The sequence below is a fragment of the Aspergillus saccharolyticus genome (assembly GCF_003184585.1).
Source record: "Aspergillus saccharolyticus JOP 1030-1 unplaced genomic scaffold BP01scaffold_25, whole genome shotgun sequence".
In the NCBI taxonomy this organism is placed as follows: Eukaryota; Fungi; Ascomycota; class Eurotiomycetes; order Eurotiales; family Aspergillaceae; genus Aspergillus; species Aspergillus saccharolyticus.
This window is the reverse complement of record NW_020290635.1, coordinates 1-126,665: the sequence shown is the minus strand read 5'-3', so window position 1 is coordinate 126,665 and position 126,665 is coordinate 1. Positions and strand designations below refer to the sequence as shown.

The window sequence follows — 126,665 nt, the reverse complement described above, 5'->3', positions numbered from 1 at the left end:
CTCCCCAAGATAACGAGGCGCATCGGGCGTCAGGTCGATGCTGAACACCCGCACAATGATCTGCAGCCCATGGGCCCGGAACTGCTTCTCGAGCGACACCTGGTAGTAATCGTGATCGCGCGGCGGTTTGAACAACTGGTCTTCGAGGTTCCACGGACCGAGGATCGGATTTGCGGTCTTGCCCAGCTTCCAGTCCTCGTACGTGAAGGAGATTCCCGGTTCGGGATAGTGGAACCAATTGAGACGCCTCCATTTGGCCATGATTATCCGCTCTACGCTGGCAGGAGAGGCCCACATTTCCGGGGTAATCAAGTCGAGAAGGTTTTAGGTCTGGGGGGGATCATCGGGCTCCGGTTCGAAAACTCGATACTTCGGATTCTCGTCTGGATGTTGCAGAAACTCCATCAACCGGAGACAATATTCCTCCCATTCCTCCGGTGTCCAGGAGCGCCGGGTGATGTTTTCTTTCCATCCTGCGGGAGCAGCTCCTCCGGGGGGGACTTCACCCATTGGGGACAGTTCTCGGTTCGTGACCATATAGGTGTGGATACGTCGTGGCATGCGACCGCGAACGCCCTTCACCAGGATGTCATTCCAAGGCCGGATAGCTAGGGAAATCAGTTTCTCGATCGCCGAATACGCCTGGGCATTGGCTGGGTGAAGGTTATTGATATATGAGGTGATCCGGACTGCCGTCCAGAGGCATCAGCAAATTCCACTTCGCACGGTAGCCACTGAAAAGAAAACGAGGATTGTTGACGCTTAGAGTGCCCGAGGCAACATTCTGGCAATCTGAGTGCCGAAACACTCTCGCCCGGGGGATGGTGCTGCACAGAATCCGTCTGCCCCAGCCCGGTGGCAGGGAAGGAATCCCAGATCAAGCCGTCTGCTGCCAGAGGAACTCGACCCCCACGACTGAGAACCTTCGTCTGACCGTAGATCAGCATGTAGAGTGACGGGTCCGCGTTGAAGACCACCACATGGCCGGTCTCACGCAGCGATCTGGCCTTGTCTTGTAGCTCCGCTACGCACCAGAGCCAGGATCGGGTTGTGACGAGGTCCATGTCTACATCCTGATCGGTTTGCGGATCAAGATGCACATACTCGGATGCCTGGGCGCGCCATTCGGCGAGCGTCGCGGGATTGAAGACTTCCTGCTCCCAGTTCTTGAGATCCGTAATGCGCTCCATCAGCCGCAACATCTGGACTTCTGGGGCAGTGAGCTTGACGGGCCGCCTGCTGAAATGCTCTTGGGTCGCGTGCGCAAAGCGTTCGTCGATGTCGAGCTCATTCTCTAGGAAGAGGCCATGCAAGCCCGGAACTTGCAGGGGTCTTGAGCCACTATTGTCGAAGGTGTGTGGCTTTAAGTGGAAAATTCATGCCAGCGCTGGATTCATCACCTGATGTTGACGCGGAGCAGGCGTACAATGGCTATGAGATCTACTACGACCTGACCAACGCCACCGTCTTCTGGGCCAAACCTGACGGCCACCACGGGGGGATCCAGGAGAGCTGGGTGGCCGACAAGGCATCGGCGGGCTATGATCAAGGAGATCATCTTTGGTGTCCTGATGGTGGTCCCCTTCCTCGCGGAGATCCGGCTCATCTCCGACGGGCTGGAGCAGCTGGCCGATATGATGTCGCTGGTCGGCGACGCCAGCGCGCTGGGCAGCACCATCTACGGCGTCGTCACCGACCTGGACTCGGCCAATCTGGAGATGTGATTGAGATCGCCCTGATGGGGGGGTGGCGCACGTCCGAGGAGTTGGAAGAGGCGGCTAATGCCCGCCGTGCGTCGACGGAGGATGAGATCCGTAGTCTGGGAGCGGATTGGAAGTCGTGGGATGATGATCTCGCCGAGATAAGGTCGGTGTGCTATTGAGAACCGTCTCCTCCCCTGTGTTGTGACAATGTTGGAGGTGACTGGTGGACTGACCATGCGAATAATGAATCAAAAGTGGCGGCACCTCAATCGGGTAAGCAAACAGGATCTACAGGCGAAGCTTCCAGCCACAACACCTGCTGAGCCACAGCTAGATCGTCACTCGCCTCTGCAAACATTGGGCCACTGAGCAGTGAGTGCAATGGGGGCAGTGCCCCTCCACAGTCCACCACACGCAGCAACCTCGTTCTCCATTCTATAGCATTGGCTGCACGTTCATTGGGACTTGTTGCTAAATTTAGTCTACCGCTCGATCGTGGGCGGACGAAGCAGGCTACAGGGTCTCTGGGGGGGAATGGTGGAGCTGGCTGCCACTTCCGAACAGGCAGACTCGATGGAGAAGATACTAACTAGTTAGTGGCAATGGCAAGATAGAGCGGAAATCAGGCTGCAAAGTACTTGTCTTGTACGGAGTAGATAGGGACCTCCGTACTTTGGTACTAGGCATGCAGAAAACGGATGGGAAATTGACGGCAGGGTTCGGTAGAATCTCGAAACACCTGGCAGTCAGTCAGTCATTGTGGGGAAATCTCTTGCTGAACGGGAGAAGCGGTCTGCGAGAGATGATACTACCATTCTTCTTAACGGTTCCGGCTAGCCAAGAGTGGGGAGAACCGTTGAAGCTCCTCTGGCATGTCGACTTGGGGTCATGTCGATGACGTGCAGGATTGCTGTATGACGGAGAAATCACGGAGCATAATCTACGCATAGATTCTATGAGAGGCTCACTACTCAATTTGATCTCATAGATCAACGGGCGGGTGGATCTGGAGCAGAACACCATGACACTATCGACCGCTGGGGGCTGCACGAGTATACGTATACGAGTACGATAACCACTGTACATACATCTGCAGAGAGATGCGCACAGTGATCTATTGCCGATAGTAGTCCATAGATCCGATCATCTCCTCCTCCTCCTCCTCCTCCTCCTCCTCCTCCTCACCGTTAGAAACCCACCATCTTCAACAACCTGGGTTGGCTTGTTTCACCAAGCCCCAACTTAAATTATTGGTTTGATTGCCCTATTGCTTCAAAGGGGAGGGAAAAGGGGACTTGAGGATCATCCACTGGTCTGTGCAGGAGCTTGGAAGCCCCCCTACTAATTATACCCGGGCTGAAAAATTGCTGGCGGCACATAATTTCCCCCTGACTTAGTGCCCTCCGTGCTAAAAGAAAAAGAGAACGAACCTGCTGTCTTGGACGAGATCTCTGCTCGATCAACCTAACTCTTCAGTCACTCCTTAAGCTGTTCTTTTCTGTTTTTTTCTTCTGTGTATTGTTGTTGTGGTAGTGTCGTCCAACAAGAGAGTAAAATTGCCGCCTGCGGGCCAGAGCCATCGATCCAACCATCCATCAGTACACATTCATCTCAGTCACTCATTCCTTCAACCGCCTCTGCGCCCGTGGCTCAGCCGCCGCCGCTGTGTGTCTTACCCGTCACTCTTTCGTTTTTGCCGGCTCACCTCACCTCAACCCAAAACCTACTGCCTATTAATCTTTTCATCCCAAAACCTCCATCCTCAGTCTCTTTTCCCTCATCCCAACCCCCACCTTTCAATCCTCCTACGCGCATTCCTTCGTCCCGACCCATCCTCCCTGTCGGAACGATCCTCTCCCTACCTATTGTCGATTGCGCGCCCCTCCCATCGTCGTTTCCCGTACGACCCGAGCTCCGATCACCTCGCGGATTCGACCTTTCGATCCAGCAAATCAACACTGACTGAATCTGCGACTACAAATCCTTACCTCTGGCATTTCCTAGCGTTAACATATTATCACAATGAGTGTATGTCTCCCTTCAAAATATGGTCACAACTCGCGGTTGTCGCTACTTACCCCTCCCCTGACTCCTGACTCAATGCGCACTTCGAGTCTCATCGCTAACTTGCTCGGCCGCAAAGTACGGAGGTAACCAGGGTGGCTACGGCCAGTACAACCCCTATGGCGAGCAGGGCTACAATCAGAACCCCTACAACCAGGCCAATGCCGTGGAGCAGGGCCAGGGCAATGGCACCTACGGTAAGCGCGCTGCCGCTCGGAGCAATCACCACGCAAGCGGAACACATCCCTAACGCAAGTCCGTACCACCAGAGATGAACGCGATCGCGGAGCAGCCGGCCGACCCCACCACGCTTCTGAACAAGTGCCGGGAGATCAACGATGGTATTGCGGACCTGAAGGCCAAACGCGAGGGTCAACTTGCGGCGGCCCAGAACGCGATGCTCGACTCCAGCACCGGAAAGGAGGACCAGGTCGCCCGCCAGACTTTGGACTACATCGAGGACGAGATCAACAACGGCTTCCGCTACCTCCGCGATTTGATGAAGAAGATCAAGCAGACCCCGGGCTCCGGAGATAACCGCGTCCAGACGCAGGTTGATGTCACCAGCCGCAACCTCCGCCGCGAAATCGAACAATACCAGCGCTGCCAGTCTGACTTCCAGAAGCGTCTGAGAGAGCAGGTTCGCAGACGTTACGAAATTGCGAACCCCGAGGCAACCCCCGAGGAAATTGATCAGGGTGTCGACAATGTGCTGATGGGCCAGGAGCAGAGCTTCCAGGTACGATAAGCTTTTGTCTGGAGGATTATCGCTGGAGTATGCTAATATGTGCACTAGGTTACTGGTAGTCGGACTAGACAGGCGAATGATGCCAGACAGGCCGCTCTGGAACGCTCGGCCGCTATCCGCAAGATTGAGCAGGATATGATTGAGCTGGGCCGACTGTACCAAGAAGTAGCGGAGCTTGTCCACATGCAGGAGCCTGCTGTGGAGCAGATTAGCCAGGACGCAGAGAACGTTGCTGGTAACGTGGCCAACGCCAACACGCAGATCACGGAAGCCATTGCCAGCGCTCGCCGGGCAAGAAAGTGGAAGTGGTACGCTCTGCTTGTCGTCAGTAAGTAGTATTTCTCCATTCCGGACGATTTTATTGGAGGGAACTGACCTCCCTTTCTCCAGTCCTCATCATTGCCATCGTTGTTGGTGTTGCCGTCGGTGTCACCGAAGCCAACAAGTCCAAGTGAGGCTAGTCACATCTAGTCAACACCAGAACGAACCAGCCGACCTTCGATCGGATCGATGCGGTTGTTCGTGTCGATCCTCGGATCATACGACAGATCCCGTTGTCGCAATGTTTACGCCAGGCTGTAACGAATCGATCAATTGTGCACTTTGTTCTCGTCCAGGTGTTCTGCTCTGCTCTTTCAAACGCCCTTGCCGTCCTCACAAGCACGGGGCCGACTGCTGCTCTCCAGTTTTGAGTTTTATTTCCTTTTTTCTTCTTTTCTGTTGGAATACCACCTTGTTCTTCTATTTGTTTATTGCCTGGTCGAAAAAGCACGCCCGTCACTGCGCCCTCTGGTCTCCTATGTTTGCGCTTCGCCCTCCCTTCCCTTCTCGTCCCGTGCTCTTTGCCTCCCATGTTCTGTCTCCGTATGGATCGTCATATATAGGTTGTTTTCTATGCGGCTTCGAGGAGGGTGGGGGGCATTATGCGACTTTGATGATGACACTTGACCATTGATCTTGTATGGCTTACTCCTTGAGTTGGCTAGGGTTTTCGCGCATGATGGCTGATCGCAGTGTATATAATAGAGTTGTTCTTGTGTGTGTGCCTCTGGGTTCTTGGGCGTTAGAAACCACCATCGACCCCTCCACCCCTTACGTAATAATCGACTACTCTAATATTAATGATGCTTGCAAGTCCTTCTGAAGTTCCGAAGCTCTTTATAATCCTAGAGACATTCCCGCAATTCTTTCCAGTAGAGTGTATTCCATATTCTCATATGGAAAAAAGGGTATGTATATTTGTAAATGTATGAGACAATGATCATAGGAGAAACCCAACCTACCTTTAAATCCAGCCATGGCATCTATAGCACTCTACTACTGCTGCTGCGCCTCCCTCTCCCTCTCCCGCTGCTCCTCCTCCGGCGTCTTCGTCCGCAGCTGCAGCGCATGGATGCCCCCCTCCCGACTCATCTCCTCCTTCAACAAACCATAGACCATACGGTGTCGAGCAGGCTGGGGTTTCGACGCGAAGGACGAGGAGGTGATAGTTACACTGAAGACGAACAAAAGTAGAAAAAAGGGTTGAGTCAGCTTTCCTTTCGTCTTTGCGCGGACGCCTTCCCTTCCTTTTCTTTCGAGACGGGCGGTTTGGGATGCCTGGGTCTCGAGGGTGGGGGGGGAGGGGGTTTGGTTTAAACGAACTGGAAATGGGTTTCTTTGGAAGTGGAGTCGCGCATCGGGGCATGGTGGGCGTGTTTGTGGGAGTCATTGCGGATGAGGAGGGTGGTGGGAGTAAAGGCTGTCGTTAACTATTTTTGATTCTTGGGGTGTTAGTCTGGGGGACCTTCTGGTAGTATGAGAAGTTGAGGGTTGAATTGTGGAGGTGGCATTGTGGCATGGGGCCCGGATGGTTGTGAATTTGGAGGCTGGAAGCTAGGGAAGAGGTCAGGGGAGCCATTGAAGGTTTACGGGTCTTGCCTTTGCGCGGATGAGGTCTTCGACGGGAGTGGTGGAGGTCATCTTGACTGTTGTTGTGGAGAAGAAGTGGTGTTGGTGGTGGTGATTTGTAGATCGGAGGAGAAGGCCTGGGAGGCGGGTGGTGCGGAGAAGCATTGATTTGTTAAGGTCTGGAGCTGTTGGTGGCGGTTGTGGTGATGGGTGCGGATACGGATTTCTTGACGTTAAGAGTTGGTCAGGGTTCGAGAGAGGCGAGGGAGATTGTGTGTATGTTTGTATGTTTGTATGCAGCGCAATGGATGGAAGTTGTTCTGCGAGCGGAGGATTCAATCGGGGATGGATGGAATTCAATTGCAGTCACTGAGAATCCGATGGCGGCGATTGGCTGACCTTTGGCCGGAGGGGTGGGTTGCCGTTTGGGGAATAGTGGATATCTCCACTCACCAAGTACTGTCTGATACCTTAGGCTCTACTACACTGAGCGCTTCCAGGACATATATATATTACCATGTTTGCGAACCAATGGCCATTTCAAGCATTCCGTTGGTAGTTGCAAAAATCTTACTCGAATCGATGATGCTTTGAAGGTCCTTAACGGCAGAATTATAGAAACAACATGCAGTCAATCGCATGCACGAAAACATGCTGAACCCGTATGTGAGCAGACGGTGGGATCAGTTAGAAGTGTCACACATCAGTTGACCAGAGAAGAACCTTGACCCACAATGCTAAATGTTCAGATCTCACCGGGACAACTGTCTACACAAGCTAAGTGGACTCGAACGGATAGCAGACACCTTGCAGCCTACTAGCAGGATACAAGTCACAGAGCCATCAGTTTCAAATTGCTGTCCATGCAGACATACGCCCAGTAGCACAAACCAGACACCTCGTGCAGTACAGTACATTGTTTCTTTCCGTTTTGTACGCCAGTCTGAAGACGCATCGCGAATGTCACTTCAAGTGTCTCACGGGTGAGACGGTCCAGGATTACGCACATAGCCATGGCCATCAGACCGGTATATATGAGACCGGTGTACGTTCAAATTTTGGTGTACTAGTATTCAAAGAAGTCGGGTTGTCGCTTTCTTGGTTGTTCTCGATGGAATGATTAACATCAAGCTGCCCTGCTAACGCCGCCGGTACCGGCCCAACCCTGATGGCAACAAGCCCACGTAGAGCATCATCATCATCAGGAGATCCATTATGCCCGCGCTGATATACCCGATAATTGGATCTCTTATGCGCTGCTAAGAAGAGCAGGGGGAAGCAGCGCGTTCAATCCTGGTACACTGTAAAAGACAGTACCTTGTCGGTGAGGTGAAGATTCGGCGTTAACAACCGCTTTGAAACCCATTTCATCAAAAGACTCGCTCTGACTACAAGTTTAGTCCAGCAACAGTAAGCGTGCTCCTCTACCTCTCAGCATCTTGTATAGTTCTGGAGACTACTTAGCTCACGTGAGAGTCGATAACGATGGTTTCTCCCCCACGTTGCGATAAGAAGACGTCGGCAGCCCTTGGGGGGAAAAGGAACAGCCGATAACCGGAGGAAAGCCTTATCGCCTGTGCCGAGACCGCAACCCTCCGCAAACCTCCGCGGCAGCTTCTCTGAAAATGACATCAGTTCAAGTATGCCCTCCTATACTCAGTAGTTTGCTGGACATGCACCACTTCCTCTTCAAGCCTTCATCATGCCAGGATACACTTTGATGCCAGCTCTGTCAAGGAGCCTAATTGCCTCTGCTTGTCTGGCCCGTAATGCTCGTCTTCGAGCTCGCATAACACTCGCAAGCCGTCGATCACTCGCGTCTTTACCCAACTTGCCGCTCTTTCGCGCCCTACAAGATCACGATCAATCCAGCTTGGCTGTGGTACATAGCGCATCCTCTCGGTCCTTCACATACGGTAATTTGGTTACAGATGTTCTACAAGCAAAAGAAAAGCTCGTACAGTCCGGAGGCGGGCGTCAAAATGGTTTGTCTGGAGAAAGAATCGCTTTCCTGGCTGAGAACAGCTATGACTACGTAGGTACTGTTTGGCTTGTCCTACCCTTCCAGAACGCCCAAGGCAAATAACTAACTGGCTGCAACGACAGTGACACTTCTCTCAATTCTTGCCAGCGATGCGATTGCCCTCCCCCTCTCTCCTGCGTTCCCGGTCGGCGAGCTCAAGTACATCATGGACAATTCCCAGGCTAAGGTCCTGCTGGCGACGGAAAAGTATGCGGGCAAAGCTCAGGACGTTCTGAGATCTGGTCTAGACCGGGAGCCAATTCTCGATGTGAAGAAGAAGATTGAAGTGGGAGCCACGAGTGTAGGCTCTGTAAATATGGAGGATCTCCAAGGACAGCAGCCCCGCGGTGGAATGATGCTGTACACTTCCGGGACGACGAACAGACCGGTACGAATGCTCCTTCGTTCTCTGTGTCTTTGAAAACTGTTACTGATCAGCTCAGAAAGGCGTTTTAATCCCCCAATCCGCGTTGACGGCGCAAGCCGCATCACTCCTCAAGGCGTGGGAGTATACCCCGCAGGATCGGCTCCTCCACCTGCTTCCTCTCCACCACATCCACGGCACCGTCAATGCCATCGTCACCCCCGTTCTCGCCGGCTCGTCCATTGAGTTCATGTTTCCTTTTAATACAGACGCTGTGTGGAAGAGACTCGCCGCTCCATTTCTGCCGGAGCCCACGAACACGAATAAGATCACCTTCCTCACAGCAGTCCCCACAATCTACAACCGACTCTTGACCTCGTTTCCGAGTCTGAGTCCTGAGATTCAAGAAGCGGCGCGGAAGGGCATCTCCCCTGAGAACATGCGTCTGAATATATCCGGCTCCGCGGCCTTGCCGACGCCCACTAAAAAGTCGTGGCAAGACCTTAGCAACGGTAACGTGCTTCTTGAGCGCTACGGCATGACAGAGGTCGGAATGGCGATCAGCTGCGGCCTCGACTTTGCCGACCGCGTGGATGGCAGTGTCGGTTGGCCGCTGCCGTCGGTGGAGGCGCGGCTGATGGACACGGACAGCAACGAAGTGATTCAGGCAGGAGAGGAGCTTGACGCCAACGGCCGAGAGCGTGAGGGAGAGATCCAGCTCCGTGGGCCGACCATATTCCGAGAGTATTGGGCCAATGAAGCCGCGACGCGCGAGTCGTTTGTGCCCGGCGAGGACGGGAAGGGCGAATGGTTCAAGACGGGTGATGTGGCTACGCGCCGGATGGTGGAGGGTGCCGGCACGGGATCCAGCGGCGACTGGGCTCGAGGCCCGATGTACTTCATTCAGGGCAGGCGCAGTGTGGACATCATCAAGACTGGAGGCGAGAAGGTGAGCGCTCTGGAAGTGGAGCGCGAGTTACTTTCACTGTGGGTGGACTGCCTGTAAAACCTGGTCGAACCTCTCAGCTAACCCACCTTTTCGCAGCCCTCAAGTCCTAGAAGCAGCAGTTGTAGGCCTCCCCTCTGAACAATGGGGTCAAAAAGTCGTGGCCGTGGTGGTCCTCAATCCAGAGCTCGCGAAAACAGGAGGACGCAATGGCAAGCCCTGGGGCGCCATGGACATGCGCCGTGCCCTGAAGGACCGTCTGGCAAATTACAAGATGCCGCAGGAGATGAAGGTTTTGGATGGACCGATCCCGAGAAATGCCATGGGCAAGAGTGAGTCTATCAAATTCCACATTGTTCCCTGCCTTCCTCCTTGATGTTCTGTTCTCTCTTCTCTGTCTTGCTGACTCTTGTCTCCTTCCTAGTCAATAAAAAGGCACTCGTCAAGGAGGTCTTTGGTGCTTAGTTTGGTTTCTACTCAGGCGTGTTCGGTCTATTTTCTTTGCCAATCTCAATAACGATAACCACAAACCAACCGCCTCTAGATCCCTGGCTCTGTTAGAAGAGTGTGTAGCGTCCATCTTTGTCTCTAAATGAATATCAAGTCACCTTCTCGCAGTATGAAACCTCAATCTGATATGTCTAGACTATCTATGGAAATAATAGGTTCATTTCATTTACTCCTCATCTAATCATACATTATCGCTCATCTAAAAGACATCCTCATCCACCATCTACTACTGGCTTTGTAAGTCCTAGAAGCATGAAACTCTCGCTCAGATGCTTATGTGGCTGTTTATGTGGCTGGTTAAGTAATGTATGTTCTTTTACTTGAACCATATCAAAACCAGATCACCAGCTTACTAGGTATGCAGCGCCAAGGACGGTACAGGAGCATATTATGACTATGGAGACAATAATCGTGCCTTGGGCCAGCAGAAGTAGCGAGTCGTCTGCCAGAGAGGTAATCAGGCAGGTGTTTTGCGATCAATCTTGTCTCTTGAGTCTCCGACACTACTGGGCTTCTCTAAGGACGTGGGTTGCGGTCGAGTACGATCACGAACTCACCGCGGAGATAAGGTGCCGCCTATATCGTATTGCCTCTACAGAACGGCGACCAGCTCGAAAAAAAAGCCGCACAAATAAGTTGCTCAATAATTCATCAGAACAAACCCAAGAGGAGATCTAACATATCTTACAGGCCCCTGTCCATAATCCGGGTCACCCTTTCCCTATACAACAATGTACATCCACCGACTTCCTCCTGCTATCCTCTGATATTACAGCTTATTGGGTCTAAAAATCCCATCACCCACTTCCGCAGTGTGACGACTGATCAATTTCGTCGCCTCCATCATCACAATGTGTCTCCCCATATCCACCTTGGTAATCTTTGCCTCCACCCGGCTCATCATATCAGCTTCCTGGAGATCCCGCCGACCGGAGGGGATCAAAACGTGACAGCGGACACCCAGCGAGCCAATGTTCGCGACCCAGCCCTTGCCGAGCGAGGTGCCAGCCAGATCCGTCATTTCGAAGCGCTTGTCGAGCGTGCACACGAACGTCGCGGGCAGGGGACACTCGTTGAAGTAGAATGCGCGGAAGAGGAGCTGCGCGGCCCAGTCCTGGCGCGCCTGCTGATCGAGATTGCGGAGCACATAGCGTCGTATCCGGGAGCTCCGGAGCCAGTCGTCGACATCTTCGGCGGAGAAGGGGAGGACGGATGCGTCCACTGCGTCTGAAGACGATGCATCGAGGCGACGCTTATGGATGTGCTCAAACCGCAGCGCCGCTTCGATCTGGTAGTGTGCTAGCACGTCGTTGTAGCGGCGGAGCGGACTGGTGGCTTTCGTGTAGACGTCCAAACCGAGCGAGACGTGGGGAACCGGGTGGGACAGCGAGACGCCGTTTGGCGCCGCCATGAAGAGCCAGTCTTCACCGCTCATCTTGGACATGTTCTCGCGAGTGACCTTTTGGTACTCGGGGTGGTAATCGGTGCCATCGTAGACGGCCGGGATGTTGCGCGAGGCCATCCAGGAGGCGGAGACCCAGCAGCCTAGGTTCATGAGGAAGGAGACGAGATTGTCGTCCGGGGATTCGACAAGCTTGGACAGGTCATTCTCGGCCTGGCGGAGCTGGATCACCGGGTCACCTAGGTAATACCTGCCTTCGCTGACGTCGAGCTTCCTGGGAGCGAGAGGTACGGAGCCAAAGGATACCGAAACGTTGCTGTCTTGCGCGTAACCGAACTCCAGAGCACCATTTCGACGCCGGTGTTCTCGCCACCCTACCATCAGCTGGCGGAGAATGTGGAAGTTTTCCTCGTCTCCGGATGTAAGTGTCTCTTGGATACCCTCACGAGAAGAGGTTTGCTGAGGCAAAGCGCCTCCTACGCTTAGCACCTTGCTCTTGTATTTCGCTCCATTGGTGGGCTGCAGACAGCGGCGTAGTCGCTCATGAGTTAAGTAGATCACATTTTGAATCCTACCACTCACGATCTTGGTGTCCAGGATGTCGCCCTGAAGATTCATCTTGGCGCTGAACGTGAGCGTGGGACGACCTGGGCCCAGACTGAAGTGCTTCTGCGTCACGGAGTCAGGCATCATGGGATAGTTACGCTCTGGCAGATAGATGGTCTTAACAGCAGACGCAGCCCACCTCATGATACCCGATTCGCGTTCTATAAAAGCTGTAGGATTGGCGATATGCACGTGAACCCAGAAAGTATCGTCCGATCCGGGTATGCGCTCGAGCGAGACACCATCGTCGATCTCCTTCGCACCCACGTCGTCGATACAGTAAACTGGCAAATCTCCCCAATCGACCCGCAAATCCTTCATGGAATCTTGGAGTTCACTCTGGTCTGCAAGCAGTTTACCTTCCTCGACTGCGCTAGTCCATAGTGCCTCGTTTACGGGAGAGAGCCCGTGCCCAGGAAGAGAAAGAAAAGGATGGTAAACATTTAGGTTCTCCCAGGGTTGGAATACCCCCAACTCCTGAAGAAAGAGTACGCCTTCAGTTGGGCCCAGATCCACCGCATTGTACATGCCGGTGTGGCGCATGATATGCGACCCTGCGGATCGCATATGTCCTCTTGTCATCCGACGAGGAGGTATGCACCAGTGCTGCAAGTATTCTATGATGATGCGGTCGTTATCGGTGAATTTCTCCGTGAGCACCTCACGGTATACCAGAGGACTATCGTGCTCTGTGGGGTTAATTCGTACAGAGCTTGGACCCACGCATGCCACAGTGGTTGGAGATCGCACAGTCCGACTCTGCCTGATGAGACGCTTGGCCTTGGAAATGAACAGCTGCAGGGGGTGATTGCGGTGATAAGGGTATTCCTTGCCGCGGACTGAGTTGACAACGAAGTCTTGGTGCTCATGCACCCAGTTGGTGACCGTTTCAATCACATTTGCAATGTGCCGAGATCTAACTAGGTAATGGCAGTCGAATAAAGTGGCCCGATCACTTTCGATCAGAAATGAATTCTCGTGAATGGCCCGATGGATGAGGAAGCGCAACGTGTCATTCAACTGGTCCGGCTCGATCTCCAGCGCCTTACAGGCCAATTCCTCGAGAGAGTATATCACATTCAAGTCGTCCTCTGCCACCAAGTCGTGGAGGTTGTCCAAACGTAGCGCATTATTACGATAGAGTTCTCTCACATCCAAGTCAAATTGTTGAATCCTCTCAAGCAGCGGAGCGCCCTTATTCCTTGGGACTCCACCCTCGATTGAGGATTGAAACTCATAGCTCATCATAGCAAGGCCTGTCGGGAAGTGAGGCAGGAGGGGCTCCACCATCTCTGGTGGCACAAAGTGCTTCACAACGAACTCGATATCCTTTTTTGAAGCAATGCGCCATTTGCCTTTGTCTGTGTAAAATTGCTGTTGTCTGGCGAGGGAGCGAACGTAGATTGCGTATGAGAGAACTCCATCAGACCTAAAGTTGGAACCAAACGTTAGTGACGTTCTGTGGTATTTGCACAATCCTAGTACACATACAATTGCATGGCCACAAGGTCACCTGGTTCCAGTCGTTCTTTCAAGCTCGCGCCTTCGTCGGCTCGACTGATATATCCCGAGTAGTCCTCGGACGCTCGTAAGGCATCGGCTCCCGCATCATAAGCTTCCCGGTTGTCGTTCAGCATATTCCCTACCCAGGGGTCATCTGCCACCATCTTATTGGCAGTCCCAGGCCCGCGAACAGGATCTGCGAAATTATCTTGGCTGTCTTGCCATTTCTGCAGATAGTCTCGGATGTCGTTGTGCTTCTCGAATTCGAGTCGCAAGCGGAGTCTCTCGATTGACAGCAGGTCTTCTTCATGGGTTGAAGCGGTCGGTTTTGACGCCTCAGCGGCTTGGGCGGAGAGACACTAGACAATCAAAATCAGTGAGAAGGCCGGAAAATCAAAACATTCGGACGCCGGACAATACCTGATAGCCTGTGCTGAGCTGTCGCTGTTGGGCAAGAAAGTCTCGAGCGGCCTTACTGCGACATGATCCCGGGGAGGCGCGCGACGCTGCAATCCCGCACCGGCGGACAAGATTCAAGTTGGAGACATAGCGATTCACACCAGCCACTCCGTGCGATACTCTCGCCTTGGAGAGTAGCATGGACATTCTGGAACACCCATCATACATGCCCACAATCGCAAAGGTGAGTCCGACGTTTGCGAGCAAGAAGAGGCAAAAAGCGCATGGCGGCAAATGGCCGAGACCATAAAATCCCGTGATACTGCCGGCATCTGCACTTCACCGCTTGGGCGGTCAGAGCAGCTCGCCACGGTTGATTAACTTAACTTAATCAATCAATAGTTACGTAACTACGTAGTTATTGGCGTTGTTTACAGACCATCTTCTGAATATAAAGATGTCTTTTCTTTCTCGCAGAACTCACACGAATTTTACACAGCATGCTGCTGGCGTCCTACTACATGCTCATTACGAACACCATATCAATGCAAGTCTCTATAGCAATGGGTTGTGCACCCGTCTGAAATCAAGGCCAACCTTTTGCTTTGAACAGATGACCAGAAATCACTATCTCGGTGCATTGGCTGTTGAGATCTGGGGCCATGTGGTATCAGTTTACTGAGCACACTTTTCTCAATAGCCTCATTCTGTCTGGAAAATATGAGCCAATCGATGTAGAATGATGTCCAGAGAATGGAAGTACAAACAAGGCGCTCTTGATTAGAGCGAAGTGACAGGATCCTGACCTACGCGCCATTATCACAACGAACGGTATGCTTGAGGGTATACCAGGCATTGTCGCCTTGATCAGGCTTGAATGACGACGATTACAAAGAACTGAGTGGCTCACCACCACCGAAATGGCCGGTGGCTCTCCCTATCTGCACTGGGATAGTGGCTGTGATTGATCTGGACCAGTGCCTCGATCAGGATTAATAGCATTTCCCGCGTCATGTAGGCCGCCATAGCCACTGTGGTTTCGGAGGGCTTTCGTTATCAATGGGCCAGCTCTAATTGACAACCCCAGCGCGTGTACACGGTGCAAGTATAGCGAGGTTAAGGTCTCAACCTTTGTATCAAGCCTAGACAAATGTGGGTCCAAGCACTTAGCTTGCATCGTTATGCGTTTTCAGTGTTTCCCTTGGCAGTGCTATCCCAACCCCAGCCTCCGATCACTTCACCTGCCCAGACCAGGGTCTGATCATAACACTTAATATAGATGTGGAAGCGGCTCGGAGCCAGGGCCCTGGTAATGCAGATCGACATGCAGACGGAAAAGGCTGCATCTATAATAAGATCTGACAGACAGTCTGATCCAATCTACCTATGCTAAGGAAAAGGGCCCATGCGCGTAGGTCGACGGGGCCGCTTCACCAGAGAGAATCTGTAAGAGTAAAGCCACCTTCCCAGCGCCAGTCTTTGACGGACGGTTGTCTCAGGTTGAAATAAGCTCAGGTGGCTGTTGGCCAGGAGTGGCCGGCGGCGGCGCACAGGGATAGGATTCGCTAAGCGCCAGGGTGGGTGCGCATCGAGATTGGATTGTAAGCGCTCGCCTCCCGGCTCAACATCAGATCCTCCGGTGTAGTCGACAATTGGTCCTGCAGCCAGAGCAATGAGCTCGTTAGTATAGCACATTGAGTCTAGACCTAAGCTTTAGTTGTTGAAGGGTTGGGGAAAGGATTCAGGACGACTTGGAATGGAGACTTATATAAGGTCTTTGTATCTCATCGGAAGGCTTCAAACTTGAGTCAGGATAAAGATTTGCTTCACATTGTCTCACACTCTCCTTGTCTAGTATTTCTCCTTGGTCTTGATTGCACACTCTCTATTCTCCGATTGCGTTTATATATCACATACACTCCTTGGGCTCATTTCATAATCGTCACCGATCCTCCCTTTCCTCTCTCTGCATCAGCAATCCAAACAGTCAGATCAAACAACCCCAACCACACCACAACAACCACAATAGTAATCACTAATTTACATCTCCTTCAACGAAACTCCTCGTCAAAATGCCGCCCTACGGCCTCCTTGGCGCAACCTTCCTGATCGCGCGCGCCATCCAAATGTGCAGCCTCATCGCCATCATCGGGCTAACAGCCAACTTCATCTCGGAGATTGTCTCCAACAATGCCACTCCACCAGCCATCTTCATCGGTACCATCACCGTCGTGAGTGCTTGCTTGCCTAAAGATCACCAACCCAAACCCACCTCCCTCCCACTTGCGACACCCCAAACTAACACCCTCCATCCAATTGGGTCCAACTGAAAGACAAGCATCGCCGTAATCTACGCCTTCATCACCACAATCCTCTACGCCGACAACATCCTCCCCTTCCTGGCGGCCGCCATCATGGACACGCTGATCCTCATCGCCGTGATCGTTGTGGCCGTCATTCTGGGAAAACCGCTCTCCTACCTGCAATGCACCCAGATTGGAGCAACAGCAACCACCACCACAAACACCGACTCCTCGGCCTACACCTTCGCGACGCATCTAAGCAGCTACCTCGACCATTTGAACGGGAAGGTCAACTATACCAATTGGATTGGGGCGACTAAGGCGGTGTGTTTGGAGGCCAAGTCGATCTGGGGTTTGAGTATTGCTTTGTGGTGAGTGTTCGGGGCCTTCTCGCTGGGTGGAGGTTTGGTGGCACATGGAGCAGGGAAAAACTGACGATAGCAATGACGATAGTATCATGTTTTTCTTCTCCGCGATCTGCGGGATCGTACTCTGGCGACAGAAGAAGAAGGCCGGGGTGGAGAAGTTGGAGGGATAAAGAGAGATAGAGAAAGGCACGGAATCTCCCGTGTTCCATCGACAGACAACCACCCTTACCGGCGAGGAAGTTTCATGGATGATGTTTTCCAATTGACGAACTAACTAATTGACTACCTACCTAGTGCTGGTGTTGCTCCATGGGGAAAAAGATTAATTTTCGCAGTCAGCCGTGCTGTGCTGTGCTGTACCACAACCTCTTTTCCACCATCCTGTTTGCTTTTCTTTTTTCGTTTTTCTTTTGCTATGTGTGTTTGGCATGGATGTGTCCTCCTTCCTTTCATTTTGCTTTTGTTCGTGTTCCTATTTCTGTCCGATGATTTGAAACTGCTGTTCTTCATGTCTTTCGTTTGTCAGCCCCCAATTTTTCCCTATTTTCCTTTCATACACCATAACCTACTCCCCCCTTAAAGCTCCCTCATAGTACTATGTCATAATAATCCAAGCTAGCTCAAACAAACCCATCAAAAATAAATCAGCGGACAACAATCTATCATCCCGGAAAGAGAAAACTAAGAAAACAAACCAAACACCACACCTAAGCTCATCTCCAATCCTCCCACCCCCAAGGAAACGAAACAACAGAACTACCCCGAACTGACCGGCGGAATGACCGCCACCTCATCCCCTTCCGCAATCACTACTTCACGCCCCTCCTCCCCATCGACATCCACATATTCCTCGCGGACACTGATGCTGCAGCTGCGGAGCACCGCCTCCGTGATGCCGGGATATTGGGACTCCAGCAACGGGAAGAGCTCGACAAGCGGGAGCGGGGCGGGGAGGTGCTCCGTCTGCTTGCCCGTGTAGCTGGTGGCGGTGGAAAAGTAGTGGATTTGAAAGGTGGGGGACATATTTTCTGGTTTTCCCCCTTTTCTTGTTTGCGCTCTGCAGGGGATTTCTCAGAGAATCTTGTTAGCAGTCAAGTCTACGGCAAAGAAAGTGGGGTCGTGAAGGAGACAAACATTTGCAGGGATAGTGGTTGGTACTATTGAGGAGGGTGGACTTGTCAAGATACAGTAGAGGTAGATACATAACTACGGGGAGCTCTGCCGAATAATGAAAGATAGGCAGGCGATAAGCAACTCCGCACTAGCCACTAACTTTTAACTCCGTAAGTCATTCCGCCAACCCCTCCCTCTCTCTACACATACTCCGATGCACATTAAACACCACTTGTACAAAACAGTCATTAAGCTCTATTTGTCTCATTGTAGTCTAATTGCCCTCGATAAGAGCCTTGAATGCGCCCACCAGGTCCTGGCGAAGATCCTCCCAATTCTCCAGCCCAACACTAATCCGAAGCAACCGGCGGTCGACTGATGTGTCCGACATGGTCCGCCACTCGATAAGCGATTCAACCCCTCCAAGACTAGTAGCGTGGTCGAAGATAGCAAGCTTGCTAGGGAGCTTGCGCGCAAAATCCTCCGTTTTCATGGTTATTGAAAAAACAGGTCCAAATCCATTAGGCATCTGCTTCAACAACCACGACTCATCTTCCTTTTGCAGACTCGCATGAAACACACTCTCCAGAGCGGCCTGGACCAAGCCCTCATCGCTATCCATAGCGGGGTTCTGGGCGCAGAGGGCGTTGTGTAGCCACGAAACGAGCCTAGTCGCGTTCTCGCTCTGGCGCTGAACCCGCACTTCCAGAGTCCGAAGACTTCTCACGCCCAGCCAGCTCTCCATATTGCCCATAACGCTACCCAGGAAGATCCGGTCTTGAAGTAGCTGCTTGGCCCAGTCCTTCCGCTGAGTGGCTAGCACGCCGCAAAGAACATCGCTGTGACCCCCGAAATATTTAGAACCGGAGTGTAAAACCAGATCGGCGCCCCATTGGAACGGGTCTTGGAGGAATGGAGGCGCAAATGTGCCGTCAACAATTAGGTACGCCCCTCGAGAGTGCGCCTTCTTAGCATAGGCCTCGATGTTGAATGCTGTGCCCTCCGGGTTGACCGGCGTCTCCAAGTGAATCACATCACCCGCCTCCAACTCCTCCGCGGGACAGTTGAGATCCAGCTTCTGAAGGCCGGTCAGCCGGCTGAAGAGTGCGATCACACCATGACACCCATGGTAGCCATTGCCAATCGCGATACGGCGCGGGTTAAGCAGCGTCAGGGCTGCATGCAGAGCCGACAGTCCGGAGGAATAGCTAATAGCCTCGCCATTGAGAAGGGATGAAAGAATAGTCTCGAACCGCGTGGAGCTGGGAGCCGACAGTCTAGAGTAAATGTGTGCCGTCTTGTCCTGCTCTTTCTAAAATGCGACGGTGATTAGGAGTGCCCAGAAGACCGGTATGGGTAGACTAAGACATACGTCGCCCTGGAGATCCGCGAACGGCACGAGGTCGTCGGGATTGTCCGAATACCGGAAAGTAGTGGCAACGTGAATTGGAGGAGCAACGTCCGAGACCACATTTAGCGCATCGTCCGCATGGAGAGAACGTGTCGAGGTTCCCATTTCTCGATTTGCAGGAGCCATCTTGTGCTTGTATTTCAGGAAGATATAGCAGGAGGTAAGCCCGCGTAGGGAAGAAAGAAAAAGGATGTGCTATGTCACACGGGAAGGTATCAAGAGAAACAGACAGCAGATGTGGAAGTAAAAGGCGCCTGAGGGGAAGTCAAAGCCGGGGCCTGCGGCACGCCCTGCCGACAACATTTGAAACATGTGGGGAGGAAAGCAGAGGTGAGTCATCACGTGACGCATGCGGGGTGGAGCTGCGGTGACGTGACATTACGTGGGTTTGGGTCCAACACTCCAGATAAGAGGTTGGCCGCTGGCCGCTGTGAGATATGTGCATTCGAAATCATCATCTACCGTACCTCAGTTCTGAAGTAGGGGAGGAGGTCGTCAGGCTCGGAAACTATGATCGGCGAAGAGAACCCATCCGAGATGGTTCGCGGACAGATCCTGGAACGGCGGATTGGAAATTGGTTCGGTCTACAACCGGCGATTAGCTGTCTGCACAAGCAAGAGAGGGATAACAATCCGAGACATACCTGCTTCAGAGTCGAAGGCTATTGAGATATCATCATGTTCCATAGGATAATCAGGTGTGTCCAGAGAGACGAAGTTCGAGGCAGGATCGTCGTTGCATTTCGGCAATGCAAATTTAGCATCAACTATACGAACCCCGAATTTTCCGCTTTTGCCGAAAGACTCAAGGGTGTCGGTGCCCTTGAGGATGAAGTTCATGCACCTTCCGTACTGAAAATCACTCAGGAAGGCCACCAGCTGCACGACCTTGTCCCTACGAATCACCTGAACCCGAGCAAGACTGGATTCCCATTTCTTGGTGATGGGAACCACCATGCGACGCCGGGAAATAGCGAATGATGAAGCCACGCTGTCATCCTGTCAGCGAGAGGTAAAAAAAAAGTAGTAGACAGGTTGCTAAGAACCTACCTATCAAAGAGCACCTTGAATCCCGTCACAGCCCGCTGGAATGCATGGAGATCTAGCAAAATAGTTAGCGGAGGGCCTGCTTTAAGGACTGAGCAGATCATACCCTGCACGGTTGCAAAGTCGAATCGTCGAATCGTGGGATTCGCCATGATCTTCTCAAGTGAATCAGTCAATTTATTGGCCATCTCGGGTATGACCATGTTCTCCGCGACGGTGACAGTGAGATCTTTCTGGCCCGGTCGATATAGGCTAAGACCGGTTCGATTGTTGACATCGAGGCCGAGCTTCAGCTCGCCAGGACCTAGAATATGTTAGCTTAGCTTGCACGTGCACCCCCGCCAAATTACATACCAAGATTAAGCCGATCGGTAACCGAGCCCCATTCGGTCGCGATGAAGGCACGCAGATGCTCCGAAAGGACAGTAGGGCCATACCCGTGATCCGGTCGGCTATATTGCTCGTCTATGATCGAAATAGTACCAGCCGGAAACTGGATATGTTCCTTGGCGGGTCTTCCGGCGGCTCGATCCGCGGGTTGTTCCAGTGTGAAAGCCCGGATAGAGATATCGGGAGATTTGCCTTCCCGCTCCTGCGGCTGTATTCCCAAGAGGATGGAATGCAAAGTCGTTCGCTCTTCGAGCTCTTCGAATGCCAATAGCATAGATCTGGCTCTACCATCCTCCTTAACCTTCAGCAGAAAAGCGGGCGCCCCATCGTCACCACGAAGGAGGCCAAAGACTATGGGGGCGCCGTGTCCCAGAATGTGGCGCACACTGCTCAAGGTTTTAATTTTCGGACTGGTAAGGATCGCTATCCGGAAGCCCTGATGCTGCATGCGCTGGCCTGTACCCTCAGTCAACGGCACAATTCTCTCGAAAAGGCGTATGCGACACCTCTCAACAGGCTCGGGAGGGAATGCCTTGGGGGTCCCAGGGTCAATATAACGGAAACTCTTAAGGGTGTTCTCAAAGACCAAGGTCTCATTCTTTTCCGGCTTGAGGCTTGCTTCGGTCTTGGAGGTATATTGAACAATGTTCCAGATGTTCTTGAAGTCCTCTTCCTGGAATTGCACATGTAACTCGAAGCCGCGCGGCAGCTTGACGCGCATCGAGTATGAGCGGACATGCCAGCTCACACTTTCCCATGTAGGACCATTCTTTTTGTCCGATTGTATGATGATGTTTACCAGGTCGCTCTGGCTAGTAATGGCCGCAAAAACGTACCAATCCGCTCGGTCCCGGATGATGGATAACGCGCATGGTATCGGATGTTGCTTGTCATCATCGTCGCTCGACGTGATACAGACGTCCACGAACATGCTTCCATAACTGAAATAACGGTTGGTATCGCCAAGTGGCATCATCTGCACGAAGCTGTGCGCTTTGCCGGAGTTGTCCGCCAGGAGGGATTTCGTCGCCGTTCCCGATAAAATCGCGGCAACGTCGGGCGCAAATGCAGGATACTGAACCCAGACGGTGGTATCAATGTCGCTTGGTGAACGTTCCTGTGACAGCGTCATGAGAATATTGTTCCTCTTGATAGACATCGCCAGCGATCGCAGATGATTCAATATCGTTTGACTAAGGCTCAGTAGATCTGCCAGCTCCTTATTACCAGTCGTACTTGCCACGGCGAGCAAAGCATCAACACTCATTGAACCATATCGAGCCAGTTCCTCATGCTGAGGGACAATGTTCTCCGTTATCCACAGTGCCTTGGCGAGATCGACGATCGCCTGCTTCGCGCTCTCTGCGGGTCGAGTCTGAGGTGACCGAACACCAGAACTCGACGGGCGCGATCGCGCATAGGCTTCTAGTCTCTTCTTTCCGCGCAGAAACCACCACAGCGCCGCCCTCATCCATTCTGAGAGCGGAGTCCCAACCAGCGGCTTTGCACTTTCGGCGGCAACTTCAATTGGGTCCCGGAATTGTACTACATAAGCTTTCAGATCTGTAAAAGCAGTGTCGCCCAACTGGTTAGCAATTGACTTGAGGGAGAACTTGGGCGGCTGAGGACTGCGAGAGGTATCCCGCGCATCCCTACTAGACGGCCGGCTTGCAGCGTCTGGCAAAGGGAGGCTCGGAGCTGGCTGGCGAGTTGGAGAAGAAAGAGTATGCATATTGCTACTGGATGAGAGGACCGGAGAAAGAACGGGCCTCTCAGACGCCATAGACCGCGTGACTGAAGGGGGGCTTGGGGTATCTTGGAATGGATTATCCGGAGGGCTTATCTCTGTCTCCGAAATCGGAGGCGTCTCGTACGTCGAACTAGGGCTATCTGGAACCCTTAGAGCCGGTGATTGAGCTTCCTTCTCCTCCCCGGGCGATGTAGGTTCTTGGAGTCGATGTTGCAAAGCGAGACCTTCCTCAGCTTGCATTTTCGCCCGAACGCGCTGCGCAAACGAATTGGACTCAGGGGAGGCCCGAAATGAAAGACGAGATCCTCTTTCGCCTAAGCTCAAAGTCATCAAGAAATCTGCATCCTGGGCATTCTGGAGAAGGAGTGGCTTCCAGTCTTCGGCTCTTGTTCCAAGTGCCAATGCTTTGGGATGTTCACGGTTCCGCTCACGGGGGGTAGTCCCATCACCAGCTCCAAACGAGGTATCGAGACGCAATTGGGGAGGACCGTCCGGTTCAGACTTGCTATCCGATTCCGTGGATTCCAGACTTTGGGCTCTGTTTCGACACAACGAGATCTCCATTGTTGGGACCTCCACTTCATCTCCTCCTTCTCCGATGACCTCAGGCTTCCGTTCGGCAAACCTAACTTTTACTCCTTTACGAGGACGGCTCTTGTATGGAGGTTTCGTGAAGTCCGCGACTGGAGTGACATCATGGGCAGCTGTGATAGAGGATGAAGCATTGAGCACATCCTGAGCAGAGGGCCAACGACTGGCAGCATCGGGACGAAGCGGCCGCAATTCGCGCTGGGTAGCTGTCGCGCCGTAGGACAACGACTTTGAACGAGTGGGTGCCAGGAAGGCCTCAATCTGTTGGTCTGTAGATCCTCTAGCTTTTTTGTCCTTGGAGAACAGTTTCTCCCTCCAATGCGGCTTCTTGCTGTGTGCTTGTTTCTGTTCCTCGCCGAGGAAAGAGAACGGATCCTCTGTAGACATGCTGATCAGATTGTTGTGCGTATATTCCTTCGATCTGCTATGACGTCCTATACAGCATTGCCAGCTGAGACAAGTCCGTGTTTCCCCACCTGATTTGAAATTGCAGGTGCTCGTGCGCTGCTTGTGAAGGAGGTAGGGGGAGGATCGACAGGAGGAACTCCGGACAAAGCTTTGGAGGCGATTGCCAGGTAGCCGAGGATTAAGTATATCCGATTAAAAAGGCGCACCGGTGACTTTGAGAAGGCGAGAGGCGGATCACGGAAAACCCCAAGACGTGCGGTTCACGGAATTGTTTGTCAAGCGCTGTTGGACGAAATTTAAAAGCTGCAGTGAAGAGTCGAAGTCAACCAGTGCTGAAGTCAAGGATTCAGATTGCGACTAGAGGGATTTCCTAAGAATGAGGGGGAAGCAGGCGCTGATCGCCTTTGTTGACCGGTGTGGAGACGCGGACCAGCGATCTACCAAGACCAATTAAACCACCATTCAGGACGGAGACAGTGACAAAAAGGGAGAAAAGGTTGTCATGGAAGCAATGCTCAGGAATTGTCGCAAACGAGCCCGAGAGGAGCACAGAACCGGGAATAGGCAGTCACCTACATTAAAAGGCTAGATAATATGCCGAACAACAGTTGTATGCAGTTCGACTTGAGGGGAGCGCCTTACAGTTGCTCAATGCGCCGTCGGCTGTACTGTACAGATAAGAACTCTAGAAAGGGAGAGATCGCCAAGCGCCGGTCCAGCAGCTGCTTGTGACTTGTTCTGGAAAGAAACACCGGGTGCACGTAAGGAAGGAGGAAGAAGAAGAAAAAGAATAAGAAGAGGGGAAGAAAGAGTAGGAAGAGGAACAGAAGAAAGGGGAAGGAGAAGAGAGGAAGAGTGGAAATATGAGGGAGAGAGAGGATAAGTGAGTGAAGAGAGTAGAAGGAAATTAGAAGGAATTCATAAACAGACAGCTTCAGGAACTTTGAAAAAGAACATGTGGGCACAACAATGGGGGACGGTTGAACCCGTGGTATTAAGTCTCACTTGCGACCGACGAGGAATTATATTTGGGTTGAGGGGAGGAGGAGGAGGGTGGGGGGGTAACAGTCCCCAGAAAGAGAGTTCCTCAGGCAGTTCGCACTCTGCAGTACTTCCACTACAGTACCACCTACTAACAAACTACTAACTAACTAATTAACTATTCTATGTGAACAGTGCTAATTCCCCCGATCCAGTCTCTTCTTTTTCTTTTCGCTAGCTCCGAGCCATTCCCTGGCCTCTGCCATATATCAACTTATAGATCTACTGGAGCGATTGCGCTTCGCGACTATCCTCAATCACCGACTAAATGAACCTGTCTCCCTTTGCACAGTACTACTCCGATACTCTCCAGCCAAAGCTCACCGGGATTAGACTTACCGCATGTCTCACCAACAACTGGTCTCATCCATTGCCTTCTACCTATTATTATCATCCATGATACTCGAGTAGAAAAGTATAACTAACCGACTGACAAGCTTGAACCGCGCCCCCATCCCCCATTTTGGCGGGCCATAAAACATGTCAATCACGTGGTGATAACCAGCACGGCCATAACGGGAGGGGGAAAATTCCATTCCATATTTTAGTTACTGGCAATACCAATAATATCTTCGGTCTGTTATGCATCGGTAATGTTCCCGGCATGGAAGGATTCGCTGAGAGGTGAATTACTTGCGGTCTTTGACCCCAATCTCAAGCCTACGAGCGCTACAAGTAGCGATCCTTGAGACAGATAACCCCTTGAGTCTGCCTCTTCTGTTGACACTGCAAAAGAGGATCCCTGATCAATAGTCAAACATCATTGGGAATTATATAGCGACGACCACTCCTAGTATGACGACGACACGCGACGACAATGGCCACGATCATGACCAAGACCACGACGCTGTACACGTATACGGCGGATAGGAGGTCACTAAAAATCACTGAATAACTATAACGTTATCCACTCGTTTAGGGAAGTACTGGCCGCCGCAGGTTGAAACTGACGTGGACGGGGTTGAATCAAACCGAATCAGCATCGGCCGCCCCCCTGTTATCAGAGAAACCAATTTACCAGTAAGAGGCTAAGAGCCAATGCAGTGAGTGGTGATGGGTTTCCATTGCGACTTGGCCCCCCTCGTCCCCACAAGTTACAGTACATTCCATTATTCCAATCTGGTCGCTGATCCCAGCCTGGAATCATGAAACCGCTCTTTACCCAACTTGTCTTAGTTGTCTGGCTCTGGTGGGTCGGCTCATTGAAACCTTGCACACCCGCCCATTCCCATAGAAATTCCTGGCTGCCACTGCGAGGGGGGGGGGGGAACAGCCGCCGATGGGGAAATATCCAAGTAGTTATGGTGACAATGCTTCCATAGTTCCCTATTAAGGCAACAATACTTCGTCTGATTCCCCTTGCCTGGTACACCTCACAATTAGACTGATTATGCCGATAATCCTAGGATAGAGTAAGGTCAATACCACAATGAAGAACTATGATTATATGCTGAACAGTGAGTACTGTACCTTGCGAGCCCATGAAGATTCGACCAAGCTACGGGTAGGGACAAGTCCATCCATTATCGACATGCAAAAATATTCATGGCTCATCCACCATCACTCACTTGAACTATCTCATCGGACTGCCATGCTTCAAGATTCCCCAGCCAGCGCCAGTCATTACTGTGGAAGTCAATGATGAACCAAGCAATCGAAAGAGTGCCAATCTCCCCATGGAAATTGGGCGCATCGGCACGAGACCATCTTCGAAGGTCCCTCGAATCCTCTTGTTTGCTGTCAATCATTTACCAGGATTGCTCGGCAGATCATCTTAAAGGATGGCTCTAATTGCTGGACGATCGACAAGTGAAACGCGATATGCAGAGGACTGTCATCGCAAGCGGATCGCACAGCGACTGTGTTCTTGAAACAGCTCATCGAATGACAATGAGAAGCTATTGAGCTTTCGTTGTCCCGAGACCGACATACTCATACTCGTCCTCATACTCATACCTATACGAGGTACAATACTCATAGCTAGCTAGCTCATACACTCATACTCGGGTACTTCTGGAATGCAACCTTGCACAGGGGATCCCCCTGTCCTGGGTATATTTGCCTAGTCTAGATGCATCTTATCGGCACATACTGTAGGTCCAGGCAGGCATGAGGGGGTTGCACTGCACCAATTGAGCTTGATGAGTAGTAACTACATACAGTATACGTAGTATGAATACTCCGTAAATCACTCAGACTCCCTCCCTCCCTTTTATAGCGTTTATGTTGATGGGCCACCCCCGGGTTCTTCGGGCCGCAGCTGACAAACCGACCTTCCAGGTTCTTTCCGCGTCATCCCATCCATGAGTTAACTTCGAACAGTAGTACTCCGTAAAGGACAGAAAGTGCCTCAAAGCTAACATGAATGAACAGTTTCCGGTCGGGAGATTAGCATCCACAGCAGGCTTCTAGAAGCTCCTTAGTCAATTAGATAGAGAATGACATTCGGTTACCTGCCGGAGCCAGAACAGGAAAGCTGCATGCCGGCTTTCCTATTCCATCTCTGCCCAGCGGTCAATGTCTCTCATGTCAGCACATAGCACGGAGGGCGTTGGGAAGGGGCCAGGAATTCTGATGCTTTGTCCTTGTTCAAAACAGCTTGGTGCCAGTAGAATATGCTCGAGGCTCTTGATACCAGGTGTCGCAGAAACATAGTAGGCGGTAGAAAGCTTGCAACTCAGAGAACACCATTAGCTATCGATGGTTGAGATGCAAATTTCATCAGAGTACTCCATAGTGTTTCAGCCTTTGCTGCCGCGAAGCCCGGATAAATCAATGCTGAGAGACGCTTGTCTCCACAAGTCTTCTGGGCAGTCTTGAATTTCAAGCCAACCCTACTCCGTAGTAGTAGCTGCCTCTTTACCGAGCGCCGGACGAGAGACCAGCTTAGTCCTTCAAGAACTCCGTAGCAGAATGTACAGGACTTTACTGCACAACTCGTAGAAAGACATGTTATCCAACAAAAGTGCAACGTGGTACCGCTGCCCGGCCATGATTTAGCGCTAAGCTTTCACTCATCGTGCAGATGAGGACTGTGAGGGTTGACCTTGGATTATGAGAAACGGGTCAATAAGTTTATAATATCCAATCCACCATAACTAGGCAGCCGGATTGTCTGTCCTCTCGCCAAGGTTCCTCTTTCAACCTCTCTCCGCCCACCTCTATCGAGTCAGCATCAGCTGTTAACTAGTTAACATAGTTATTTCACGTCAGTCAACTAATGGACTAGTAATGAGTAGCCGAGCTCCGGTAATTTCCTGTTAGCGAGGAGTGTCTCAATCGTCATTGAAGAATCGGTTCGCTGTCTCAGTGCCCGGGATCTCCCTCGTTCTTACTACGGAGTATGGTCCGAGGGGATGGGACCGCAAATCAGCGGTGAATTGGCCACGAAGTTCACCCCTTCCTGCTTAGCTGCTCCCTCTTAAAGCGGCAACAGTGCCAATTCTCACGCACAATGAGATCTCATATCTCTATCACATGGCAATCTATTCGCACGACTGCGTTTGTAGTCGAGAGGAGAATCTGGTTGAGAGAATCCCTGGCAATTCGCAGGAAGCATTGCGGTCATGGCCTGTTTTGGCAGCTGAGCTGAGCCTACTATTGTCCACTGTGACTGGACCCCCACCTGTCATCACTGTCATGGATGATGGATTGAATATTCTAGGGTTACCACCGGTAGTGTAGTCAATCCGAATTGTCATGATCATTGGATGAGCTCACCAATAATCATTCCCACAGCAAAATCTACGGAGTGAATCCACTGACTCTCTTTAACAACACCTAATATTGCAGACTGGATACATCGTAAAGCCGCGATTGCATTCGAGTCCAGCTGAACCCTTGAGATAACTATAAACTCTCATTGCAGGGTATCAACAGAGTCCGCATGCACTCATGGCGAGGAAGACTCTTGCTTCTGACTACTGACTTCATAAATTGCACAGTTAACACAAGCACGTTTCTGCACTTAGTGCTTTGGTCGTACAATAAGCTTTGATGGGCTGACTTCAAACAAAGACAATCCACATTTCCGAGGTGACAATAACCAGTTCTCAACAGGGCGAAAAATGACGAGCTCGTAAATTCGTAAAAGTGGTGGCATGGCTGAGACAACCTCAGGGTTTTCCTCAGTCTTCCAAGACCCGATAAGTGGATGCTTATCCACCGAGGACTTCCTGTCTGGTTGTTCAAGCAACTTGTTATACGGGCCCTGTCTTTTTGAGTTTCTTTCTCTTAGAGGAGGAGTTTCTGTGTGTGGTCGGAGGGGGGGAGGGAGGGGGCAGGTGGTGGAGGGGAGAGGGGATGAGGGGAGGGTGGAAGGACTTTTCTAAACTTGGAAAAGACGCTAAACAAAAAAGAAACAACGCATGATGAGTGGTCAGTAAACCTCTTAGTGCCAGGTTGGTCCCAAACAAAGTGAGCAAACAGGGCGCAGTCGGTGTCGGCGTTGGCTGGTGCTGGCTGATGCTGGATGGATCTTTTGCCCAGCCTGCCTACCTGCCTACCAGCCTGCCAGCCTGCCAGCCGGCCTGTCAGTGGCTCTCTGTAACTTGTAGTAGTGAGAGACTGTGTGACTGACTGCCGACTGACTGCCAACTGACTGGGGGAACTGGAGCTGGCCGGGCGGGCCTTAGACTAACCAAGTTAACTCACTACCGTAACTACTAACTATAGTGAAGGTAGGTTTCGCATTCCCAAACCATGTTAATCTTTTTCTCATCCTAACTCTCTCTGTCTCTCTCTCTCCCTCTCTCTTTCTCCCTCTGCATTTTTATTTTTTTTATTTTTTATTTATTTTTTTTTTACTACACCCTTTCTCTATCACAGCTCTGCTTTGCCAGCTTCAGAGCCTCACTGACATCAGACCTGTCTTCCCCCCGCCCCTTTTTCCTCCCATACCAAACTGTCATCATTGTCACCTACCGAACCCGACTCCTCGTGTTGACAGCTTAGCTCTCCCGACCTTGCGATAATCCATTCCCCTTCCCCGCCATTGACGCTCCCTCTCACCCCAGAAGTTATGGTACCCATCCCCTACGTCGCCATTTCGGGGGAGTTAGAGGAGTAATTCACTTCTCCTTTTCGACTTCCATCATTCCATCCGCTTTTTTGCGCCCTTCCGTCTATCCCATCGCGTCCACCAATTCGTCATCCTTTGGTGTCCGATTTATCGCTTGGTCGTTTTCCTTCGGAAAGGTTCGCGCAGTCACCAAGCTTACTGGGCAACAAACTTTGTGGTTCGATCGGCAAAGCAAGATATTGCGTGGACAACGTGGATTGAATCGTCTACGAGGGGCTGACCTCCCCGAGGAGGTCATCCCAGGCACACAAGGTGACCGAAATGAGTCCAGGACGCGGCGCAAAGCGAGATATGCCTATTACCATGGTAGTCCCAATCCAAGATAAATGCGAGGGTCCTGAAACCGCACAATATGGATCGCAACCCCAGAATTCACAGCGCATTGGACGACGGCGATCGCGATGGCGCAGACATAGGTCTGTACTCGCTGGAGTGAGCTGGATGTCCTTGGTGTTGTTGATGGTGTGCATATCCCCGAGTTCCGCTGTGCTGTTGAACTTCGACAATTGCCTAAATGCGGCTTACATCCAATCGAATCCGAAACAACTTCAGTTCGTCCCGCTGGACGTATCGGTCGCTTTCAATTTGCATGACTCTCTCAATCCCCTCAATATTACGGTTTATGGGAACGTCTCCGGCACAGCGAATGGGGAAACCTATCCAAGCCCGGACAGTCCCGACTGGTCCAATCCGAACGACACCGTGGGGAAAATCGTGGATTACGATCCTGCAAGCAACAAACTGAGTACTCTTTTGTCGGAAATTGATGTACTTAGTTGGAAGCCGTACAATCATGCATCGGAATTCTGTGACTCTGTCACCCAAGGGAGCTGTCCACTGAGTCCCGTGTTCTACGCCAATGCGTGAGTTTTCTTCCTATGCTCTTGCAAATGGCAACTAACAAGCTCGAACCCCACCAGGAGCGATCTTTCAGCCTTACGAGCTTTCTCAATCCAGCATGACATGCAATCTGCGTACCATTTCTCGACCCTGTCAGCACGCCTGGTGATCAAGTCCGCCGATACCGCTGCCACAAGGATTGGTTGTATCAGCGTGGATATAACTCCTGATCTTGGGACCTCTCTTCGAAACACAGTCACCTACATTCCCTTGGTCATTCTCTTGCTGGTTGGGATTGCCACCATCACCGCCGCTATCTATAGTCCTTGGGGTACCACCGACCCATTTCATTGGACCAGTAATTATGGACGCGACGAGGACGTCCTTCGCCTGGTGACCCCGGGCTTTGGGGATTGCCTCAACTACATACAGTTCGCGGTGCTTACTGGTGCCTTGTCATTGGACTATCCTGGCTATTATCAGCCGGTGGTTAGTCAAGTCGCCTGGTCGGCCCTCATATTCAATCAAAGCCTCTTGGACCCCGGACATGAGCGGAATCCAGTAATAGATGGTGTTTACGCAGTCAATGCTACTTACGGACTGGATAGGTTGAACCAATATGTGGGATTGCCATCAGCACGCGATATTTGGCCTGGAATCATGGTCTGGATGCTTGTCATTGTGGTCTCTATCACAATCCTTATTCAGGTAGGCTTCGGGCTTCGCATGCTCCTTCGCACGATTGCCCACGTGCCAGAAGAAGACCTTCGCTCAAAGAATATGCCCTTCACCATCGGAAATGCCGTTCGGATTGTGTTCAATTACTTGCTGCTGCCACTTATTTCCTTTTCATTCTTCCAGCTCGTGATTGCCCGCCATTCGCCTGCATATTGTGTTGCCTTGGCGGTCGTGTTCATTGTGATACTGGCATCATTTTCCATTTGGACAACCCGTTTGATTGCGACCACACGCCCGAAATCGTGTCTATTCGATGACCTATCGACAGTGCTCTTGTATGGCCCACTTTATAATACTTTCTGCGACGATGCTGCCGCCTTTGCGCTGGTTCCGATCTTCCTTTCGTTCGCCCGAGGTATCGCTATCGGAGCGCTGCAGCCGTCAGGCATCGCGCAGATTGTGCTCCTCGCCATTTGTGAGGTAGTCTCACTGCTGACCATAGTGGCGTTCCGACCGTTTGCATCACCTACCTCCATGAACCTTTATCACGCTTGTTTCTCCATCATCCGTTTTCTCACCATCTTACTCAGCATCGTTTTCGTCCCATCATTAGGTGTCTCGCAGGCTGCTCGGGGCTGGATAGGATATATTATTCTGTTCTTGCATGCCTTAGTGCTTGTGTTCGGTTTCTTCCTCAATGCTCTTCAGACCTTGATCGAGGTTATTGCACGCCTTGCCGGAGCCGGAGGTAACGAAGGCGGTGCAACCCGAGGTGGTTTGGTCAAGGTATTTGGCATGCGGCAGTTGTCTCGTCGTGTTCCCCGACAAAGTGTTGGTACGCGACAAAGCATGGGCTCCGAGGCTGCGATGTTGGCACACACCGATGACCGCCTGTCTTCTCAATTCGATGGATCCAGACCTCGAAGTCTCTCCGGAAGTTCTGCGATGCTTCTTCATCGGGCGGGTGCAAGCGACGGCCGCGCGAGTGCCTTTTTCGAATCAGGGAGCGCACAGGGTGGAACACATAGTCGAGCCAATAGCAGCGGGTTCTTTACGCCATCAACGCCGGGCGGGTTCGCCGGAGCAGGCAATCAGACACCTGGCAGTAACTCGCCCAAGAGCGGACCGGTCTTCGCTATGCATCCCCATGACCCTTACTATCGACCGCCCAGGCCCCGCAAGAAAATCATTGAGATAGGTGTATCGAGGGAGAAGTCTCGGGCAAGGAAGCGAGCGGCGAGCTACGGGGATGTGGATGACGATATCATGGAAGGCCCGTCGATTTCTGGAAGAAATACTCCCGTTCCTGCCTACCTTCCAGCACCTAAGGACGATCTAGATCTAGAAGATCCTCGTCAGTCTAGAAAAGACTATGCGGTACGCGAAGTTGATTTCTACTACCGTGTTAGGGGTCCTCCACTTTCACAGTCGGGCACGCGCAAGTTGAAGACAGGCCCTGCTGATCCCACAGGTCCTGTTTCGTCGGCAACGGGCTTTTTCCGGAACCTGTTTAGAGGGAAGACCAAGGAGAAAGGAAAAGGATTTGAAGTCGTTCGAAGTGCTAGGGCACCTCCGCCAGGTCTGTTCCCAGAAGGCGAGGTTTTCCATGAACCCTATACAGATGAGCCCGAGGAATCAGGAGCCGCAGATCGTCCCGGTCCAGGATCTGATAGTGACCGTGACTATGAGGATTCAGAAGGGGAGGGCCACGAACGCGCTCCAGAGATTGCAATTACCCTACCGAAAGTTGACACAGGGGGCGCTATTGAGCTACCTAGTCGTGTAGGCTCACATTCGAGTTCTCAGCCACCCTCGACTGAGCCACAGAATACCCAGCCTGAAGGCTTGACCGACCCAGGGGGCCAAGAAACATCCTTGCCCGGCGAACTTCTTCCCGAGGTTGCGACGGGAGAGGGAGCCGATTCCAACCAACCTAAAGACTTTGCTCCGGCTCATTCTCAGAATCACCTCCATCCTTCGGCTTCCGTGACAGGCCGGTTACCGTTCAGTGCGGCCAGTTCACCTTCGCGAGATAGAAATTTCTCGATTGCATCAACAACTGCCTCGACCACGTCTAGCCGTCGGCATGGAAATGCGGAAAACCTACGCATTGAGCGCCCGTCTAGCATGGGCTACGTTGCTCAATACCGTACCCAGGATAACATTCATGAGGCTAGTCCCGATGAGCCGTCGTTTGCAGGTAGTGCTGCTGAATTGGTCACTGAGGCGCAACACCATGAGGGAGATTATCGCAGCGTCAATTTGGAATAGCCTGCGCAACTGTCCCTCTATTCTCTTTCTCTCCTCCCTCACAAATATCGTTCTTATCTTCTTGCCTAAAATTTTCATGCGTCGGAGTTTGTGAAATACGCTTGGGTCCCGTCACATATGCATCAGTATCTGCTGGTCAGCGTCTTTCGGCTTTGCTCTTCACATTTCCTGTTTCCAAGCCTCATGTGTTTGCTCTTCTGTTGACTCGCGAGCATAAATACATTCCGAGCAGAGTTGGGCAATTTGTGCTAGCCGACTGTCCTGTTTCTGGTCATCATTTGTTCTTTGCAAGCGTAGGGGTTGCATCTTGTATATTCTTGGAGTCCTTCTTTTTTTCCCTTTCATGTACGGAATCTTCGGTAATAATCCAGTTTAACTCTAGTGAGCGAAGGTTGGAGGTATGGCTTGTGTGATACTTGCTACTCGGTCATCCGTTTTGAGTGTCGATGAAGATATACGGGGAACTATTTTCTCTGCCTAATCGAGACCGTCGGTAATCAACTATATATACCACAGATTGATTTGAAGTTATCTCTGTCTGTTGTCGAGCCCCTAATTGGTGGCGGTGGTAGATCTGCCGAGTCTACGATAAGGAAGGGTTTCCTTGGCAAAATCAGGCCTTGTGCATGTTTCAATGAAATACCTCCTACTACTAACAGTAACTTAAGTCAGTACACGACACTCAGGGTTGACCGCCGCCTTGATTGCCCCGCGGCGAAATCTCGGGTGGGACCCGAACCAAAGGAAGGCCCGGTCCCTCTTTAAGGCATCTCCACTTATCACTTTGACACTCTCAATCCTCGGGAGTCTCGCTCTCACACTCTCTCCGATCTCTCCCTCACATCCCACCCCCAACTCCTTTCTCTCCACCCTCTCTTCCTCTCTCTCTCTCTCTCTCTCTCTCTCTCTCTCTCTCTCTCTCTCTTTCTCTCTTACTTTCTGTCTCTCTCATGTGGATGCCTTACTAGCTAGTCACTTGCAGTGGCTGTGAATCGACTGCACTCTTCTTCTCGCAGATTCCTAATCCCTCCGCACTGAGTTGTCACGAGACCTTAGTGCACGCGCTCTTATCATTAGTCTTTTTCAACGCCCGACACCGCACCCGGAGTGCCCTTTGCCCGTCTGTCACTGGCTTCAAAAGAGCCTAACTGTGCGACTTATCTCGTTCTTGTCCGGAGCTCACTCATCTGATGCATAATAGGCCCACGCTAGCGTTGTCCACCGCTTTTGATCGTCTCCCTCCCGGCTGCTCTCCCCCATCCTGGCATCACCGCGCCACCCAGTCAATGACGGCCAGTCCCTTAAACGGCGGAGACTAGTCTCCTCTACGGCCCCAGCGACCCAGATATCAAAGTCCTTTTCAACGTCAACGTCTTCCTCCTCATACTTCAGGTTAATGTCGTCGTCGTCGTCGTCGAATTCGGCTAGTCCTTCATCCTCCGCCTCCTCTTTCGCCGCCTTCCCCGCCGCCACTCGGCCCGCCGCCACTTTCAGGCCTCATGCGAGCTCGGAAATTTTACAAGTTACGGAGGCTGGCCCTTCAGGCGATCAACGCTCCGAGAGAAGGCGGTCCACCATGACTGGGTCGGATCGGAAGAGAAGGATAGCCAGTTTGGAGGGGGATGTGTGGCCCCGTGGCTCCCGATCTCAGTCGTGGACGTCAGAAGCTGGCCCGAGTAGCCAAGCACGCACGATGGATAGCAGGTCTTTGCCTCAACGTTTCTCTCATACACGCCCTACCGTAATTACGCCTGGTTCTTCTTATGCTGCGCCGATCGATCTTTCTTCACCACCGGGTGCTCACTCTTCGAGCATGAATGGTCTACGTCGTGCTTCATGGTCACGAACCCAGGATAACTACGTGGAATATGTTCGCCCGCGGTGGCAGCCTGATGCTGAGGTGACCAACTGCCCAATTTGCGGGGCCGCATTCAGTTTCTGGTACAGAAAGCATCACTGCCGGAAGTGTGGCCGGGTTGTTTGCGCGTCATGCTCACCCCATCGGATCACTATTCCGCGACAGTTCATCGTGCGCGATCCCGCCCGCTCGCCCGCTGGATTGCTAGTTCCTCCTCGTGCGGCTTCAGCCATTCAGTCGGGAGAAGATGATCCAGCTCACTCGCCAACAACATTAAACCCAGCGCTAGGCGGCGGGGAAGAAGTCAGACTTTGCAACCCGTGCGTGCCAGATCCGAATCCGGAGCCCCCTCCAGGGTTCACAACGGTTCAAAGTCCGGGAAGAGCAGATATTAGTGCAGCAGCAGGCTGGGGGGAAGCGTCCTCTTATCTTGCGCCACCCAGTTCGCGGCATCGTTCTTACCATTCGCTGTCCTCCACCACTCGGCCTAGCCTCTACAATAGCATACCGGTGAGTATTTGTGATTATCCAATGGTCCGATCATCCTATAAATAACACACATTGTACAGATGCAAACCGAGCCCCTGGGGTCGCGACCAGGGCGGGGGCAGACAGTTGGCGCGACCGAATATTCAGCTCTAGGGGCATTTGGAGGATCGCTTGCCCCGCGAGTTGCTCGCATGAACTACGCCGCTTTGGCAAGCCCTCGTTTCACGTCTGGATCGGTGGGCTCCTCCGCACGACCTCTACCTTATCCAGCTGCTGGCAGCGCCAGCTCGTTGCCCGCCATCCCTCATGCTCATCGTTCGCTGCATATGCGCCCTCCCCATGTTCGTGAACAGGATCTGTGTCCAGTCTGTGAACGTGAGCTTCCACTTCTCGGATCAAATGGTGGTGACGATGCGCGGGAAGCACACATTCGGGATTGCATTGAGAACCATGGTAGGCCCGGGCGCTCAAGTCCTCAAAGCGGTAGCCCCGTCCAGTCCCATTTCGCAGTCAGGCTAGTTACATTCAAAGCCACCGAGAAGGACTGCATCGGGCATGATGGTGGGCTGCAGGAGTGCACGATTTGTATGGAAGAGTACGAAGTGGGACAACCGCTTGTGCGGCTGGAGTGCTTGTGCAAGTTTCACAAGCGATGTATAGTGGAGTGGTTTGAGCGTAAGAAGGAATGCCCAGTGCATAAGGTGTCTTGAAACATGGGCTCGATTCTGGAATTCACTCATGCTTTTGGGTGAACAGGGTCCATCGCGGCTGGGTTTCCGCAGTTTATATACCATCCTTCAATCATGCTCTCTGCTCTTGACTAGAAGGGGTTTTGGGGGCGGATTGATCGCTTTTGTATCGTTTCAGCCGGCGTTCCTTGCTACAATGTTGCAATTTTGCTGATCGATTGCCACCCAACAGATGATTCTGTGCGGCTTCGATCAGCCGCTGTAGTGGTTTTGTACTCTTTTGCAACCTAGATCAGAATATACTCCTTGTGTGTGAGTGGATGTGTATCGAAAGGGAAAAAGATTGTAAACAGAAAAGTCTGCAATAGATCAATTTATACCCAAGTATATGCATTGGAAGTTGAATTTGCATTTTGTTTCCGTAGAAGAGTACCTGAGTATAAGTACGGAGTACACAAGTAAATAAGCTGGGAAGGCTGAAGCTATCCGCATTCGGAGTCACTGACTTTCCCCCTCCGCTTCTCTTTCGGGGATTCCCTCTTCTCTCGGCCCCGAGTCTCTGAGTCGAGTCTTGTCCTCATCCTCCTTGGTCTTACATACTCCCTCTCGTTTTCCCTTTCCAGATTTTTGTGCCCTTTCTTTTTCCTTTTCCCGTGTTTATCCTTCTGCAAGTCAGCGTCACGATATAGAAGTTATTGTTCAGATCGCGTCTGGGCCGAGCCACCACCATATTCTTGAATTCATCATCGGCCATCGGGCCCCCGGTTCTCCGATACTGGCGCAATTCCAGCTCCGTGCTGCCTTGCCTCGCTCCTTACGCTCTCATTATTCCTCTTTCTTTTTTCTTTTCTTTTCTTTTCTTTTCTTCTCCGGTATTGAAGACCGTTTCTCGGGTAAGCTAAAAACAAGATGCAGTTGTGACCATCATGATGTCCATTTGCCCGCTCATTACTCTAGAACGCGACCGGAATGACCTCACCTGCCACTCCGCCCGGACTATGGCGGACGATCACTCCCCGACGAACAGAGCCTGGCTGACCATGATATGATATCCGCTCCGCAGTCTCCGCGCTCCCCGATGGAGCTCGATCCACGCCTGCATGCAGGTGCCAGCGACAGCGGGCGTCCCGCCGAGCGCGCAGAAACCCGCCCGTCTTATCTCCAAGCCTCCGCGTCAGGACACTGCAATCCGCTCGTTGCTTCCCCCGCCCCTATTGCTACAGATTATCCCGACTCAACCCCGCATTTGTCTCCAACCGATCGGCTGCACTTCACCCTGACAGCTTCTCGAGGCCCGAACTCCCTCTCGAGTCCCCAGCTGAACCAACCCAGTAGTCAACATCGGTCGGATTCGACATCGGGTCTTGACACCTTCCCCGGCACCTCCCTCGACCACAATGACCCCCACGCGGATTTGAGACGGCCCCGTGCCTGCGATGCGTGTAGGCAGTTGAAAGTGCGATGCGAACCGGACATCAGTCACCCCAATGGCACCTGCAAACGATGTGCGAAAGCCGGGAGGACATGTATTGTGACCGCCCCGACGCGGAAACGGCAGAAGAAAACGGATAATCGTGTCGCGGAGCTCGAGAGGAAGATTGATGCGCTCACTGCGAGCCTGCAAGCGTCTCAAGATCATGGTCCCGTGCTGCAGTCGGTGCCCATGCCTCCACCACGCGAGGAGCCTACCGGGAGGCATTGGCTGGCACCTACCCATGCCGTACCGCACGAGCCTCCGCCTTTGAAGTCACCGCCGAGTATGGCAAGGAGGAAACGAAGTCATAGCGGGGACGAAAAGGAAGCCACACCCGCAACTTCCCGGGTGTCCAGTCCGAGTGAAGAACAATCCATCTATAACAAAGCAATCCGGCAATGGCGTGCCCTAGGGTACCCGTCGGATTCTACAACGAAGGATGGATCCAGAGAAGCTGTCGATATTATCGATCGGGGCCTCGTGAATGCCGAGATAGCCGCAGAAGCGTTTCGGCGATACAATGAGGAGATGGCACTACTTATACCGATGGTGGTGTTTCCCAAGGGGACGAAGATGGAGGACATACGGCAGAAGAAGCCCGTTTTGTTCCATGCCATCACCGCTGTGGCCGTCGGGACAATCCAGCCTCAGGCCCAAATCCCTCTAATCAACGACTTCTATAGACTAATCGCGGAAAAAGTGGTTGTGAAAGGGGAAAAGTCGCTTGAGCTCGTCCAGTCGATATTGGTCTGCTGCAACTGGTATACGCCTCCGGACAACTTTGAAGAGCTGAAGTTTTACCAACTAACACATATGGCGGTCACTTTGGCTATGGACGTGGGTTTGTATCGAAAATCGATGCCCAGAGGGAAGCAGATGAATTTGATTAGAAACATTATAGCTAAAAAGTCATCCGAGGTCCTGGATCCAGATTCCCCGGAGACCAGACGAACCTGGTTGGCATGCTACTTCGTTGCTGTTCAGTATGTGCCCAACCACTGCTGTTTCTTGTTGCTTAAGTGGCTAACGATCCTAGGGTTGCTGTGTCTCTTCGACGAGTTAATCTTGTGCGATGGCTGCCTTATATGGATGAATGTATCGAGATTCTGGAAAAGTCTCCCGATGCACTGCCATCAGATCGAACAATGGTTCGGTGGGCCAAGCTGGCGCAAATCATTGAAGAGATCTATGTTCAGTTCTCGAGCGACGATATTCCCTCCGTTGTGTCCTTCTCGGACCCAAAGTCCATCTACACTCTCAAGGTCTTCGAAAAGCAGCTGGAGCAATGGAAGAGAGAAACATTACCGGAGCATTCTTCAGGTAAGCAATCTTTCCCAGCTAGTTCTCGCATCTGTGCTAAGTGGGATTTTTAGCTGTAATCCAACAAGCATACTGTATTGTCAACCTCTACCTGCACGAAAATGCTCTGCATGTTGATTATGGCAAGGATGAGGCTCGAACATCAGGGGATGAAGCTGCTAGTCCTACAAGCGCCACGCACATCAGTGCCCTCAGCTCCTGCCTCACTTCCATCCACGAAGCTTTAGATACGATCTGTGCGATTGACGCCAAAAAGCTATTGTCCGCGCCTACCATTACTCTAGCCCGTACGTCTTTTGCAGTTGTTGCGCTGATCAAACTCTACGCCATCGTCCTTGCGCCAGAGACCCGCCTGGGTCAAGTGATAGATGCGGGCAGCCTCAAGATGGAATACTATCTTGACAAAGTCATTCGCCATTACGCCGTCGCTGGAGAGCTTCCTGGCGGACGGAGTCCGGCAAAGTTTGGCGTTGTGCTCTCCATGTTACGCAACTGGTTCATGAAGCGTAAAGACCAGGGTCCAGCCTTGAAAGAAGCACTTTCAGTATGCTGTGGTTCGGCAGACTGTCAAAGTAACAACCACGACCGAAGCCAAGTAAGTGTCCCTACTTTTCTACACCTTGTTTGCTGAAGACTATTTGCGCTTAAGCGCAGTGGCTATCATTGCTAAATCCCTGCAAAAGAATCACAGCGACGCTGGGCAGACCCCCCTGCACCTTTTGAGTGAAGTCGCCATGGGCAGTAGCTCGCAAGGCCGCTCCTCTACCACAAATCCCTCCGCCGGCGAACCACCCATGCCTTACTTGACAGGGTCCACTATCAACAACAACAACACGAGCAGCAGCAGCAGCAGCAGCCGCCGCAACCCGAGCGCCACCAACCACGCATCCATCTCCTCCGATCTCGCCTCACACTCCCTCGGTCCCAGCCCACGCCCCATATCACAAGCACCGCCTGCACCGACCTCACAGCCTCCCAGCGCAACCGACTCAACCACCGAACCGTGGCCCCCTTACTCCACTGCGGCGCCCGCTTCCTCGTCCCGTGATTACTACCCTGCCTTCAGCTCCGGCATGTCCGACCTCCCCGGCTACCCCAACCCCGCCGCCCCCGCGAACAGCGACGGAATGCTGATGATGCCGCAAGGTTTCTTTGTGCCCGAACTCGGGGTGCAGATGGGGTTCGACCCCGAGAACCTTCTTGCCTTGCACAACATGATCGGCGACGGGTTCTTGAATCTGCCGTTACAGGCTGACGAGGGCATGGGCTTTTATTAGTGAGGTATTGGTGCCAGGGGGGGAAGGGGGGAAAGGGGGCTCTACCCCACATCTCTCCATTCTAACGTAATATGATATCCCTACTGTTCGTCCATTCTGTTCGTATTGTATTTCTGCTTGGAGCGTACATACTCCTTGACTCACTGCTTCCTCCTCTGCCGAGTATTTAAGCAAGGGAGAAGATGATACGTGATACCTCATTCTCTTCGTGAGAAGATCCACCCCAGGCAGGGTAGAAGGCCAGCAGATGTATATTTCGACTACTAACCGAAACTCTTCTTGTATGTATGTATGTAGGTATGTATGTATGTCCGTACGTAACTAGAGAAAATAACAATTTACCAGGAACCCCCTCAAGAAGCAGAACAGCTCCCCACCCTACTCCGTACACATGCATGCGCAAAAGCAAAGGTTACCTTAGCCAGAACATCACACAGACTCCATGCTTGAACCAAACCCCCACCCCCACCCCTCCGTCTTAGCCCTACCCTAGCCAGGATCATCCCTGTTCGGAGAAAGGAAGATTTTACAGCACCACAGAAAGGTATCAAAAACGGAAGATAGAAAAATACTAATAATAATAATAATAAAAAACCACCGAACAAGAAAAAGACTATCAAAGAGATCACGTGCATCTTACAGCCCTGATCGTTGTTGCTTTTCGGGGGTTTGATTCCGTTGGCCTCGGATTCACATGATGGATGGTTTTTCTAAGTCTTATTCTATCAGGGAAAGATGTACCAAGTTTGTTTTTCTTTTGTGCATCTTACATTATGATTTTGCCGGAGGACTGGGTTGGTGTGTCCTGGAGGGTAGGGGTAGAATATGTCCTAGAAGAAGGAAGGGTAATTATTCAAGCGCTTGGGAGCTTTCTATTGAGCATATCATGTATAGGCTGAATTACAGTCGAATGAGCTGTCAGTAGGACTGGCTGATTGTCTCTAGTATATGGGACTGTCCGGGCGGGTAAATGCCGCCAATTATCCTAAATGTAGAGTGTCAAGGCCTAAGATAACCTCATGCTTCCCAGGATTGATTAGACAGACGTTGGTCAGCATTGAGTTGACTTCAAGGCGGAGCCTGCCGTTCCTGCAATCTTGGGTACTCTTCACGTCACTAGTCGTACATGAACCTCCATATACGTATAAGCTAACGATCAAGGACGCTCACGTGTATAAAGTGTCCTGGAAGCTGCTTCTATAGCATAAAAAAGCAATGACTTTTCAAAGGTCCCACAGCGTTCAGGTTGCCATAATAGGATTTCGACGTGAGATAATGTCTAATCTTAGTATGCTTCGCTCAGCTAGTCGCTTGATATGGCCATCAGCTTCTTTGCTAATGCGACAGAATGAGATGGTGTGTGTTGTTCGATGGTTGCTAGCACTCTGCAAAAATTGATCATTGAACAGACGGATCCTCGTTCCGGTAGAAAATGTATGTTAGTCCGGCCGGTCTATTGACGGCCACCATGTGACGCCGACAACACATTGCACAGGCCTCAATGTAATATAATGGACTTTCTGTGAACACTGAATTGGGAGTCTTTCGTGCAAGTGAGCTGTTTGCTGAATCACATCAAGTTTTGCGGTCGACATAAAGTCGAAGCCTCGACCGCAGCAAAAAAGTGAAGGTCTTCATTACCTGATCGTCACCTCGAAATCTGCTGCCAATCTTGAATGAGCTTTTGCACAACGAAAGCCCAAGGCCACCCGTTCTCAGCCTCTGTCCTGCGCAGAAGATCTAGAAGGCATGCCTGAGCAAGAGGATCACTGATCCAAGTACCACCTGCAAATCTCGGTGTTAACTTTTATCTCTGAAACATCGAGCATGATGATGAGAAGAGTAGTCGTCAAGGACACTGGCTACTTACAGGCGCAGAGAGTGTGACCTGCCATTATACGTAAAGCAGGATCATTGTCTGCTGACAGAGCTATGCCAAAGATGAGTCCCAGGTTGTATTTGATCTCGTCCTAGACACTCATGAGTCAGAGCTCAGTTACTGAAACTACGACGGACTCGCAAACAAACCTCAAGCATCCGCGTAGCCTCCCTGAATTGTACCATTGACTTTGAAGCCTGGAGTTCATGCTGTTGAAACAAAGCCTTCGCCATGGAGATGTGTTGGATTGCAGCAGCTAGAGCAGCATCAGTACCGAGCAGAAATCCAGCTATTCTCATGGACATACCTTGTAGGGAATTGTCAAACCAAATGAACGGAAAGGGTCTTCCAGACCCTGGATCAGGCATTGAATAGTGCAAGGGCCTGAACGTGTCAGGTTTCATGGTTTCCCAGGCGCTGACTCGCTGCCTCAACGAATTTCCCTCAACGGGATCTACGTGCGCCAAATCTTTCGCGCCATAGCAGTAATTGATTGTTTCAGCAAGAAGCCAAACGGCCCTATGTGTCCAGTCCCGGTCATCCTGATTTGTCCTATGCTGCCATGCTTGATATAGCTTTTTTGCGAACGGACCCAAGGTCAATCGCAAAGGCCTCTGGCGCATCAGAGCGAGTTGTATATCTTGCATAACAAACACCCAGAAAGAGGCTTCTGCAAGTCCTCCAGACACAGCGCAGTCTAGTTGAGAGCTGATGAAGACGGAACCGGCATAAAGGTGGTTCTGGCGATCGTTCGACGGACTGTGGGCTAAATACGGTGTGTAAGTATCTTCCAGTAACATGCAAACGGCTTGCCTTACACGATATCTGCTCGAAGAAGCGTAAAATCACGGTGGAAGTCAGAAGTATATCAATACCGATACCAAAGTCTCGATTCTCAATGACCGATTTGAGGATTTCGATACATCGTTCATGATATTCATCAGCCGTCTCCGGAGAAACAGCGTTATTCGTGTGGTAGAGGTGACGGGCTGATATGGCAAGACACGCGTACAACAAGAGAGGGTATGACGGTGCTCGTTCGGCCACATTCGCCGAAAAGTGACTTCGGTTGTCGCATACGTCTAGCTGCGATCGCTAATTAGTTTTAGAATTCAGCGGAGTATGAGTAAGAAAGGATACGGCACCCAGGGACCGAGTGTCTTTCGGAAATGTCGGAGGAGGAAGGCCTCGTTGAAGCTTCGCAGCTTCTGCGTGCTGGCAAAATCGGTGGGCGGAAACGGAATGTGCGGGAAAGCAAGGCGCGGCGCCGGACGCGCTCGAGAAGGATCCCTGATATTTGGAGAATGAAGCGAACGCGAGGCTGATGATGGTTGTAATGCCCCGTTGGGCGTTGAAGGAGAGTTTTCGGGCGCATGTTTCAGATCCAAGGGCGAACCACCCAGAGACACCACGCGATAATCCGCCGCTGTCCGGTCTGTTTCATCTTCGAAAGAAACTTCATTGTAGTTCATCAGTGAGAAAGAAGCCTTCTCCATCTAAAGCCGGAACAAACCTTGTGTCGGCAACGGCACCCACACTTGATCGGTTGGAAACACGAGATCGCTCTCTCCGTATCGCGGGGGACCACTGGGTCGGAGCGAAGGGTTTTGACCATGGCGAAAAGTGACCTCTTCTGGTCTTGTAGGCGCGGGTATGCATTGTCGTCCGGATCGCCGACAGCGCAGACATTGGTCCTCGGTCTTGTCACCTGGTAGAGACATCAGAGGGCATACACGGGGATGAGATGATAGTCTTGGGGCTGGTAGCATTGGGCTTGGGGACAATTTACATTTGATATGGCGCTGGCGGCAGGTCAGACTGACGCGAGAGCAACGAGGTTAGAATGAGCACAGGAAACAGAAGAGGCGTCACGGCATGGATGAACAGTGAAATGCAACTCACCATCCCCTCATCACGTTGTGCCCAGATTCAGTGCTCGGGCTGGCAGTAGCAATAGCCCTGGAAAGACAAGCCAGATCAACAGCCAGACAAAGCCATTGGCATGAGGTATTAAAATGTGCAGGCCGAGCAGCAGCTAGGAGGCGACCGCCCCAGCGACAATGATTATGATGGGCAGAATAACGTTCAAACGGTTAATTACCCAACAGAGAATGGTTCGTGCGGTGCGGAGCTCGCCATGGCCTGCAAAGTGCAAAGGCAAACTAATAAAGTGGAGGAAGAGGCAAAAGGGTAAAAGCAGAGCCCTATATAGATGAAGATTAAGAAAGCAGATCCCACTTTTTAGCGCGACCACTGGAGCCCAGTATCATACGGCTTCCGGCTTTCCTTCAGGGGTATCTCTGGACTACTGTATGGGAGCTTTTTTTTTCCCACCAAGAAAAAGGAGAGGACAGCCCACCGTAGCTCAGTCATCTTGTTTCCTAGGTGGGATTAGGATGGCACAAGATAGAGCTACAGCAGATGAAGCCATCCGTTGCCTGTTCCTAAGTCTTGCTGTTCCTCTCCGACAAGCGCAGGGCGATTGGCACAGCCGCGTCTGATCGTTGCCCGAAGCAGAAAATACTCGCAAGCTAACTTGGAAGAGCACCCGCACCGGAGTGTTTCGGTTCGAGCTAATGAGCAACGTTTCGGCACTTTCTCTTGCAAATTTCTTGTCCAGAAGTCCCGTTCCTCCTTCAGTCCTTGGATGGAGCTGACTTTGCGTGCTAAATCGGGTATGGTCTGTTCTCGCCCTAAAGGGGGGTCAAATTGACAGCAAGCCACGGGGTTCTTGGTGACGCTTATCGACACCGAGTCCCCATTCAAGTCGAATCTGCAGTTTTCTCCGAACAAATAGTTATTCAATCAACATTTTGACGGACATATCACTGCCCGTTCCGCTGGCGCCCGGCTAGTCGACACGGTTCAACTGTGACTAGCGCTCTGATTGGCGAGGAGCGAGCAACATCTTCCTGTAAGCTGCAATACCTGTTCACACAAGGCTGTGGCGTATGCTTCGCGATGCATCTTGCACCCCTGATGAACGGTTCATTTATCTCGAGAATGTCGGGATTTGTTTGCCTCTTGATCGGTTTTTCTGCCGCGCTCAAAAGTACGGTACTTTTTCCTCTTCGCTAGCGGCACCTCCCCATGTTCTGACGTATCATGCTAACTCGGAATGTTTCTCCTAGCTCGCAGCAGAACAAAGTGCAAGAGAATTATGACAGCTGGTGTTGTGCTGAATCCGAGAGGAGAGACCAGTAATTCATCTCTGGGCCAAAGTACCCCACGGCCGATAGCATACTGATGACACGGTCATGGAAGTGTAAACCCCGGGCACCGGGCTTAATAGCAGTAGTATGAATGCATGCGAGCTTCGAATATCAGCCGTGCGCAGCAGATGGCCGCTCAAGGGGGGTGGGGGGGGGGAACAATCAGTAGGTGAGGTCAAGATGCTGACAGAAAGAACCCTGATGCCGCTTAGCCTAGACCCATTCCATCCGAGTTAGGTTTGGACTGCGAGTCCATAATGGAGCCAAAGCTACGCGAGCCAATTGACAGGTGGATCTTGCTCCAGACCCCCCATCGGAGGGTGACCAAATCCAGCCAAGTAGCAGTAGCAGCGAGTCGTGCGAGCGAGAGCAACTGATGAAGGGCTAGACCAGAAAGATTTCTTGATCATGAGGACAGACCAAGGAGAAGGTGCATTTGTGGCTGGCTTGCATTGCAGAGCGTTAGACCATGCAGTCTAAGATTGTGCAGATATTGTTGTTGAAGAAAAAGAAGAAGAAGAGGAGGAGGAGGAGGAGGAGGAGGAGAAGTAAGAGGAGGAGGAAGCAACCGACAGGAAAAGAGAAGAGAAGAGAAGAGAAGAGGATGATGTTCTGAAGTGGCAGCTGGGGATGGAGAAGTAGTTCTGTAACCAGTAACTTACAGTAAGTTAACCAACCTACTTCAGTGATTGCATGGATGACTAAAAGGGTTGGGTAGTTACTCCGTCAGGTGACCCTTTCCTTGCTCCGCTTCTGGACAATTACCTCATTACTTGTCCGCTGCTGCAACTTTGCCATCTTCACCTGTACTTGCTGGCAATCTCCTTACAAGATAGCCATTGACCTTTCAAATTATCCCCTATCTCCCAGCTTCTCATCTAGCAGTCACATCCGGTCAGCAGCACCGTTGTTCCGCTGTCATATCGACTCAGACACATATTTTTGCCCCTCATATCTGGCTGGGTCCACGGGCCGAAACGGGTCGACTCCACCGTCAACCAGCCATCATTACCATAGCTGATGCTCGTTGCCTGTCTGTCGTGCACATCACCCCCAACCAAACATCCCTGAACGGGTAACATTTGAGAATCTCCGGTACAGTACACTCATGAGTGCGAGTCTCGTGAATCGCTAGAATGTCTCTCAACCGTGTCTCCTACTTGGAGTCTTGGGAACAGAATCCTGCTGCATTCCGCCGTCAGCCTCATCAGGATGACTCCGAGGACGAGGAAAGCTACCATGATTTGCCGGAGCCCTCTCTATCGTCTTCTTTTCAGTCCAATATTAGTCGTCATTCTTTTAGACATCGTCTGAATTTCAACCCATATGCAGGACCAGCATGGGGACAGGCCACTGTGGATGAGGACACCAGTGAGCGAAACCCACCTCTCCAAGTCGCCTCACCCAAGATCGGTACGCTCAACGAGGCTGATAGGGAGGATCCAGTGCCCGCGCCATTGGCACCAAAGTTGCAGGAGTGGACTGGTGGCCGAGAGACTACGGGGGCGTTTGAGGTGAGCCGTGCCAAACGCATTGGTAAGTGCTGGAACTCAGTCAAACCCCTAGGAGCCACATGGATAAGGACACTGATGAACACACAGCGCAAGTATGCATAGCAGTAGTTTACTGTCTGCTTGCTGCGGGGATAGTCTTTGGTTTTGCAGCCATCAAACCAGTCTTAATCAGAGAGGGTGTCTACAGGGACCGGTGCTCGCAGGCGGAGCTTGACAATAACTCCGACGTATGCTACGGGCAAGAGCTTCGGTAAGTACTGCAGATCATAAGTCTGCTATTGCTAAGCTAAACTTTCTCTCTAGTTTGAATCTAATGTTCACCATCGCTGCCGTCGCAACCAACGTCTTTGCTCTTCCAGTAGGAACGATTCTCGACACATACGGCCCACGCGTCTGCGGCATTATCGGCAGCATCTCGCTCATACTGGGCTCCTTGCTTTTTGGGCTCTCCCACAAGCTTCCGTTCGACGGATATATGCCGGGATATCTCTTTCTTTCCCTCGGTGGACCATTCGTGTTCATTTCTTCATTCCACCTGTCCAACACCTTCCCTACCCGCTCCGGCCTCATTCTATCTACTCTAACAGGCGCATTTGATGCCTCCAGCGCTCTCTTTCTTGTGTTTCGGCTCTTCAACGAGAGTACACACGGATCGTTCAGCTCGACCAGATTCTTCCTGCTCTATCTGATTGTCCCCGTTTTCATTATGACTGCAGAGCTTACCATCATGCCAACAGCCTCATATAAGACGGCCGGCGAGCTTGTCCAGGAAGCGCAAGCCCACATCGCAGCCGAAGCCAGAGACCATGTCGATGATGCCATCCAGGATCGCCATGAAGGCGAACGCCAACGCAACGACCGTCGTGTTCACCGCCAGAATGTTGTCAGCCAGATTCAGGACCTCCTGGCCTCCCCTGAGCTCCAACCACACTCATACTCCGACGACGTCCCCACTCTCGAACGTCCCATGTCCCCCTCTTCTGTCCTTGTCGCAAACAACAACAACAGCAACAGCAACACCGCCACCATCACTACCGATTCAACCGTCAATCCACATTCTGACAAACCACACACTGCTGGCGGCGTCTGGGGAGCCCTCCATGGGGCTTCAGCACTCACGCAAATCCGCACCCCGTGGTTCGTTCTCATCACCCTCTTCACCATCCTCCAGATGCTCCGCATCAACTACTTCGTCGCCACGATTCGCCAACAATACACATATCTCCTCCACTCCCCGGACCTCGCCGCAACTCTGAACTCGACTTTTGACGTCCTCCTGCCACTGGGTGGTCTTCTTTCTGTCCCCTTTATCGGCACGATCCTCGACTCCACCCGCACCCCCTCGGTGCTCCTGACCCTGGTCACCGCCGCCACTATCATTGGCGTCTTAGGCTGCATCCCCACCCTGGAAGCCGGCTACGGCAACATCGCTCTCTTCGTCCTCTACCGCCCGTTCTACTACACGGCCGTCTCCGACTACGCCGCCAAGGTGTTCGGTTTCCAGACCTTCGGGAAGGTCTACGGGCTGATCATCTGCCTCGCCGGCCTAGGCAACTTCGCGCAAGCCGGTCTCGACGCCCTGACGTTCACCGTCTTCCATCGCGACCCCACTCCCGTCAACGCCGTGCTGACCGGCACCACGTTCCTGGTTGGCGTGGCCTTGGTCGCGTTCGTCAGCTGGCAGGCCCGAAGAATGGCGGCGGCTAGCCACGCGAAGATCATCGACGCCACGACCGCAACCTCGCCAGGACCAGCGAACAGGCCCGTCGAGGTCGTCGAGAGCGGACTCAGTGTCCCCGGCCTCCATGACGGCGTGGACACAAGGGATTGGGGCCATCGGCACCACCGGCAAAGCGCCCGGGAGGGCGAACGCGAACCGTTGCTCCGGCAAGGGACCGATACGTCTCCTTCCTACGGAGGCACGAGACCATGATTTCCTTACGACTGAAGTTCCCACACCCACCATGTTCTCTCGCTACAGTAAATACACACTACTTACTAGGTACTATGCATTTGATGTGCCCGCCCCATCAATTCGCTCCGCGTACCCAGTTCGCGAAACCTGAGTTATACAGCGTGCATATTCCAGCATTATCATTACTTTTGCACCGTTGGTCTCATTCTTAGTCCAGAATTTTCTATCCGTTTACGTGTACATGATTATTATAACTAGCAGCCGAATCCTCCTGGCATGACCCAGCAGCAGCACCATCGAGTTCGTTTGGTCTAGAGACTCCGAGGGAAAGATGGCTTCAAATTAGTGGGGTAAATACATCTATCTATATATCACAGTGCGTGGATAACCAGACAGACCAAAACAAAAGAGAGAATCCAATTCTGTCATAAAGGATAGACAGTAATGTGGAAGGGTAAGAAAGAGAACATGATAGTGGGAAATAATAAGGCTATATGGGAAAGTAGTGTTTACAAGAAGGGTAGAGGTCGAATGCAATTTGTGCGCTGGGAAATTTCTCCCCTCGTTCATACGCGTTGCTCTTCGCCATGGTCGTCGGCGGCTTCGTAACTTTCGTGAAAGTCGTATAGTATACCTGGGGTTCAGGTTGTGAGGGGTTGATGATGGGATTGTCTGCCCTTTCTGCGCGTCCGTTTCGAACCCTCGGGGGGGCTTGTGGCCAAGCCTTTGCTAATGAAGCCGAAGACGGACAAGCGGGTGATACCTAGAACAGGAATAGACGGGCCGGCGTTGAGGGGATTATGTGCTAGGTGTTGGCCGTATCAGGGTTCCGGGAATTCAAGACGATGATAGACCCGAATGCTTCACTTCAAGCCACAGTTTGCGACCCGCACGCTCACAGGCCCGGTCGTACCAGAGCATCACACGAAGGACTTTCCGTGCTTCATCCCAGGTGCGGATGCCATGGCTCCCCGCCACTTGACTGAGGAGCTCGACGTACCAGGCCCGTTCGGGCTGGTCTTCCGCAGCTATACCGCCAAGAATCAACACCCAGAACAGAGCGATATGGGCCTGCGGATGATCCCAGGAAAAGGGGGCTTTGTGGATGTGTAAAGCTTCTTGGATGAGCCTGGCGAGTCGAGCGAAAGGTGCGCTCTGAGCTTGAAGGGGTAGCACCACACCAACGCCGAATATTAAACCGGCCAGCCGGCAGATCTCATACATGATCTCGTGAGGCTGGTAGTTGTCAAATCTCTCGAATTGGCTGACGGCGGGGAGAGACAGTAGGTGGTAGTGCACAAGATTGCGTTGGTCGGAAAGGAGCGAATAGTCTGGGTTGTGCTGCTGCGTTGCCAGGTGGGATTCAACAAGCTTGATGTACGTTTGCATGCCGTAGAAAACCTCCACCATTTCAGACGTAAAGCCGATCTCCCGCAGGGGACCGAACCGGCGCTCGACATCGATCATGCTGTAACCTAGCATAACTTGCATGGTCATTCCCCTCCGCTCTCTGCGCAGAGGCATGAAATCAAACACAGGTGGCAAGAGAAACGTGCTGCACGTGACGAGATCGGAGCTAGGACAGGGGTGTCAGTGTTCGTGGATGGAAAGACTGCTGGTTCGATAATACTTACAAAGATAACGTTGGCGCGAGTCCGGGAAGAGTCAGATTTTCAAGACCACCACGCAGATTGACCATCTGTATTAGACCCTTGATGTGCACCAGATTAGGCGGAAGGCTGCTATAAATGTCCAACCACTGCAAGCGTTGCATGGGGGCGGTGAACGGCAGCTTTTGGCCCTTGATATGTTCATTGTTGGCGACATTGTGTGCCATACAGATGACGCTAAGAATGATCGCATCGGACATTGCTCGAGTGGGATCGCTGACTTCCCGCGTCACATTCCGGATCGTTTCTGTTTCGCACAACTGCAGCATTTGCTGCTCGGAGGGCAGGAACGCGTGAGCCGGAATCGTGCCTTTCAGCCATTGGACCCTTTTGTGAGATAGCGAACCGAAGACAAAGGCTGTGAACAAGGTTGGATCAGCCAACGATAGTGGAAACCAATTGCTGCTAGCTGGACTCGTATCATGGCCGGGCGACACAGGGGTGAGACCGGGCCAGAGAACTTCCAAACCTACAATTAAAGACGGTTAGTCTGCTTGATGCGTATCTAGCGTCGGACCCACGAACAGTAATATTCAGAAGCCACCACTTCGTTCTTTCCCATATTCAACAGATTCAGAGGATGCGTGGAGAATGGATCGAACCGACCCGCTCCGAACGTATCGACATAACCTGGGGCGAGACATGGTCTGGGCGATGTTGTTGTCAGAGCTCGAGACAACTCGTCCGACTCTAAAAAATTTTTCCGCGCATCCGACATCCCAGAACGCGACTCCTGAGCAGAAAGAGGAGAGGGCCACGGGAGACTGTCCGGACTGGAACGCTCCATCTCATTCGCGAAATTATCCACCGGACTTTGGGACGATGATCGGAAAAGTTGCTGGTTAACATGGTTTGCGGACGCAAATTGGGTCGCAGACGATGAATCATAGGGCACTTGTTTGGAAAAAGGCGGAGGTGACGGGGAGGATGAGACAGAGGAACAGAGCGGAGAAGTAGCCGGAGGTGTCGCATATTGCGATTCTAAGCCGGTTGCTGATCCCTCGCTGGAGGAGGTAGACTGACGGGTCACGCTGCGACTACTACTGGTGGTGGTGTGGGCGCCATGCTCCGGGATGCAGCCGCCGTTGCGGTTCGAACAATCCGGGAGAGTCGAACGGTCCTTGGTCTGATCCGAGATCCATTTGCCCACGTGGGCGCGGACCAAGCGCTGAATCTTGAGACGCTCGTTTTCAGAAGTTGGACGCGCATTGACAAAATGAATGGCGTCCCTTTTACGTCCGGAGGTGGCACGTTTGGCAGAAGTCATTGCTCCGAGGTCAAGAGCACAGGTATCGACAGAGACCGCAGTTCAAAGCCGAAGCCACGAACAGCATCCTGTAACTCCAGCTAGATGGGTGTGAACGGTGGGCGATGGGCGATTATTTTGGTCGGTGTAAGAATTGCCAGAGGGGCAGAAGAGTTCAATTTGGCGGAGGGGGAGGGTTTGAAGACGAAATGTCGAGACCCGGGGGAGATGGGCAGAGGTGGTGGGAGAGGAGGGGCGAATTCTGAGGTGATTGGGCGAGGGTCTAGATCGGCAAGCGGCAACGAAGCTGAGTGGAGGTAAAGAGCGAGGAAAAAGAATCCAAGATGATGGTCGAAAGAAAAGAGAGAATGGGAGAAAGAGAAACGAAGGAGAGGAGAGAAGAGGGGAGGGGGAGGAGAAGAGGGTGAGATGATGAAGAGAAGGAGGAGGAGGAAAATGGGAAGAAAGAGGCAGAGAAAGAGAGGAAGAGAGAGAAAGAAGATAGTGTGATCAGTAAGAAAGGGGAGAGCAGCAGCAGCAGCAGCAGCAGCCGGCGCGATCAACCATCGACGATCGCTCCCGATTTGCCTCTTTTTTATTTTCTTCCGGACTTTCCAACCACAACCACAATCTCGATCTTCCTGAACAATGACTGACCTACCCCCTTGAATTGGGTAGATCTTCAGGCAGTGTGTGATACAATAGCCAACTGAGATTGAATGGCAAGAGTAACGGCAAAACCAGTGGCAGACAAGCAAGTGACTATAGAGAGAGAGAGAGATTGAGAGATTGAGAGATTTGAGAAAAAGGAGAGGAGGGAGCATAAGTCAAAGAAAAAAACCCTTAACAGTTGAAATCGACCCCCCGCAAATCTTTTTAATTATTCTCGCTTCGTTCTCTGCTGCCAATGACCTTCCCCACTGTTTGTTGTTCGGATCATTCTGCTTTATCCCAAGGTCTGGACTCTGCGGAGCCACTGGTTGACGCGGGGGTCAAGAAGGAAGAAACAGAAAATAAAAAAAAAGGTGACAACTTCGCTCATACTCTCTGGCTTCTTTGCTACTTACTCCGAGATTCCGAGGTCTGGCACTTTCAGAAAGAATGAGGTGAGATTGAGAATCTTGACCATCATCGACTGGCACAAGGAATAGCATTTCCTCCCACCTCCATTGGCCGTCCATTTAGCCTGTCACAGACAAACTTTTTTGACTTCATACCAGCCACCAATAGAGAAATATGACGGGCGGTAAAAGGATAAAAGGACAAGCCGACGGCGCTATCCACGGTCAGGAAACGAGATGTCAAAGTTACGCAGCCAGCCTACATGGCGCTGCATCCGAGGAACCCATGTTCACATGCACCTGTGTGCTACAAGCTACAACATTCATCACTCATCCAGGTTTTGTTCTATGCCAAGGAGAATGGGATGAATGATTCGTCTGCTATAGAGGAAACTGAAGAAACACAAAAAAGAAAAAAAAAAAAAAAAAAAAGAGTGAAATGCTGGAGGGAAAGGGAAACAGTTCATCCTATGGTTCGCTCATATAACAGGAATAACTACACTAAGGTCTAGACAGATGAGAATTATGACAAACTTATCTCAGTCCAACTCGAGCAAGGGGTATCGTCCACCCTCACCGGTCGCCGGATCTTGATACTGGTCCAGCGCCGCCTCAACCGCCGCCATATATCCAAGGACCTTCTCCTCCTGCCAGCGGCGGCCTACCACCTGCACCGCCGTCGGCAATCCTGCCATCTTGATAGCGTCGTAGTGCTTCCAGGCACCACGAGAGAGTGCTCCGTCGGCGCCCAGCTGCTTGAGAACCTTCTTGTACGGTCCGGGAAGAGCGTCTTTCTTCGCGTCGACGTGTGACACAGGCACAACACCCGCAGTGTAGTCGAGCAGGTTCCAAAGGAAGGTGTACCCACAAGATGAAACAGCATCGTGCATGGCTTTGTGGGGGAGAGCTGGGGTGGCGTTCACCGGGCAGAGAATGAAATCGTACTGCTGTGTCGCACCATCCCACCAGGCGTGCCAGGTGGCGCGGAAGGATTCGCGCTGTGCGGTGAGCTTCCAGAGCTCGGCGGCCGATTTGGGACCGAAGGTACGAATCAACTTGGCCCACTGGACATCCCGGCGGATGTAGCGTACCCAGAGGTAGTAAAGGTACCGTAGTGGACGGGGGAGGTTCGAGATCCGGGTAAGTTGATCTGCGCCCGGGTCGGAGGGCTCGAAAGAATGCAGGTGTGAGTTGAAGGTGACGCAACCATCAGAGTTCAAGAGCTGCGAAGCTAGATGAAGTCCGGTGAAGGGGTCCGCCGTGACTGGTGGCTTGATCTCCGAAACTGTGTGGCCGGCCGCGATGAGAGCAGTGGCTGTGGTTGATAGGGCACGCGCAATGGCCGGGGTAGGAGGAATGACACCTGAGAGAGAGTGGTTAGGAATTGTCAGCTTGCTTGGTTCGGGTGCGAATGCCGATCCACTCACCATCGCTACTCATCAGGCCGATGCGAAGCCTTTTGCTCTGAGCTTCCGCCTCCTCCTTCTCCCGCCAATGAATGGGATGAACCGTGTAATCATACTTCCACGGCTCCATCCCCACAATAGCTTTAGTGAAGTAGGTCAGATCATTCAAGGTCCGAGCCATTGGGCTGAAGACACTAGGAACTCCTTCTTGGCCAGCCATGCTGGTGTGAACACCAACCTTCGGCCATCGGCCAGTACTGCAGCGTAGGGAATAGATCCCGCTCCAGGCCGCTGGGACGCGGACAGACCCGGCAACATCAGAACCAATACCGATACGACCGCCCAATGCCAACAGGGCCCCTTCACCACCAGTAGAACCACCAGGGGAATACTCGGGAACATGAGGGTTGAGACACGGGCCCCAGAGAGCATTAGCTGATTCAAACGACAATAAAGTCACGGGCAGCGCGGTCTTAGCATAAGGTACAGCACCTAGAGATATCAGACACAGGGCGCTACAGCAGTCTTTCTAAAGTTCATACCGGCGTCTTTCAGGAGCTTGGTCATAGGTCCATCTTCCTTGTATGGCTTACAGGCATACTTCGTATACCCCAGGGTGGTATCGAATCCTTTGATCTGAAGCGAATCCTTCAGTGAGACGGGGATCCCCGCCAGTGGTCCTTGGAGGTTGACTTCGGACTGAACCCATGATTCAGCCTCAGGCAGAAGGAGCTCTGTCACACAATTGGTCTTCTCATGAGCTTTAACCGCTACTTTGCCATAGGTGCGAAGCACATCGAGGGGTGCTAATGATTCAGTGTGAACCTCCTCCACCAATTCTTGGATCGGCTTGTTGATAATGACCTTGTCGATGGCGGTGAAGGGGGCGTGGTATTCAGCCGGTAGCGATGCGAATCTAGCTGCTCGGTCTCTCCGCTTGTAATCTCTATCATACAACCAGTGACTTAGCAAGAGCGCGACGAACGTTTTGTACAGCCATTTACTGTACCCGGTGGGTCTCATGAGGAGCCATGATTGACTTACCGGAGACGACGATATGTAAAGTAGTCGAAAGGGGGGAGCATGATGGCACCTTGGGAAGCTCTTGCCACAGAGCTTGAAAGGAGAGGGAAAAGAGGTAGAAGACACTTCTTCAACTTAAGGTGAGCAAAAAGGAAAAAAAAAGAGAAATCACGAGAGAAGTGGAAGTAAGGAGGGACGATGGGAGGGTGGGCTTTTTATTATTGCGGGGAAGGAAGAGGAGGAGATGCGGAGACATCGTAGCGATAAGCCCGCGCGCAAACAGACCAGATCCGCTGATAAGCGTGGGTGGGGAGCACCCACTGCAGCCACTGATTCATCCCAACATGCAGGAAATTGCTACGACATACCTGTATGTGCTTGCTTCTTACACGTTGATCTATCTTGTCCTATTCACTTTGATGACTGACTCTTGATGTGTTCAAGACAAGAGGCAGACAGAGCTTCTGGATTTGAGCGCTGTGTTCAGAGACAACTAGCGGACTTGGAAGATTGTGCGATAAGATGCCGGCCCCCGGCAAAGAGATTCCCAGATCGGGCAAGTCCATGCGTTCAAGGGGACTTGAACAAAGGGACGGCTGGACTTTCCATTGACAACTCTACTTGGAGCCAACAAGGCAAGGGGAATAAGAAAGCTCCAGGTCGCAACTCGGTACTTATCGGCTCAAAGCCTACCTATATGACTTACTATTTGGACAGATTGCGATAAGACCAGCTCCAGATCGCCATGCAAAGAAAAGAGACTGCGAGAAAATAGTGACAATGAGACCCGCTCATTCATGCCTGACCAGAACTCCATATCCACAAGACACCTTCTATATCTACCCAGACCCTTAACCCCCGAAGCACCTCTACCTCAAGATGCTTTCGGCGCGTCTTGCAGCCAGTGGTGGGCATTGAGCCAAACAATCACCACGATAACGCCAACGACAAACAGCGCGGTCAGGAAGAATATCAGGAAGCCGCACAAGATCATTCGTCGGCGCTTTCGTTCCTGGTCTTTAATCCAGTTGTCCCTACCATAGCCAGACAGTCAGTATACCGAACAACGAGCAAAATTCAGCACGAACGAGGCACAGTCAGAGCGTTCCAACATACGACCAAAGACTGACTTCCTCCTTCTCAGGAGTGGAAGCCTTGGACTCCTCGTCCAGATGGATGGCAAGGGAGAAGCGTCGCCAGAACGCTGGATCCCGATTTTGAGCCATCTTTCAGCTGCTACTTCGCAGACATAGGACTGAACCGTCCGTGGTCTAATCGGATAGCCACCAGTGAGGTCGAAAGACACGATTCTGCGACGAACGTCAGCGTGACTTTCCGCGATGAGGCGAATAACGTACCTAGTCACGGCTCCAGGCACAGAAATAGAGCTGCTGGTCCACGCGAGCCCTGAAAGCTATCAAACGAGAAACTGAGAATCGAAGAATAAGAAAAGAAATTGCGGTGTGGTTGGGGTCCGGTCCGTGATGCAATGAATGGCGAGAGATGCGTAGTGTAGAAGTAGAGTAGGGTTTGAGAAAGGGAGAAGCCAAGCACGCAAAGAATACTCACTACGTAGTACATGATGGTTTGTTTCAGGGGTGAGCATCACAACAATTACCTACTGGCAGACATGCTCGATGCTCGGAATCCTACTATAGTCCAGGCGGGAATGGCCGGAGGAATGCTATGTCCATTACTCCCGTGATTACTATAACTGATATGACCAATCAGAAATGTTGATCGGTGGGATTACACATACTTTAGGGACTGGCCGTTACTTAGAGACTGCGCACACTAAGAATAAACGATCATCTGATTCAAGGGTCCTTGAGTGCCACAGGGGCAAACTATGCGCCTTGTCTGAGCGGATCATTCGCAGCCACAACTTAGATAGACGGATGAACATGCTGTGAAGAAAAATGACTTGACCCCCTTGTTTAGGCGTGTGATGTATGCACCTGCGAGGTACGGGGTACCTGCGTTTTTCGTACCACCTTCGGATGTAGGTTGAAGTCTCCATGAGTGTCGCTTGGAGTACTGAGAGTAAAATAGTTACCTTACCTAGTAGTTAACTAGGTATTAACTACTAGTTAGTTACAAAGTAGGTCAGTTAGTCAGGAGGGATATGGTTGACACCTCAGGTATTAACCGAACAAAACCGGACAAACATCTCCTCGGACCTTCTATCCTCCCACCACTCGAGAGTTGATTCATTCATTGAATGCTCATCCATGTCTGAAGCATCTGAAGCACAGTCTGAGCAAGAAAGACAAATGACGCATTTTGTAATATAGCCCGTGGAATGTCTCGCTGCTCCTCTTGTCCGATCTCCCTCCACCCACCCACTCAAGTATGGATGGAGAGTTCAATCCTCACTTTCAACCTGGTACGGTGTAAGGTAGTTAGTTATACCTCCAATGGCTTGGGCTGGTTCGCATCAATCCTCAGTCAGCGCCAACTTCCCTCCGAAAACTCCACCGTTACCTGCGGATAGATGAGGCGGATTGAGAGTTGTCGAGTTTTGCAACTCTTCCAGTGCCAACAAACAACAACAGCTGCTTTTTCTTTGGGCTCCCCCGCAGTGGAGGTATCAGCGAATGGGTGCCTGACCGCCCGGGCGTTGCCTGTCAATTGAACTGACCGCGCACTAAACCGGATTCATTCACACCAGGCGAATGAATCGAAAGGTGCTGCTGCCCTGCAGCAGCATCACTAACTCAACGTATTCTTCTCTCACACGCATACATCGCGGTCTCCTGAATTCTCCTCTCCCTCTTCAGCCTTGCCCCTCCCGCTTGCTCCGCCCTCCCGCCTTCTTCTACCTCATCGGTCCCCCCCCCCATCGATGCAACGCTCATTGTCTCGCTGCTTGCTGCCAGATGTCCTTCGAGCGCGCCCAATCCCAGTAGCTAGGTCATGTTTTCCGCCCATGACCCGGGCGCGAGCTTCTGGGGAGTGTTGATCAACTCGGACAAAAGCCCAGCCCCGCTCCTTGAACAGCTCTGTTTAGAAATCGCTCACATCATTGTAAGTGGGAGCTCGGAAGGAACTGTATGCGCCCCCGAGGATAAGAACTAAAGCCTGGCTTCTATAAGTCGTCCTTCGACGATTACGCAACGACCGACCTCACACCCGAGCGTTTGGCCACTTTCTACCGCAAAGTCGGCGGCAATTATGATGTGCTCTTCTTACAAACGAAGCCCTCTGCTCTGTCCTTTATCTATCAGCGCCTTGGCTGCTTCCACAGTATCCAACCCACAACCGATGCATACAAACCTCCCGCAATTCCCGCTCTACAACCCAACGGCTTTGTACGATGGCAGACGATACAGTTGCTGCTAGACCCGGATGAGCATTGCCGGTACCTACAAAACGCTGTTGATATCTGGGAGATTGAGAATCCTAATGGGGGCACGTTTCCGAAGACGATTCCTCGCGAGGCCTTTCCCGAATCACCGGACCGGGAAATGGTGGAGTGGCACGAGACAGTAAGCCGACGGTTTGAGATGGACTATGTGAAAAAGAACATCCTTCGTGCATCTCCTCCGAATTTTGGTACCTACCACTATCATTTCAGCCACCACCAAAAGGACGAGCCTGGGGGCTCCAAGGAGACAAATACTTTTCCCAGTCGGCGTAGGACAACTGCGCAGCGAGCCCATGTCACCCCGGACGAGCCAGCACCGTCGAGCCGCCATCAAAGACGTCGCAGCGCCGAGTTTCCCAACTCGTCAACGCGCCGCGTGCAGTCAACTTACTTCAGACCACCACCACCACCACCGCCGCCCCCTCCTGAATTCGCGCCCTCACCCCGGGCGCCCTCACCACCCATGTGGACTAAGTCATCCCCGAAAGCCCGAGGACGTGAGCGCGGGCCTACCGTCTCGCGTCCAGTCAGCCCGACCACTGTACCGGGTCACAACTCTTCGGACGCTTCGTCCGAGGATTCAATAGCTGCAGCACAAGAGGCGGCCAATCGACACAACAGCCGTCACCTGCGTCCTACGCATTCACACAGCAACCATGCCCGTCGGCATTCACACGAAGCTTATGCGCGGAAACCCCAGCGTGACCTCTCACCTGAAGCGCAGCGACGGACCTATACCCACCGCGACATGTTCAACTCCCATTCGGGGCGGCCATATGACTCTGATGGCGGTCGCAGGACCCGCCCGGCACGTGCGTACGCTGAAGAGCCTATCATGCATCCCAGAACCCCAGGCCCTATGTTCCACGAGCATGCCTTCAACGACCCTCCTGTCATGCCCCACAATCAGGATCTCCCTCGTTACTCGCATCCTCATTCTCACGCCCATCCACCGCCCCCTCCCCGCTACGTCAACATGAACATCAACAATCCTTACGTCGGGCGTCCCCACCCCGACATTGACATGTGTGCCGGTGTTGACGACCACCGTCGAAGCTACCGAGTGCCCAACGCCAATTCAGGATACCCTAGCCCGGGTGTATCCGGTCGCACGGCACGTTATCCTCCGAGAGAGGGTGAAGGAACCTATCGGTCGCCGCGATGGGCCAACCCTGTCCCACCGCCCGCGAGGGGTATCCCCGTGGGCATGCCAGATATGGAATATCCGATGCGATCGAGGCGTTCCATGTATGATCGATGAACCGCAAAGAGGTCTGCTTAGAGGAGTTTGACTAGTAGTATATTCTCCGCTCCGAGTCTGGGGTTCAGGACCAACCTTCTTCTTCTTCTTCTTCTTCTTCTTCTTCTTCTTCTTCTTCTTCTTCTTCTTCTTCTTCTTCTTCTTCTACTTCCTCCCGTTGTCCATTGCGGGGTCTAACCCGACAGCAACTGACATCAGCCTCTCTTCTCCCTTAGTCGTTTTTTCGCCTGTCTAGCATAAGGGTTATTGACATGCATGGCAATGTCTTTTGATCATAACAGAGACTTATTTTCCTACTGTTTCGGTCCAGATACATAGAGCGTTTGTGCTTGTCTGGTTTTTCTTTTGGGTGGGTTTGGCGGGACTCTCGCGATATATTCATATATGTATCTGTCCGCGGGGCTTTTGACTGCATGGCTCCCACTCTTGGAGAGAGAGAAGGAGCCGCTTGCTATGATGAATTCACGACGTTATGACCGACCGCATAGGATTATGAATTGTGCAAGAGTAGACAGCTACAAGGACTTACTTTAGAATTTATATTCCATCTATCATCTATCATATCACTATCCTACCCTCAACGTCAATTCTGAGAACCACTTCATACAACAGAGTTGTATCATGAGCTTTTCTAGAGAAAACATGATTCATAGTGGGGAGAGGGGTCTGGTAATCACATATATCCCTTGTCATGAACCAGTATCAGCTGATACTAATACACGGTAATTCATTGTGAATCAGTAAACAGTTGGCAACTGTTAGCGACTGTTGATAACCCTTGACAACTACCAGACAACTACTGACTCCAGTAGCAACTAGTCTTTTCAAGGTTATGAAAGATCCTAACCATTTACTAGTAATTATATCTAGTTGTAAAAGACTTGTGAATAAGTTACTAGCTGTGATACATAGTTAGCAGTACAGTTGAATATATATAACATGATATAAACTATTCACATGATAGTTGATGAGTCTTCATGTTATTTTTGTTGTCGACCGCCATTGTTAGATCTTGACCTAGATTTTTTACTATTAAGTCAGGAAGTAGTTCAAACCTTTTCGAGATTTCTAGAAATTCAGATGAAACTGTTTGACAACCTTTCAAAATCAGTTTATAACTAGTATTGACTAATGAGCTAGTACCGCTACTGCACTGCACCCCCTTTTCGAATTGAAGTTATGTTCAAAGCACAAAAAATCCCAGTGTTGTAAATCTATAAAATACATAAAGGCGACCTCCGGCAAGCGGCAGATGTAGTTACTCGATACGTCCTGACCTGATTATCATCATCGGTATCATCCCAGCTGTACATCATCAAGCCATGTAATATATATTATCTTCAATTACTAACTCTGAACTAAATCAACGTCAACTCATCAACTTAGCATATACCATAATACACCGTATATATACATCATACTACTATATACGAATGCACACTACTCCTGCTCAACCACCATCCAGAACCATCCACACGTATCAATCTAAGTCAGCTGACAACCTCGAACCTAAACCGTAAGCCTCGCGTTCTGAAAGGTAAATCCTTCCTCCTCAAACACGCGACACTTGGGCGTCCGCCCGGGATTCACCGTCACACCCGGCACAACACCTAGCGACGCAAGCACCCGATCGCCGTTGCCGCGATACTCAGGCATACGGTAGCCGCGCTTCCCGAAAATCTCAAACGAGTACCCGTAGGCCGGGCCGCGGAGCTTCAGGGTTTCGACGTTCGGGTTCGGGTTGTGAGAGCGGAAGAACGCGGCGAAGATGTCGTTGAGGAGCTGCGAGTGCAAGATGTCGCGAGGGCCGTAGTAGGGGGCCACGTTTTGGGTCTTGCTGTTGAGCGTGCCCCAGACGAGAAGGACGTCGGCGGAGTGGCAGGGAGCGTTTTTGTCCTGGTTCGGGGAGCAGATGGCCGGCGTGTCGACGATGGTTTGGATGTGACCCTGGGGGATGGAGAGTTGGTAAAGGTGGGGGAAGGGCCCAGTGTTGTTGGTGGTGGTGGTGGTGGTGGCGAGGTTCAGCAGGTAGGACTGCGGACAGGTCCATTCGCTGTGGGTGAGGGCGTCAGCGGCAACGTTGCGGACGCTGTCGGTGTCGTTGGGGTTTAGGGGGAAGGCGTCGGAGGCGATTAGGGTCTTAGCTAGCGAGGAGGGGTATGCGAGGCTGAAGATTTCGGCGAGGGCGGTTTCAGAGGCCCCCAGGCTCTGGGTCACTTCGGCATTGACGTACAGGGCGGCTTCGTCGGCGACGGTGGTGAAGATGACGGGGACACGGTTGGGAAGGCGGTCTTCCGATAGGAGGACATGGAACTGGTCGTCTATGACGCCGCTGCCAGTGTCGTCGACGATGGGCATGATCGGCTCGATAGATGCGAGGAGGTCGCTGGAGTGTAGCCAGTCGCTGGCGAGAGCTTTGGCAGTCGAGGCAATGGCGAGTTCATACTCCGTGCTGTTGTCGAGGTATTTTCTCGCCGGCACTGATCGGAGGCAGGATAGCAGGGCGCTCTCAGAGGTGGTCCCGTTGCAACCCACGGCACTGGAGACGCGAGGGGTGACGATCTCGGTATAGACTCCACGCGTGAACCAGGGCAGGTCGACGGGGGCGGACTGAACGATGGCCCCGCTGAAAAGACCCCGGGCTGCAGACGAAGAAAGCAAGGCAATCGCGCTCTGGCCGCCAGCAGACTGGCCAAAGATGGTGACTTGGGATGGATCTCCACCGAAGGCTTCGATGTGCCGGTTAACCCATTCCAGGGCCATGATTTGATCCCGTAAGCCATAGTTACCCGTCGTGAGGTTACCGATAGTCAGCCAGCCAAGGGCACCAACGCGGTAGTTGATAGTAACAACAACAATATCGTTGCGGCTGGCAAAGTTGCCCCCATCGTAGTCCACCATAGCCGAGGTTCCCGTGGTGAAAGCACCTCCGTAGAGGTAGACTGCAACAGGCTTACGCTTCTTAGAGCCCTTGTCTTTTCTCGCAGGAAGGATAGGGGTATAAACATTCAGGTAGAGGCAGTCCTCGGATATGCCCCCGTTATCCAAGGTGCCATAGCCTGACACAGATTGAATGCAGGATTTGGCCATCTTTGTTGCATCAATGATTCGGGATCCGGAGTAAGGACGCGGCGGTGCAAATCTGAGGTCTTCCAGTGGAGCGTCGGCAAAAGGGATACCCAGAAAGCGAAACGAACGTCCGTCGCGGTAGCCAGTCATGCGATATCCATCGAATTCAATAGAAATTTTGGATGTGTTCACAGCTGTCCTGTCCTGGTCCGTTGTAGGGGGAACGTCGGATGTGCAAAGAGCAGGCAACTCCGAGCTACAAGGTACCGACACGACATCCTTGTGCTCGAGGGAGTAGGCGCGGCAGGCACTGGGACCAGCGTGAGAAACCCAGAGGGTTTCGTTTGGCCGGATGTCATGTACATGGACGAGATAGTCGAGCTGATATGCTAGCTCTGTACCATTGACTTGTGACAGTTCCTGCGCTTGATATAGGCCCTCGCCGATAGACTGACAGCGGGCTTGTGCCTCAAAGCTCGACAGGTGATCATGGACAACAACCGCGGAACTTCCATTGTTCTGAGGGCCAAGGTTGTTGTACTTCAACGCCTGAAGAGTGCCCAGAGAGTCGATACTTGGAGCAATGCTCTTGCCGGTCTCTGGTGTAGCTGGGATTGCGAGGGCCCGACGGCCTAGTAAAAGGGCTCCGGCAAAAAATTGAAGCTGCATCTTCAAAAAAGAAACCTGGCACGACCACTGGATATAACTCGGCGAGTGGTGAATCAGGGCAGCAGCTAGGCTTTATAATGCTACTTAGGCTGCTTGGCCAGGACATTGCGCTTGCGCATATTTCTTCCTTTTGCTCGGAGTACCCGGAAGGGCAACGGAGAGCGCCAGCGGATTCAGAGAGCAAAGCTAGGGCTGCGGCCTATGCATAATACACCTACGGTGAGAGACATTGAAGCGGAATCCGGGGTACTTGAATTGACCCTAAAGTCACGTAGAGTGGATTGGTCGGAGTCACTCAGCAGCAGGAGGTGGCGGAAGTGGCTAATGCAACCAAGTTCTTGGGCGTTCTCATGGAACATTCTCTGCGAGCTACATGATTCTATCTAGCCGAGGGGGGCAACATGAATGGTTCTGTCGGCAAAGTAAACTGGGGAACAACACCCCAGCGTATCCGAGCAGATCCTTGGCGAGCCCATATCTCTTGGACGGACGGACGGCAGCCGGCAACCGACAAGCAAGTTGCTGCAAGCCACTGAGCATTTGTTGAGATGGTGGAGATTTTTGTAGCTCGACGCCGAGCAGCTTAAAGGCTAGATCATTCTTGGCTCGAAGGTCTATGGCCCCATATCTCAAGGTTCCCCTGATTTGGACTAGCTTAATAATGGAAGGCGAAGTTTCCTGCCTGGGATGCTCGTTGGTAGGGTGGTTCACAGTCCTATGATAGTTGCTTCAGTTGATTATGCCCTGTTTGAAGGCTACTTATGACGAAAGCATTGGTCTTGTGTCGGCCTGATTGGGATTAATAATTCGTTGCTCTTGCTGGAGTGAGGCACGCCTTGGATGAGCATCCGAAACTGTATACGAGGACATTCGAAGCGACCTATTCTCACATTGACACTATCAGTTGAGACCACGGCGATGCTAAGGAGAAGCGAATTACCAGGTAAGGAGAATTCCAGCTCAAAGCATGGCCATCTCGGGTGGTAAGCGAATTAAACAATGTGGCTGAGTTCCGTGATAATTACCAAACAGATTACAAAGTCTTCTGACACAACAAGTGAGGACAATCAAATAAAACAGGGTAGGAAGACATGCTATACAATGAGCGTGAGAGTGCAAGTTGAGAGAGAAAAACGAGAGTGGTGAGGTAGTGGAATAAGTTTCCATGATTGATTTTCCTGCTGTTATTCACCTGACCAGCAACGATGAAACAAACAGCCAAACAAACAGCTTCTCCAAATTCTCTTTGCAAGCACATTAAATCAAGTACGATAAGTTGTGGCCAAGCAAGATAAATCAGATGCGACACATATACGTACAATGTGAGTACTGTTCCGCCTACTACAATCACTTGCGAAACCGCTCCACTTCTCGCTGACCCAGAATCTGCTCCTCAGGAAACCAGTTGCCATGCATCCTGTACGGGACTCGCTGCGGCAGAATCACTCGTGACAACTTCCTTCATGCCTACGGCGTCGACGATCCACCATTCACTGCGCGAACCATCAGGTGCCACCCCGTTCTCATCGAGCTGGGACTTGTCGTATATGTAGGTGACCAGCCACCCATCGTATTCCCATTTACTATCCTCACGAGAGACAAACGAAGTCGAAATGAAGGGGATTGCTGCCGTTCTGCACGTACTGTCCTCCGAAAAACTCGTTGGGGATCGAGCCTTCGAAGAAGCAGGGCCGCCAGGATAGAATCTTGATTGTAACAAGAATTCATGGCACCGCAAAGCTCCAATTCGACGGTAGGCGACGCCAGCTGACCGAACCCATTAAGTATCAAGAATACAACAGAACTTCTTGCCAATTCCCTCCCCATGGAAGTGATAGCCCGCGTGGAGTGGTGGCTCCTCCGTGAGAGCCTTCAGACTGCTAGATCCCTGCTGCCCGAGGGTTGCGTTAAGAACTGGACAAGACACGAAGCACTCCAGGTACCAGTTCATATTTCTCCACGCCAGATCTTCCGTATGGCTTGAATCGGTGCAGCAAAGGAGAGTGTTGTAGTAGAAAGAACATGTGACGCCAGGGCCAGGGTCAAGCCAGACTATTTCTAGTATTGAGGAACTGCGTACGCTTACTGTAGGTTGAGTCTACTAATTCCTCTTTCCTACGGGAAGATCACAGAAAGTCTCAGATATGTACTTTGTTTCCTTGTATGTATCGTAAAGCATATCTCATAATAATCTGCAATTATGTACAAGCCTTGCCCATCAAGGCCCCAGGCGTATCACTAACATATACTGTAAGAAAAGGGGAAGAATCAAGCGACGTAAGCCACCTGGCTTCTGACGGGCACGTTTTGATCCGTGTCCGCCGAAGGGAAGCCCTGAACATTGACGCCCTTCCTGAAAAGCAGACAGTGCGTGGAGCCACCAAAGTGGAACATGCCGAGCTGGTCACCCTTGTTGACATGCTGTCCCTCAGCGACGGTGATGTCGCAGGTCGAGACCTCGCACATACCGATACCCAGGAAGGCCATGAGGCCGATATCCGGGTTGTCACACTCAATGAACATAATCGCGCGGGTGGCTGTGGCCGTCAAGAAGCCCTGCGAAGTGACCTCGCCACAAGCATCAATGCCGTGCTTGTGCTTCTCACTGGGATCAGGATCGCCGATGCCCTCGAACAGGGGCTCGGAGTAGTACGTGCCGTCCACGACGTAGGCCTTGACAATCTTGCCGGAGACAGGGCTGTGCCAGCGGTGGTAGCTCAATGCGCTGAGGAAGGCTTGGTAGACAGTGCCACCGTTGAATTGCTCGGCTAGCGGGTCGAAGGCGAGCATGTCGTTGATCGAATAGGGCTGGTGCTTGATCCAGAAGGTATCGCGGGCTTTGACGTTATAGGCGACCTTGTAGGGCTTGGACTCACAGGCGTTGGCAATCACCTTGTCGTCATCGGGGCTGGCAACGGGTCGGATTCCTTCACGAAACAAGCGGGTGAAGAAATCGTCCCAGGACTTATAGCCATGGTGGGGAGCGGAGGGGTCACAGATGAACATCTCCTCAAAGGTGTGGTTGGTTTTGCCGCCCAAGTTGGCCACCTCGACCAAGTCGGACTTGCCCGTCTCGCCGAACCAGCCGTTTGCGGACTCATCGAGGACAGATGCTGACTCTGGGGATTTTAAAAACTCACCCCAGGCGTTGAGGACTTTCTTAAGCATTCGGTTGACATCGGGGTCCAGGAAGGCGGCGTATCCCGAAGGGGTGCCCATAGGCCAGTCGAGAACGGCGTTAATGGGCAGCCCAACAAGTCCCACGCGGTGAGAGAAGTCGTTCCAGGAGGGGGCGGTGGTGATCAGGTGGTTGAGGACTTCCAACATGTGCTTGTAGTCGCGTAGCTGGGGGCAGCCAGTCGGATCGGTCGAGTAGGTTCGGTTGCGCGGAATCTCACCAAACATGGCAGCCATGAGCAGGTAGACCCTCGAGTTGGATTCAATGAGGTCTTGAAACTCTTGCAAGACGGGGTGCAGCTTCTCAGGCTTGTTGCGATCGACGTGGGCTATCACGCCGCCTACCCATTCGTGGTGCTCGTCCAGGGTGGAGGGCATCCATTTTCCGACACTGGGACAAAAAAGTTAGTTCATTAGGGGACTGCAGAAGTAATGATACCGAAAGCAGGGCTTACCGGTGCATTCGGGGAGTGTGGTGCTTCTGGTGGTTGTTATGAGGAGACATGATGGGTAGTGGACTGGATGATCTTGGCGGAATGTATGAGGAATCTGGGGAAGAAGCTTGGCTATGCTGGGCAGGAACGAGCTCAGTTTATACCATTCCATGTTGGTATACAACAGCCTGATATGACAATAGCTTTGCATCATCATGATGCTGTAGAGACACGGGTGTGGCTCAAGAAGTGGATCATGTATTACGAGGCTGCAGTGGGAAATCGGGCTGAGGCTGCAATGGCTGTGATGTCATGCAAGGATGTAGTCTTCCGACGATCGCCGGTGCCTGCAGCTAACCTGCGTCCATTCACTTTGCTTAACAATCTGGACTCTCAGTAATTATCCCCATTGATGATGCTAGCCTTTGAGTAAGATGCCTCAATGATTCAAAGCCATGTACTTCAGCGAGGATGGGGGAAAAGGAAGAAGGAAAGGTTTTGGCCGTTCGGCTATGGTCACGGGACTGCCAACTACTACTTAATGTTGTTTGAGCACATCATCAAGGATAATTTCAGGCATCCTATAATTATTCTCAGCTCTGCCTGAGTTGAATCCCTCTTACCTACAATCTCGCCAGTCTGTTCGAGTTTACCATGTCTAATTTCATTTGTCCCACTGCCCACCTCATAATCATTTGCACAACCGTGTCGATCTGCTCCGCGGTGTTATCAGCATGGATCATGAGTCGCACCCGGCCCAGTTCTTTGGGAACGATAGGGAACTCGACTGCATTGACCCAGAATCCAGCCTGTTGAAGGCTCTCGGCCAGGTAGCGCGCCTTGCCAGGCTGTGTGATTAGTCCAAAGATTGCGGACTTGAATACCCTAGATTGCCAGCCCCTCTCGGTCGGCAGTCGAATGATGCCTCTATCCTTGACTTCTTGCCACCGAGGGTGGTCTGTCAGAGTCCAATAGGTGTATCCAATGTTGTGCTGCAGCCGCGCTCGACGCTACGATCTCGAGGTGAGAATTTCTTTCAGTCACGGAACTGGCTCTTGACTAACCTTTTCCCCGTCCTCGCTTGCCAGTATCTCATATCCAGCTCTCATAGCTGCAACTGACACAAAGCTAGGAGCCGTTGTGAATATGACATTCTTGGAATAGTTCAGCAAGATTTGCTTAATAGTGTTGTTGCATAAGACGACACCTTCCAGATATATGTCAGTATAAGGGTTGCAGCCGAAGCCCTAAGAGTCTCACCTCCGGATGACCCAAGGGCTTTACTATAGGTCTGGACCCTGATTGTGAAATCCTTTTCCAGACCATGATGACGGACCAGGCCAGCTCCGTTCGGGCCAACGAGGCCATGGGAATGGGCTTCATCAACCACAAGCACATAATTACCCAGTGGGAGTGATTCAGATGCAACACGGACTATTTCATGTATCGGCGCCTCATCCCCATCCATGCTGTAGACTGATTCAAAGCAGATGAAAATGACATTGTTTCCCTCTGCAATCCCGGGGTTCTGCGCCCGAGCATAATTAAGGTAGTGCTGGAGTGAGGCTGTGTCATTGTGCATGAACGGCAATGCCTTAGCACGTCCATTCCTAATGCCCTGACGCGCGCAGGCGTGCATCAGCTCGTCAAATACCACTATATCTCCTGGCTGTGAAATCACAAACCAGACCGCCACATTTGCGTCGTACCCAGAGTTGAATATCATCGCATCTTCTGCTTGGTAGAACGCAGCGAGGTCGCGTTCCAGGTCGGCAAGGTATTGCCTGGTACCTTCGAAGACACGGGTGGTGCTGGCTCCGATAGTGAAGTGTGGATGCATCTCAAGCTGCTGAAGGAAAGCTTGACTCAACATACCAGAGCTCGAGAGGGAAAGAGTATCATTCGATCCGAAATCAATCGTGCCTTGCACAGCCTTGTGTGATGCTGGTTCAATGAGTCTACCCTCACGCTCGCGTCGATTCAATGAGAGTTGGAGTTTCTGATAAAGAATCTCTTGGCCCAGAGTCATATTGCGAAAAGTTCTTGTCGTACGCTGTTTTATGCTAAGGACTCACACAAGTGTGTCTGCTTAGTTTCTTGTGGTTTATAAGTTGGTGGTAGCTCCAGCATAATTGAGCATACACCCTCGCAGTTCAAAGCTATTTGCTCACTTAGCAAGGTATGCCAACCTCTGTCGAAGGATATCCGGGTTTCTCATGCAGAATCCGGTATCATGGACACAAAAGCCTGGCTGAGAGACTCGAGATTCCGGCATGAAATGGTGCAAATCAAGGACATGTCTTTCTCAAATGCCAACAGTCATGAATGTTCCGGTGCAAGCGATTGTTTACAAGATTTCATCGAACATAAAATGATACCGAAGGTCTCGCCGCGAACGGGAGGCAACCCTAGAAGTATCCAGGCACGCCATGGTTCTGTCGATCTAATAGTAAGCCAAGCCCAGGAATGTGTGATCTACCTTCAGTGAAGAAACCCATAGTTCCCGGCAGCTTGCCGCCATGTTATTCTAAATAGTCGATTGCGCGGGCGTGGCTTTGATTTAAATTGATGGCGTTCAAGCCTTCTCTAGAACCAGGCAACAAATGATGGGAACCCAGCCACTGGCAGTCACAGGCTCCAGAAATCACTTCTTGCATTGATATTGAGTCTCATCGTGCTTGTTTTGATGTGAAAGCAAAGACTCATCTGTCTCGCGCAGTGGCAACGTCAGAGACTAAACCTTCTGCTGGCCTCCGGATAAGCAGTGAAGGAACAGAAATGAGATGAGCAGAAGAAGCTGCTGGTCCTCAGACTGTAACTGTAATATTCCCTTCCAGCTTCTGAAACCTTCCTGAGCGGGAAATCGCTATAGAAGACCCTAAAGGATTCTTGTTTATTGTTTGCAGACTGGTTTACGCATTCACTTGATTTTCCCTAACTATTTCAGCTGCAAATGCCAATACCTCCTACTATTTAGATATGTACTGTATCTGCTCTCGATCAATCAGCGTGTGGATTTGTGAAATATATTACTATATGACTGTACACGTTCGGAGTACAATCGGAAAGACCGGAACAAACCTAGCAAGCTGCATATTCCAGAAAAGGCACCGTACTCTGTACCAGGCACAGGCACAGGCACAGGTACCAAAGTTCCGAACATCCGCCAGATTTCTTTGTAATTGTTTTCAAGTGATGATGATGTCAGTAACTGTGGTTGGTTATTGACAAAACAGTACTCCGGAGTACAGTAATCAACCAATTCTCCGACGGAACCTTCCCACCAGTCCCTGCCCATCTGGCCAGTGCTGAGTAAGAAATCTATTTTGAAGGCGGTACTCAATCGTTAATACGGGACTGCTATAGGAGGCCAAGAATCCCACAGTGGGGGCAACCAAAAGCAAAGCATGGAAGAAGCAAAAGCCACGGCACTTCAACTTCTTTTTCTACCCCAAGCCATGCATTGTTATTCGTTAATGTTCTTGTTGGGCTACAGGAACAATCCCTGGGCCTGGTTGCCGCCAACTGCCAGCCCACTTTGAGCCGTGGCTTGTTTCCAATTGTCTCCAGCAGAAACTTTCAGAAACTTGACAGTGACTTCTTCCGCAAACCCTGGGCGAGAAAAGTAAGATACAAAAAATACTACTAACTACAGTATCAGGGCTGTTGCCCACGCCTCGATTCGATGGTCCCGCACTGGTTAGTTACAGACTTAACAGTTACAGAGGTGGGGCGGGGCAAGTCGCGGGATGCCGAGTGATGGAACGTCCCTTTCTTTTCTTACCTTTTCCCTGTCTGTTTTCTCCACTCACACCGGGTCCTCGATCGAAAATAGGCCCTGCACTGCACCACTTGCTCATCCTTCCGGTAACTGTACCTCGCGACTACGACTACTCATGCGTATGCACTTTTTGTCCCATGGCCACTCACTGCCCATTGACCACCACCTTTGAGGTCGCACGGACTCACAAGTTTGCGCAGTACTTACTCCGGCGTACTGTACAACAAACTGCCTGACTCCTGTGGCAAAATAGCCTGGATTGATGGCAACCTCGCCTCGGATCGTGTCAATTGAGCGAACATGAGAGGCTTTCACCCGGTCAACAAGCAAGACAGGACATCTGGTCTAGACAACATCATGAGACCCGAATGGCTTTGCAGAATCAGTCGCAGGAACAACAGCCCGAACAAGCTGTTGGAGACGGCCGTTTCACGCCGCTGACACCATCTCAGCATAGCTTCGCTCAGTCTCGCTTTCTCTGTCCATCCCAATCTCTCCGCGAACTGTCAACTCAGCTGTTATTTTATCTGTTTCTGTTGACTGTGCCAGACTGACACGGAAATAAATTAATGCTCGACGTAGATCAAAGAGGTCTCGGTCTAAATAGCCTGCAGATGGTAATGACGCTTATCGCCAGAGTCCAGATACGGCAAATGGAACCTCTGCCGGCCGGGCTTGAGAACGGCCAGGTTTTGACAACCCAGACTGATCTCAGTGGATGTTGATACAGGAAGAACTTTTTGTATGAGCATTATTGGTTCTGATTTCTCTGGTTGGACCAACGGCTGAGTTAGAACTGATAGCGGAACCCCGAGATTGCTGGGTTTCTGACTTCCAGCCCTCCTCCTCCCCTCCATCTGCACCTGCAATGAGCCAGAGAGAGAAACAAAAGTGGGAATCGGGTCCCCATCATGAGAAAACACATTGGTCCCGATTCATCCAATCATCCAATCCTGATATGACGTTTCTTAATTTAGCCAACCATCATGGGCGACAGTGGGGTGGATGTCTTGGATTGCCCACCGCACCGCGGCCCTACTGCGGGTCTGTGGTTTCGGATGTCTCATGTCGCCTCGTCGAACAATACTGCGGTCCTCGTCATAGTTGGAGAGCCACCACTTGCAAAAGCACTCCAGCTGCGCTCCATTTTTCTCCCCCATCTCGCCCGCATGATAGGATTTCTTCTTCTGCTGCCATAATCCCTGTCCTGTTGGTGTTGGTTTATCCAACAAGTCATTCGTTTTTTGTTCGCTACTCTTTCCACCCTCCAAACTCCTTCGTACTTCTCGCCGCTCGTTCGCTTGTCCGGAATCAGGGCATGTAGGAGAATTTCGATTAGGTTACTATCTCTTGTTGAGTCGCGCAATTATTGGTGCAGACCACGTTCTGGATGTTCGTCCCGGAGATGCAGCGCTCAGCGATTTTGATCTTATCGTTGCTGAGCATCGCTGCATTCTGCTGGCCGTATGATGAATCGCTCGTTGACTACAATCTAAACGAGAACAAAACCGCTGAACATCCGATCAACTACTGGGGAGAATGGTCGGATCACACATATCATCCCTCGCCGGACAACTGGCGCTTCCCCGTCTATACGATTTTCTTAGATCGCATCGCCAACGGCGATCCCTCTAATGATGACATTAATGGGACCACCTTCGAACATGTGCTGAATTCGAATCAAATGCGTCATGGAGGCGACCTTGTTGGGCTGATCGACTCGCTGGATTATATCCGGGGTATGGGCTTCAAGGTATGTAGATCCACCGACGTTTTTCGGTGACTTACTGATCGTTCAGGCTATCTACTTTGCCGGAACAGCTTTGATGAACCTGCCTTGGGCCTATGATGGCTATTCCCCGGTTGATACCACTCTTCTCGACATGCACCACGGCACGCTCGAGGATTGGCGACGGACCGTTACCGAGATCCACGATCGCGACATGTACGTGATCATGGATAACACGCTGGCAACGTAAGTACCATCTGTCCCTTTCAATCCGATTCTCCAAGCTGACAGCTCCCAGCTTGAGTAATTTGATTGGTTTTAAGGGCCATCTCAACGACTCCGCGGATTTCAACCCGAAAGAGTACGAAGTCGAGTACATCTCGGACAGACAGTATGCGGACTTTCATTTCGGGAACGAATACAACGAGACCTGCAATTACCCAAGATTCTGGAACGAAACTGGCTATCCTTTGACGAGCGGGGGCGTTGAAGATTTGAAAGGCTGCTACAACAGTGACTTTGATCAATACGGAGAACTCGAAGCGTTTGGTAACTTTCCTGACTGGAAGCGACAGCTTACGAAGTTCGCCTCCGTACAGGATCGTCTCAGAGAATGGCACAAGCCTATCCGCGATGTTATTACTCGACATTCCTGTATTGTGATTGCTAGCCTCGATATCGATGGTTTTCGATTCGATAAAGCTGTCCAGTCGACCCTAGATGCACTGGGTGACATTACTGCGGTTTACCGTGAATGCGCGAAGAAATTCGGCAAGGAGAACTTCTTTCTCCCGGGAGAAATCACGTCCGGAAATACATTCGGTAGTCTGTATCTTGGCCGTGGCCGTCAGCCTGATCAGACGCCAGACTCTGCAGGAGCTGCCGTCAAGTTGACGAATACTTCTGATGAGTACTTCCTCCGTGAGGACGGGCTTCAGGCACTTGACGCTGCTGCCTTTCACTACACAATTTACCGGTCGATGACGCGTTTCCTTGGGATGGACGGTAATTTGGTCGCTGGTTTTGACTTGCCCACGGACTTCATCGAGGCTTGGAACGGGATGCTGGTCACTAACGACATGATCAACGCAATTACGGGCGAGCTTGACCCGCGACACATGTATGGTGTCTCCAACCAGGACAACTTCCGCTGGCCTGCTATCAAAAATGGCACTGTCAAGTACCTTCTCGGTCTCTATATTGTCACTCTGGAGCTGCCTGGCATTCCTCTCGTTCTGTGGGGTGAGGAACAGGCCATGTATGTGTTTGACGCCACAGCCTCGAATTACCTGTTTGGTCGACAGCCCATGACATACCATACCGCCTGGTGGACGCACGGCTGCTTCAACCTGAACACTTCCAAATTCTACGACTTCCCCAATGAGAAGGGTCTGTACGGCTGCAACGATATCACAGTCACTTACGACCAGCGGAACCCGGCCCACCCTCTGCGCAACATCATGAAGCGGATGTTTGAGGTCCGCGAGCACTACCCGGTCGCCAACGATGGGTTTTACCTCGAGACGATTTCGCAGCTGACCAAGGACATTTATCTGCCTGGGTCTTCGACGACGCCTACAGTCACTGGTCTCTGGTCAGTGTTGCGGAGCTACTTCCCAGGCGTCCAGAAAGAGTCAGACACGGCCAACAACACCATCTGGCTTGTCTACCACAACGACAACAAAACAGTCACGTACGGTGATAACTGTAGCAACAAGAGTTCTGCATTGCTGTCCCCGTTCAAATCGGGCAAGAAGCTGAAAAACGTTTTCTACCCGTACGATGAGCTCGAGCTCGAGGATGGCCCCAGCGGTCAGGACTACGGATGTTATCGTGGCATGAAGTTGCTTCCTTGGGAATACCGTGCCTACATAGAGGCTGATGACTTCATCGAGCCTCGTCCTACTGTCACCGAATTCGTGCCCGGACATGACGTACGCTTACTTTCTATGGAAGACCAGGCTCAGACCGTCAATATCTCGTTTGGCTACTCGAAAGTAATGGATTGCGATGCTCTTACCGAAGCATTCTCCCTCAATTCCACGACTCACAAGGGCGTCACCCCCTCCCTGGACAAATCTAGCGTCAGCTGCACCAATGTCACTGCACGAACAACCAAGGAAAATTATGTCGGCGAGATCCCCACGGTCTGGACATGGTCCGCTCAGCTAAATGATGTCTACCATGGAATTCACCAGCTGACTGTTAAGAACATCTCCTCCGCTGCTGGAACCCATACCGACTCTGTGGACCGATTCTTGTTCCGCGTTGGGTCTCCCACCAACCCCTTGATCTCGCCGCTAATGAACTACTCGACCACACTGGTGCACAAATCCGATAATGGGAATATCATCGTGCAGCACGAGGCTGCGGGTGCCGATCAGTTCCGCTATTCGACGACCTTTGGCCGCACTTGGTCCAACTGGACCACATATGAAGGTGGCAACACGACCATCAAAGAGCTCGAGTTCGACGGCACCAAGAACCAGAAGTGGAAGGGTACCCACGTTCAGGTGCAGTATTTCTCTAGACTCACTGGTAGCAGCTCATACCTCCAGGAGGGGGATGTTGATTGGGAGGAAGGAGCTGTCCGCCGGTTCCCGCACTTGTGGTGGAATGGTCCATACAATCAATACGGTTATGACTCTGGTCTAGATGCAAAAATGCACTATGACAACGATACGCAGCGCTGGAAGTACGACTTTGTTACCGAGTGGCCCTCTGTGGGACAGATCAGTGTTTGGGGAATTGGAGAGGATGGTATCCCTGATACAACAGAGGTGTACGGAGATGTCGACAACTCGTCCGTGGTGCAGAAGCTTCCCCCGTCGTATCTTTCTTCCAATGTCATTAACATCACTGAGTTGCCTCCTTTCCCACATCTTGGATGGACTATTTCACTGAACGATGCCAATCTCCGGTATGAGCTGCTTCCAGTTGGATCGGGTTGGGCCCAGCTGGTGCTCTATGTTCTACTGTGGGTTATCCCTATCCTCATGGGTCTTGTGGGTGTTTACCTGTTCATTCGGACATTCTACCGCGTTGAGCTCAATACGGACGGTAATATGGCCACCAAGGATGGTGCAATGCCGCTTGTATTCTGGCGCAGACTCAGAGACAAGCTTGGAAGTGACGACGACTCGGTTCACGCAATGTCAGACGTATCAGCAGGACCGATGGAAGTGGCAATTGCTGGCGTTCCTGAAGAACGACGGACAGTGTTGATCGCTACCATGGAGTACAACATCGAGGACTGGAAGATCAAGGTTAAAATTGGTGGTCTTGGTGTGATGGCGCAACTCATGTCTGCGAACTTGAAGCACCAGAACCTGATTTGGGTTGTGCCATGTGTCGGAGATATCGAGTACCCTACCGACTCGCCCGCTGAACCTTTTACTGTCACTATCCTGGACAAGCCTTATCTGGTCAACGTTCAGTATCACATTGTGGATAATATCACCTATGTGCTTCTCGACGCGCCAGTCTTCCGTCAACAGACGAAAGCGGAGCCTTACCCACCCCGTATGGACGATCTTGAGAGTTCAATCTACTACTCAGCCTGGAACCAGTGTATCGCTGAGACTATCAAGCGATTCCCCTCGATCAACCTCTATCATATTAACGACTTCCATGGCTGTTTGGCGCCCCTATACCTTTTGCCGAACCAGACAATTCCTGTCTGCTTGTCTTTGCACAACGCTGAATTTCAGGGTCTCTGGCCGTTGCGTACGCAGCAAGAGAAGAAGGAAGTCTGTTCTGTCTTCAATCTCCCCGTCGAGGTTGCCACCAAGTATTGCCAGTTTGGAAACGTACTCAACCTTCTCCATACTGGAGCCAGCTACTTACGATTCCATCAACGCGGATTCGGTGCGGTGGGTGTGTCCAACAAGTACGGAAAGCGCTCCTGGGCCCGTTACCCAATTTTCTGGAGTCTGGAGAAAATTGGCAGTCTTCCAAACCCTGACCCATCTGACACGGCCGCCCTGGACGAGAATGCTGACGCTCCCCTCCTAACCACCGAAGAGCGGATTGAGCACAAGCTGCAGGCGCAGAAATGGGCTGGATTGAACGAGGATCGTGACGCCGATCTGCTTGTGTTCGTGGGCCGATGGTCGAAACAGAAGGGTGTGGATTTGATTGCCGATGTCATGCCTGCAATCCTCTCTGCTAGACCTAATGTCCAATTGATCTGTGTAGGCCCGACCATTGATCTTTACGGCAAGCTGGCGGCCACTAAGCTGCAGCGGATTATGGAGATGTTCCCTGGCAGAGTCTTCTCTAAGCCGGAGTTTACTGTCTTGCCTCCTTATGTCTTCTCGGGTGCTGATTTTGCGCTCATTCCATCGCGAGACGAGCCTTTTGGCTTGGTTGCCGTTGAGTTTGGTCGGAAGGGCGCGCTGGGAATCGGTTCTCGCATTGGTGGACTGGGTCAGATGCCAGGTTGGTGGTATACTGTGGAATCGGATGCAACACGTCACTTGTTGCATCAGCTGAAAAAGGCAATTAAGTCTGCGCTCGACTCGACTCAGGAAGCACGCGAGGCAATGCGGGCCAATTCCGCCAAACAGCGTTTCCCTGTGCTTGAGTGGATTCAGAAACTCGAGGTGCTACAGCGAACTGCGATCCAGATCCATCACAAGAAGAATAAGGGCACCGTTGCAGGCCCCATGCCTGAATCGCAGACCTACTGGGAGACGCCGAGCATGCCCGCCAGTGCCCGTGATTCTACGCTGAGTCTTACAGGTCTTGCTGGGGAAGGTTCGGAAAATTCTCCTGGGAAGGTGATGCTAAATGCACAATCAAGACTGCAGGAACTACAGGCAGATGACAACAGGAATAGTGGCCTGGGCCGTAAACTATCTCTCGGTCGACGAGCGGGACCTGGCCGAGGCAAGAAACTTCTTGGTAAACCGCGCAACAGTCGAATCACCGAGCAGGAGGACGACGACCTGACTGATTTCGATGACGAAACCGATGCTACTCAACAGTCGGACTACATATCTCCCGATGAGGCGATGAGAGCAGTCAACAGCACTCTGGCGGCACAGGAACTCGGTCAGACTCTTGGAAATGGGAGTTCGCTCTCACTGGCCGGTACCCGACGCGGTTCTCATCTGGGACTGCCAGGCTCACCCTGCCAGATATCACGAGCGTCCTCTCCTCTTCCAACACCGCTCGAGTGGCCGTTGTCTCCAGGCCTCAGCGAAACGGTTCCCTTCGCCCATGCTCGCAATGTGTCCGTTCTCTCTCTGCCTTCAGTCGTCGGTGATCACAGCCATGGTAACGAGACCCAGCCTGTCTTCGAACTCCAGAAGGTCGATCCTACCTTCACGGACAGCATGGGCCACTTTACTCGGCGCTTCGAGGAGCGTCTGAGAAAGTACGACAAAAACTCCATCAATGATGACTGTATCGAGACGTATCTCATGAAGAGTGAACGCAAATTCTTCAACATGTACAGTGATGCGCAGCTGAAGAAGCACATCGTGGACCGTCCCATGACCTCACCCAAGTCTGAGAGTTTTGTCCAGGATACCTCGTACAACCGTGTCTCAGACGCTGGTCCGAACTCCAACGAAGACGAGATTGACCGATGGCTCGCTCGTCTGGGGTATAGGCGCCCGATGTTCCTCCAGCGCTTCATGAGACGACGCATCGGAAATTGGCCCATATACGCTCTCTTCCTTGGTCTGGGACAAATCATTGCAACGAATTCCTCGCAAATGACCTTGTTGGCAGGCCAGGTTGGTGAAACTGCCTCGAAGGTGTACATCATTGCCGCCATCTACTGTGTATCTTCGATCTGTTGGTGGTTGCTTTTTTACTCTCTTCCGTCGGTGATCGTCCTCAGTCTTCCCTGGTTCATCTACTGCATGGCTTTTGTGGTCATGGGTATCTCGCCGTTTGGTGCCTCTACTCTCGGTCGCGTCTGGGCTCAGAATGTTGCAGCTGGTGTCTACGCGGCGGCGTCCTCTAGCGGCTCGCTCTTCTTCGCCCTCAACTTTGGGGATCAGGGCGCCGTTCCCGTTAAAGATTGGATGTTCCGTGCCGCTATGATCCAGGGTATTCAGCAAATTTACACTGTCGCCCTGTGGTACTGGAGTGAGAGAGTCACGGCGGTCGAGGTTGCCGGTGTGACCACGCTCACTCTGAGCGACTGGCGTCTGACCGCTGTGGTGATGCCCATCGCTGCCCTCTGCTTCGTGATCGGTGTCCTCCTTGCGCTTGGTCTTCCAAAGTACTATCGTCAAGCACCGAGCCGCATCCTTGACTTCTACACCTCGCTCCTTCGGCGTCGCATTGTTCTCTGGTTCTTCTTCATGGTGATTATTCAGAACTGGTTCCTTGCCGCTGCAACGGGTCGCAATTGGTCCTTCCTGTGGTCTTCTCAGCATGCGAAAACGTGGCAGGTTGTTATCCTTGTCATCGGATTCTTCATCATTCTCTGGATTGCCATCATGCTTCTCTTCCGCTACTTGGGCAAGGAACATACCTGGGCGCTTCCTGTTTTCGGATTGAGTCTGGGAGCACCCCGGTGGGCTCAAATCTGGTGGGGAACCTCCAACGTTGGGAAATACCTTCCTTGGGCTGGTAGCCTCACCTCTGGTGCGCTGATCTCGCGAGCGATCTGGCTCTGGCTGGGTGTTCTTGACGAGATTCAGCAAGTTGGCCTGGGTATGATCCTCCTACAAACGCTGACGCGAGTACACGTGTGCTTTGTTCTTCTGGCCGCGCAGGCTCTCGGTTCCATCGCGACCATTGCCGCGCGTGGATTCGCCCCTAACAAGGTTGGACCGGGTGGTGTTTCCCCTGACGTGGGCACCAGTGTCGACAAGGTCGGGAACGCATGGTTCTGGATCTCGCTTTTCTTTCAACTTCTAGCCGCGTAAGTCTTGTTCCACTTCCTTTGCTCGTGTGGTGGGTGCATCGGTACTAATGTTGCTCTAGCTGGGGATTCTTCTTCTTCTACCGAAAGGAACAGCTTAGTCGGCCTTGATGTGATCATGACTTGTGTTGGATTGTCTTGTTTTTTTTTTTTTTGCATTCATCTTATCTGCATCTATAGAAGGCCGGTATAGACTCATTTGGTCTTGTGGCAATTGGACTTTTTACCATGTTGATACTTAGCGTTGTGGGCATGATCAAGTGTATATACTCATGAGTACATAGTCTTGCATGTGTATGTATGGAGTGCGTGGTTCAGAACGCCCGTATTCCTTTATTCCTTCCTACTTCCAAGTTGTTGATGATGTTAGAGTTCCGGATGATTTTTATCTTGCTTCAAGGTGTTTCGACTTGACACGCGTGGGGATAAAAGATGCTTTAGGAGTAGTAGACCCGGCTCTGCTTAGGTCGTGCTCCGAGGGGAGGATGAGATGTGAAGTTCGAGTCGAGTCGCTTCGCGGGATTGCAGCATTTCCGAATCCGGGCCCCCGTACCCCGTACCCAGCCAGCCGTTTTCGGCAGTTGATGTCACTAATACCCACTACATCACCTACAGTTCATACGGCTGGTACCCACAGGGCATCCATCTCCTTCAGTTCCATCTTCCTGTCGTGACCAGGTGGTCCACGCATTACCCGTCGAGGTTTGGTGGGGTCTACACGAGAACTGGCACGAAGAAAATTGGTAGGTTGAATTGTTCTAAAATCTCTACACGACGGCTGGCGGCTATACATTTTTTTTTTTTTTTTTTTTTTTTTTTTTTTCAAAGGAGGTAAAAAAAAAAAAAAAAAAAAAAAAAAAAAAAAAAAAAAAAAAAAAAAAAATCCGATGGGTGCGTATCATAAACTTGTCTTCCCCCGCGTCTCAACGGGAACCCACAGCACCAGCACCCCGGCCAGCACGAACATGCCCCCACTGATATACACGGGCACACTGGTCTGAATCCCGGCGACGATGGCGATGACGGGAGCGAGGATGCCGCCGATGCGATTGGCGCCGCCGACGAGGGCATTGCCCGTGCCACGGTACTGGGTCTCGAAGATCTCCGGGGTGTAGGCGTAGAGCACGGCGTACAGAAGACTGCTGGTGAAGCTGTAGGCGCAGTTCCAGCCGAGCAGGGCGGCGGAGGAGCGGGCGGTGGTGGAGGCGAGCAGGAAGGCGCCCGTGAGGGTGGCGCCCAAGGCCAAGGTGCCCTTGCGGCCCAGTCGGGGGATTTCGACCATCACCCCGCCCACTAAGCTGCCGGGCACGCCGACGGCGCTGATGATCAGCGAGTTGCGGTAGGTGATGTATGTGGACCCGTCGCCGAATTGGATGCCGCGGGTCTGTTGGAGGTAGGGGAGGAAGGCGTTGTAGAGCGGGAAGCCGAGGCCGATTAGGGCCCAGATGAGGATCATGAGGATGGTGGTACGTGCTCGCGGGCCCGAGGCAAAGAGCGCCTTCAGGGCGGGGAGACTGAGGACTGCGAGACGTTCGCGGAGGTGGTCCTTGAGGCGACGGGGGTGTCGGGGTGCTTGTTGTGCTTCTTGCTGCAAAGTAGCGGAGAGAGGACCTTCTCCTTCCCCCCTTCCGCCGTCCTCGTCGGTGAGGTCGTCGATGGAGAGGTCGGTGGTTTTGCCGTTGCGGCGCGCGACTTCGTGAATGACCGTCACGGATTCTTCGTACAGCCCCTTGCCCATGAGGTACTTGGGCGACTCGTACAGGGTGAAAAAGACGCAGCGCGCGATGCACATCACCAGGGCTATGCCGCCCATCGTCAGCAGGAAGTAGCGCCAGCCCATGTTGGCGGCTTTGGTGCAGTGTGTCGCCGAGGCGCACGTCATGTTGCCGATCAATGGCCACGCCACAAGATTGGCCAGGAGCTGCGCGAGCGCCCAGTTCAGGGAGAGCACGGTCAGGAGATACTGATGCGAGCCCGGGAGGAATTCGAGGAAGATGGCCGAGTCCACCGGTAGATTGCCGCCCACCCCGAAAGACCATAGGGCTGTGAACACCCCGATCGCGGCGAAGGTGGGCGACCCGGCGGCGATCAGGCCGAAGACCGCGGTGATCGCGATGGTCATGTTAAAGGCCCAGCGGCGGCCGAACACATCACAGGTGAAGCCCCAGAAGAGCGAGCCGGCCAGGAGTCCGATGTTCTGCGCCAGGGACAGTAACGGGGGCTGCGAGACGTGGAATTCGTAGGAAACCGGCACCAGCAGCAGCGAGGTGACGATGGGCCAGAGGTTGTCGCTGGCCCAGCCAAATCCAATGACCCCAAAGAGCTGCCATTGATACCGTCCCATGCCGATATCTTGAATGGCGCGATTCAGTCGATCGGCCTTGTAGCGGTAGGCGGAAGATGCAGTGTCATCGTCGCGGAACGAAGACTGCTCGGATAATGGAGTGGTGGAGGAATTGAGAGGCTGAGACTCGCTGGGTTTGGAGGAGAGTGTAGGCATGATTCATTGAGGAGGAGGAGGATGTGATGAGGGGGCGAGAAATCTTGGATGAATTGTGTGAAGTGGTTGTTGTTGTATGTATACTTCTTTCTTATCGGTCGGTCGGTCGGTCGGTCGGCGGTTTGGAGAAAATGCGGGGGGATTCAACTCAATCTCTCTCTCTCTCTCTCTCTTACTTTTTCTCTCCACGGAGCTTCTTCCAAAGGTTCATTTCACCATTTCACCTCCATTCGTTCGGACCACAGACACAGACACATATGCAATGTCAATTACTGCGAGAAGAATGAGAGTGTGGTGGAAAGAAATAAAAAGAAGAGAGAGGGGGAAAGAAGGTGCAGCTAAGCGAAACCCCGACAGGGAAGAGATGACGCGATCGGACAATGAATGACTGACTGATGGACGACTGGCAGCTCACTCACTCCCTCCCTCCGACGACGAAGTCTACACCCAGTCTGGTGCATAAACGAGATTCGCGAGGATACGAGGCAAATGATCACACTGATGATTTAAATTTCAGCACACATACATCCCACTACGGAGTCTTGAGGTAGTAATGACTACCAGGCTGATCCATGATCTCCTCCCTAGCACTGCGACGGTGACACCCCATTCCCACCTCGCATGCACGCTTATTAGCCCGCCAAGGTACTGTACGGGGTCAGCCCCGGATAAAACGAGGTCGGGATCGTCGGAATAGGAATGGAGGCCGTGGTGCCAAATGCGGTTGCCAAGTCGGCGGCCATCGTCGTCGCCGAATACCCCGATGGAGCCGCGGTGACCGTGCTGGTCGTGGTGTACGAGGTGTGTGAAGAGCTGTCCTTGAGACAATACCCTGATCCGTAAGCGGATCGGCACAGGTACAACTCGCTCGAGCCGCTTTCGGTCCAGATGGCGATATCCTCCAAGGTGAGCTCCGTGCAAGGAGCCGTGTCACTACAAACCACTCGAATTGGAGGTCGTTTTGTTCCATCGGCCTCAGTTCCCTTCCAATTCTTGACCGTGATGTTGTTCAGCTGCACCCCGTCACCGTCCACTGCAGTCATGCTGCTCCAGTACCCATCAATGTCGAGCGAGTAAGCGTTTCCATGCCCTAAACGCATTTGTTAGTCCACGCCAAGAGTCATTACTTCAGGCAGTACTTACCGATGAAGTTTTCCAGCAAAACATTCGACACCGTTCCACTGCCACCGTTGCTCTTGATCATATACATCTGGTTCGAGGACCACGTATACACATTGCGATAAACAATGTCGGTGACGTCCGTGTCGGCTCCCAATGATCCCATCGCGCAGCCCCCACTCCAGTTGCAATAGATGCTCTCTACCAAGATGTTGTTGGCAGGGCTCTGCAGCCAACTGGTTAGTCGAGGCTCGAGCGCATCAGTCTGTGTTTATGTGGGGAAAACTCTACCTTGACTGTAACACACTCATCCTTGTTGGTCACCTCAACCTACAGGAATGCATCTCAGTGAGTCACGAGGAAGAACAGGGGGTGTCGCATGTACAACTTACGTCGTGAACCCAAATGTTGCTTCCCCAGACATCAATCCCATCCAAGCCGCCTTCATTGCCACCACGGATCGCCATGTTGTATACCTCACCGTCGGAGCAAGTATCCATGGTGAAGTGAAAAGCAGGCGCATCTACCAGTATCAGATCGTGCACGGAGAAATGGGTCACGTCGGTCAATCGCAGAATGCGTGCTCCGTAGGTACCCTCCGCATGGTACACATAGCCGAATCCCTGCACGGCACCTTTGGAAGTGCTACTGAAAAGTTCAAAGTCGGTGGTGTCAGTGATTGCAATCATGTTCCCACTAGCGGTTCCTGTGCGATAGATGATACCATCCAGCTGGATTGCGGTCGCGCTGCCCCCAGTCAGAGTGACCCAGGTATTCAGGGCATAATTGCCCGATGGGATGTAAACGAGGCCTCCGCTTTTGCATGCAGCCCAGGCCGATGCAATAGCAGTCCCCACATCGGTCGAGTTGTCGGCTACGGCGCCGTAGTTGAGTACGTTACATGTCTTTGTCGCTTTCTTGGTGGAGGCAGAGGTCAAGGGGCCAACGCTGCCAGAGAGTTGACCGCTGACGAGCGCCGGGATAGCACTCAAAGCGAGAAGGAAGAGACCACGCATGGCGAAGACAGATCAATGAAACACAGCCTTGCTGTGGTTGTTTCGCCGAGGTCTCACCCAAGAGCTGCCGCAACAAAACGCAGCTTTTATCTTCCAGCAGGGTCTTCATTATGGTCAAGAGACACTCCCACCGGAGAATCTACAACGTGCAGGTGTCCTGAATTTCCCTCCAGCCGCTGATGACCCAGCAGGCTGAGGATTCTCCGTCCTGTCAGGTGTTGATTGTGGCTTCCTACTCCGTGACGCATGTGTCAGAAACCCCTTTCCTGAAGATGATCTCTGCTGTTTTCGTAATCCATATCAGTGGAGTGCCCGGAGTCAAGCTTCTTTGTCGAGGGCGTCAATGTCCGAGTCTTTCCTTATTCATGGAGAATTGTGATTGATTCTACCCGCCACGCAAGCCAGTGTCAGCACTGTCTGAGCATCGGTCTCGAGGTTGAGACGCTGATCATACCCCGAATGAACGGTGACTGACTCGAAGGATTTAGGTCCAGGGGCAGTCAGGAGGGTTCATCTCGGCAAATGTCAAACAAGAACTCATCAACACATCCAGACGCATCGCCTGACGAACGACTTTGCGGGGTACATGCGGCGGGGTCTTCGTGCAACAAGCAATCATCATAAAGCTTCTGCCCCGAACGTCCGGGATATTTCGACGCGACCAGGAGAGAAGACATTACTCAGGTGCAACGATCGGGTGAGTGACCACCGATTGGGCAGTACGTGCGGGTGGTTGTGTCGCATCCCAGCGCTCAGGCCCTACCAAGACGGCCGGCATCACATTCTCGGCACTAACTCTCCTAAGGCCTGGATTGAGATATCACGTTGGCCGTTCGTCTCTCGCATTGGTATAACCGAGCTATGCTTCGTTTAATCGGCGTCATAATCAAGGGCGCTCGGCCTCAGATAGATAGATACTCCGGCACAACTATACTCTGCAGAGTCGAAAAAAATCTGAAGACATTATAGGGAGCAAGTTCTAACCAATCGAACTCATCGTTTTGCTAGTTCCGACCCTAGTATCCCGTTTTCCAAGCCCTGAAACGCCTGCTCAATGTCCTGAGGGATGTCGATGTGTTCAATGAACCCTTTGCCCTGAGGCCCATAGCCATGCTCATCATCTCTCAACCGCGGGATTTCGCCCATCAACAGTCCTAAAAAGCGAGGTATACTCCATAGACTTTCCGCAGAGATTCCTTCTACATCGTAAACCAGCTCATTATGTTCCCGCAACCGAACGCGGGGCACTATGATTGGCCAGCTCAACAAATCCGGGGTCATCGGCGCAAAGGCCTTGACGAATGAGGCAATCGTCCTTCGGGCCATGGTGGGATCCTGGACGATGATTACGGAATTGGGTGCCGGGATGGCATTGTCTTCCAGCAGGTGTTTCGTCTGTATCGCATTTTGCCCACAATTGGTGGACTGGTCCTCGATCAGAAGATTGCCCCCAGCCTTCCGGAAGTCCGAGGCCACGGCCTCAAAACATCTGGTGAAGATCATGTGGAGCACGCGGGCTTCCGGCTGGCCTTGAATGATCGGAGACAGATGGCCATACTTGGGGTGTTTTGACACCGCCTCATATAGGTAAGGGGTGGAATGGCCAATTCCGCCGCAGAAGACGAGGGTCTTGGTGGCGTGCGGGTTAGCGGCGAGGAATGCGAAGACAGCCTCGGCCTGGTGGAGGATGGCGGACACGCAGATCACAATGCAGTCAACTGCCTGGGGGGGCGGCTGTGCTGCAGGGAGTTGCTCATGGGCGAGGAAGGCGGAAATCAGATTGATGCTGTGAGGATCGATTGATGCCATCGTTTCTGTTTGCTTGATTTGGTGAGCGCTCTCTAGCTTTGCACTGACTACCTTTATTCTGTAAACGGGCAGAGAGTGAGTGGAAGTGGCTTGATGAAGGGACAACCCGGATGGCGGATGGAGCCGATCGCCGGCCCTCCCTCGGCATTGCCCAAATGGGAAAGTCCTCTGCCAGTAGGCAATCATGGCTTCACTGCATCAACGCTCACCTCCTCAACGAATAACCAACTTAGTTAGCATACCAAACATAAAGCGACTGCTCAAACTAGTCAAAAAATCATCCAAACTCAACCGCATCCGCATTACGCTGAAGGAGTCGACAGTAATACCGCAATAAGGTAATTTCGGTTCCCAAACTCGTGCACTGGCCGCAGGCTTGGACGGTCAAGCATCCGAGTATAAAGGCTCGCAGCTGAGTCCTGAGCAGTGTGAGAATAAGTGGACCTGGTGGGGTCACACTCAGTCGTATGTCGACAAGGGCTTCAGCCAATGGATTCCTAAGCTCGCGAGAACAAGCTCGCTCCATATCACTCGCATGGGACTGCGTGAGCGAGTCATAGTATAACCTGGTCTCTGTTCACACCCCACGCACGCCTCGAGAATTGTGTCTTGACACATATACGTCGCGTCATCCCTTCTGCCAATGGAACTGTCAAAGCCGCTATTTTCACGACAGTGGAGGTGAAGGACACGCCAAGTCCTAGTCGTTGCGATCAGAGGCATGGCTAGAGTTTAACTTTGCCACTGGAGCAGATAAAAGCTATATTGTGTCTTTGGTCGACCTACTACGGTTACGCGATGATCAGTCTACCGTGGCTTCAGACCCTGAAGTCGGTTGCGAGCCAGCTGCGCGCTCATTGATCAAGCATGGTAACGGCTGTTGGCCATTCTGTTCATAAGCGAAAGTACTTTGCGCACACCGTGGGCCAACTTACGTCTGGTCAGGCAAACGAAGAAACTGGCTGGTGTGATAGTTGACAGCATACCCATTTTCAGGCGGCTAAAGCCAGCGCCAGCACCAGGATTCAAAATCGTCCTTCAAAGTATCAGCCCAGAGGATTCTGCGTTGCGTCACCACAGTTTTGATTAGAGATGATGACCTCGATAATACACGAGGCTTTTTCTTTGCTTCAGACAATGCGAGCCAGCCGAATTGTAATTTAAATCGAAGTTGTTACTAAAGAACAGCTACCACCAAGTCTTGGCAGATAGAACCACATCCCAGAATCTTGCATTAATCAGCGGACTATCTTTGAGTTGTTCTCTTTCAGTGACTCTGGGCATCCAGCCTCACTATTGCACAGCCTCAGATATCCGGCCTCTGAGCACGGGGTCGGTGCCTGGCCTTTGGCGATCCTCGTATTCCTCAGCCTTACACCCTGGCAACGGAATCCTCCGCATACACTAAAAAGAGAGGCTGGTCATTGCCTCAGTTATTGGAAGACCTGGATCTTAGTCTTGAATCTTTACGTCGTCCTGATTTGTTTAATACCTGCATCCTTGTAGCGGTAACTATGTCTTTCTTGGACGGAATCTGCCTCAGACACCGTTTGGACCGGTCATCACTACCGAGCATTACACAATTGAACAGAGCGTCGTGAAAGTTAAGTGGACCTGCCAGTGCGCATCTGCAGTCGGAGCTGTGAGAATCTGTACTGGGACCACGTGAAGATTGAGCCCGATAAGATGATACTCACTTGGAAAACCTGGCAGCAACCGAATTTTACGCATGTGGCGGTAGACGACGAATATGACAATGATGCCCAAGGCTTCGAACCTTCCATTGATCAAGTCAGTCAAGAACACGGGCATTTGCGATACCATATGGTAGCGTGCTGAGTCTCACGACTACTGTATAGCTCTTGCTAACATGTTCGGCCGATACAGGAGACGATAAGACGAGTTAGTTTTGTGGCTCTTGCAACCTTTCCGAGCATGTTTAGGCATTTCCGTTTGATGCTTGGTTCATTGTCGCGCTACATCTCCGGCGAATACCACATGTGTGCTCCAGAGAATGCGGATAATAGGGATTGAAGGGTGTTGCCTGGATACGCGATCGTCTTACCATCCTCGCAGCTTTGTCATCCCTTAACCGAGGAGCGGCGGCCATGACCAAGAGTGAAAGATTCGCGCGAGCCGCAGAATGGCTTCATTCTTTTGGAAACAAGCAGATCCTTCACTGACAAGGGTGAAACTGGGAGGAATCCACCGCGCCCAGCCCTATAGCCACTCCTACGAGGCAGGTACCGACAATCATTATTTCCTCGCCAAATGGGCTTCACTGCTGGGGTTCGAGGGGCTTCCAAAGGACTTTGACAGGGCGTATACTGATATGTCTATTGCCGGTGACTGCACCAACGCGGGATCTACTGATGCAGATTATCGCTCTGCGCACTCGAATCCTCGCAGTGAGGACGACGCCCCCCGCTTCTTACCTAGTTCGAGGCCTATGAGTGAGTCGCAGACGTTGCATTCTCCCAGTAGACACGACTCGCAAAATGCCAATAACAATGATGAAGGTTCCGTGTGCAATCTGGCGAGAATCATCGATTCTCACAGCAGGAATCTCAAGACGCAGCGCATCATGACACCATTTATCCGAGAAAGGTTTCTGACCGAACTGACCATGAACAAAATGCTCCATCCAACAACCGAAATGCAGAAAAAGCGGTCAAAGTTTCCGTCGCATATAACGACGAATCTCCCATGAAGATTCAGACTGAAGTTGACAACGGGAGTCCAGGATTGCCTCCCAGTATGGTTCAAGTCTTGCCTCGTGGAAAACGGCCACTCGAAATACCAGGGTCTTCGTCGGAAAATGGTCAATCGGGCAATATGGGAGGCAGCCACTCTCCCCTCGGGGGGGGACTACTAACTGCTCCTATCGGGGAGAGGCAGTTCTAATGATGGCAGTCGCCATTACGACGGTTGATCGAGTAGCTATCAGGGGGGTTGGAATCCATATTTCAGCAGCTCTCACAGTAATGGCAGCGGCTACCATGGTAGCGGTTCAAGCAGTTCGTCTGGGGATGGATCAAGCGATACCTATTGCAGCCGCTCTTATGATAGTGGAAGGTCGTTCAAATTCCAGCTGAAACTAGATAGAAATCAATGTCTTGTTTTCTGGTTCTGTTGTCGATGCCGCAGTCGCCGAACCAGTTGCCAAGTCGCCGACTGTAGCCGTCATCCCCATCAATTTCTGTCGGGCGAGATCGAAATAATGCGTGACTCACCTTTTGGATGTCTTTAGATCGGGCCTTGCATGCTTGACAGCATCTGGTTCAGACATAAAAACAAAGACTTTTGTTCCGCAATCCATCTGCTCGGGATACTGAGGCGGCGTCGCAGCCTCCGAATCAACTTTCCCAGAAGCCCTCGAAGCAATGGCCTGTCCAAACGCCTCTTCGCCCACTGAGCCCTCCAAGCATGATGTGGGCTGGCGGAGAGTCGTCCGTCACTTTACACCTTCGTATGGTCATGCCCACACGGCTTCTTTGAATCGCAATGGCTGGCTAACATAGGCCCAGTTGGTTCTCGGTCACCATGGGCACCGGAATCGTGTCCATTCTCCTGAATACTCTGCCCTACAATGGCCCATGGCTCTACTGGATCTCGGTCGTGGTTTTTGGCCTGAATATCCTCCTCTTTGCAACCGGATGCATCATCAGCCTGCTACGCTATACGCTTTATCCGGAGATCTTCTTCGCCATGATCAAACACCCTGTGCAGTCGATGTTCATCGGCACCTTTCCGATGGGATTTGCAACCATCATCAACATGTTCTGCTTCGTCTGCGTCCCAGCTTGGGGCGAATGGAGCAGGAATTTGGCTTGGGGGATGTGGATCTTCGATGCGGTCTTCTCCGTGATCACCGCGTTGTCGTTACCGTTTCTGCTGTACGCCCCTGTGTGAACCCTCAAGGCAACCACGGCCACGCTAACCCCTGGCAACACCAGAATGGCGCATGGGAGCGAGACACAGCTCTCTTCCATGACTGCGGTGTGGCTGCTCCCCATCGTCAGCTGCATTGTTGCCGCGTCTTCGGGCGCCATCGTAGCCGACGTGCTCCCCAACCCGCAGCACGCCCTGTGGACGGTCATTGTGAGCTACATCCTTTGGGGCATTGGGCTGCCTCTTGCGTTGATGGTGATGGTGATCTACCTCCAGCGACTCACGCTGCACAAACTACCTCCCAAGGCAGTGATTGTGAGCGTGTTCCTACCGCTGGGGCCCCTGGGTCAGGGCGGATACAGCATCATGAAATTGGGTGGCGCGGCGCAGACGATTTTCCCGCAGACGCAAACACTGGAATCCGGGTCCGGCGCGGTCTTCCACACGATCGGGTTCATGGCGGGCCTCATCCTCTGGTCTTTCGGTCTGGTGTGGCTCTTCTTCGCGATTGCGTCGATCGCGCGATGCCGGAGTTTTCCCTTCAACATCGGCTGGTGGGGATTCACCTTTCCGCTGGGGGTGTTTGCGACGTGTACCTGTCAGTTGGGGAAGGAGTTGGCGTCTGAGGTCTTTCGCGTATTGGGTACGGTAAGGTTTTTTTTCTTTTCTTTTTTTTTTCCTGTTTTTCCCTCCTCTTGTGAATATATTGTGATGCTGATTACATAGATACTCTCGCTCTGTGTAGTGGTGTTGTGGGGGGTGGTGGGCGTAGGTACATTGCAAGGAGTCGTGTCGGGCCGATTGTTCTTTGCGCCTTGTTTGGCCGACTTGAAGGCACGAGAGGAGGACCGCGGGGAAGCGGATGGATCAAAAAGGGCTTGAGGTTTTTTTCTTCTATCTGGAGGAGGACAACGAGGTATGAAGTGTATGTATAAATAAGTGTAAAATACACCAAATATACAATTAATCATCATGCATAGGCTGCAGACAAAAAGCTTCAGGGATAGTTACAGCATCCACATGGCGAAGGGAGGTTAATTAAGCTTAAATGAATAGATTGAACTTTGAGGGGTGGACAGGCAGACGATGTGGTGCCTCTTCTGCTATTTTCTGGGGTTGAATTAATTATTTTTGGTGGGGGAGGGGGGTGAGGGGTGGCATTTATTTTATTTTAATATTTTTGTCTTTGGAAAAAGAAACATTTCAGGAACAAAATGATATTTATTTTATTTTGCGGCGACGGGAACCAGATTCTTGTACCGTCCTTAGTGTTTGGTAGTAAGGAATGGGGACCCAGAGACGCTCGGACAAGCTCATGCTCTTTAGTAAGTAGTATACTTCGCATACTATATATTATATATTATGTATACTTTACTCCGTATATACTGTGTATACCACAGTACGAAGTACTCTTTGTTGAGTGAAGCAACTTGATCATCTTCAGCTACCTGTCATCCTGGATTGTGAGGAATGTGCTGGATGGAGTGATGAAGTCATTGCTCTCTCGGTTTGTGCCCGACCAGTGGCCGCCCGACACGCACTTTCTCCCTTCTCCCCCTTGTGACTGGCCAGCCTGGCCCATGATCACGTGATAGCTTCCACTTCCCAAATAAAACCCTCCCCCCCCAAAAACACTCGATTTTCCCCCAATTTCCCCAGAGAAAAAAAAATAATATAAAAGGGGAAAAAATTCAGAATAACCCAAAAATTAAATATTTAATGAAATAAAAAAAAAAAGGGACCGAGTTCCATCACGCCTTCCCCCAAACAAATCATCGCGCGCAATCCTCTCCAAACTTCACGATCCCATCCAAGTCTTTCTCTTCCCTTTTGGTTGAGTACTTGGTGAGTGTCTTTATTTTTTATTTTATTCTCCCCTCTCTCTCTCTCTCTCTCTCTCTCCTTGGTGAGGATAGCAGGAGAGTCAGTCATCTACTAGGGTTGACGAACTGGCTGTTCGTACACATACACCTTGCATTTGCTTGCTGAGCATACCCATTTCCCTCTTCCCCCCCCCTTTTTTTTTCGCTCTCACCTCGATTTTATTTTTTTTTTCTTGGCTGGTCTGATCCCAACCGAGTGCGCGGCTGGTCTTCCTGGGTTTGCCGTAGCGGGACTAACTGAAATAGCAGTAGCCTGACAGCCTGACAGCCTGAGGCAGGGTATCGCTTTCCCGATCTGGGGTTGCTTATTCCGCATTGAATTTGATCACAGCGTGACAATTCCGCCACCGCCTTTTCCTCCCTGGCCGCGCCCCCCCTCCCCCCAAAAAAGTGCAGCCCGAGGCCAGAAAAACAAAAAAATCCAAAAATAAAAAAAATAAAAAAAAAATAAAAAAATAGTTGCAGACGCGTCTCTCCCCCGTCATCTCTTGTTGCAACTGTTCAGGTTCATCTCTTTCTTTATCGCAATACATTTCCGAACTTGCACACATCCACTACCCCCTCTCTCTTCCCATCCATCATTGAGAAACAGCTGGTGGGTGGAGTTTGGTCTGGAATTGGCTTTCTTGCCACCCCTCCAAAGGTCAGTCAATTCACTCACTCTCCCTCACTCACTCATTCACTCCCAGTCCGCCACTCCACACTCTCCGCCTGCACATCTCCTGGTCACATGTTCTCCGCACTTCCCCTCCCCCAATCCTTCCCCCCCCCCCAAACTTTTGATATCATCAACCACCCTTTATTAATTTATCCGGGAAAAAGTAGCCACACCTTAGTCTTCGGGTGGGATTATTTCCCAATACATTCCCCCGAAGATGATGGGCTATAATGGTCTTCCGTTTCAGCAGCAACGGGCCGCCCAGCAGAATCCCCATCCTCAGCATCATCATCACCAACAACCACCACAACAACAACAACATCATCATCACCATCAGCTACAGTCTCCATCCATGAGTGCTGCCACCGCCACTCATCCACATCATGCCGGACTCGCCGGGAATAGCAGTCTGCTTCGCGCCCATACCCAATCCGAGTTGGCGGCCCATTCCCCGGATCCCCGCAAAATCACCCCGGTCTCCTCAAGTCCGCTAGTCGGGTTAAATACTGCCGGTCATTTCGGCTCCTTCCCCGGCCACTTCACGCCACAGGGTTCGTCCGACCTGCTGTCCCGGAATGCCGACTCGGTGGGTCAGTTGAAGGATCCCTATCTATCCTTGCAGAGCCTCCAGCGCAACATGAACCCCATGGCTGCCAATTATCGCTCCCATGCCATGAATGCGCAAGCCGCCATGTCGCCCCATGCGCACTCCATGGGGATCGCGTCGCCTCAGCAGTCGCTCGAACGCCTCCAGCAGCAACATCTGCAGCACCGCCAGAGCGCCCATTCGCTTCCCAACGCGCAAGCGCCAACCCCGGCGGCCGCCTCACCCATGCTCGGGGCGAGCCAAACCGCGCATGGGTTCCACCAGTCGCCTTTTCAACAGGCTCCGCAGGCGTCTCCTTACCAGTCTCAGGCTCAGCAACTGCCTCAGTTTCACGCGCAGTATCAACAGTCTCCGCACCAGGCGTCTCCGTATCAGAACCAATCGCAGCAGTCTTCGTACCAGCAGCACGCCCAGCAGACGTTTCAGCAGCAGCAACAGGCTCACCAGGAAGCCCAACGACAGGCTCAACAGGAGGCGCAACGACAGGCTCAGCTAGAAGCTCAGCGACAGGCGCAATTGGAGGCTCAGCGCAAGGCACAGGAAGAGGCCCAGCTGAAAGCCCAGCAGGAAGCTCAATTGAAGGCGCAGCAGGAGGCTCAGTTGAAGGCCCAGCAGGAGGCTCAGCGGAGGCAGGAGGCCCAACTGAAAGCCCAGCAGGAAGCCCAGCGCAAGGCCCAGGAAGAAGCTCAATTGAAAGCGCAGCAAGAAGCTGCTCTCAAGGCACAACAAGAAGCCCAACTGAAGGCCCAACAAGAAGCTCAGCGAAAAGCCCAGGAAGCTCAACTGAAGGCACAACAGGAAGCCCAGCTGAAAGCTCAGGAGGCCGCTCAGCGCAAAGCCCAACAGGAAGCCGCTCAGCGGCAGCAGCAAGCTCAGCAACAGCAACAAACGCAGCAGACTTTTCAGCAACAGCAGCAAGCCCGCTTTCAACAGCAACATGCTCAGCGATCACCTTTTCAATCGCAACCGCAGCAGCTTCAATTCCATCACTATCAACATCATTTTCCACAACCGCAACAACAACACTCGCCACAGCAACAGCCACAGCCACAGCCACAGCAACAGCAGCAGCAGCACACTCTGATGCATCAGCAACCGCAGCAACAACACCAATTTATTCATCAGCATCCAGTACAACCACAGCCTCGTCAAATTCAGGCCCAGCCACAGAGTCAGCCACAGGCCCAGCCGCGGAACCAGTCTCAGAGCCAATCTCAGTCTCAGTCTCAGAGTCAACCTCAGACTCAACCCCAACAGCAGCATCCGGCACAGTCATCTACCCCGATCACGGAGAAAGCAGCACCTAGTAAACCGCGGAAGAAGCAGGCCAAACCCGCTGCATCGCCGGTTCCCGCGGGGATACACATCAACGGACAGTTTCATCCCGTTTTTCAAGCTCAGCTTGGACCTTCAACTCAACAGCCTGGCGCTAGTAGCCCTGCCAAAGCTCCATCCACTGCTACCGTCAATGTTACTGCTACTGCCGCTCCTGCTGCCGCTGCTGCCAACGCGGCTCAAAGTGCCGCTCATAGCGCTGTTTCTGGGACTGCTCCTAGGTCTCTTCCGGACGCTATCCCTAATGCTATTCCTGGATCTGTCTCAGGGGCTCCTCCCGGTTCGCAAGGTGATGTTCCAGCCCCTAAGAAAAGAGGTCGTCCCCGCAAGCCCCTCGCTCCCGGGGAAGTGCCCAAACCTCGTAAACCGAAAAGACCCAAGAAACCGCAAGAGACTACCACTATCATTGGTCCCGATGGTACTCCAATCGAAGTCCCTGTTCCCCCCCCACCGCCAGCCTTGGGTCCTGATGGTAATCCCCTGCCGCCGCCCCCTCCCAAGAAGAAGCGACCCAAGCTTCCTCCTCTGCCTCCGATTGTCTTGCCTGACGGGACCATCATCCCTCAGAAGCGCGGTCGTGGACGGCCGCGCAAGACTGAGGTGAGCGGCGATCAGCCCCCAAAGCCTCGGCCACCTAAGAAGCCATCGTCCAAACCAGGGACGGGACGGCCACGTGGGCGACCCCGAAAGGCGGATGTGCTCGCACGAAAGGCAGCAGAAGAGGCGGAAGCTCAAAAGAAGGCCCTGGCTCAAGGGGGTGAACCAAGTCAGAGTTCAGGACAAGCATCGCAGACACAGCAGGATCAAGCACCCCAGCAGCAGCCGCAGCAGCCGCAGCAGACACCGTTGATGCAAGTTCAACCTCAGCAGCCTCCGCAACAACAACAACAGCAGCAGCAGCATCAGGTGCAAGCACATCAGCAACATCAGCAACCGCAACAGGCCCGCGCTCAACCTCATCAAGCGCTGCAACAGCAGACTCAACAACATCTCCATATCCAGCAGCAACAGGTTCAGCAGCATACGCACCTTCCGCAGCAGCAACAAGCCCAGCAGCAGGTTCATCAGCAGCAGTCTCAGCACCAGGCCCAACACGCTCACCAACCGCAGCATGCTCAGCAACAGGCTCGCCAGCACCAGGCTCCGCAACATGTTCAGCAGCAAGCTCACCAGCAGCCACAGGCTCAACAACAGGCGCAAGTCAAGTCGCAAGCCCAGGCCCATGCAAAGCCTCAGGCCCAACACCAGCACTTGCATCAGTTCCAGCTTCAGCACCCTCTGCCACATCAACAGCAAGCTCAAAATGTCGTGCAGCCTCAATTCCAAATCCATCAGATGCAGGTCAAACCACAGCCCCATCTCCAGGCTCATCAGATTCAGTCGCCGCATATGCAAGCCCATCAGATCCAGTCTCCCCATATGCAATCTCACCAACTGCAGGCTCAACATCAGCCTCATGCTACTGCTCATACTCAGCACCACGCACAGCAGGTGCAACCGCAGCAACACCAACCGCAGCAACCACAGGCGCATCAACAAGCTGCTCGACCCATCCAGCTCCAAGCACAAACGCATATGCAGCCGCATCATCCTCAGGCTCACCAACTACAAGCGCATCAGCTGCAGGCTCAAGCGCAGACACACCCCCATGCTCATGCTCATGCGCATCAGCACCCGCATTTCAACCTCCACCCCCACCTTCACCCTCACATCCAGCCTCAAACCACCGATTCCATGACCCTCAACCCGTCTCAGAAGCGTAGCGCGCCTGTGGACGATGATCCCCGAAAGCGGGCTTATATAATGCCTCAGCAGATGTAATGGCGTCCTCGTCCCATCCTCAATGTCGTCATGCCCGCTGCTAACGTCCACCCCCTTTCTGTTATAACTTAATTATCTCGGACTACTGTTCGTTTTCTGTGATGTATGCTCAGCGTGGTATCTGTCCGTGTTCCTGTCTGGTATCCTTGTGATTTGACTTCCCTCTTGGCCCATGTTTCTATCGTGATGAATTATAGCAATCAACATATCGATCATGTCGTGGGCAGAAAGCCTACTTGGAGCTCGTTCGGGTCTTACTGTTGGGGGTTTGTGTTGTTGTTTCGTCTAGCCTGCTTCGCCCTGCTTCGTGCTTATCAGCATCGCATTGCATAGCATAGCCATAGCCATGATCATGGTCATAACCCATGGAGCTTCAAACATGATGACCATTGAACTTGGTCAGAAACCATTGTACCAGATTTCCTTGATCCAGAACCAATATTCTAGTCCCAAATATCCTCCGGCCCCTGGCTTGCCGACAGTATAATCCCGCGCAGGTAAGAACGGCAAACCAAGTAAAATACCCATATGTGCATCAAGCACTATTGTATATCGTGTCTATCACATACGTATCGCCAAGAAAAGGGACCGAACCACCGGGGAAACAAACGCCCTTGTTGCGCAAGACGACCATTCCGCCGCAGCCAATGCCCGGCTTTATGACTCTATCTATTGGGCTACTATACCACGAAGCAATTCCCATAACAAGCCCGGGTGGTCTAGTGGTATGATTCTCGCTTAGGGATTTCTAAACCCCAAGCATATCTGCGAGAGGTCCCGCGTTCGATCCGCGGCTCGGGCCTTGTATTCTTCTTTTTGGAGTTTGAGAGATAAATTATCTTTTTTTGATATAGGAGTGAGTGAGAGCGGTGGTGGGTGAGTCAGCCCGTCTCGTTTTGAAACACCCTTACTTATTATATACATATATATGTGTGTGTGTGTGTGCGAGAATGAAGGGTGTCTGTCATTGGCCCGTGTGGTGTTGTAGTAGTTAGTGGCCGTGTGCTTGGAAAGAGAGGAGAGATGAGGGAGGGTGCGGGCGATCGAATTACTGTGATGGCAAGGAAGAAGCATCAGGCATACATACATATATACAGGCAAATGATGTAGTATTGATATGTGACTGGGAGGGGGATGGACGGTATGTCGCTATGCATAGTGTGTTACGAGACTGTATACATATAGACATATGTTATCTATTTATCAATGATGATATTTATATATTCATTGCAAGTAGAGACCAGTGACGCGGCGATCACTTTTTTTTTTTTTTTTTTCTTGTCGAATCTCTGTACTGTACGTCCGGTACGACAGGAGTAATAGGATGGATAGGAGGGATAAATGTTTGGGGCTAAGAAAGACGAATCTCATCATCTCATGCGTCGTGGTTTCAATGGGTTCGAACGCACGTGAAGAATTGAGAAACCGAACTTCACTAGGTTTAATCAAGCCGCGACTACCCATCAACTTCTCTCTCTTTGTAGAATCATATATTGGCTACCGGGCCTGAGTCGACTGGGCCTGAGTCGACTATATAAAATGAGGACCATACTTCAAGATAGGATGACAACTCGACACAACAGTTGTAAGTAGTCAGCAAGATAAAAAAGATACCCGGAGAAAGAATAACCAGATTATATATCAGACAGACGCCTCGCTCCTGTACATACCAGACCCACCGAACCATATACCGCTGAAGATTTCAACACGGAAGAAAGAAACTGAGCTGATCCGCTATATCTATCTACATAGTAGGAATTCGAACAAGAAAATTAAAATGTCATCGGGCGTCGATTTGACCTTCATCCCCGCCCAGAGCTGGCCCATCCAGAGTCGGCGGGTGTTCGTCAATCTGCATGGCCGTCGTGGGTTCATAATTCGCCGCTTCCGCCTTCTGTCCAACGAATGTCTCCAGGTCGGCATCGACAGGGAGGTCACTCCCGTCTGGAAGATCACTGATGTCGATCCCGATGCTCGGGGCGATTCGTTGCACGACGCTGTGGCATTGCCGGAATGCGCGGCGCGCGGCGGTATGGGTGTAGGATAAGTGATGGAGCCAACGGATGGCCTTCTTCATCTGGCGCGTCATCGTGTTCATGTCCACGGGCCCCGCGAACGATTGCTGGTGGATGGAGGGCGCATCGCTGGTCGTGTCCACATGATCGCCGCCGGTGGATGGAAGGACTGGGGGCCAGCAGGTGAGATGGAGGAGCAGCGCGGTAGTTGCTTGCATGATATAGTGCAAGATGCACCACCAGGGTGTGACTGAGATTAACCAGGGGAGGCTGGGGTCGTTCGGTAGGACAGAGAGGAGGGAGCAGGCGGAGCGAACGCAATTGCGGGCCATCTCGTTACGGAATTGGCCGCGTGACGAAGCGTTGTGGCCAGAGGTGTGCTGCGAGGATGAGGCCGTATTTGGATTGGGAGACATCGATCCGGATTTGAGACCGGAACGGGTGAGACAGGGCCGGCAGAGCGTGATGCGGGCGCTGTAATAGCTGATGGCGAGAGAGCTGCGTTCGCGCTCGTACAGATTTTGGCGAGACTGAGGTACCCAGTACGCATCATCGTTATCGCCCACGGTGAAGCGGTAAGCCGGAGGGACTTTCATGAGCCAGATTCTCAAGGTGTTATCATATTTGCGAATGCGATGTTCAACCTGGCTGGCGCGGTCCCGCAACCCTTGAATGCTATAAATCCGGTTGATGATGGCCTGCGTGATGCTGCAGAGATCCACGAGGAGATGGAAGTAGAGCGACGGACTAGGCGCGCAGGTTGCGAGCCAGGACGCAGTAGTGGCTGCTTCCATATCCGTTTGAAGGATAGTGAGCTTGAGGCGGCTCCTCCGAAGTTCAGGGTCTTCTAGTATCGAAAGAACCTCGACGCTGTTCCAGGTCTCCTCCTCAAAGGGGAGAGGCAACGGGGTTGCACTCAGACCCTCTCCCACGCAGGAGACTCGGCCTGTGATGGCCGTCAACAAATGTTCCAGGAGATATATCGACCACCACAGCCGACAGCGAGCTTCCTTGGCAGCTCGCGACGTATCACTACTCTCCAAACGGAGATTGATTCCCAACGAGACGGCTGATCGAAAGGCCATGCTCGAAAATTTGAAGGAGCTGAAGTGGGGTAGTCAGCTTTGAAATCATCCCGCGACGCCCAAGGAAGGCACTTACCGGTTGACTTGGCACATGGACAGGAAGTAGAACGCCACCAAGAACTCCGCCTGGATCTGCTGAAGGTTGGCATGCTCGAAGATGACATTCTCACCCAGCGTCAGCTTCCGTGCCCGATTCAGATACATCACGTCATCATAGTCCCCACCCTTCTTTCCATGCACCGACTGACAGAAGCGGCTTCCTATGGCGAAAATCATGTTCAACACTGCGCGCCACCGGTCCGTCGGCTCGATTTGGCGATTGCCCTGGATAACAAACTGCGAATACTGTGAGACGAAGAACATCTTGCTGATCACATTGAACGACGGATGCACACTCTCCATGTAGGATCTGAAGAGCCGGTTTGCGACTTCCTTGGGCGGCAGCGCGTACGGGTCAACCGTGGCCATCACGGGAATATCAAGGTCATCCAGGTAATAGTTCATTGCCGCCATGGGAGTTTCCTGCTTCTGCGCCGGCTGAGGGACCAGTAGGAGCCGCTGCATCTGCTGCTGCCCCTCCGACGCATGATCGTTGCTAGTGACCTCATTGAGCTCCTCCGTCTGATGCCTGCGCAGCTCCGCTTCATCCTCCAGCTTCTGCAACCAGGACACTTCTGAGTTCTTTCCGAAGAACCCTGTCGCAACGGCCCGCGCGCTGCGATTCAGATCTTCCTCAATCATGTCCATTTCCTCCAGTGACCCAAGGGACGAGGAATCCGAGTCAGAGTCATTTTCCTCGTTGTTGGGCGGCTCTTCTGGCTCAGTGCCATCGGAGACTCGTAGCTATCGACCCCTTAGCAAAGAAGAAGAGGGGGGAAGGAAAAAATAAGCTTACCCTCAAAGCCCGACGGATCCTCCTCGCCGTCTCGTCATCCGTGGTCCGTTCCAGCTCCTGCAATAGCTGCTCATAGATCTCCACCTTGCTCGTCAACGAGCCGAGTTTCCTCTGGTCCCGCACCCGCTTGACTTCCACGTAGGTACATGTTATATTGTGATCCGCACACTGGCGACAGATGGGCTTGCCGCCCGCACACTTGACCTTTCGCAAGCGGCAGGGTTCACATGCTCGTGTGGACCGACGCTTTTGGGGTTGATCATTGAAGCTTGTGGTGCGGGGGATGGCCACCTTGCCGTTTATAATCTGCCGGCCAACGAGGCCGATGTCGTGAGAAGACGAGGAGGAAGAGGGTTGGCGAGCTATGGGACGGTTGCGGGAACGTGGTTGCTCCTGACGGCGCTCCGAGTGATCCTGGTTGGGGGTCCGGGAAGAGGTAGTAGTGATGGTAGTAGCAGTAGAGTAAGGGCGAGAATAAAGCGGTGGATAGCTGGAAGTGGGCTGCAAGCCCGCGGGCAAGGCGGAATTGCCGATGAGCTCCCACGACCAGTCGGAGCTGGTACTTCGACTATCATTGAATGGTGCGCCACCACTCCCGGCGGGAGTGGTGGGATTGGTGGTGGGATTGGTGGTGGAAGTGTTGTCAGTGCGTGACTCCGAATCACCATTCACAGCAGTGAACCCTTGGGAGAATGAACTCGACGAATCCTCCATGCTGCCTTATATCGGGCCCAGGTGCGTTACCCATTTGTTAGGTGCTGGGATCGAGATTGGATTCAGGTAGCGGAAGCAGAGCAAGATGATCGCGAGTAGAGAAGAGAGACAGACAATAATGTGTAAAAAGGGAAAAAGAGGTGAGTAGCGTAAAGATGGCAGGAGAAATGGAATGGATGTGGGGATGGGGATGGGAGGAAGTGAAGGAGGTTGAACAATTCACAGTGTGTGTGTGTGTGTGTGTGTGTGTGTGTGTGTGTGTGTGTGTGTGTGTGTGTGAGTGCATCATCGGGGATTGTCAAGCAGAAATGATGTCATGCCAAACTCACACGAATTCCGACACCCTAATTTCTTCCAATCACCCCAGACAATAATCGCTGATCAGTCCTGCCTGTGACCATGCAATCATGGTGAGGTAGCTTAAATCGCTCGACAATTTACCGAGTTGTATACTCGTGTACTCGTATACTTGTGCACGTACTAGGTATGTACATGTGGTATCTACCGGCTCCTTACAACAACACTATCTAATATCAATTGGCAATGATGTACTCTGTCTGTGTCTCGAGCGAGTGGCAAAACAGGCGGAGGCAAACCCAAAAAGTGCCTCGAAACACCTCTTACCCCCGAATCTACTGTTCTCCCTGCATCATTGAGGAAGTTTCCTGTCGGCCCAAACTTCATCAACTTGTGGTCAAGCCACAAAAGTCAACCATAGTTACAGGGTATAGTTAAATAGACTTAGTAGTCATCGCTCGTGATCCTCAGCATCGTAGTAATCATATTCATCGCCTTCTCCGCTCCGGAGCGATCTCATCCTTACCCAGGCTCAAGCTCTCGTACCGATCCAGCATCTCCAGAAGGCTGTACTCCTCCTCGATAAGCCCATGATAGCGGTCATCCGCCTCGAGCTTATCCAATCCCTTAGCGTACTCATCCCACTGAGAGGGTGACGTAGACTCCTCATCAAACAACGCTTTCAACTCATCAGAGACGAGACTGGACTCTCGCAGGTGCTTGCCTTGACCCCGGGAGCGGACCGTCTGACGAAACATGTGAAAGAGACATCTACCCAGCAAGGAGCGGCTCGCCATGCTGGAGAAGGAGCTGGCCAAAGAAAGAAAGTCCCGATCCAGAATATCAAATGACTCAGGATCAAGCAACGTGAACAACGCCAGATTGATCGCATACATGGCAAAGTGATGCGCGCGACTTATCCCGTACTCGCATCGATGAAGAAGGGTTAGCCCAGAGATCGCGCGAGCAGCAGATTGCACAAGATTGGGTGCACTGTATTGGAGGAACGGACTCGAGCCTGGTGGACTTTCCGGCGTTTGCGGCGCCTCTGCGCCGGGACTGGGGTCATGTCTCCCTGTGTTGTACGAGAACAGGGTTATCACCAATGTATGGTAGCGCATTCTAGGCCGGATGTCAGCAAACGATCAAATTCACGCACAAAGAATTTCGAGCACACCTCAGTAGTATGATGTAGGGCGGTGGTCTTCGAGACGGCTCGAAGACGTCCGGCAATGTTGCATACCAGCCACGAAGCCTCTCAAACAGCCGTTCCTTGGACTTCTGCTGATGCTCGATGGACACCACGCCCCCGTCGACCGAGAAAAGAGTCTGAGAGATATCCCTGGCGATCTCACAGAGATCACACGAGTAGCTGAAGTACTGACTGAGATAGGAAACCCGGGCAGGCCGGTGAGAAGGGTATGGGACCCAGAGGTTGGAATCCTCCCGATGATATCGGTCCGGTCGCTGTAAGTTAACTTTGTCTATCAGGCTAGGACGCAGGAACTGGGCATGAACAAGCCTAAGACCACTCAGACAACAGGAATCAATGGCAGGAAAAAACCCGAAACCACTCACGTATCAATGTGAAATAGGCCCCAAGCTGATCGCTCGACAGAAATTTCCTTGTCATTGGGGACTTGCCCTGGGCTGAGACTGAAAATCCTTGGGCCAATTAACCCCAGGGATTCACCGGTCCAGATGGCATGGTGAAGCATTTGGTATCCACGGTCATCCTCGCAAGACATCGAGTACCTCGAACATCGGTTACGCTTTGCGTCTGATGATGGCGATCGATCCACTTACCTTTCGTATAGCAAGAGTGTGCCTTGTAAGTAAGCCAGGCTCAACTTCAAAGGCTCCTCCTCTCTTAGACGTTCCGCCTCTGTCAGGAAATCCACCCCTTTCGTCACAATATCGCCCGGGGCGACGTATGCCTCGGAGTAGTCTGAAAAGTGCTGTATAGTCCTCTCAGTCAGTTTGCGGTCGTACACTATCCGAGAGGTACAAAGGTTCAGCGTTAATGGTCCATCTCAAGGGCGAGAGAAAACTTCATGAAAGCGCGGAAGGGAACGGGATAAAAGCAACCTACGCATGCATTTGTGAGCAGAGCATTCACCAGGAATGGGCTGCAGAACTCGGACTGGAGATCGCCCCGTCGCATATGCTCGAGGAAGACGTCGCGGTCGAGGAAGGCATGAAATGGATAGTCCCAGGTGAAATACAAGGACACCAAATGTGAGACGAGGTCTGCATCCTCAGTCACTGTTGTCCATGGTCTGGCGGGGACGCGGTACGGCACCTCGTCACAAAGATAGTGGATATCCATCACCTTGGGTCGGAAGGAAGGCCCAGCTCCTTCCACGTCAATCACCCGGCGAACCTCTTCCAGTTTGCACTCGGCCTCTTCCCCTACCTTGCTTTCGCCGCCATCCTGGCCCAGGATCTCGTCGATGAACGCACGGATCTCCTCGGCCGAGGCATCATTCCGGATGATCTCCAGTAACTTCAACCCGTAGGATTGATCCTCCGCGCGCATCACTTTCAGCAGGTCGTTCAACATGTCCCGATGGTAACTCAGCTCATCTGCCGTGCGCTTGGCCGCCACTCTTCGGCGCTGGTCCAAGGTCTCATCGAAAATACACTGCCTGTTGAAAGCCCGGCAGTTATCACAGGGCGGCACTCCAGAGCACTGTCAGAAGTCGTGTTCTATGTCAACAACGGCGCCTTGCCGGGAGATGGGTGAGAGGCGTGGCGAGCAGCTGCTACGGGTTTCGCGAATGGGTTGATTTATCATCCCAGCTGATAGGCATATAGACTAAATGATAATCAAGACTGGAGGACTCGCCTTTCGTTTGGACTTCTTACAGGCCAGACATGCCATCGAAACACGTTTCTTGGAGACATCGGTTGGTGTTCGAAAACTCCGGTCTGGTGAGCTCTCCCGTGATGGGGGCTTTTCTGATTTGCTAGGCGATGGACCGGGGGCTATCTGGCGGTGCTGGCTGCCGAGTTCACTCATTTTGGCCAGGGTGAGACTATTGGTGGTGGGTAGTGGGGGGAAGGGTTGGTGCAGTTTGCAGTGCAGATCTGGTCGGATCAGACACGCGGAGGGCGAGTTGTCTACCCTGGGGCAAAAGCAGGGAAGGTCAGAGGAAAGCAAGCAGCAGCCAATTCCGCTCCTGTGAATCTCTGTTGACCTGGTGATGACGTACCAGTTCAAGGTACCACCTACCTCAGAGGCGTCAGGAAACCTTGTCCGAGCATAAGGTCAGGTCAAGCGGTTGAGGGGGGGGGGGGGAGGCGATGGAAAGAGAATCATGGCCGAGCACGGTGCATAGCTCGAATATGCCAATCACGATGGCACGTCTGGTAGGAGTATCCGCTTCGAAATGATGGATGGTGGGTGATGATGAAAATGCTAATGATGAAGAAGAAGAAGAAGATGATGATACCTGAGGTCTTCCAAGTGGGTTTCCATTGCAGACTGACAGTCCGGAGAAAGTGTCCAAAGCCAACGGGAGGCGGAAGCCAATCCCGGATGGAAAGAACGGAGAAGATCACATGTCAAGTCGAGACCAGCCAGACAGAACCTCAATACTGAATGTCTCCCTCTACAAAACAAGGATCACTCGGAGATGCAAACTCTAAAAGGGAGAGATTTCATGGAAGAGTACCGAAGAGACAAAAAAAAAAAAACAAGGGATTTTACATTACGTACGGTGATATCTCCTAACTTTATGAGTGAAAATAAAAAAAAAATAGAAAAAAAGCAACCGAAAACAGCACTAAGCAACCTGAAGAATATGAAGGGTGAAAAAGCAGGTCGCTGGATAACTAAACTAACGAGTTTTGCTTCCACCCCAGACATATGGTCCGGGGGAAAGGGGGAGAAACTACCTTCAAATATGTGACTCAAAACATGATTTCCATCAGTAAGTATGATGCTGACAAGAAAAAATCACGCCTTGTCCTGCCGATAGTATAGACAGATCTATTAGTCCATGCCAAATCTTCTTCTCAGTCTCAGTCAAATTCAGACAGATTCCCCTAGGGGGAGAACTGAATCTCCGAACCTCAGCACCACCATCTAGTGTTCCAGGATACGCAAGCTGCCCTGCACAACGCAGTTCTCAAGCACCGAGCCAGGGGGAACGTCAATGGTGCTGCCCTCGGTAGCGACAATGATGACGGTACCCTTCAGCGTCACGTTGCGGCCCAGGTTGACGGCACCAGTGATGGTGAGATGGTCGAGCTCAACAATTCGGGGAATGCTAGGGATGTGTTTCTGGAAGTCCGAGACCTTCTTGAAGTCCGAGCCGAGCTTGATGACGGGGACACCACCGAAGCGGTTGGGGTCCATGACCAGCTGACCGTGCTCGAGACGGTAGAGGTCAGACTTGACCAGCAGGAGATCGGAACAGGTCTTGACAGGCAAGAAACGACGGCGAGGAACGTTAACACCGTGGGCGTTCTTGAAGTGGCGGATGGCGGCACCGACGGCGGTCTCCAGCTGGTAGATAGCCTGGTCAGCCTCGCCCTTCTTATCGGCGGCGATGGACTTCTCATTGGCGATGATCTCCATCTCCAACTCGTTCTCCTCGACGACCCGCTTGATAGCGCGGAGGTTCATCCAGATGTTGTTGGTGTTGAAGTACTTGAACTTCTTGATGGACTTGAACTCGTTCACGTGCTCCTTGGGCACCTGGGCGATTTCCAGCAGACGGACCTTGCCCTCATAGTCGATGATGGTACCACCCTTAACGTCAGCCTTGGTCTTGTCGGTCAACTCCATGATGTACTCGGACTGAGTGTCCACCATGTGCTGCAGGATGCGGAGATCGACCACAGCACCCAAGTTATCAGCATTGGACAGGAAAATGTATTCCACACCGCGCTCAAGAAGCTTGTCAAGGGTACCAGAGTTGTAGAGAGACTCGAAGACGTCACCGTGTCCAGGGGGGTACCAGTCCTGCAGAGGAGCATCGAAGGACTTGGGAGCGGGGAGGAGGGAGTCCTTAATGATACGGGGGTAACGGGATTGGTTGAAGGTGATGATGTCGACGTTGTGGCCCTGGTACTTCTTGATGATCGACTGGGTATCCTGGTCGGTGTTGAAGGAGTTCATCAGGACGAAGGGGACGTTGACATTGAAGGTGCGGTTGAGGTGCTCAATCTGGCGGACCGACAGATCCAAGAAGGACATGCCCTCACGGACTTCAATGACGGACTTGGGGCCAACGCAACCCATGGAGGTACCCAGACCACCGTTGAGCTTGACGACCGCGAGCTTGTTCAGAAACTCGACGGAAGCCTCGGCGCCGAGCGTATCGTAGCCGACCACCTGAGAGGGCTGGGGAGGAGCGATGCGGTCCCAGTTGACCTCGTTACCCTTGGCCTTATCGTTGAGGAATCTGCGGAAGAGGGCGAAGAAGTTGTCCATCTCGGCCTCGAAGCGCTTGCGCTCCGTCTCATCGGGGACAGTCTCGGCAAGGGCGTTCAAAGCATTGCGCATCTGAGAGGCAGCCACGCTGGTAGAGGCATTCTCGAAGGCCTGGAGTTCCATATCTGTTAGTCTGGAGACTTGAAAGAAGGACCTCCGATGTTTCTGAAAGATGCGTGCCCGTTCGCCCATTCGTAATCGGAGGGCAACGATCTAAACCAATACTCTTCGATCCGGACGATGAAAGCTCGTCCACAAGAAGAGAATTCCAGGCCAGACCAGTGGGCAGTGGACGGAACAGGAGATGTCCTCTACTAGAGGAGGCAAGATATTGACAAAAGAGGCTCAAAATGTCCACAAGGGAAGGAGTTTGACGTGAGTTGGTGTATATCACACCTATGGCAAACGGCAGAAAGGGGAGAGCTAGCGGTGGGAATCAAACAATGCTTTGCAAATCACAAATACACGCGCGTGGTACAGTGCCAAAGAGACGATATGTAGCACCCGCAAGAAATTGCGAAGGAACAGGGGTAGACGATGATAACAAGCACAGATCCAGGTGAGAGGACGAATGGACGATTTCCAGCCGCCCCGCGATCAGTAATCAAGACAATTGACTGATGCTTGAACGAGCGCGTGGACGATAGTTGCTGAACAGTCTGATGCAGACCCCGAGGCAAGGATGTGGTGCACAGCGTATACAACAGCTCCGATAAAGAGTGACACGTAGTTGCAAGTAATATAAATATGTGGGTAATGATGATAGTGATGGAGATGAATTTGAGATAGATTGGAAGAGCAAAGGAACTGGCGTTCACCACAACCAAGCCACCAGCATGCTGCTTGGTCTGGTAGGCGCACCGTTCCATTTGCCCTTTCCACGTTGTTCTTGGAGAAAAGAATGAGGGGTTTTTTTTAGGGAGAGACTTAGGCAGGAGGGTCATGAAGGCTCAAGTTGAACTTACCATGTGGGACTGGGACTTGCCGTGGTGCTTGCCAAACGAGCCAGAGCTGGCATCGCCGGCGGGAGCTCTGAGGTGAGTGGGCAAAGCTTTGGAGGCCATTGTGAAGAGAAATGAAGTCGAGAGAGATAGGCAGGAGAAGATGAAGTTTAGGAGGAGAGGAGGAAATGTGAAGAGGTGGGAAGGCAGAAAACTGCTGCTACTGTGGATCCCCGATATGGGGTGTGGTTAGTTCAGGTACCTTCGTTGTCTAACAAGTTGAAACCGGGCAGCGTAGGGAGGGGGAGGGGCTAGTTTGGAAACTGGGAAATGAGCTTCAAAGTGGTCCAACGAGTGGTCCTCTTTATGACTTTATGGCAATGGCTGGAGAGATTGCCACGTTGAATGGAGGACTGGTTGATGGCGACAGATTGCCGTCATGGACCCGATTATTGGTTGCAACAAAAACCACCAGCGACCAAGGGAGAAGCGGGGGAAATGCGAAGAGGAGGGGGGAGCTGAGGGAGGAGGGAAAGACTTACTGTAGAGGGATGATGAGAGAGAAGAGGAAGGTAAAAGGGTATAGTTAGAAGGGAGATAGAGAGAGAGAGAGAGAGAGAGAGAGGAGAGGAGAGACGAGAAGTAAATAGAGTATAAACCACGTTGACTGAGGCAGAGGAGGTTATTTATTATTCTCTCTTTGAATCAACGATGACGACGTCTTAACACTGGGTTTGGTTTATTTGTTTTCGGCGGGACAAAGTGGGGGGGGGGGGGAGGAGGAGGAAAGGAAGTGGAAGAGGAGAATTTCCAGGAGAAAGAAAAGACTCGGGATCATTACCGAGTCAGAACAAATCTTACACTAATCCACCCTCTCAGGGGAAAGGGGCCTGTGACAATACCTGACAGTCCAACAAAAAACTTCCTTGGTCGAAGAGAAGCAGGCGGGCCGCTATTCTTAGACTTGCTGGTCCAGGCTTTCTGCTCTTCCTCCAGTCCTATATTGTCTGAACACTGTACGGAGTACACTTAGACTGTAGTCTAAGTTCAAGAGTCCATAACAGACAAACAGACAGGTCAATCCCATCTGGTGTGTTTAACCGATTTACCCCTCCTCCCCCTCGCAATTGAATTCACTAGCATTGCAGATGAACAGCTGTCATGCAGTTTCTTCCGCCACATCCACATCCCACACACAGCATCATCTGACAGCTACGTATTATTTTGTCAGTGCTTGGATCCATCTTCTTTCCCCCTCCCCCCTATTCTCCCATTTCAGGGTTCAAGAAGCTCTCTCCCTCCCCGGTGGACTGCCCCACCAACCTCGTCACCAAAATGAAGTGGAATTGACTGTTGTTTCTCCTGAAACTTCCATGTCGGACGGAGTACTGTGACTTACAGAGTCCAGACAGGGAACTGAAATGTAGTGTCGTGCTTAGTAGAGTACGGAGTACTCCGTACTCTGTACTTCTCTCTCTCTCTCTCTCTCTCTCTCTCTCTTTACACCACCTGCAAGACAACTGCATGCCTTGCACCTGTTTGTACGTACCGGTAAAAATAAGTATGCCTTATCAGAACCCTATAAGGTAAGAAGAGGGAGGCCATTGGAGGTACTCACCTCCACCAGTCTCACTCTCAAATCAATAGATCGATCCATAACATAGTAAATCGGTTCCGAAGCTACGTATAGGAGATGAGACCATCTAATTACCTCTGGTTTTAATAATGATACTATTTTTTCTTAATAATAACTTCAAAGACGTGTTCACCGTGAACTTGTCTCTTCCCAATCGTGATTCCGGTGCTTGACAGCTGGAACCTAAATTCTCCTACTCTACAGAGTCCAGTGCATGTATGTGTACACTTTTCTCCCTCCTTGCCTCACCACAGAGTCGGAGAAAATCCCAATTGTCGCCACGACCAACTGAAACTTCGTCTCCGGCGGTTTACTGGTCAACTTCGTACTCCGCGATCTCTCTCTTAAACCCGAGTTGAATGGCAAACACGTTGAAAGAACAGAAGTATAAAATAACACAGGAAGTGTACTCGAGTAAAACCAGAGTCAATTTCCCCCCACCCCACTCCTCCCCCCCACTAACCCAAGCTAGTCTCCCTTACCGAAACTACTAATGTATGTCAGTCCGAAACACAATCTGTTCATCCCTTCTTCGTCTGCTTTGCCCGCCACTGGCTGGCTGCCTTGGAGGGGGGGAAGGGGATAGTTACGATACTACAGAGGTGATCGTGACAGCTGGCACAGACAGCGCCATTCATCTTGGGCGCTTACTCTTCTTCTTCTTCCCTCCAGGGTTCCCCACTCTTTATGTGTTATTCATGCATGCATTCAGCAAGAAGATATGGCCATGTTTCGTTCCACCTCCATCGCACAACCCCTTTCGACCAAGGAAAAGGTAGAGTAATAAAATAGTAATCTACGATGAGTAGCTTCCACCCCGTCGGCTAGTCCAGTCATCGAACTGGCCAGGACAGTCTAGAAAACGAGACCTGCTCCCCTCCGTTGCCAACGAAGGGAAGCGCCCCACTTGGCCTTCTTCTGGCGGACGGCTATCGTCCGGCGCCATTTCACAAGAGGGTCAAAGATATGCTTCCACCCCTCTAACCATTCAAAGTCGACCACACTTTGTATACAGATATATACATATATACAACCCCCCCCCCACCTTCAAAAAAAAGGAAAGCGTCTGAACCAGCCGCCCATAGGAATTCTCATTATCCAAACGCTACGCTAACGGGGCAGAACCACCCCAACGATAGGTATCACATCTTCGGAGACTCAAAGCAGATGGTAAAAAGGAGATAGAGAAAGTGCACAAAAGCAAGCATAACAAGTTAATATAAGAGTGAAAGAAAAAAGCAGTAGGAAGAAAAAAAAAAGGTCAGGTCATTAAGTAATGATCAGTCAAGCACAAGACAACTCAACCTTCATGCTCCGCTGACGTTCCGCTTGCCGAGGAAGCTACGTCGACCGGCCTTTTTCGAATCGGGGCTGTCCATAACCTCGGACGCGGCATCGTTCGTGTTGGAGTGCGCAGTGCCGGGCCGAAGGGTCGATTCCGTCACTGCAAAGCTGCTCCGGATCGTCACGGTGCCACTGCCTGCCTTGACCGACTTGTCTTGTCCAGCCACAGATCCCTGATCGTCCACAAAGAAGATTCCCTCACCCAGCACCGTATCCGATCCAAAAGTCGCATGGTCAACCACGCGCACCTGATATTGTGCATCGGCAGTTGTGTTATGGACCCGGCATGTCTCATGCGACGGATCATAAAACACAGGGCCACCGCCTGTCTTATGAGCCTTGGTCTTCAGGACATCTTTGGCACCCTTGGGACCAACCGCTTTGATAAAGACCCGCACGTGTGCATTGGGCGGGTACCCGCTCGCAGAGACAACCGAGATGGTAGCCGTGCCAGCCTCCCCCTTGCCGCTCACCCCAAGTCGATCCCCATAGTGAGACGCGACGCTGCGGCTGCGCGCATGCTGCAGTTCGCTCTTAGGGGTGGTACTAGGAGGTGTCTCGCCCTCCACCAGGACGGCCGCGGGGGCCAGGCTGCTGCTTTCGGCCGCAGGGACTTCCTCAGCATCTTCTGCAACGTCATCTTCTGCGCGGAATCGTGACATGAGACCGTGCTTCAAGAAAGACGCACCCTTGATCACATTGCCGCCAACAAAGCCCACGCCTTTGACAGGGGCACCGACAATCTTGCCAGGGGTGGCGAATGTGCCGTGGAAAGTAGACGATCCTTGTCGAGACCGGACCACATATGCAGGCTTGAACAGCAGCTTCAACCGGATAGCGCCAGACTTCCCATCAAGGGGATAAGTCACTTCCTTGCTCTGGAACGGTTCCAGGATCTGTAGATCAATCGGGGTACCGCCCAAGTAGTCGGCCTTGTCGCCGAAGTCCCAGTCGTACACATCAACTCGGAAAGACGCCCCAAGACGAGACCTGACAGGCGCCTCAAAGAACTCATTCCAGGCCGGGTGAAGCGTCTTCTTCTGCACCTTGGTTTTGTAGACCATCTCGTCATTAAGGCGGAACTTACAGTAGGGGTCACTGTAGCCGTTGCGGTCGGCCGAGGGGAGATCGGCAGCATCCATGACGTCCACCCGCAGAGTACCCATGTTGTTGATACTCTCAGTGGGGTCGAGCTTCATGAGAACAGGGATGTACCGAGCACTGACGGTAATCTTGCTGATTTCTCCATCATTGGAACGAAGAACCAACTCGGTTGGGGTGTACAGAATTCGCTGGAGAGTCGAAAGCGTGTCACCCGTCAACTTCGCAATTGTGTGATCGTCGCTGTCATCCTTTGTGTCTTTCTTGTCGATAATGCGCATAGTGATTTTGGAGAACTCGAGCTCACGAACGAAGGCATCCCCAACATCCTCCAGTTTGGCCGTCTTCGTACGGAGTTTTGGTGAGCTGTACGCAGGGAACATGTAGTCATCCATCAAGATCTCCACCTGTACGTTATGCCGTGAGAGCTGGACCTCGTGAACGTTGAAGACCAGGAAACCGCACTCGTACTTCGGGAGATCTTCCACAGAGATATACGTCTTGGGAGCCTCCTTGATCGACCTAATCGACATCGTTTCGGAATCTTTGGCAGTTTGCGGGCGGGTTCCGTTTGTATCGAGGCTAGCACGACTGGTTGTACCGTCCAAATGGCCATTCGTGGTACCGTGGGTGCCATTAGTGCCATTAGGGCCATTCGTTTCATTCGCTCCATTTGTTCCATTAGGAGCAGAGGTCTTGGAGTCGATGCTGGCAGACTTGGAGTGTCCGGCTGCGCTCTTGCGCTTGGACTCCGTGCTTCTCCGAGTTAGCTCTGTACCCTCAGTCTCGCCATTCAGATCCTCCGATTCCTCTTCCTCTTCTTCAGGGTTGACGACAGGCAAAGCCGGATAGAAAGCCACCGAGTAGTTCAAGGTTCCCTTGGAGCTGTTCCCCAGGCGAAGACCGCTGGAGATGAGCTGCTTCTCGTCGTCAACCTCATACTCGCCGTTCTCATTCTCGCGAACGTAGTCGCCGGCACTGATCTCCGTTGCTCCTAGTGACCGATCGCTGTTGATGGATTCCTCATCCATGACCTCGAGGGTAATCTTCTCGCGGGAGCTGTGAATCGGCACGTAGACCACCTCATCCCATTCAGGGTTCAGATTGTTCCTGAAGGTGACGGTCCGTGCTTTTGTGTAGCCCGAGATCAGTACCCGTACGTATGGATCAGACTTGCCCATCGTTTCCAGGTTTCGAAGATTGGACGCGCTCTTGAAGTGGAAGCGCATAACTCCAATTGGATCCACGTATCCAGCACCATGAACTCCACCAACAGCCACGGGCTTCCAGTCGAGGATCAGCTTAGCGCGGCCCGTCTTAGCACCGTGCAGATGGAACCATTGCTGGCCCTTTTCCATCATCTTCAGCATGTCATTGAGCTTGATTTGATAGGTCCCGAGAATGGGATCTTTGCCGAGGTCACGATCGTCCTTGATGACCAGTCCAAGACGTGCGGTCTTCCTGTCCGTGACCAAGAATTCCTTTGCCGCATTTTGAAAGATGGGGTTGTTCGTGCGCTTCAGCTTCTTGGTAATATGAATCTCTTTGCCGTTCAGAAGCAAGACACCGTACGGATTAAGCTGACCAACCATGCTCTTGGACGCATCCAAGTCCTTGGCCTGTTCAACAATGAAACGAGCGATACCAGTATTCATCTCGGGCGGCGGCTCAACCTGACCATTCTCCAGCTGTCTTCCCCCCAGAACGGGGAAAAAGCGGATATCTGCGTGGACCGCACCACGAGATCTACCACTAGCCATAACCTCAAGGAAAAGACCCTCGTGCTCCGGCTGCTGCTCTAACCGGTCAAGCGGGAAGGTTGCGGTTCCCAGTTCCTTATCCTTGCGGAACTCGTTCCAATCGTACGGGATGATGGTCAGGGACTCCGCAAAGGACGTGATGATGACATAAATGGTCTCGTTCCATCTCGGGCTATCCGTGTCATGGATAGTCTTGGTGCGGCCCAGCTCGACGCGGTTGTTCAAGGTGACGACGGCATACGGGTCGGGAGTACCGGCAAAGGCATCGGGGTTCTTCAGTTGGCGAGCGCCATGCAGCGTGACCGCGACCACACCGATGGCCTGGTCAACAGGGTTACCAGCCAGCATCTTCGCGATCTCAATAGGGAACACGTTGGGGGCGTACATCATCGGACCGAGATTGTTGTGAATCTGCTCCTTGATGAAAGTCTCCAAACCAGGGATGAAGTTGATATCAAAACCAAGGGTATCACCACCAAGAGGCTTACAGACATAGTCGATCTCCGGTCGGTCCAGGAAACAGACATCCACGCGTTCGATATGGGGGAAAGGAATCTGCAGCTTGACCTTGACACGCATCAAACCGCTGCAAGCCATATCTTCCACGATCACATCCAAACCCTTGCTGACAACGCCCTTGCCGACTCGGACTTCTAGAACGACTTTCGGGTTGATCTTGTTCTTCAGCTGGCGGGCAGTAAGGTCCATGGTGTCATTGGGGGTGAAGCTAAATTTCCAGTCCATGATGACCGTGTCAACCTCGGTCTTTGGGTACGTTTTGACGTGCTCGAGTCGCGGAGGCTTCGAACCAAGGATGAAGGTCTTTAAGCGGAGACTATCGAGCATCGCGGGGGTGGACGTGCTAAGAACCTGGTCCACCGAGTTGATGATCGTGTCGCAGAGGACCGGGGCATAGATGGGCCAGAACTTGACCAAGAAACTGTTAATCCATTCCAAGCTTTCTGTGTCGGTCTCCAGGCGCTGTTTTGCCATTTCACGATTCACATCGTCTCGGAAGTTTCGACGAACGCGGCGGATTGAAGTCCGGTAATAGGTACTGCAGGCGGCCATGACAATGAAAACCCAGGCCAGTCCACCGCCCAACACTGCAACGACCCAGGATGCGAGACAGGCGAAGACAATAACCCCCGCATTGTGATACCAATCTGGATTCCGGCGTCAGGCTCCGCCAATCTTGCGCGGTTGCTAATCGACTGTGGTCCTTACCTCCGAAAAACTTATCATCCAGTTTGCCTTCTAGGAATGTTTGATGGTCCAGCAGGGTTCCTTCTTCTTTCTCCTCTTGGGTCGGTTGGTGTTCGAATTGCGGGGCCCAACCCGTCCGGTCGCGTGCCCATCGCAGGTCTTCTTCCGTAGCAGCCTCCCCGTTGACCTGCGCGGTCTCGTCTTTCCCATCTTCCTTGAGAATGTCGGTCGCGGACCGCGGAGGGGGCAAATCGTATTGATCGGGGGTGCCGTCGTCCTTAACAGCGTATGGATTTAGTTGAGTGGTCCCGTGGCTAGACTTACGAGAAGGGCGACTCTTACCTGATCCGTGATGACAGCGACACCTTTGGGTTTGTGTTCATGGTGAAATCCGGGAGGCAGCCGCTACGAACGACGACCCCTGTCAGTTACCGGAAAGTCTGTCACTCGAGGAATGAAGGGAGACCTACAGCTCTGGCGGCAGCGGCCTTGGCCTCGGGAGTTGCATCGGGGTCAAACTGATAGGCTGGTACGCCGGCCTTCCGAGTCTCTTCGACCAGGGTCTTTTCGACGGCCTCTGCTCGAAGATTGGACTGAGGATCCTGTGCAGCATTTTGGGCTACCTCAATGGCGCCTTGTTGCCGTAATTCGGCCTTGCTGCCATCTGCGTCTTGCGACGCCATGGCTGTCTTAGGAGGGGAGGTGAGGAGGAAACCTCGGAGAGGAGGGTGAAAGGTCACCTATAACGTGAATCCCCGATCGGCACAATCTGGGTTGGATGTCAATTGAAATTCTGTTGTTGTCGTTGTTGTTGTTGTTGTTGGGTATGGTAGGGAGGTGAATCACCAGAACCTTGGAAACAAAGACGAGAGGGAAAAGAAAGAGAGATGGGGGAAAAAGAGAGCGAAATCAATGTAGCGTTTTGGGAGGGGGGGGGAAGAGGGGAATGGAAGCAGAGGCAGGGCGAAAGAAGCTCCCTATCAATGGAGAGCGAAGCGACTTGTTGGCGCTCGAGGAGTGAGTGGCTACCTGGGCCTCCGCAGCGGAGAGGTGGCTGAAGCAACCTGTGAGCGGCAGCTTTTCGGGGGAAGCTCGCCTCGGTGCAGTGTGAAGGGCTGGTTGCGGGTGGGTAAAATAACCTGAGAGGTCTTCCCCAAGCTCCACTGAACCAACCCCAATCAATTTCTCAGGAACCAGTAGGGAAAGGGGAGGAAAACAAATTACTAGGAGATGAAGCAAACCTACCTGAAGGGCGATAGTCGGTAGTGAGTAGTTAGTAGGAACTTGAAATGTGCAGGGAGGAAAGAAGTTGAAGAAAGGAAGAGGGAAAAGTATTGAGTAGAATGGAAGAAAGAGGAGGGGAGGGGAGGGGGAGGGAGGACGAAAAGAAGCGGAACACAACAACAGTCAGTTCAGTGTCTTTGATGACGAGGAGAAGCTACGGAGTCCGGAGGGTTCCAGCGCGAACGGATTCATTTTACGGCGGAGCCACTTGCGTCAGAATAGACACGCTGTTTATTGATTAACTTATCTTAAGTACATACATCTGTAGTTACTCTATATCTCCTTCGACATAAGCACCGTACTCCTTCTACCTCCTTGGCAATACACGACACCCCTCTCAACCTCAATTGAAGCATGAAATCTGGATGATGGGTTTAATTCAGGATGCAAGACCCGCGAAAATCCCACCAGCTCCGGAAATGGACGAGCGCCGATCGGGAAGAAAAAGGGAACCGCCGCTCCATCGATCTCCCTTCCAGCCTCCCCCCACAGTCAAGCAGAAACTTTTTGAAGCACAAGCAGCAATTGCGAATTGCATTGTCTGGGGGGATGAATGATGATTTACTCCATACTTGACTATGACTCCTGTCAAGGCATGCCAAAGACTGGCAGGTGAAGTATTAACAGGTAGCAAGTACCTTCTAGTTACTTATAGTACTATACATCGCCGACTGCATTCGGACTAGTCGAGGCCGGCGTCCCGATCTATTGGAATTGCGCTGCACCGCCACCGATCGGACCACCGCCACATATTGATTCAGCTAATTCCGAGCCCCCCTTGACCCTTAGTTAGTACTCCCTACTAACTTAGTCCCTACGGAGTACAGACTCAAGAGGGAATTCCGTTCTCTCATCATCGAGCCCTAACATGCGGATCTAACCCAGACCGGCAGTATCCTGGACTGTACGAAGTAGATAATCTGAGGGATGGCCTGCTTTGTTCCTCCTGAAGGAACTGCCTGCATGCATAGAGATAATTTTTCAAAAAGAAAAGAAACAATATGAGATGGCGGGAATGTGGATGCCTGCCTACTCCGTCACTGATCGATCACCGGTCACACGTGTCAGTCTGGTTATCTTCAACACCGAGACCTTCCGGTGACTCCTACTTACTGACCATAAGCAATTATGTCGCTCTCAGTCAATAATCATTCAGTCCACCTTTGTTCGTCCGAGATCAAATCTCGCTCTCCCCTTCGACTCCATAGGAGTACTGTACAGTATACTCTGTACAATACATACTACACACAGTGCACGGTTGTCCAGGTGAAACGCCGTCAGCCCACTACTACGCAATGCGCGTAGATCTGATCAACAAGCCGTAGTTGACGATCCCAGCCTCCGCTCCATCTTCGTGGCCTCGAGTACATAAAAACACGCCAATGAGCGCAGCGCAATCAGCAGCTTGAGATTGACCAGTCGAAAGTACCGATCTCCGGATCTCGGTCTCTCGCCCATGTCATGAGGAGAAGAGTACATCCAGTAACTTATACAGTACACAGTTCACTCGCCTTCAGTCATTCGCTGGCCGTAACTTGAATTCAACGCAGCTGCTTGAACGCCTCGAATTGCAAGCCCTGAGGATGACCAACGATTCTTTCTCCAAGCACGTTCCCAACCTTGCTCGTTTTGCATCACAGCCCCTCCCGGACCTGCGTTGTACTGTTGTCCACTACAACATACTATGTACACAGTCTGACCTCCATTCCCTGCCAATCATCATGGTGTGTAACTTGCCCCTAGTACGGAGTACTGGGTGACTTTTGACTTTACCCACTTGCCCGCCCACACACCCTTCAAAATCTGGCAAAAGCAGACTCAAAAAAAAAAAAAAAAAAGAAAACCAACGATCGACTCGACTCCACCTCGCTTTCTCAGCCCTGCATGCCTGGCTTGAGTAATCCCCGGCTGTTCCCGAGTAGGTTCGCCAAACAGTACAAGAAAGGTAATTCCCTTCCTTCTATTAAGACAAAAAATATGCTATAGTACTGTAAGATGGCCAAAGAATTGACCGTCACCGAAAGAGCCAAACTCAATGGACGACAGCGTTCGGGCTCAAAAGAGCGTGTTGCAGCTGGCATCGCTGCTGAGTTTTGTTAGTGGTGCGCTCCAATGGGTCTGGTCTTGGCTGGTCTGGCCTTGGCTGGTCTGGCGACTGGTTGTCTACGACGATAGTAACTACGGAGACGGTCGGTGCACATCGATACTAGGCATAGTATCTGGGTATTTCCTGTAAAGTACCGAAGCAATCCCGATCCGACCTATACCTATCTAGGTACTATCCATCGACGAACGCGCTGCAACCACTGACCATGCCAACCAGGATTAGACAGCTTTAAGAAGTGCTAGTATGCTCTCTATCTGCTCTTCTACCAAGAGACATGATTGTTGATTATTGTATACGATAAATCTGATCCACTGGAGGTAAGCCAACATTGAAAATATGTAGTATTTCAAACATGTCATTTCATAGACCTGATAGTCAAATGCATCATCACTGCCGTTAAAAATGAAATTAAAAGGCGCCATCGAAAACGCTTTTAAAGAACAGATTGAATCATAATCGAAAGCGCAAATTTCCCAGATCATCTCCCTATCACCACTACTGCCTCATCTCACGACTCGCGCTCTCACCGACCCATACGGATGACGCCGGCAGCCATCAGCTTCTGGATCTTCATCCGCACCTGAGAGTTCTTCATGTGCTCCTGAAGGGCGGCGGGATCGCTCTTGGCCTGCTGGAGAATGGTCTGCATGATAGGATCCTGCAGGATAGCCATGATCTGTTGAACTTGTAGTTAGCAATGGGCTCCGAGCATTTCTCATGACAGCCAACTCACCTCAGGGTCGTTCTGAATTCTCTCCATGGTTTGTTGCTCGGTCTCACCAGCACGGGCGCTGAATTGAGCCTCCAGACACTTCTGCTGCTGCTGGTCAATCTCCCGGGCGTGAGTACCATCATCGTGCTCCGAGGCTTCCGTGCAGACATCCAGAGCCTTGTTGTACTCCTTCATAGCAATCAAAGCCTGCGCCTTGCGCATGTAGGCCCGGATGAACTTAGGATCCCGCTTGATGGCTTCGTCGCAGTCCTGCACGGCCTGGGGGAAAGCCATCAGCTTAATGAGAGCCGCGGCGCGGTTGGAAAATCCGCGGGGGTCCTCGGGAGCGCGCTTAGTCATTTCGGTAAAGGCATCCACGGCGCCAGGCCAGTCACCGTCCTGGAACTTCGACTGGCCCAACTCGCGAGCCTTCTCGGCCTCGGCAGGGTCGATGTAGGCCTCCTTCTCAGCCGTCACCTTGGCCTTCTCGGCATTGCGCAGCTTCGTAAGAACATCGGGGGTACGGTGCTCAGTGAGAGCCTTGTGGTAGAACTCGATAGCCTGGCCGAGATCGCCGAGCTTCTCGTATGCGGTACCGATACGGGCAAAAGCCCTGCCATCACGTACGTTAGCCATGGCCAAGATATATATCTTGCGGAGGATACTTACTTAGCAATAGCTTTGAAGTCGGCTCTGAGCTCACGACCTTCCTCGACAGCAGTCTGGCAGGTCTCAATGGCACCCTGAAGATCGCCCTTTTCGAACTTGGCGGCACCAAGGTTGTTCAGGTAGGTGATGTCCTTGTGCAACTCCCAGGCCTTGTTGTAGTGCTCGATAGCCTCGTCGAACTGTCTCTTCTTGTAGAAATCGTTACCAAGCTTCTTCTCGGCATCGGCGGCTTCCTGGGCCTTCTTCTTCTCAAGAGCCTCTTCATCCTCGGGCTCGGGCTCAGGGGCAGGCTCGGGCTCCTTCTTGGGGGCAGCGGGACGAGCATCAGGCATAGGCACATCCTCCTCGGCCTCCTGCGCAGCAGCGCTGGTGGAAGCACCGGCCTCCGGGGGAGCTCCAAAGTTCATGTCAATACCCAGCAGCACACTCATGACCTGCAGGAAACGGGGGTCGCCAAGCTCTTGACCAATAGCATTGGGGTTCTGCTGCAAGCGCTGGAGCTTTGTCATGAACTCGCCATCGGCCAGCAGAGGAGCAGTCTTGGGGTTGTTGGCCAGTTTCTGGAAAAGCTGGGGGTCATTGAACATGCCACCCAGCCCTCCCATCGGGTCACCGGTCACACCGTCAGCCTTGGCTTCGGCGTCGATGGCCCGCTTGACAGCGTTAAGACCATTCTTGGCCTGGTCGTTGGCGGGCTCCAACTTCAGAGCCTCTTCGTAGGCATCGTGGGCAGCAACTGGAGTCATTCCATCAGCTGCGTTCGCGAAGCAACACATTCAAGGGTTCAACATACGGAGATCACCCAGGCCACGATAGGCGGCACCCTTGCGGATCCAGCCCTTGGACCAATCGGCCTTCAGTTCTGTGGCCTTGTCGGCATCCTCGAGAGCCTTCTGGTATTCTTGTTGTGCGGAATATACAGCGGAGCGGTTGGAGTAAAGGATGTGGTTGGTAGGCTCGACTTCAATGGCCTGCGAAAACTTCTCACTACGAAAGGTCAGTGATCAATCCGATCTGTGACTGAGCGTTGTTGCTCATATGCTAAGCGGGGTAACACGGGGGGGGGGGAAAGAATACGTACATAGCAGTAGGATAATCCTTGGCAGAGAAGGCCTTGTTGCCCTCTGCTTTCAAAGCGTCAGCCATGCTGTAGTGCAAGAACGATGTGAGAGGAGATGTCTCGTAAGTTCCGGTTGAAGGACAAAAATGATGGGAGGGGGGGAAGTTCGTGATGAGGAGCCCGGGGGTGGGCCAGTTTAAACACTACCGCCTGAGCTCTTTCCAACGGGAGCTTCTCGAAATTTCCGGGAGTGAGAGAATTGAGAGCCTCAGGCATGAAATCAAGCTGTCAACTGGCGGATGCAGAGCACGATGGAGCTAAACCCGGAACGAGAAAGAAACGCCGGCCAAAAACATCTTCATTTCTTTTCCCGCCCGCCGTCATGATTCGAAACCCCCCCGCCCTTCAATTTTCTTATTTTCACCTTCTTGCGCTCATTCTTCTTGGTTTCTATTGAGCGCCCCTTCGACTCTGGTCGGCGACTCTTCTAATTCCGATTCCTTCCACCATCCATTCTATTTGACTTAAGCACCCAGAATAATTCAGCGCGCGCTTCTGATCATGCCCTTCCACAAGCCATTCCGGTGATAGCTTCCTTCAATAGTGTGCCCTTCGACGAGATCTTCCCTCCTCTTTTCCCCGCTGCGCCCACCGAGCTCATCTCCGCCGGCCAATTCTAAGTGAACCGCTGCGAACAATGGCCTCCTCAGCTGGCTCTTCAGTGAGCGAGCTTTGCGCCCGACTCTACGATGCCTGTCTGAAAAACTTCCCTCCCGATCATCTCTTCTACCAGCAAGATCTTCTCGGACTGGGAATCGTCCCTAAAAATGACCTCGCGCTACTTCTTCAATGCACCCAATCGCTCGTTGACCAAAAACTATTCCGCCTGCTCCAGGGAAAGAATGATCGATTGGCATGGAAGATTATCTCGCGGGAGGACGCAGAGAAGTAAGAGCCGCCCTCCCCCACCTTCACCTACCTACCAGTCATCTACCAGTCGCTCAATAAGCACCTTTCGATTAACAAAATAATCTCAAAAAATAGACTCCAAAACCTCAGCCCTGACGAGAGTTTGGTCTACAATGTCATTCACTCGACCGGGCGCTCTGGCATCTGGGTGCGCGCCATCGGCACGCGGACGAACCTCCACAAATCGATCCTGGACCGCTGCCTCAAGTCGCTCGAAGGGAAGAACTATATCAAAAGTGTGCACAATGTCAAATTCCCCAGCCGGAAGATGTACATGCTTGCGGGGCTGGCGCCTAGCGAGGATGTGACGGGAGGGGCCTGGTTCACGGACGGCGTGCTGGACGAGAACTTCATCAACAGCGTCGCCGGGTTCATCGAGTGGAAGGTAAGCCAGAAGAGCTGGTACGAGGTACCGGCCGTTCAGCAACACCGGAACAACAAGCGCCTCAAGACCGCGGACGGGAACGGAATCACAAACCACTATGACACCGACCAGCAACAACCTCCTCCAAAGGAATACATCCCATTCCCCGCCGGGTATCAGGGCTACCCCACCATCGCCGAGTTGACGGCCGCCGTTAACGCCAGTGGCATCACCCCCGTCCGCCTGGGCGAGGAGAGCATCACCCAGCTCCTGGAGATGCTGTGCTACGACAACAAACTGGTGGCCCTCAACAACGGCGAGGTCTACCGTTCCGTCAAAACCCCCGAGCAGGTCAAGTCGCAGCAAGCGCGCAAACCCCCGGGCGATGACTCCGGGATCGACGACCGCCTTGTCCGAAACGGCATGACCGAAGCTCCCTGCGGCCATTGTCCGGTCTTCAAGCTCTGCGCTCCCGGTGGCGCCGTCAGCCCGGAGAGCTGCGAATACTTCGATCCCTGGTTAGAGAAAGCATTGGGATTTTAGAAAAGAGGAAGGGACGTTCCTTGCGCTCTCTATGTGAGACTGGGTGGCATTGTCCTGTGCATACCTCGGTTTCATTATTACCTCATCTTTTCCTTGGACATTACCCCTCTCCCGGAAACATTTTCTTTTATTCTCAACCACTTATCAGTTCACTGTATACCAATCTCTGCGCAGTCATAAAACAAAGAGAGGACTAGCTCTTTTGCCGCTGGAGATAATCTGTTTGTTTGCTTTGCATAGCGATGGCGTCGTTTCTTTTTGATGTTCAGTTCTCGCAATGAGTTGTCTGATCTTGGAGTGTGGACACGAGGGCCAGAATGATATACCAAAAATATGGATGGATGGTCTTATCGGTTTTTTTTGTGTGTGTGTGTGGGTGTGTTTCTCAATCAGGACATCCGTCCACAAGGTTAGATTTAAAACTTCATTTCAGAAATTGAGGAAAGGAAGATCCGGAGAATGGAGGTTGGCCAGTATGGTAACAAGATTGATCTTTCCATGGTAATCTGGTGCGCATGTCTGCTTGTCTTTCGAGTGGAAGCAAGAGCCATGAAATACTTGGATAACTTAGCTCATAGGTGAGTTGCATGTTGGACTCTTGTTCTTATCACGTGGTACGTCTGGATATATCAACTTAAGTCGTAAATGTGTATCCCAAGGAAGACTAACGGCACTAGTCATGGCCGCAACCCGAGCAAAGGGAGAGAAACAAACAGTATGTCAAAAGGGGGCTAAACCGAGTCAGAACATGAAAAGGGTATAGATACAACATATACAGTGCGAAGACACACGCGCACTCGAAAAACACAAAGATCACGCCCCCAACTTGGCCGAACACTGCGGACAATACCACTTGCCGACCGGCTCCCTCGTCAAACCGACACACTTCCAATGGAACCACTCAAACTCGCAATCTTCGTTGTCGCACGCCACCATATCCCCATGGCTGACGCTACGGCACGTACAATAAACCTTGGTATCCTCGTTGCCCTCATCCTCCTCCTCGTCATCCACATCGTCATCCCCGCCGGCACCGCCCATCCCGCCGGCACCGCCACGGGCGTCAGTATGCTCCGAGTCCGACATATCGGCGCTGCTAAGCAGGGAGTCATCCTCGTCTTCTTCATCGCCATTGCCCCCGCCGCCGCCACCGGGCGCCGCTGACGGGGAAGATTTCTTCGAGAGTTTGAGACGGCCGCTGGCACTGGAAGAGCGCTTGGCGTGTTTCCCATTCGGACCGCCACCGGCAGAGCCGCCTCCGGCCTTGAGTTTCTTGAGCTGCTGGTGCGGCGCCACCTTCTTGGTGAGGGCCTTTTTGGTAGTCGAGGAGGAGCTGCGGGGCCCGGCGCTGCCGGCACGGCTGGAGGCGGGTGTGCCACCGCCCTTGGGGGTACCGGGGCCCAGTGAGGACTGCCGAAGGTTGGAGGAAGCGGCGGGAAGGGTACCGAGGGAGGCGTTCAAACGGCGCCGCTTGTTCTCCACGGCGCCGGCGGAGGATTCGCGCTGGTGTCGTTGCTGGAAGTGCGCTGTGCCGGATGGGGTGGCGGGTGCGGAGGAGCGAACTGCGGACGGGGAGCTCAGCACGGCAGCGGCGGCGGCGTTGCGGCCGAAGGTCTGGTTGAGGCGCTGGGTTGCGCCTAGGATGAGGTTCGCGGCGCCGCCCGAGGCGGAGGAGGAGCCGCCGCCGCCGTTGGCGTGTGCTGCGGCGGTCGGGGAGGAAGAGGCGGCTGCGGCGTCGACGGTTGAGTCCGGGAAGAAGATTCGCGGGGGGTCGCGGTACTGGTCTTTGTTGTTGAATAGGGAGGGGAGCGGAGGGTCATTCGAGAGCATGCCATTGCTTTGCAATTTATGGATCGCAATGTCCAGGCGTTTGATCTGGCGGTCCAGGAGGACGCACGCTTTCTCGCTGAGTTGAATCTTCTCATCCTGCAGGAGTTGAGACTTGTCGAGGTTCTGGAGGATCGTCTTGCTGTATTGCTCTTCCTTCGGGTTGGGGGTCAGGCTACCGTTGAGTTTGATGAATTTCTGAAGGCTGCTGTCACGCGAATTGATCGTCGTTCGACATTCTTGAATGGTCTTGTCTTTGGCCTGAATCTCCTCCATCAAATGGTTGATCTCTGCGGGCAGATTAGCCACATCGTGCACGAACTGCTCGAGAACAGTGGCTGGATCCTCCTGCAATTGCGACATGGCTCAAGCCGGTCGCGGTCTGAACGCAGACGCGCGGAAACTTCAGCACGCGTACACCACTGTGATCGAGTAGACAGTTATTCTCAGCGTAGTCACCACGGTGCGCGGCTCACAATTGAAGGCGGTTGATAGATTGACCGGCGCAATGGAAAATTATGGTTTCAAGGGGATTGAATCGGCTGGGAAGTTGGAGGATGGAATGCTTATCGGGAACAATAATCGATAGAGAGACGACGGGGCGGATCTTTGGATGTTCCGGGGACTGGGAAAATGGATTACTAAGAGGTACAACAACACAAGTGGCCTACTACTTATCACCTGGATAATTTCTACTCTTTTTCAATTTTTTTTCAATTGAGTCTAAGAATTAAGTGACAAATCGTCAATATGCCATCCAGACAGCAGAGTATGAATCGGAATATAATAAGTGTACATGGAGAAGAATCGAGCTGCTATCCAGCCCGTCAACGTATTCCTGATACGGTTCCTCTCGAGTCGTAAGACCCTTCCATTCCCTCAACTCCTCCTCTAGGTCACACTCGTTCCAATAATGTTAAAGGAGCCCATGCTAAAATCAGATGGTTGTCAACACTATGCATCCTGTCCATGTGTTCGCAATGAACCACGGTAACTCAGCAGAGACGCTCCGCTATGCTGATTCCGCCTGAGATTAATTGTGCGCACGAACAGGTAAGACCTTCGAATGAGAGAGACCAACAATATAGACAAGGGATTACGCTGGTGAAGCGACCGAAGAGCGCAGCACCCCAGCATGTATCACCAACGAGAAAAGAATAGTATCTTCCAAAGACACAAGTTTGGGCGGAGCCTGCCAAGCCAAGTGCTCGCTGAATCGAACTGAATGAAGTCGAGAGATTCTCACAGCCGGAGAGTTGCTGAAGCGAGTGGGGCACTGAGTTATTGCCTGCAGCTAATCAGATGAGAGTCGAAATTGTCGTCTGATGTATGTCCGTCATGCCCTTCAAGGTTCAACTCTTGCTGCTGGAATACCCTGAGTCTTGGGGTGTCTTGAGATCACTTGCGATGCCACCGTGCAATTTGATCGAGTGTTGAGCGCAGGCATATCCGACCAGAACGACTTTCTCCTGAATCGAATGACCGCGCTGACCGTAGGCTTCACACGGATCAACCGCGTGCTGGAAGTAGAGACATCGGCAAGCCGCAAACCGTTCCACAAGTTTGTAGCACATGATGAAGGTATATTACAGAGAGAAACAAGAAGATTTGACGTCCCGCGTGCAATGCAATCTGACGGGAAGTAATGCAGACGGATCTCGATTGATCGATGCGAGAACGGCTCGCAGAAGGCAGGATAGGAGAGGCGACAGCTGACAGCGATGGGAATGCGAGTGACGATAGTGGTCTGAATAGTGGTTTGCAGTATGATCATGTAGGAGGACACTTGTTTAGACCATGCAGGAGCATGATCAAGGAAGGTCTCAATCACGAGGTGGAGACAGAGACAGGGACAACTGGACAATTGGTCCTTCCCTTAACTTCAATCTCGTACGGATGACCGAATTCAACTGCAATGCGAGACATTCATAGATTGAGACTGCGCCCGTTAATGAATGATTGCCTGAGAAATGTTCAAGGCGACTTTTTCCATCATGGGGGTTTCTGAGAGGTAGGAAATAAAAAGGTTACAAGCGAACAGCAAAAGCGTCGAAGTCAATCAGGAGAACAGTGAAGCAATTTGAAGGGGAGGTGTGGAGGGAGGGAGGGGGAAAAGAAGGATAGGAATCTGGCCAAGGAAGAGGGGGAGGGGGGGGGGGGGGGGGAAAGAACAGACTAAGAAGTAGATGGATTGCAGAA

The 126,665-nt window shown here is 52.2% G+C and overlaps 39 protein-coding genes and 1 non-coding gene across 40 annotated transcripts in view; 16 read left to right on the top strand and 24 right to left on the bottom strand.

Annotated features, from left to right (window-relative positions):
• The window catches only part of BP01DRAFT_367151 (uncharacterized protein), a gene marked incomplete at both ends in the record, with an annotated part of 512 nt that extends 251 nt beyond the window's left edge, over positions 1-261 (bottom strand). Inside the window, one exon of the mRNA XM_025576441.1 lies at positions 1-261. This exon is cut by the window's left edge and continues 82 nt beyond it. Within this exon, the coding sequence (XP_025429609.1) occupies positions 1-261 (261 nt within the window).
• Positions 262-324: 63 nt separating this feature from the next.
• BP01DRAFT_384283 (uncharacterized protein) lies at positions 325-1,202 on the bottom strand (the record flags this gene model as incomplete). The annotated part of the gene is made up of 2 exons (XM_025577492.1): positions 325-689; positions 809-1,202. The coding sequence occupies 2 exons, from the start codon at positions 1,200-1,202 to the stop codon at positions 325-327; spliced, it is 759 nt and encodes a 252-aa protein (XP_025429608.1).
• A 176-nt stretch (positions 1,203-1,378) lies between these two features.
• On the top strand, positions 1,379-1,882 carry BP01DRAFT_384282 (uncharacterized protein; the record flags this gene model as incomplete). The annotated part of the gene is made up of 1 exon (XM_025577491.1): positions 1,379-1,882. The coding sequence occupies one exon, from the start codon at positions 1,379-1,381 to the stop codon at positions 1,880-1,882; it is 504 nt and encodes a 167-aa protein (XP_025429607.1).
• Positions 1,883-4,038: 2,156 nt separating this feature from the next.
• On the top strand, positions 4,039-4,970 carry BP01DRAFT_300424 (syntaxin; the record flags this gene model as incomplete). Its single annotated transcript, XM_025571989.1, has 3 exons — positions 4,039-4,506; positions 4,564-4,843; positions 4,906-4,970. 3 exons carry the CDS (start codon positions 4,039-4,041, stop codon positions 4,968-4,970), a joined length of 813 nt encoding a protein of 270 aa, XP_025429606.1.
• Positions 4,971-5,748: 778 nt separating this feature from the next.
• BP01DRAFT_358342 (BolA family protein) lies at positions 5,749-6,736 on the bottom strand. Its single transcript, XM_025575409.1, has 3 exons — positions 6,436-6,736; positions 6,160-6,266; positions 5,749-6,010 (listed from the first exon to the last, which is right to left on the bottom strand). The coding sequence occupies exons 1-3, from the start codon at positions 6,475-6,477 to the stop codon at positions 5,833-5,835; spliced, it is 327 nt and encodes a 108-aa protein (XP_025429605.1). The 5' UTR covers positions 6,478-6,736; the 3' UTR covers positions 5,749-5,832.
• Positions 6,737-8,040: 1,304 nt separating this feature from the next.
• BP01DRAFT_322836 (acyl-CoA synthetase) lies at positions 8,041-10,356 on the top strand. The gene is made up of 5 exons (XM_025572777.1): positions 8,041-8,444; positions 8,512-8,816; positions 8,872-9,779; positions 9,838-10,070; positions 10,163-10,356. Exons 1-5 carry the CDS (start codon positions 8,108-8,110, stop codon positions 10,201-10,203), a joined length of 1,824 nt encoding a protein of 607 aa, XP_025429604.1. The 5' UTR covers positions 8,041-8,107; the 3' UTR covers positions 10,204-10,356.
• A 557-nt stretch (positions 10,357-10,913) lies between these two features.
• Positions 10,914-14,413, bottom strand: BP01DRAFT_344249 (exoribonuclease II). Its single transcript, XM_025573554.1, has 3 exons — positions 14,180-14,413; positions 13,748-14,118; positions 10,914-13,685 (listed from the first exon to the last, which is right to left on the bottom strand). Exons 1-3 carry the CDS (start codon positions 14,384-14,386, stop codon positions 11,018-11,020), a joined length of 3,246 nt encoding a protein of 1,081 aa, XP_025429603.1. The 5' UTR covers positions 14,387-14,413; the 3' UTR covers positions 10,914-11,017.
• Positions 14,414-15,804: 1,391 nt separating this feature from the next.
• Positions 15,805-16,999, top strand: BP01DRAFT_344250 (uncharacterized protein; the record flags this gene model as incomplete). The annotated part of the gene is made up of 3 exons (XM_025573555.1): positions 15,805-16,389; positions 16,492-16,832; positions 16,915-16,999. Exons 1-3 carry the CDS (start codon positions 16,231-16,233, stop codon positions 16,997-16,999), a joined length of 585 nt encoding a protein of 194 aa, XP_025429602.1. The 5' UTR covers positions 15,805-16,230.
• Positions 17,000-17,170: 171 nt separating this feature from the next.
• BP01DRAFT_358338 (MoaD/ThiS family protein) lies at positions 17,171-18,007 on the bottom strand. Its single transcript, XM_025575408.1, has 2 exons — positions 17,964-18,007; positions 17,171-17,886 (listed from the first exon to the last, which is right to left on the bottom strand). The coding sequence occupies exon 2, from the start codon at positions 17,850-17,852 to the stop codon at positions 17,586-17,588; it is 267 nt and encodes an 88-aa protein (XP_025429601.1). The 5' UTR covers positions 17,853-17,886; positions 17,964-18,007; the 3' UTR covers positions 17,171-17,585.
• A 209-nt stretch (positions 18,008-18,216) lies between these two features.
• BP01DRAFT_375278 (cystathionine gamma-synthase) lies at positions 18,217-19,479 on the bottom strand (the record flags this gene model as incomplete). The annotated part of the gene is made up of 2 exons (XM_025576884.1): positions 18,217-19,254; positions 19,315-19,479. 2 exons carry the CDS (start codon positions 19,477-19,479, stop codon positions 18,217-18,219), a joined length of 1,203 nt encoding a protein of 400 aa, XP_025429600.1.
• A 229-nt stretch (positions 19,480-19,708) lies between these two features.
• Positions 19,709-23,987, bottom strand: BP01DRAFT_95275 (uncharacterized protein). Its single transcript, XM_025580262.1, has 4 exons — positions 20,755-23,987; positions 20,507-20,704; positions 20,404-20,455; positions 19,709-20,344 (listed from the first exon to the last, which is right to left on the bottom strand). The coding sequence occupies exons 1-4, from the start codon at positions 23,516-23,518 to the stop codon at positions 19,939-19,941; spliced, it is 3,420 nt and encodes a 1,139-aa protein (XP_025429599.1). The 5' UTR covers positions 23,519-23,987; the 3' UTR covers positions 19,709-19,938.
• Positions 23,988-30,101: 6,114 nt separating this feature from the next.
• On the top strand, positions 30,102-33,449 carry BP01DRAFT_300576 (uncharacterized protein; the record flags this gene model as incomplete). The annotated part of the gene is made up of 2 exons (XM_025571993.1): positions 30,102-30,523; positions 30,581-33,449. The coding sequence occupies 2 exons, from the start codon at positions 30,102-30,104 to the stop codon at positions 33,447-33,449; spliced, it is 3,291 nt and encodes a 1,096-aa protein (XP_025429598.1).
• Positions 33,450-34,845: 1,396 nt separating this feature from the next.
• On the top strand, positions 34,846-36,807 carry BP01DRAFT_344238 (phosphatidylinositol-3-phosphate-binding ubiquitin-protein ligase; the record flags this gene model as incomplete). Its single annotated transcript, XM_025573553.1, has 2 exons — positions 34,846-35,761; positions 35,908-36,807. The coding sequence occupies 2 exons, from the start codon at positions 34,846-34,848 to the stop codon at positions 36,504-36,506; spliced, it is 1,515 nt and encodes a 504-aa protein (XP_025429597.1). The 3' UTR covers positions 36,507-36,807.
• Positions 36,808-37,084: 277 nt separating this feature from the next.
• On the top strand, positions 37,085-40,870 carry BP01DRAFT_358332 (putative C6 transcription factor (War1)). Its single transcript, XM_025575407.1, has 4 exons — positions 37,085-38,942; positions 38,996-39,279; positions 39,333-39,874; positions 39,963-40,870. The coding sequence occupies exons 1-4, from the start codon at positions 37,564-37,566 to the stop codon at positions 40,554-40,556; spliced, it is 2,799 nt and encodes a 932-aa protein (XP_025429596.1). The 5' UTR covers positions 37,085-37,563; the 3' UTR covers positions 40,557-40,870.
• Positions 40,871-42,204: 1,334 nt separating this feature from the next.
• On the bottom strand, positions 42,205-44,156 carry BP01DRAFT_384270 (uncharacterized protein; the record flags this gene model as incomplete). Its single annotated transcript, XM_025577490.1, has 7 exons — positions 42,205-42,341; positions 42,427-42,526; positions 42,585-42,691; positions 42,743-43,201; positions 43,254-43,521; positions 43,581-43,891; positions 43,949-44,156. The coding sequence occupies 7 exons, from the start codon at positions 44,154-44,156 to the stop codon at positions 42,205-42,207; spliced, it is 1,590 nt and encodes a 529-aa protein (XP_025429595.1).
• Positions 44,157-46,438: 2,282 nt separating this feature from the next.
• On the top strand, positions 46,439-49,094 carry BP01DRAFT_344229 (putative MFS transporter Fmp42; the record flags this gene model as incomplete). Its single annotated transcript, XM_025573552.1, has 4 exons — positions 46,439-47,183; positions 47,249-47,411; positions 47,465-48,130; positions 48,176-49,094. The coding sequence occupies exons 1-4, from the start codon at positions 46,784-46,786 to the stop codon at positions 49,092-49,094; spliced, it is 2,148 nt and encodes a 715-aa protein (XP_025429594.1). The 5' UTR covers positions 46,439-46,783.
• A 685-nt stretch (positions 49,095-49,779) lies between these two features.
• On the bottom strand, positions 49,780-52,456 carry BP01DRAFT_95096 (uncharacterized protein). The gene is made up of 3 exons (XM_025580261.1): positions 51,272-52,456; positions 50,711-51,215; positions 49,780-50,652 (listed from the first exon to the last, which is right to left on the bottom strand). The coding sequence occupies exons 1-3, from the start codon at positions 52,011-52,013 to the stop codon at positions 49,914-49,916; spliced, it is 1,986 nt and encodes a 661-aa protein (XP_025429593.1). The 5' UTR covers positions 52,014-52,456; the 3' UTR covers positions 49,780-49,913.
• A 1,048-nt stretch (positions 52,457-53,504) lies between these two features.
• Positions 53,505-55,658, bottom strand: BP01DRAFT_424687 (putative acetamidase). The gene is made up of 4 exons (XM_025579715.1): positions 55,504-55,658; positions 55,002-55,405; positions 54,481-54,951; positions 53,505-54,416 (listed from the first exon to the last, which is right to left on the bottom strand). Exons 1-4 carry the CDS (start codon positions 55,542-55,544, stop codon positions 53,593-53,595), a joined length of 1,740 nt encoding a protein of 579 aa, XP_025429592.1. The 5' UTR covers positions 55,545-55,658; the 3' UTR covers positions 53,505-53,592.
• A 535-nt stretch (positions 55,659-56,193) lies between these two features.
• Positions 56,194-57,093, bottom strand: BP01DRAFT_358325 (uncharacterized protein). Its single transcript, XM_025575406.1, has 3 exons — positions 56,841-57,093; positions 56,599-56,792; positions 56,194-56,516 (listed from the first exon to the last, which is right to left on the bottom strand). Exons 2-3 carry the CDS (start codon positions 56,706-56,708, stop codon positions 56,357-56,359), a joined length of 270 nt encoding a protein of 89 aa, XP_025429591.1. The 5' UTR covers positions 56,709-56,792; positions 56,841-57,093; the 3' UTR covers positions 56,194-56,356.
• Positions 57,094-58,211: 1,118 nt separating this feature from the next.
• Positions 58,212-60,264, top strand: BP01DRAFT_358324 (uncharacterized protein). Its single transcript, XM_025575405.1, has 2 exons — positions 58,212-58,509; positions 58,578-60,264. The coding sequence occupies exons 1-2, from the start codon at positions 58,399-58,401 to the stop codon at positions 60,108-60,110; spliced, it is 1,644 nt and encodes a 547-aa protein (XP_025429590.1). The 5' UTR covers positions 58,212-58,398; the 3' UTR covers positions 60,111-60,264.
• Positions 60,265-61,555: 1,291 nt separating this feature from the next.
• BP01DRAFT_322801 (putative cholinesterase) lies at positions 61,556-63,848 on the bottom strand (the record flags this gene model as incomplete). Its single annotated transcript, XM_025572776.1, has 1 exon — positions 61,556-63,848. One exon carries the CDS (start codon positions 63,846-63,848, stop codon positions 61,620-61,622), a length of 2,229 nt encoding a protein of 742 aa, XP_025429589.1. The 3' UTR covers positions 61,556-61,619.
• Positions 63,849-65,983: 2,135 nt separating this feature from the next.
• On the bottom strand, positions 65,984-67,551 carry BP01DRAFT_358321 (phosphatidylserine decarboxylase family protein). The gene is made up of 2 exons (XM_025575404.1): positions 67,481-67,551; positions 65,984-67,416 (listed from the first exon to the last, which is right to left on the bottom strand). The coding sequence occupies exons 1-2, from the start codon at positions 67,528-67,530 to the stop codon at positions 66,117-66,119; spliced, it is 1,350 nt and encodes a 449-aa protein (XP_025429588.1). The 5' UTR covers positions 67,531-67,551; the 3' UTR covers positions 65,984-66,116.
• A 489-nt stretch (positions 67,552-68,040) lies between these two features.
• Positions 68,041-69,488, bottom strand: BP01DRAFT_344212 (aminotransferase class I/II-fold pyridoxal phosphate-dependent enzyme; the record flags this gene model as incomplete). Its single annotated transcript, XM_025573551.1, has 3 exons — positions 68,041-68,469; positions 68,524-68,666; positions 68,720-69,488. The coding sequence occupies 3 exons, from the start codon at positions 69,486-69,488 to the stop codon at positions 68,083-68,085; spliced, it is 1,299 nt and encodes a 432-aa protein (XP_025429587.1). The 3' UTR covers positions 68,041-68,082.
• A 3,047-nt stretch (positions 69,489-72,535) lies between these two features.
• On the top strand, positions 72,536-80,039 carry ags3 (alpha-1,3-glucan synthase Ags3). Its single transcript, XM_025580260.1, has 4 exons — positions 72,536-72,993; positions 73,040-73,215; positions 73,268-79,855; positions 79,918-80,039. The coding sequence occupies exons 1-4, from the start codon at positions 72,631-72,633 to the stop codon at positions 79,964-79,966; spliced, it is 7,176 nt and encodes a 2,391-aa protein (XP_025429586.1). The 5' UTR covers positions 72,536-72,630; the 3' UTR covers positions 79,967-80,039.
• A 699-nt stretch (positions 80,040-80,738) lies between these two features.
• Positions 80,739-82,645, bottom strand: BP01DRAFT_94903 (putative sugar transporter). Its single transcript, XM_025580259.1, has one exon. The coding sequence runs from the start codon at positions 82,353-82,355 to the stop codon at positions 80,754-80,756; it is 1,602 nt and encodes a 533-aa protein (XP_025429585.1). The 5' UTR covers positions 82,356-82,645; the 3' UTR covers positions 80,739-80,753.
• Positions 82,646-82,946: 301 nt separating this feature from the next.
• BP01DRAFT_94783 (rhamnogalacturonase A) lies at positions 82,947-84,783 on the bottom strand. Its single transcript, XM_025580258.1, has 4 exons — positions 83,867-84,783; positions 83,766-83,804; positions 83,499-83,700; positions 82,947-83,445 (listed from the first exon to the last, which is right to left on the bottom strand). The coding sequence occupies exons 1-4, from the start codon at positions 84,488-84,490 to the stop codon at positions 82,988-82,990; spliced, it is 1,323 nt and encodes a 440-aa protein (XP_025429584.1). The 5' UTR covers positions 84,491-84,783; the 3' UTR covers positions 82,947-82,987.
• Positions 84,784-85,078: 295 nt separating this feature from the next.
• BP01DRAFT_358316 (YdcF family protein) lies at positions 85,079-86,348 on the bottom strand. The gene has a single exon (XM_025575403.1). It carries the CDS (start codon positions 86,297-86,299, stop codon positions 85,484-85,486), a length of 816 nt encoding a protein of 271 aa, XP_025429583.1. The 5' UTR covers positions 86,300-86,348; the 3' UTR covers positions 85,079-85,483.
• Positions 86,349-88,442: 2,094 nt separating this feature from the next.
• Positions 88,443-89,009, top strand: BP01DRAFT_384258 (uncharacterized protein; the record flags this gene model as incomplete). The annotated part of the gene is made up of 1 exon (XM_025577489.1): positions 88,443-89,009. One exon carries the CDS (start codon positions 88,443-88,445, stop codon positions 89,007-89,009), a length of 567 nt encoding a protein of 188 aa, XP_025429582.1.
• A 659-nt stretch (positions 89,010-89,668) lies between these two features.
• Positions 89,669-91,614, top strand: BP01DRAFT_424677 (TDT family transporter; the record flags this gene model as incomplete). The annotated part of the gene is made up of 6 exons (XM_025579714.1): positions 89,669-90,195; positions 90,256-90,833; positions 90,917-91,115; positions 91,171-91,223; positions 91,460-91,515; positions 91,591-91,614. The coding sequence occupies exons 1-6, from the start codon at positions 89,843-89,845 to the stop codon at positions 91,612-91,614; spliced, it is 1,263 nt and encodes a 420-aa protein (XP_025429581.1). The 5' UTR covers positions 89,669-89,842.
• Positions 91,615-92,882: 1,268 nt separating this feature from the next.
• Positions 92,883-96,865, top strand: BP01DRAFT_358313 (uncharacterized protein). Its single transcript, XM_025575402.1, has one exon. The coding sequence runs from the start codon at positions 92,949-92,951 to the stop codon at positions 96,492-96,494; it is 3,546 nt and encodes a 1,181-aa protein (XP_025429580.1). The 5' UTR covers positions 92,883-92,948; the 3' UTR covers positions 96,495-96,865.
• A 337-nt stretch (positions 96,866-97,202) lies between these two features.
• On the top strand, positions 97,203-97,296 carry BP01DRAFT_t221. Its single transcript has one exon. It is a non-coding gene; the product is annotated as a tRNA-Pro (tRNA).
• A 698-nt stretch (positions 97,297-97,994) lies between these two features.
• BP01DRAFT_358312 (uncharacterized protein) lies at positions 97,995-101,444 on the bottom strand. Its single transcript, XM_025575401.1, has 3 exons — positions 100,490-101,444; positions 99,671-100,437; positions 97,995-99,613 (listed from the first exon to the last, which is right to left on the bottom strand). The coding sequence occupies exons 1-3, from the start codon at positions 101,201-101,203 to the stop codon at positions 98,275-98,277; spliced, it is 2,820 nt and encodes a 939-aa protein (XP_025429579.1). The 5' UTR covers positions 101,204-101,444; the 3' UTR covers positions 97,995-98,274.
• A 544-nt stretch (positions 101,445-101,988) lies between these two features.
• Positions 101,989-104,522, bottom strand: BP01DRAFT_375259 (Zn(II)2Cys6 transcription factor; the record flags this gene model as incomplete). The annotated part of the gene is made up of 6 exons (XM_025576883.1): positions 101,989-102,622; positions 102,678-103,022; positions 103,079-103,255; positions 103,307-103,458; positions 103,593-104,192; positions 104,349-104,522. The coding sequence occupies 6 exons, from the start codon at positions 104,520-104,522 to the stop codon at positions 101,989-101,991; spliced, it is 2,082 nt and encodes a 693-aa protein (XP_025429578.1).
• A 668-nt stretch (positions 104,523-105,190) lies between these two features.
• Positions 105,191-108,487, bottom strand: ugp1 (UTP glucose-1-phosphate uridylyltransferase). The gene is made up of 2 exons (XM_025575400.1): positions 107,909-108,487; positions 105,191-107,054 (listed from the first exon to the last, which is right to left on the bottom strand). Exons 1-2 carry the CDS (start codon positions 108,005-108,007, stop codon positions 105,591-105,593), a joined length of 1,563 nt encoding a protein of 520 aa, XP_025429577.1. The 5' UTR covers positions 108,008-108,487; the 3' UTR covers positions 105,191-105,590.
• Positions 108,488-110,827: 2,340 nt separating this feature from the next.
• Positions 110,828-115,614, bottom strand: BP01DRAFT_384252 (putative membrane bound C2 domain protein (vp115); the record flags this gene model as incomplete). The annotated part of the gene is made up of 4 exons (XM_025577488.1): positions 110,828-114,891; positions 114,953-115,208; positions 115,274-115,336; positions 115,402-115,614. 4 exons carry the CDS (start codon positions 115,612-115,614, stop codon positions 110,828-110,830), a joined length of 4,596 nt encoding a protein of 1,531 aa, XP_025429576.1.
• A 939-nt stretch (positions 115,615-116,553) lies between these two features.
• On the top strand, positions 116,554-116,813 carry BP01DRAFT_358303 (uncharacterized protein; the record flags this gene model as incomplete). Its single annotated transcript, XM_025575399.1, has 1 exon — positions 116,554-116,813. A coding segment is annotated over exon 1 (188 nt), but the record flags the coding sequence as incomplete, so codon positions are not given.
• Positions 116,814-118,604: 1,791 nt separating this feature from the next.
• sti1 (Hsp90 cochaperone STI1) lies at positions 118,605-120,613 on the bottom strand. Its single transcript, XM_025580256.1, has 3 exons — positions 119,704-120,613; positions 119,056-119,647; positions 118,605-118,998 (listed from the first exon to the last, which is right to left on the bottom strand). The coding sequence occupies exons 1-3, from the start codon at positions 120,477-120,479 to the stop codon at positions 118,846-118,848; spliced, it is 1,521 nt and encodes a 506-aa protein (XP_025429574.1). The 5' UTR covers positions 120,480-120,613; the 3' UTR covers positions 118,605-118,845.
• On the bottom strand, positions 120,520-120,965 carry BP01DRAFT_94545 (uncharacterized protein). Its single transcript, XM_025580257.1, has 2 exons — positions 120,785-120,965; positions 120,520-120,683 (listed from the first exon to the last, which is right to left on the bottom strand). The coding sequence occupies exons 1-2, from the start codon at positions 120,847-120,849 to the stop codon at positions 120,560-120,562; spliced, it is 189 nt and encodes a 62-aa protein (XP_025429573.1). The 5' UTR covers positions 120,850-120,965; the 3' UTR covers positions 120,520-120,559.
• A 179-nt stretch (positions 120,966-121,144) lies between these two features.
• BP01DRAFT_322761 (RPC34 RNA polymerase subunit family protein) lies at positions 121,145-123,111 on the top strand. Its single transcript, XM_025572775.1, has 2 exons — positions 121,145-121,711; positions 121,808-123,111. The coding sequence occupies exons 1-2, from the start codon at positions 121,461-121,463 to the stop codon at positions 122,637-122,639; spliced, it is 1,083 nt and encodes a 360-aa protein (XP_025429572.1). The 5' UTR covers positions 121,145-121,460; the 3' UTR covers positions 122,640-123,111.
• Positions 123,112-123,224: 113 nt separating this feature from the next.
• On the bottom strand, positions 123,225-125,008 carry BP01DRAFT_358300 (putative PHD finger domain protein). The gene has a single exon (XM_025575398.1). It carries the CDS (start codon positions 124,827-124,829, stop codon positions 123,453-123,455), a length of 1,377 nt encoding a protein of 458 aa, XP_025429571.1. The 5' UTR covers positions 124,830-125,008; the 3' UTR covers positions 123,225-123,452.
• Between the last annotated feature and the right edge of the window lie 1,657 nt (positions 125,009-126,665).

Excerpts from the sequence above, each read along its gene's own strand:
- BP01DRAFT_358324 (XM_025575405.1), top strand. The coding sequence starts at position 58,399 with ATGTTTTCCGCCCATGACCCGGGCGCGAGCTTCTGGGGAGTGTTGATC. Across the intron at positions 58,510-58,577 it reads TAGAAATCGCTCACATCATT|TCGTCCTTCGACGATTACGC; the intron begins GTAAGTGGGAGC and ends GGCTTCTATAAG.
- BP01DRAFT_358313 (XM_025575402.1), top strand. The coding sequence starts at position 92,949 with ATGATGGGCTATAATGGTCTTCCGTTTCAGCAGCAACGGGCCGCCCAG.
- BP01DRAFT_322836 (XM_025572777.1), top strand. The coding sequence starts at position 8,108 with ATGCCAGGATACACTTTGATGCCAGCTCTGTCAAGGAGCCTAATTGCC. Across the intron at positions 8,817-8,871 it reads CCGGGACGACGAACAGACCG|AAAGGCGTTTTAATCCCCCA; the intron begins GTACGAATGCTC and ends TGATCAGCTCAG. Across the intron at positions 9,780-9,837 it reads GAGCGCGAGTTACTTTCACT|CCCTCAAGTCCTAGAAGCAG; the intron begins GTGGGTGGACTG and ends ACCTTTTCGCAG.
- BP01DRAFT_95096 (XM_025580261.1), bottom strand. The coding sequence starts at position 52,013 with ATGACTTCTGCCAAACGTGCCACCTCCGGACGTAAAAGGGACGCCATT. Across the intron at positions 51,216-51,271 it reads GGTGGCTTCTGAATATTACT|GTTTGGAAGTTCTCTGGCCC; the intron begins GTTCGTGGGTCC and ends CTTTAATTGTAG. Across the intron at positions 50,653-50,710 it reads CTCGCGCCAACGTTATCTTT|CTCCGATCTCGTCACGTGCA; the intron begins GTAAGTATTATC and ends CCCCTGTCCTAG.
- BP01DRAFT_358338 (XM_025575408.1), bottom strand. The coding sequence starts at position 17,852 with ATGTCCCCCACCTTTCAAATCCACTACTTTTCCACCGCCACCAGCTAC.
- BP01DRAFT_358316 (XM_025575403.1), bottom strand. The coding sequence starts at position 86,299 with ATGGCATCAATCGATCCTCACAGCATCAATCTGATTTCCGCCTTCCTC.
- BP01DRAFT_94903 (XM_025580259.1), bottom strand. The coding sequence starts at position 82,355 with ATGCCTACACTCTCCTCCAAACCCAGCGAGTCTCAGCCTCTCAATTCC.
- BP01DRAFT_358325 (XM_025575406.1), bottom strand. The coding sequence starts at position 56,708 with ATGGCTCAAAATCGGGATCCAGCGTTCTGGCGACGCTTCTCCCTTGCC. Across the intron at positions 56,517-56,598 it reads GAGGAAGTCAGTCTTTGGTC|GGACAACTGGATTAAAGACC; the intron begins GTATGTTGGAAC and ends TGGCTATGGTAG.
- BP01DRAFT_358321 (XM_025575404.1), bottom strand. The coding sequence starts at position 67,530 with ATGTCTCCTCATAACAACCACCAGAAGCACCACACTCCCCGAATGCAC. Across the intron at positions 67,417-67,480 it reads CACACTCCCCGAATGCACCG|TGTCGGAAAATGGATGCCCT; the intron begins GTAAGCCCTGCT and ends TTTTTGTCCCAG.
- BP01DRAFT_358300 (XM_025575398.1), bottom strand. The coding sequence starts at position 124,829 with ATGTCGCAATTGCAGGAGGATCCAGCCACTGTTCTCGAGCAGTTCGTG.
- BP01DRAFT_358342 (XM_025575409.1), bottom strand. The coding sequence starts at position 6,477 with ATGACCTCCACCACTCCCGTCGAAGACCTCATCCGCGCAAAG. Across the intron at positions 6,267-6,435 it reads AAGACCTCATCCGCGCAAAG|TTAACGACAGCCTTTACTCC; the intron begins GCAAGACCCGTA and ends AATCAAAAATAG. Across the intron at positions 6,011-6,159 it reads TCCAAAGAAACCCATTTCCA|TGTAACTATCACCTCCTCGT; the intron begins GTTCGTTTAAAC and ends GTTCGTCTTCAG.
- BP01DRAFT_344249 (XM_025573554.1), bottom strand. The coding sequence starts at position 14,386 with ATGTATGATGGGTGTTCCAGAATGTCCATGCTACTCTCCAAGGCGAGA. Across the intron at positions 14,119-14,179 it reads AGCTCAGCACAGGCTATCAG|TGTCTCTCCGCCCAAGCCGC; the intron begins GTATTGTCCGGC and ends TTGATTGTCTAG. Across the intron at positions 13,686-13,747 it reads GACCTTGTGGCCATGCAATT|GTCTGATGGAGTTCTCTCAT; the intron begins GTATGTGTACTA and ends TTCCAACTTTAG.
- BP01DRAFT_358312 (XM_025575401.1), bottom strand. The coding sequence starts at position 101,203 with ATGGAGGATTCGTCGAGTTCATTCTCCCAAGGGTTCACTGCTGTGAAT. Across the intron at positions 100,438-100,489 it reads GGATCCGTCGGGCTTTGAGG|CTACGAGTCTCCGATGGCAC; the intron begins GTAAGCTTATTT and ends AGGGGTCGATAG. Across the intron at positions 99,614-99,670 it reads TCCATGTGCCAAGTCAACCG|CTCCTTCAAATTTTCGAGCA; the intron begins GTAAGTGCCTTC and ends ACCCCACTTCAG.
- ags3 (XM_025580260.1), top strand. The coding sequence starts at position 72,631 with ATGTTCGTCCCGGAGATGCAGCGCTCAGCGATTTTGATCTTATCGTTG. Across the intron at positions 72,994-73,039 it reads TCCGGGGTATGGGCTTCAAG|GCTATCTACTTTGCCGGAAC; the intron begins GTATGTAGATCC and ends CTGATCGTTCAG. Across the intron at positions 73,216-73,267 it reads ATGGATAACACGCTGGCAAC|CTTGAGTAATTTGATTGGTT; the intron begins GTAAGTACCATC and ends GACAGCTCCCAG.
- BP01DRAFT_358332 (XM_025575407.1), top strand. The coding sequence starts at position 37,564 with ATGGAGCTCGATCCACGCCTGCATGCAGGTGCCAGCGACAGCGGGCGT. Across the intron at positions 38,943-38,995 it reads TGCTACTTCGTTGCTGTTCA|GGTTGCTGTGTCTCTTCGAC; the intron begins GTATGTGCCCAA and ends TAACGATCCTAG. Across the intron at positions 39,280-39,332 it reads ATTACCGGAGCATTCTTCAG|CTGTAATCCAACAAGCATAC; the intron begins GTAAGCAATCTT and ends TGGGATTTTTAG.
- sti1 (XM_025580256.1), bottom strand. The coding sequence starts at position 120,479 with ATGTGTTGCTTCGCGAACGCAGCTGATGGAATGACTCCAGTTGCTGCC. Across the intron at positions 119,648-119,703 it reads GACTTCAAAGCTATTGCTAA|GGCTTTTGCCCGTATCGGTA; the intron begins GTAAGTATCCTC and ends ACGTGATGGCAG. Across the intron at positions 118,999-119,055 it reads GAATTCAGAACGACCCTGAG|ATCATGGCTATCCTGCAGGA; the intron begins GTGAGTTGGCTG and ends CAAGTTCAACAG.
- BP01DRAFT_95275 (XM_025580262.1), bottom strand. The coding sequence starts at position 23,518 with ATGTCTACAGAGGATCCGTTCTCTTTCCTCGGCGAGGAACAGAAACAA. Across the intron at positions 20,705-20,754 it reads TACCGATCGGCTTAATCTTG|GTCCTGGCGAGCTGAAGCTC; the intron begins GTATGTAATTTG and ends AACATATTCTAG. Across the intron at positions 20,456-20,506 it reads CGACTTTGCAACCGTGCAGG|ATCTCCATGCATTCCAGCGG; the intron begins GTATGATCTGCT and ends CTATTTTGCTAG.
- BP01DRAFT_94783 (XM_025580258.1), bottom strand. The coding sequence starts at position 84,490 with ATGCGTGGTCTCTTCCTTCTCGCTTTGAGTGCTATCCCGGCGCTCGTC. Across the intron at positions 83,805-83,866 it reads GCAACATTTGGGTTCACGAC|GTTGAGGTGACCAACAAGGA; the intron begins GTAAGTTGTACA and ends GCATTCCTGTAG. Across the intron at positions 83,701-83,765 it reads ATGAGTGTGTTACAGTCAAG|AGCCCTGCCAACAACATCTT; the intron begins GTAGAGTTTTCC and ends AGTTGGCTGCAG.
- BP01DRAFT_94545 (XM_025580257.1), bottom strand. The coding sequence starts at position 120,849 with ATGGCTGACGCTTTGAAAGCAGAGGGCAACAAGGCCTTCTCTGCCAAG. Across the intron at positions 120,684-120,784 it reads AAGGATTATCCTACTGCTAT|TTTTCGCAGGCCATTGAAGT; the intron begins GTACGTATTCTT and ends CGTAGTGAGAAG.
- BP01DRAFT_424687 (XM_025579715.1), bottom strand. The coding sequence starts at position 55,544 with ATGCTCCCCCCTTTCGACTACTTTACATATCGTCGTCTCCG. Across the intron at positions 55,406-55,503 it reads TTTACATATCGTCGTCTCCG|AGATTACAAGCGGAGAGACC; the intron begins GTAAGTCAATCA and ends GTTGTATGATAG. Across the intron at positions 54,952-55,001 it reads CAAGCTCCTGAAAGACGCCG|GTGCTGTACCTTATGCTAAG; the intron begins GTATGAACTTTA and ends TGATATCTCTAG.
- BP01DRAFT_322761 (XM_025572775.1), top strand. The coding sequence starts at position 121,461 with ATGGCCTCCTCAGCTGGCTCTTCAGTGAGCGAGCTTTGCGCCCGACTC. Across the intron at positions 121,712-121,807 it reads TCGCGGGAGGACGCAGAGAA|ACTCCAAAACCTCAGCCCTG; the intron begins GTAAGAGCCGCC and ends CTCAAAAAATAG.
- ugp1 (XM_025575400.1), bottom strand. The coding sequence starts at position 108,007 with ATGGCCTCCAAAGCTTTGCCCACTCACCTCAGAGCTCCCGCCGGCGAT. Across the intron at positions 107,055-107,908 it reads GCAAGTCCCAGTCCCACATG|GCCTTCGAGAATGCCTCTAC; the intron begins GTAAGTTCAACT and ends ATGGAACTCCAG.